Below are 142,755 nucleotides of genomic sequence, written 5' to 3'. Positions count from 1 at the left end.
CATAACCACAAGGGCACATGGGCACTTGGATCCAGTGTAAATCTGTTCTCCCCCATGCCAGCACTAGTCCTGGTGCAGCCCCGTGGCTGTGGGCACACAGGGTACCGCTGCAGGGAAGGCTGAAGCAGGGAGCCAGGGAGAGGGCAGGCACTGCCTGTCTTGCTTCAGCTTCGATATCTGCAGTTTCAAGTGGCTCTTCCCTCAATGCGGCCTAAAGGTGTTGCACTTGCCATGGTGCAAGGAATTTTAGCAGCTACCCATCATCAGAGAGAAAATCTTTTGTCCCCCACAATCCTGGTCCTTGTCACCTTCTCCCACCATTTGCAACAGCTCTGGTGCTCCTTGAATGCTTTGGATAAGCTGATTGAATTTGCTATGCTAGAAAATATCTGCTCATCCCTTTTATTTTATATTTTTCTATATTTTTTATTTTATATTTTTCTGAGCTGGGTGTCTCGGCAGGGCTAGCAAGCTGGTTCACCTGGAGCATACGCCGGGCACTGAGGCTGCAGGAGGTGGCAGAGAGGAGCAGGATCCTTTCTGTTAGGGCTCGCCCCACATTGTGGGGCCCCACATGATGCTTGTCCCCATGCCTCTCCCCAGCTGGGTGGGTGCCAGGCTCTGTGCTGCTGCAGCTGCAAGGCTGTGGGTCTCTGCATGAGGCAAGCGATGACTGACTCAGGTAGGTGGCCCACCAGGGTTTAGTTATGCTTTGCAGATCCTCTTTCTGACAGCAAGGAACAAGTGTATAGTGTGTGCTGGCGTCTGCTCAACCAAGTCGGGGGTCTATGGGCCCCAGAGAGCTCATGGACAGATACTGGCCAGTGCTCTGCTCCCCATAAGCCTGTTGACACTGCCTTTGGTCATGGTGAATAAGCACTGGCTGTGACACTGACACCCCTCCTGTAGACCTCTAACACTCATAGTGACCCAAATTAGCATCACTTTTCTCAGATGCATGTGTTGCACTCATCTCATCTTCCCTCTTACATCCATCCCTGCAGCCCTCCACGCACATGTAGCTTCTGCAGTCTTTCTGCTACAAGAGAGGCCTCTTTCTCTTGTCCTGGTGTGGGCTCAGGATGGGGGAGGCAAGCATGCAGTGCAGCTCTGCACGACTCTGCCTTCATGCGGAATCCTCCAAATCATGCGCGACAGGAATGGAAAGCTGTCACCTGATCACTGGCTGAAGGAACACGTCTTACCAAGCCAGCTGACTGTGCAGCTAGAAGAGGTTAAAAATTAACCTTGCAATAATATATGTGGGTAATTGACTTTCTGTTTTTTTGTAAGTAGTGCCGGTGTCATTCAAAGCAACCTGAAACAGGGCAGGGCAGGGGGAGAGGGAGGAATGGGGTGGGGATGGGCAGGAACTGGAAATATTTGTGCTTTATGATATAAAACAAAGAAGAAAGCCTTTGATTTTTGTAAGGGGGGAGATACTTTGTTCATGTTCCTCTGTATAGCTCTGTTGAGAGGGATTTATATATGTTTTCCTCTGTTACAACAGAAATATACTTATCATCTGCTTCATTTGCAGTGCTAAGAATGTCAAGCCTTCTCTTCACCATTCGTGCACTGATCTTCCTCGAAGGACATAGACATGAAGAGAGGACTCTTTTGAACATCTCTGCCATGCAAAGACCAGGTGACTTCTCCTTATTTCAAAGACACTTAACTGAGTGAGGCACAAGCAAAACCATCAGAGATTTAACACAAAAATCAGTTCCCCCACCAAGCTTAATTTTCACTGCACAGTTAACCTGGCCCAATCTCAAGCAGAGACCTGCCCGTATTTCTGTGATCTTGCTGATGCTGTGCTAATCTCTGTGTATCTGGCCACAGAGCCAGACTTTTCTGGTGCTCAGAGGCTGTAGGATTCTTTCGCAGCCACTTGGCTGCGACAGGGGAGCTAGAGGAGGTGCATTGGAGAACCACCAGAATTCAAGTGATTTTTATCTAATTTTCCTGTCTGCAGTCACAGTGCAAAACAGGTAAGGTCCAGTCCCAGGTTCTGCCCTCTACAGCCAACCAGGTAAGCTGGTCTGGACTGGGAGCACGCCCTGGCCTGGTCAGAGGTTTCTCCTCTGTGTATGACAAGAGCAGTGGAGAAATATCCCCGGAGCGGCTTCTCGGGATGTCATCATAAGTCTTCAGTTGTGGAAAAACAGGGTGATGAGACCTGAATTTCTAGTGTTAAAATTGGAGAGGAAAGATATTGCAGGTTGGTTTTTTTAATTCATCAAAAAGAAGTCACCTTTGAAGGTCATCTTTTAAGAATTCCTTGGCTGTTCCTGGCCAGACAGTATGTGAGAAGCAATACTGTTTTCTGTGAAAACAGCTCTGTAGAAAGGGAGCACTTTGTTTTCACATCAAAAAAAAAAAAAAAAAAAAAAAGAAATACAAGTCCCTGTGCTGAAAGGTCTGATTATGCTGGACCAAGCACAAAATCTATTACAGAGGTATTAATTGCCTGCACTGTTTATGTAGTCACACATTACACCTGCTGCTTCCTGTAGGAGTCTAACACCAGTAGTGTTTTCCATCCCAAACTGGATATGATGCTGAAATACCACACAGAAAAGGAACTTGCAAGGAACAGGCCTGAGCTGTGTTAAACCAATGACTTAACATGACTTAAAAAGAAAAAAGCCACCCAGGAAAACCAGATAATGAAATTTGCCACCATTCAGTTAAAAAGTCATCCTTTCCTGTTGTTCAGTGAGTGCTGGTCTTTCCAAGTTCACCAGTCTTTCCTGGGATGAGTGACTCATGAACCTGATTGATAGGAAAATGCACCTGTTTTTAGCCAGAGGTTAAAGCAGCTCTCCAGTTACCAGAATAAACAAAGGATTTATTTCTGTCCTTAGCAGTTACCGTGTGAAGTCCAGGAACACAGGAAGGCTGGCAGGAGCAATTAGGTTTGAGCCAAGTTTGCTGAAGTCAGTAGAAGGTCTGTGAAGTCCATGGTAAGATGCTCATAGATGCCAGTGGGATTTGGCCCACGCCTTTTGCTAGAGGGAAAATGGGAAAGAAAAGTTGGTGCAGCGATTGCGCTGGCTGCCAAGGACTCCAAGGAGCTGGAAGGTGTCTGCTATGGTGTGGGACACTTATTCTCTTCTCTGGCCTGGAGATGTCCGTCTGTACTCTTGGAAAAAGAGCAGCTGTCAGTCACAGCGATGTGATGGGTATATATGCATTCGAGACTATGAGACTGATCAGAGACCGCAATAATAGCAACCATGAAAGTGGCTAAAATATTTGGAAATGAGAATGTTGGATGTATTGGTATCATGGAAGCTGAGAGGTTCAATTAGCCAGGAGTCACCTATTAATCCCAGCATGAGAAATGGGATGTGTTTGATCTCCACTGCGGAGTGCTGAAAAGTGCAAACACAACATCAGCTTATTTCAGGTCAGCACTCAAGATGGTATAAAGACAAGATGGATTTTAGCCTTTATTTAACTGGATTTAATTACATGCATGAGCTTCAAAGTGCCTAAGGCCTAATGGATGGTGACTTAAGATCTTATTGAAAAAGCAACAACAACCTAAACCTTAAGCTTGTTTGTTAGACCATATGGCATGACTGGACCATGTGATGTTTCAGGGAAGGATGTTAGGAATAAAGCACCCAGCACATCCAAAGCATTTGCCAAGATTTCCAGCTTCACTCAGAAGAATCTGAACACCGACCTTGCCTGCCCTCCATACCAGCATGGCTCAGGAGCTTGGCTGGGACAGATAGGAGACAGCATTTCCAACCATGCCTCCCTAAGGAGTCTCTAGTGCCCTCAGATAGAGCATGCTGACACTTGGAGAAGAAAAGGAACACTTGAATTTTCGGTTTGGAAGATCCATGTGGCTAGGAAATTCCAAATAACCAAATTTAAGGAAAAGAGGCAATCGTCAAAGGCTCGTTATCTTCATTTAATTTTGTTTTCATTAGTGTTAGCATGTCAGATATTGTGACAGTCATCTGTTTGTATTTCTGGCTGTGCTTGTTTTCAGAGAATTCTATTCTTGGGTCTGGATAAAGTACAAAGTCTTTGTTTCTCCTTCGGATAGCACAATGTGGTTCCAAATAAAGTCTTGGAGAGCTACCATTAAAAAAATAGAAATGATCATAAAAAAACTGCTCATGGAGCTAAGACCTGCCGAGATGTGGCTAAATGTAATTGCTTGTAGCAGATGTTTATGGGAAAACTTAAAGTTTTTAAATTGCTTAATTATTGGATAAGCAGAAATGCTCAGAAATGAAAAGGATACAACTTTAGTATGCCGCTACTTCTTTAAATGACTGCAGCATGGTTCTGTCCATTGCAGGAAGTCTGTGCCACGTTGATTCACAGCCTGATCTAGCTTAGATGAAAAAGGTTGGTGTAACAAATCACCAGCTGGAATGTTTTGAATTTCCAGGGCCTGTGCGGTGCTTGGCATCCACACAGAGCAGCCGCCCCAGGTGCTCCACTTTGAAGATGATCAGCTCCAGACCCTCACTTTCATCTTGGTCACATATCCAATTGAAAGGACCTTGACGTAACTGTGTCTGTTTCACATTTAAAAGAGAACTGCTTAAAAGCTGTTTAAATAATTTGTGCGTGCATCTAAGAATCTCAAGGCTTTGGTCATATCAATTAATTCTTGAAGCAACCTCATGAGGTGGGTATTATCCTAATTTATATAGGAGTTCAATGAGGCATGAAGAGTGAATGTTTTGGTTTTTGTCAGTTCTGTATCAGGTAAAGGATAGCAGCCCTTACCACCCTCCATGAATCACCTCAGTGGGCTGACTAACATCCACCTGCTTTGTCTCTGAACCATACAGCTCAGAAATGTCATATTCGCATCCTCAACACATTGCCCCTCTTTGCCTGCTGAGTGCTACCCAGACACAGCGTGGGGAGGAAACCTGATGGGCTGCGCTGGCTCTGTGCTCAGCGGGGTGAGATTTGTTGGCTTCTGCCTGCAGCAGTGGTCCCAGATACGTTTATGGCATAGTCCTGGGGCTCCTCCAACACATGCCCATTTTCTGGCAAGGAGGAGACCCGGGAACATATTTACATTAATGTCCAAGGTCTCAGCCCCTCTCACAGCTCCTTCATAATGTCTTTTTGTTGTTGTGTGCTGGGCTGAGCTTCCAGCTGGTGGCTTTTCCCTCCACATCCCCCAGTCTTGGAAGTCCCTCATCAAACTTCTCCCTGGGAAAGTTGGTAGTTCGTAACACCAAGGCGGGGATTCCCTGGCTCTGGAGCCTGTCTCTGCTACCTGGCATCCCAGGCTGCGTGCAATATTGCCCATACCCTTGGTGACTCGCTTGGGTCTGCCTTCACTGTCTGAGCCGGCTCACCATGGGATCCGGCAATGACCTGCACTGATGCAAGGAACGGGGCAGGAGACCCTGACCAAGGAGAAGGGAGAAGTCACAGTGGCCTCAGCCTGGTCCTGTTGAAGATGTCATGAAACTGCCCCCTAAGACTGATCCTCTTTAAAGAGTAATCCAGCGTGGGAGTTCCACTGGGAACACCAACACAACAAATTTGTTTTGATTTTCTACTATGGCCCATCTCTCTCAAGTGCTCCTTTTACATACGGATCATCCGTGGACCCCACGAACTCTCTGGCAGCCTCCTTGTTTTGCTGTGCTTGAAAGAGTCTTATCATTCAGTTTTATGCCTTCAGCAAGTTGCTTTTCATTTTATTGTACTTTATTGTAGTTTCACATCCACTTTGTCAGACTTGCTGTTCTTTTCCATCTTCCTTAACTCCCTATTTTTTGAAGAAATTATTTTTACATCTCCAAGTGTTACATGGTTTAATCATGTTGGCTTACTTTTTCTTTTCCTTTGAATATTTTTTAATTGATGCTGAGCCTGCTGTAGAGTGTCTTTAGACAATCTTATATCATCTACAAGTGCTTTACTGTTTTTAGTCGCTGATTTCAACGAATTTCCTCACTTTTATGTGGTTCCCCTTTTTAGAGGTAAATGTTTAATTTGGTACATTCAATCTATGTAGATCTTCCGAGAACTTGAGTCACTTACTTATCTTTCCCTCCCTGGCATGAACTGTTCTGACATTTATGCTGTTTAAACCTGGTATAATAGTATTTTACTAATTAGTTCTTTCTAGAAAGTTACCCAGATATGTGTGTTGCCAATATCCTTATTGAAAGCCAGGCATTCTAGTTCATCTTCCTTTAGTTTCAGATCGCTGCCATTTGTACAGAAATGTTTTTAAATGTGGTCATGGCCTAGCTACCTATTTTTGTGTGTTTTGTGTGTGTGTTTGCGTGCACGTTACTTAACTGGGGCTTCATTTATAGAGACTGGTCTTCTCTGTTTTCCACTTATCTCCATTGCCTTCTGTCCTATCCTTTTTCTTAACAGAGAGATTTGAGAGCTTCAGCCAAACTGTGTGTTCTTCCATACCTCTCCCTTACCCTCAGTCTTTAATTTAAAACTCTCCTGCAACTCTATCTCCATTAAGTCCTAGCTCCTTTCTGTCTTGTTTACACAGCTCTCATTTTTTCTACATAGGCTTCACTTTTCTAAATAGCTTTCCCCTTTTCTAATAAACCCAGCAACATCTGTAACAAAAGCCTTGCAAGCTTCAAACATTTATTTTGCATACATAGAACTATTTAATATCACTTATCGTTCATCTCCAGGGTTTGAAGTGCTCTCCCTTGCCTGCCCACTTGTGCTCTTCCCTTTGCCACAGTTAATAGCACGATCAGTCATGCTGGAAAGTTACACCCAACCGATATTAGGAAATGCTCCCTGCTGCCTCGTAAATCCCTGGTGCCACCAGTAACTGCGGAGGAGGGGGAGAAGGAGGCGGAGGAGGAGGAGGCGGAGGAGGAGGCATTCCAAGCATATGGACTCTCAGGCAAGTGAAATGAAGCCGGGTAGGTCACACACACTGCTTATCACGGTCACATTCGCTCATGGTGAAATCTTGCCCACTCAACATCGCCTGGGAATGTCGCCATTTGCCGTTCTGGTGGGAATTTTGTGCTCCTTGGAGATTTCAGCCTCACACTGCATTTTGACAGCACCTCTGAGGCAATCGAGCAGCCCCCTCCCTCTGCCCCAGCTGCACTTTTCTTCCTGTCCCTCCTTGGTGTGGGCACAGATATTCATCCGACCCATGAACAGCAAAGAACAAGGTATCACATCAGCCTCGCTGTGTTGTTAAACTACACCTCTTCCATGCTGAGTGTGAGATGGGGTCTTCAGTATACACAGGCTTTGTATTTACAGTGTTTTCCTGTCCTTTAGATAGTTTCCTATTGTAATGCACAGGGACTGATCAAAACTGGGGTGCACTATCTCAATGAACAAGGTGAGTGCAGTCTGAGGGACAGGGATGTGATATACGCACAAAAAGAGAAGTGTGATGTCTCTCCTGTTCCCCTCTCTAGCTGCTCCCCAAAGCTCTGCGCTGCATCTTGCCACCACGCTGGGCTCCCTCTGATCCGTGACCACAACTCTGTGCATCAGATGTCACGCCAGAGCAGCACAGCTCTTTCCCAGGAGATAAGTGAGGGGTTTTTTTGCCTACACAACAGCTCTCCTGAGCTTTCCCATGCTGGGAGGGAAGGTGGGAGGGAGGAGATCCGGCTTCCTCCCTGTCCGAGTGCCAGCCCTGTGGGCCTGCCATGGCGCTGCTGGGAACATCCAGGGGCATTATGCAATTTGCAGAGGCGGTTTTTCATGCAGTCTGGCAAGGCAGCGTCTGATAATGGCTCTCCCTTTGTTTGTAGCACACAATAGAGCTCATGATCTTCTCTCCCGTACAGGCAGCCCACGGTGTTATGTCCTGTACTGCTGTGATGAGGAGAACAGGGCTGTGCACAGGACAAGGAGCCCTGCAGCGCTTTCATCAGTGAATCACCTACCCTGAGTGCTAGTTAGGCACAAATCATTAATGGTCTAAAAGGGCTGGAATAAGCTAGCTCAGCTCCAGTGGAAGTGCAGATTGTGTCTTTTTCAGGAGGCATGGGAAACCCTTCTTAAGTCTGTTTTTAAACTTCTCAATTTTGGCTTCAGAGTAATGCCACTGATTTCATTTTCCAAAGGTCACAGGAGAATTGTCTTCTGCCATCTCCAAAGGGCATGACAAATGTTCCTCTAACAAAGTAACGAATTGTTCAACACAATGCACTTAGCAATTACCTTGCCATAAAGGTATTTACAGCAGGTACAGTAAGATAAACCAGTTTGTTTCCTATTGTTTTTCGAAGGGGAAAAAAAGGGAAAGGCTGTAGCCATTTTGTGGTGAGTTTGAGGGATAAATATAATTTGATGTCTTTACTGAATGTTTTCATGGGTCTTAAAAGATATTTTAATAGACTTAAAAGTCTATTTATAGACTATCCCTTTTAGAGATCAGAAAACATTCACTTCTGTATTCTGTGTACCTATTTAAATTGCATCCAAATTTAAAGTTGTCCACAACATATAATTCAGCACCTTTTCTGAATGCTCCTTCCCATATAGTCTTTATTTACAGGATTCTCTGCTATTTTCCCCAGTATCATTCTGCCTCCTGCATGATGCTCTTTCACATTTTGGACTCAAATTCCCTTCTAACACAGTGGGCAAAGGAGTCAGCCATGCAAGAAATTAGAAGCAAAGACTACAGCATGTTACTGAATGCAGATCTGTTACCAGCGCAAATCTAGGTCCGTTTGGCAGGAGGGAAACCGACCCTGCACCAGCAGCAGAGTGCTTGCTGTGGGTTAGAAACACGGTGTCACTGCAAATCTGGTAAGACAAGTGTGCGCCTGCCTCCCTGACCTCTTCCGTTTGGCAGTCTTTTCTTTGCATTTTTGTCTGAGAGGCTGATACAGGAGTGAACAATGGAAAACAAACTGCCCCTCCAGCCCTCAAGCTGGTCCCAGTACATCCCAGTGCACGTGCATTGGCTGGGTGAGGTAAAGGAGAGATTTCATCACTCCGGCATGTGGGTAAGTAGAGTCCAGTGCAATTAGCTGGGCATTTTTCACCAGCATGAAATAAAAATGAGGAGAACAGGGAGACACAGCCACATTTGACGTAAAGGCTGTCTGTGGCTATGTAATGGGCAGGCGATCGTATCTACTTTTGCTGCAGAAGAGGAGGCACTGTAACAGCTCTCTGGGGTGAGTATCCCAGGAGAGCACCTATTTTCTTGGGGCTGGGGGCTCAGACATAGCCCCGGGCCAGAGACAGCACGTCCGTGCAGGATTTCCAGCTTCTGTTTGAAAGTCTGGGTGACCTTTAGCGCTCCTGCTATGCATGTGCAGGCAAAGCTCCCCACTCTCAACTTTCGTTGGTTCACACACCACTAGTAAGAGGGAGGATGTTGTAGTTAAAGGATCAAGAAATGAGTGCAAAGGAGAAAGGGTCTGTGGCTCTGCCACCAAGTCCTTCTGCAATCTTGTGCAAATCATTTCTCACATCTGTGCATCCATTTCCAATCTGTGATGTGAAAATAGCAGTACTTCATCTCACCCATGCACTGTTGTCCTAAATTATAAAATCTTCCAAGGAAAAACTGCCTATGCCCAGGTTAATGTACAGACTCTAGCCCCATAGGGCACTTTTTCTCCTACTTGTTTCCTCATGTTGTGTCTGGGCTTTGCAATGACTGTCATGTAGGGTAAACTGTGACATCTTTGTGTTACATGCATTTGTGTCCAGCCTCGAAACGTTATTTCATTCCCTGAGGTGTGTGCTGTTATCAGGCGAATGAAATGTCCCAGTCCCATGGTAATTATTCATTAGGTAAGATTTAATGTGTGTGTGTGGCAGGGCTGGCAGCTACAAGTGGATCCCACAGGAAAGGTCTGTGAGCCAAGCTTATGTCAGCTTTAGGGTAGGGATGGGTGAGTAACTGGAGTAAAAATAACAAAACGGTAAGATCAGTAGCAGTTTGCCCAAAACTTAACCCAAAACCTTTTCTTTTCATCCCAAGGCCAAACTTACCATTCAGATCAGAAGGCTATGAGACTTGGGGTGGATTTGCATGCACATCTAGAACAAATCACAGATCTGCACTGCGGCAAAGCAACGTTTGGGACCCAAATCCAGCTGCCACCTGCGACTGTTCGTTCTACCCATATGTCCCTGAGGTCTGAAAAATGTTTTTAGCTTCTTGTGTTTCTTACACACTTGTTCCCTGTTTGGTACCAGGATTACTGTTTTCCTGATCAGAAGACTGCCTCTGCAATATTTCCTGGCTGAGTAAGGGTGGCAGCCTTGGTCGCACCAGTTTTGACCAGAGAGCATCTGGAAGTCCAGGTGAATATAGGCACAAGCTAAGGAACAGCACACAAACACATGGTGGACATTATACCAAAGAAATCAAGTGAGTGGAAAGGTATTATTTGGCTGACAGTTAAGAGTGGGGGATTCATGAGACACACAAATCTCAGACAAAACCCTGTTCCTTTGGAAGTCCAGGCCTAAGACTAGACTGGTTGATGTCCAGCTGTCCTAAGCTGGTTGACGTAAGAACTTGACACTGGTGGGATAGGCTGGACTTCAAGCCTTTTTTTAAATGAGTCCGATACAGTACAGATGTGGAAAAGAGCTGCTGGGGAGTTTTGGGGAGCAAACCTTTTCTTGCACGCTCCAGTGGCAGGGACGTATCAAAGGGGAAGAGCACTTTTGACATTACAGCTCTCAGGGCTCTGGAAATTCTGCCTGTTTGGCTTCTTTTGGTTTCCACCATCTTCTGTTCTCTCTGTCTCTGTTGTTCACCCACATAATTACATAAGATATCACCAGCTAAAACGGCATCTGCCTCCTTAATAGATGGCTCATTATCTAGGGAGGGAAACAGAAAGGGCAAAAGCTTTTATGTGCCAACAGCACTGCTGAGATGTTCATGTGTATTACAGGAGAAGGAAAGGGCGTAACCCGTCTGTCCTAATTTATAGCCAGATGGGCTGAAAGAGTCAAGGTGTAATGAAGGTCAGCGTGGCTGGGAATGGGGTGGAGGCACTGCAAGGTTTCTCTCTTGACATAAAGCAATTAATTCTCCAACAAAGTCCCTCTCTCAAGCAGCAGAACAGAGTGAGGCAGTTCTCTCTGTATTGAAATGTACTCCCACAGCTTTGATCTTTTCCTCTTTTCTGGAAATGTAAGCTTGTAAAGAGGGTCTGGCCTCGTCTGGGATGATGTATTGGGCCATGTGGTGCTGGCCTTGCAAAGCGGTGTAGGCAAGCCTGCTGTTCTCCGTACTGCGTCATTCTGGAAAAGTCTCCTAATATTCTGATTACTGCAGTAATGGCAACACACTGCTGCAATGCCCGAGTACCCTGCCTGCTCGGAAATGCCGTGACATCACTCCTTCTCATAACAGTGTGTTTTTGTCCAGTTTCGGCCACACGCAGGATATTTAGCTATGAGTGAAAATGAAAAAACAAATGAGAGAGAACAAGTTCACCTACCAAAACTCCATCTCCAAGGACCTTAAAATGTGGAAGTATGTAACCACACTAGCTTGAAAGCAACCCTTTAGCTCTGCATACTCTTCAGTGTCAGATACATCCCATTCCAATCAGTATATTGTGGCAACTGTAGACAGGTTTTTCCTTTATTGATGTTTAAAATAAACACTTGTTTAGAACTCAGGACAGAGCTGTATTGCCTCCAGGTATCAGGCCCGGTTTCAGCAGAGCTTGTGGCAGATATGTACTGATCTAACTATATGGTGGTGGGTTTCGTGCTGCTGCCTATGCTGGCAGGAGACCAAAATGTTGCTGTGGGCTCCCCCAGCCATAAAAATCCATGAAGTTTTGCAGCTGTAGTTTCATTTCATTTCACTGTCTGACTAACCTTCTTCTTATTTGATTTTCTTTTATTTCCTCTATACGTTTCCCGCACAGAAAGTCTAAGATTCCGAGTTGCATTTTGAGAAAGTTTTAAAATTAACTTCTCCATTTATGTGAGATGACCCTGGGTTTTGGTAATAAAATGTGCTGGGGGCGGGAGGAGAGGGAAAGAGAAGACTTCTCAGTAGGGGGTGAGTGCTGATGACTTTAACAAAGTCACGATGTAATATGCTGTTCTGCTGACTTCTGCCTTCTTTAATTACCTTCTGAATCCCAAGAAGCTGAACCGGGCCTCACCAGCTCATTATGTCCCCCGGGTTTGCTCTCCTCAACAAATAGGTGCTTTCCCTGCAGTCTCTGGAGACTCTTTGTTGCTGCTCTGATACATCAGATGTGTTTGTTTTGCACATTGATGTTTGTGTTTTCCGCGCTGCTTGTGTTTTCCAATTCGTTGGAGCAGTGAGGATGCTGCTGAATTGTCAGAATCGCGGTAGGATGCTGACTTGAGGTTACTGTCAATGGCCTCATTATGTTAACAAGGGATATTTTAAGAAATACAAAAGATGTGGCATTTACTTTCTTGGGAGAGGGAGGGGAGAGAGAGAGAGAATGTGTGTGGATGAATGGACTTACACTGCAGATCCCCCCCACTGTTCAGCTAGAAATGACTGACTGGCTCTCTCCACATCGTTTGCTAGCCAGAGCAACGATGGCTTCTGATTCGTATTCCCGGGCTGCTCGCAGTGTGCTTGGCTCACCCATGCATGCAAGGCAATGCGACCCTTCTTCCTGAAGAGCTCCTCGTCTCTGTCCTGGGGCATCTGGGTACCTGAAATGGGCACAGCCTTAACAGACACAGCAATGGGACATGCAGCATCACAGCATCTTCATGCAGATGTAAGTCAGGGCTGCTGTGGTCTTGTTCCCTCCTTCGAGCCAGCACTAGCATTGGCATGGCTGGAAGGCAAGTCAGTTTGGGAAAATGAGCTGGGAGAGAAATAATGCTATGACAAAAAAGTAATTAATTCCCTATACACTTGTCTTCTGGAGGAACACGGCTACGTGTGGCCAGGGCTAAGGAGAAGATGGCACCCTAGTTTTCTCTGCTCAGATGGGCTCTCTCCCTCCAGATATTCTTGAGGGAAAATATCAGAGAGGAGGATATTGCCTGCAAATCTTCTGTCTTAAATGAAATGGAGACCTGTGCACAGCCCACACCTCTGAATCAAAGCGAGCAAGTTCATTCCCTTCCTCCCTGTTGTCAGGCCATTGGGAGGTAGCTGGCATAGCCCTTATCTAAGGAAGTGTGGTCCTTTCCTTAAGCTTGTCTGCTCAGTGGTGTTGTGTAAACACAGATCGATAAGGTGACACAAATCCTATCCTATTACCAGTATTCAGCAGCAAATGAAGCACCCTTAAGCTTAGCATATTATCATTTCATGCATTTACAATTAAAGACTTAGATAAGATTAATTACTTTCAAGGTGACTCTTTACAATTGTCTCCTTATAATAGAGTTTATAACCAGTCCAGTGCGGCTTTGTCGCTAGGAGAAATCGCAGACAATTTAACAGTTGGATAGAAAAGGTTTATTTAACAGGCCTTGTGCTTCTTCTCTTATATTTCCCTTAAGAGAAAAATAACTCCCTAGCAAAGGGCACATCCAACACTGATAGTGAACTTGGTGATAGAGAACTGTCTACAACTGGGGTTTTTACTTTATGTTTATTGCTCCAAATGTAAATATTTTAGGCACCCTGTTCTTCTGAAGCCCAAGTAGATGAAATGTAGCAATATTACAACAGAAAAGAGCTGTACATGCTGGATGGAGTGACCAGATTCCAGTACCTATCTCTGACAGCTTTTTTCCGTACAAAATGCTGAGAGAAGGGGGAAGAAAGGAGACTCTAAATTCTACCAGAAAACATCAGCTGCATATTTATTTGTTACTCTGCCTTATTCCCAGCTGAAAGAGACCAACTGGGTCCAACAAAAGTGCTGGCCCTCAACTGATGGAGGGACTGCAAAGCAAAACCCAGCATGCCGCAAGGAACAGGATACAAACAGGGCTGAGTGTGACTTCCCCAGAGGAGATGCCGCTGCCTGAGAAAGAGCCCTGTGACTCCTGCTCAGGCACAGTGCTGATGTTAGTATGAGAAGAAGTGGACAGGCTCTCTGGTCTGCTATCACCTGTATACCTCAACCACAGCTTGGCATTCTCTTAGAGCTACGTGCTAATTTATCCCACATGGGACATCATTTCTGTTTTTCTTTCCCAAGGCAGCATTCAGGGAAGTTTAGTACTCACTGTAACACCGCTCACTGTGCTTGGGGGTTAAAGAACAAGCCCTTAGCTACACCCTCTAAAAACAGTAACAAAAAGCCAAGATTTCAGGGTGGGTTGTTTTTGATGGGTGGCCTGTTCCTGAATTTTGAGGCTTCCTACTGCCCACATTTTTCAGTCCTCTGAACTAGAAACCTGTGCTTTCGCTTTTGGTATTAACTCTTGAGGGTCTTAGATACTGCTCTGATTCCCAAGAAGATGGGCTTCCTGGAAAACACCTCATGTCACAAGATCTATGGTAGAAGCCTTGTTTAAGCTACTGAATTGTAATGCAAAAAACCACAGGAGTTAGGTGGGACGTGTGCAACTGCCCCACAATCCTTCCCCATTTTCTGACGAGCTCTCGTTTGCTCCCTAGTTAAAAGACCATGAAGCAGATGCCTTCTCGTTTCTGAAATATCGCCAAACCCTCAGCAAAAAGGAAAATGTTTTGAATAATAAAATGAAGGATGAGATTTTTCAAGCTTGGCTGGGGGAGCAGAACAACTTGTCCCGACTACAATGAAAAGTGACCGGATCTCTACATCGCCTGGGCAGCCCTGCTGGGGACATCATAGCTGGGACTTTTCAGTCTGTCACATGCCAAGAAGTGACAGTGGCAGAGGACCTCTGCTGTGAATGCTGGCCATGCACAGATAGAGAAGGATCTGTTTCAAAAACAAAGAGCTCCTGAGCTGATATTTTGTGGGTGTCTGACTGCAGCTTGTTCAAATGTAAGTCAATCACCTTAGTTAACAGCTCTACTCGAGAGGCAGCTGTAGGACTGATCCATAATAGGACTTCATAATGCATTGGCAGCATTGTTTTACTACAGGTTTTATTACACATGGAGTACTCACATCACATCGACTTCCCATACCATAAGGTGTTTATCTCCTGGGTGAGGATTAGCACAGCACTCTACCATGAAGTCTAGTATAGCTGAGTAAGTGGTTTAGTGTAATCCTCCTGAGAAGGATTGCTGTCCTGAAGGGATTCCTGGGAAGGCTCTATGCTTCTACCAGGCTTTTAGATGACTTTCAGTCAGGTTTTCGAAGGGGCTTTTTGGAGTTTGTGCAGCTTTTCTGTGATACAGTCTGTCACCAAGACATCTGGGCAGTGGTTGGGTCAGCAATGACCATCACAGAGCTTAAAGACAATTAGTATTGCTGTATGAAGAAGACCCCACTGAGTCATCAGATGATCAAAGTATGACTGACAAGTGGGCACCCCAGTACAGAATTCAAACAGGGTCCTGCCTGGACAGTTGTGTTTGCTGTTGATGTCTGGCATATATAGATGTTGATCCTCAGCATACTCTTGTTTTGCATTAAGGCACCTTCAGAACAGCAAATCATGTTCAGCACCGCTCCAGGCATGCTCTGCAGTAGCAGAGTGCTGCCATTGCACTGTCCAGGCACTTGGAAATCTGTTTCCTAGTGTTTAGAAGAAAGAGCAAACAGGAGCTCCTCAAAGTCACAGCAATTTGCATCCTATAGCCTCTCTTCTTATTTTGTTATTAGCCACTTGGTGAAATTTTCTGGTCTGGGTTATGTAGGAAATTTGGTCCCAGTTCACACATCTCAAGTGCAGAAGAGATCTTTGAATTAAAGTTACTAAACAAAGTTTTCCAACAGGAAAAGAAAGAAAGCAGTACCACCCTGTCTCAGAGTGACATTTCTAGACTAAGAAGAGGGTCATACACACGGACAAAATAGAAGGTCCTACACCATAACAAAACAGAAATGATGGTAGCTGCAACAGGAGCCTTGATGGTGAGGAAGATTTTAAGCAGTCCAGATATAAGGCATATCCTTGGGGCCCTGGCAAGGATGCAGACTTCTCTCCCACACAACCTCAGTCACTCTTGAAAAGCCAAGTTCTGGAATTTTAAAAGGCAAAAATATTACAGCAACAGCAACAACAAACATGAAAATCAGATGTTAAATGATTACTAATGATCTTATCAATATGTTGTATAATTGGGAAGGAGAGGAGAGAGAAAGAAGCATTCAAAATTCTTCAGGTTTATTTTTTAATTATTCAATGATTATCCGTGGGACTAAAGCAAATTAACACCAGGGTTTTGCAGAGAGATTTCAACTTTTATAATGGAAGGTATTGTGGTGTTTGGGCAAGGAGGGCAAATGGACTCCTGCAGTACAAAAGAAGCCAAAGTAAGAATCAAGTACCAAGATCTGTGGAAAGATAGGGCTTTTGCCTGGACAGCTAATTTTAGCTTTTTTTTTCAGAACCCAAATGCCTGGAGGCACCTACAGCAGATTGAAATGTGTATTGGTGGGCATCCCAGCTGTGGTACCCATGGGGTGGTCACAGGCCCAGGCTGTCCCGCTGGCGGTGCTCCGGTGCAGGTACCTGCCGTGTGCTCTGCTGGGGCAAGCAGAGATGCGACAACCACGTGAATGTGTTGCAGAGGCTGCGTACGTTTAGCTCTCCAGTTCAGAAATAACCCAGGGAGATGATCAGACAATTGGGAGACATAATTGCTCTGGCAGCCCGGCTGGGCCACAGGATATTTGTGGGCAACAGAGCTGCAGCAGGGAAATCGGGGCAGTTGGTGCTTCGCCTTTGCAAGATGGCGAGGGCACAAATCCCAGCTGTGTGTGTGCAGCATTCCTTTCGCTACCGGAGCAAGCTGTGAAAAGCACTGCCCTGGTCCATTATTTAACTGTCAGTCATGAACTTTATCCTTGACCTTTCTGAAAAACTGTATTTTACTGTTGCATTGGGAACCATGAAGAATGCAGGTCTCCTTTTCTCACAGCATTGCAAGTCTCCCTGTGGATCATCTTGTCAAATTATTTAACCCCGCTCCCAAGCGTTAAGATTTTCAGGCCATTTCCCCATTGACTTTGCTCTTTGGCAGTCTTAGAAGTGAAAAAGGGGTCATTTTTTGGTGAAAATTTGAAGGTTGGCAAAGGTCTCTAGAGTCAAATAGCAAGAGAATCACTAACTTCCTGGGAAAGCCACATGCAGCAACTAAATGCACATATTTAAGCAGTAACTTAAGTAGTTTTTTAGAAATCAGGTTGCTTTGCTATGTTGTCTGTGCTCTTCTAGGTCTGGCTGGTTTTCTCCTGTTGTTAAGAACAAAACACACCTTACTTGCTGCAGAAAACAAAGGCTCATTTGGGATCATTGCGGCTGGCGTTGCGTCCAGGCTGCTGTTTGCCACTGTTTCCTTGGGAGATGAAGCTGGTTTGAGAGGGTCCCCCCGCCCCGAGCCCTGCTCCCGTCCTGCCCGCCCGCTGCTGCATGCTGTCCCCCCGCCCTATGCAGGGAAGCCGTGGGTGGCCTGTGCTGTGACCCCAACCACTGAAATCCCTGGAGGGGTTTTTTAGGAGGTTACAAAGAGTGGTTTAACCTGCGTTCACAGAGCGTCCCAGTGAAAGAAATAACCTAGCAAGTCAAAACAGATCATTTTCTGCTGGATTAATGAGCTGAAGCAGGTCTTACGAGCCCCAAAGCCAACACAAAGGAGGCAATGGGAACTTCTGGGAGCAGGGATGGGGACAGGGACAAGCAGGGATGGGAGGAGGAATAGCATTTCCCGCTTTCGGTCGCAGCAGCTCCACCATGACGTGTCATTTCACCCTCTGTTGTGCTGTTGGGGTTGAAAATAGCCCTGCTAAAAAAAACAGGCTGTGGTTTGGGTTTGGATGGATTTTTGTTTGCGCGAACCTGGATCAGCTCCAGAGCACGGCCCCACCACCGCTTGCACTGGCCCCAGCAGAGGAAGTGATTTGGGGATGGGGGAAGCAACAGGGGAGGGAGTGAGCTGGCAAGAGGGGTGCTGAGCTGCCGGGAGAGGGAGGGGGATTCCTCAAACCTGCTATCAGTCAATCGTGACATCAGCCATGTCGTACAGACCACTTTCCTGCCGCAGAAGTGTGCAGCCTGCCTCGCCCCGCTCTCGCCGGGGCCGTACGTGGTTTCTCTCCGAAGCCGCAGGGTCTGACGCAGTCGGTGCGCTCTCCCGGACCAGTCGTGCTGCTCCGGCCCTGCTGTGGGATGCTGCGTTTGGGAGGCCTCTGCGCACGCCTGTCTGACGGATCTCCCCTGCTGTTGCCGTGACAAAGACAACGTAGGCGCTGATGTGAGCCGGGCTGCAAAACCCAGCGTGCGACTTCCTCTGGAAAGTGGAGGCGATCACCTCCTCCTCCTCCTCCTCCTCCTCCTCCTCCTCCACCTCCGGTGACAAGTGCGGTGACCTGAGCCAGGCCTCCTCCCCGCTCACATAAAGGGGGCCTGACCTTTGGGACCGGTGGTAGGGTCTCCTTCAGCCGATTAAGCCGAGACTTTCTGGAGCTTATGCTTTAGTCAGTCGCAAGCTGTAAGGCTTGAGAGGAAACACTGGGTGACGCATTAAAGCTTACCCCGTACAGGAGGTCAGACTAAGTGAGCTGGTAGTCCACTGGCCTTCAACTCTAACATGGGAGCAAGTTCAGTTTTCATTTCACTGCTAGTTGCCATAATGAACTGTCCCCAAAATGTTTCAATCACAGCCCTCACTGCAATCCAGGCCTTGATGCAGCTGAACTTTGAAGAGATTTGGCCCTACTTGTAGTGTGGCTTATTTTGCTAATAAAAGTAATTTTAGTCTCTAATTTGTGATTCTTGTTACTGCTGCCAGTCCCTGGTTCTTTATACGTCAGTGCAATATCTGAACATGTTAACTTTGCCTCGTGCCTGTGAGGGAGTGGAGTCCTTTTCACCCCATTTGATAGCTTGGGAAATGGAGGCACGGACAGACCGTTTTAGAAATAAGTTGGGCATTAACTACAGCCCTGGATTTAGATCCCTGCTTGACCACAGACATGCTTTGTCACCTCACTTACATGTGTGTGTTTGGTTTTTAATCTGGTTTTAAGTGACTACATATGGTTTAAGGTACCAGACTCTCACTGAGTTAATCTAAGGACCTAGGATCCCAGACAGTTTTTAGTGGTATATGGGCACTTTGGACAAAGCATCAGATACTTTTCTGTGTTCTTAGCAGAAAAAATTGAGGTCAGAAACCAAACTTTCTCAGGAAATTTGTGGCCCAAGCAGGAGAGAGGACACAGGTTTCCTGAGCTCCAACCATTTAACCTTTCTTCCCCACCCCCAAGCCTATCTGAGAGCACGTGCTTGGAAGGATGCCTATTTAGATACAGTACAGACCTTTATTCTTCTCTCCTCACAAGTGTAAACTTCTAGGAGGCCGTATATGTTTGGCAGGAAAGTCACATCATTTAATATACCCACTTTGTGTACATAGTCAAAACGTCGGGACCAGGACTGAATGTGTGGGTATGGGGAGAGAAATCCCATCTGTGCAGCGGAGCAGGAGTTCAATTTTGGTTATGATTTCTGCCCACCAGCTGGTCCGGATAATTACGTAACGTATCAAGCCAAGTAATCTTGCTTTGTATAATATGTACATTCATTTACAACCATCTCTTAAGGCAAAGAAGATATACGCTGTGTGTCCTCCTTCAACTGTACTTCTTTTAAGAGTGCAATCAGCAAGCTATTAATTAGGTGGTTAGCTTAACAGCCTTAGAGGAGGCTGTGCCTGTTTTCCTTCTCCCCAGACCATGCATCCCGCTCCTGGGAACTGCTGAGCTCTCGTGTCAGGATGAGACAAGAAGGTAAGGTGAAAAAGAGTAAGGTCAACCAAGCTCCGCTTCCCCACAAACAGACATCTTAAGTTATGAAGACAAAACCCCAGGGAAGGGAGGACTCCACGAGAGAGGGGCAACAGGTGGAGGAAACATGAAACACATCCCAGCAAATCCATTATGGACAAGTATTAGCACTTCATCTGCAGCACATGACATCGTATCACTGTTCCAGCTGCTGAGGCTTTGAACCGTCTTGTGAGACTTGTTCAAAACCCTGGAGGAGGATTTAGCTCCTAAAGCTCTCCAACCTGTTTCAGCAGGGGTTTGTGGGCAGTTAACAATTATTGGCAGGACAAGGCTGATGACCTAATGCCTGTGCTGGCATGAAGGAGACAGGCTGAGGTTGTGCTTTGGGCCTTTTTTTAGGAACTATTAGCAAGGGGGAGCCTGTTTGCCTTTTTCCCTCTAAAATAAAAAGCAAAGATGCAAACCAACACACACATACACACACGTGGGTGATATTGACTTGTTTGGCTCTTGGTGCGTTATCCCGGGCACCTGCTTGCACAGCTGTGACACCAGAGGTGCCTTTGGGATTTCACGTACTGCAAAGACGTGTCATGTATTGTGTGGCATCCTCGAAAATCCCCCGTGCTAAGTAAAGCTAGAGAGCAGGTGGTGTTGGAAATGAAAAGGCCGATGGGAAGGGAAGAGAAGGAAAGGAAAGGAAAGGAAAAGAAAGGGAAGGGAAGGGAAGGGAAGGGAAGGGAAGGGAAGGGAAGGGAAGGGAAGGGAAGGGAAGGGAAGGGAAGGGAAGGGAAGGGAAGGGAAGGGAAGGGAAGGGAAGGGAAGGGAAGGGAAGGGAAGGGAAGGGAAAGGAAGAGCTTTTGGATGCCATTCAAGAAAAGATGACTGGATAGAAACACCATGGGAGTATTTCAGAAGAGGGAGAGCAGAGCTGGTGAGAGACCAGTAATGCTGTGACAGGAAGCCAGTGCTGTTTGTGAGCTTAGGGAAGGAAGTATAAGGGGTGTAAGGTCTTGAGCCCAATGCTTTTTCCTTGTGGAAGAGAGTTTCCCTTCCTTAGTGGTACAACACCCTCCTTCCCACCCAGTCCCCAGACTTCAGGCAGTGCCTGTGCGACCGAGTGATCTTTGCAGGGAGAATTACAGATGGTCTCATCTGATATGTGCAAAGCAAGAGCAAGGCATGTCCTAAAGCTAAGGAGCTGGCTGGCCATGTTGGGGTTTGACATCTCCCATGAACCCAAACACTTCATGTTGAAATGAAATAGGAGCTCACAGGTGGGTTGCTGCGAGAGAGGGGAGAAAGGAAGCACCGGTGTCCTGCTCTGGGACGGAAGGGTCCAGGTAAGCCTGCGAGCGCCGAGCGCGGATAGTTAGCAGAGTGCTGTGATGCTCCGTACCGCCTGCCTTGAAGTCAGAAAACCCCAGAGGATTGCCAGCTGCCAGGAAACGCACTCACAGTAACGCTGGAGTCAGCCAGCCTGTGAATAAAATCTCCAGCTAATCATCCTTCACTGACAGGACTCAGTATGCAAATCATTGGGGGATTCCTGTTTTCATAGATCATCTCAATTGCTTAATCACATTTGATTTCCTGGGCTGAGATGCAACTTAATTTCCTAGAATATGTGCCTGACAATATTCTGCAGGTAGCTATTCTTGATGTGCTTTGCTCCCTTGATTTCTTCTCATGGGATGGTTTAGAGTAGGGATAAAGAGAAACCAGATTCCATTCCACTGACATCTGCTTTTGGTTTAAACAGCAACAAATTTAATTGCAATCTAATTTAAATTTGCTTGTTATGGAAAAATTAAAAAAAAAATTGGGAGAATTAAATATTTTGTTTTAATAACTGGAAACATGAAGAGATCAATCACTCATTAAAAATATATCAATGCAGGACAGAAGTTTTAAAGTTAAGAGAAAATTAATCTAAATGAGAATGTTGAAACTTAACACTAAAACTTCACTGATACTGACACAGTCTTTCTTTTGGGATTTTTTTTTTACCCACAAAAAATAATTTGGCAGGTTTCCAAGTAAGTATTCTCCCTTATTTAAGAAGGTCAGGAAGGGGTGAGAGGGGTGGAGAGACCTTGAATCAGTGGCAGTTCTTCATTCCAGTTTCACTGTTGGCCCCTGCATCCCTACCCTGGATTGAACCAAAATCCCAGTTAGTTGTAGTGGAGATTCTTGTTGGAGGCAGATCAGGATTTATCCTGCCCAGCAGGAACCTATTCCAAAATTACACTGAAACCTGAGGAGAGGAAACAGTCTCTGGTTTCAGCAACCGTCTCCCTTTGCCGGGCAGAGGGAAGAGGTAATGAGCAAAGGCGCGCAGCCGAGGCTCTGACACGGGCTTGTGTAGGTGAGAGAAGGACCCCTTTGTGTCTCAAATGGACTTGAGCTCCTCTGAAAATCTGTTTGCATCCTTCAGTGGGAGCTGCCAGCTGCTGAAGGCATTGAAAAGCCATCCTAAGGTGCCAAAACTACATTTTAACATCTCTAATAGAAGTGACTACTTCTCACACATGCTGATTTTGCATGATGAACAAACCCATGGATTGACATCACCTGGGTTTCTGTAGTGGTGGGGGGGGTCCTTATATCAGCATGTTTGTCACAGGACAGAGCAGGGCATGAGCAGTGAAGCCCCTCAGGGTCTGGGTGAAAAATAGCAGCCAAAGGGTTTGTCATGCCCTCTTTGATAGCAGTTGCCTTGTCAGGGCCTGTGTGTCTGATGAAGACACGGGGTGGCTGGCTAGGCTTGAAGCCGAAGGAGACAGAACAGCCAAAGGGCAAGGGCTGGCTTACAAACAAGCCTCCAAATGCCTCCAAAGAGGGAACATGTGTCCTCCCTCTCTCTCTCTCTATCCAAGCAGGCTCCTTGCTTTAACAGCCCCATGCAGCAGCAGCTCAGCCAGAGCCACTCACCCTCAGAGGGGGTCCATCCTTGGCTGCTCAGGATGCTTCCAGGCCTGTGCAAACAAGACACTGAGCAGTCTTGGTCCCCTCTGCAAGCTGTGCTCCAGAGGCAAGACAGGAATCATGTCCTGGGCAGAGAACCAAGCAGTACAGCGCCTGTGCCATGAGATGGACATCACCACTTGCTGGAGATTCGCAATGTGGTATCCCCTGGGGCTGGAGAGCAGCACAGGCAATGGATCCATGACTCGTTCTCTGCGTTGTATCTTCTGTGCCTGTTGCACCTTCACTTCTCTCATCCTTTTCCTCCCCATCCATAAAGCTCAACCCTGTACATGTGGGTGCCCCAACTTTGTCTACTGCCACAACAGTATGAGCATGGAGAGCAAGTCAGATCCTTCGTGCTAGTACAAGCAGAAGCCCCGTTCTTCTGGGTCTAGATGATTCAGCTGGTGATGTGTCCCCCAGCCGTGCAGAGCAGGAGAGAGAGCAGCTAAGTCAATCTCTGGTGGGCTGAGATTGGCTTAGCATACTCTGCCTCCTCATAGCAATATTGGAAAGAAAACACTTAATTTAAGAAAATGTCCACCGTCTAAATAACAGCTTCTCTGGGCTATTTTAATTTCTGTTGTAGCTGCGTGTTTATTTAACATGTGACTTAATGCTACAGCATTCACTGTGCATGGGTATTGCCACAGCAACAGCAGTAGCACATGCCACGTTTTCTGCCTTTTGAAATGCAAAGCCTTGTCTCACAGAAGCTCAGACATGCCCTGGCTGATGGGAACCGCATCCTTTTGCACGATGGTTTAAAAATAACACTTGCACGCACAGAGCGGGCTCAGCAGCAAGACACGCTTTCCCCTGTTTCTGCAGTTTCCTGAGAGCACAGCCGGATGTTTTTAGACCATGTTAGGGATGTCCCAGGGAAAGGCTCCGTGGAAGGGGTAGCAGAGGTGGGGCTGATCACAGGAGGTGGAGGGAGAAATGACTAAGCAGCTATCAATTGGAGGAGGCAGCTCCAGTATCAATTTATTATTGCACATTTGATCGTCTGCTGCAGATTTCTGTGTCATCATTCTGGTGCTGAGTGATTGTATCTTCACTCACTAAAAAAAGACGGCAAGAGGTTATGCTGATTCGAAACCTGACTCAATGTTTTTAAGGCCTGAGCAAAGTCAGAAGAAACAAAAGATGGTTACCTGCATCTGAATCAAGTATTGCCGTGGTTACAACAGGCAGGGCTCTTCTCTTGTGAGGGATGCTTGGGGCCATCTATAATTTCAGACATTGGTGACTTGATCTGACTCTTTCAGCCATAACGGTAGAAAATTGGTAGGTCTTTTCAGAGCTTGACCTTCATGAGCGTCGCTATCAGAGACCTCATTTGCAGTCATCATAGACGAACATTCTCAGTATTCAGTGGTATATGTGGTAACACAGAATTTACTGTGCACAGCCTTAGCAAAAACTGGTTTGAGAAGCATTGATCTATAGTGTAATCCCTCCTGCTTTGTGCACCTGGTGCAAGGCATTACTGGCTATGGTCCTCCCCTGACTTCCTTGAGGGGTCTCTTCCACAGTCTACCAGATTTGAGAATACAAAAGGACAAAGAAGCATTTCTCCTGGTCTGTCTGCTTGCTACCTTCTGTATTTAAGTCCAGTTTTCTTGTAAGGGGTCTGGTCAGGGCTATCCTGGCTCATAACACAACCAAAGAAGCCCTGGGGAGCCACTGTCATCTTGGACCTGAGTCACTCCTGGAGCCATCTCTCCCCTTGGTGCTGAGATGCACCACATGGCTCTTGGCTGTGTGAAGGTTTTGATGTGTCACTTGTTGGCTTAAAGCAGAACTGGCAAAGGTAAGGAGAGTGCTCAGAGCAGCTTCTGTACAAAGCGCCAAGTAGGCACAGTCCGACCAGCTAGGATGGGGCTCCAGGACCTGTCACATCTGGGGTGGCACAGGGACAGCAATGAGTGAGCAGTTGTTACATTAGGGAGAACCAGATTAAAATATCAGGTAGCAGTTTTTAGAACAAGAGAAGCTTTTTCACACAATTTGTCTTGCACACAGTGGTGAATGAAAAGTCCACTGAGAGCTATTAAATACGGAGATAGTATCTTTGGTCCAGGAAGTTTCTGGTATTTCTGGGGAAGTGTCACTACAGGCTTTCCTGGCATTTATATCTTCCCTAGGCATCTGTTATGGGCCACCGTCAGAGACAGGATGCCTGGCTACGACGACCAGACAGGTTGGCTGCCCTAGGAACAGCCTGTCCCTGACACAGGTACAACACCCCGCTTCAAAAATCACCGTCTTCCCATAGCTCATTTGCAGTTTCCTGCTTGGGTGGAAGTTTTCAGTGCAGAATTTTGCTCGGTGGTGGCAAGGAAGCCCATCCCTCACCGAAACCTTCATGCCGTTGGAGTGGGATGGTGGGGGGTTGGGAAAATCTTGCTGGATCACTGTGTGGACTATTTCTGCATGACCTGGTCCTGAGACTAGCCAACGAGCCTGGCCCCTAATGTGTGAATGGAGCAATGTTTTGCTAACGTGTCGCTTTTCCTATGTTCACATAGCCCTGGAGTCTTCAGACAATGTAAGAAAAAGGCCCTGACTGTTTTGCCAAGGGCTGCACAAGAGTCTCCAGGACAGTGTTTGGAAATTTGCTAGATTTTCTAGCAAAATGTGTAGGTTGCTCAAAATGGCGACTTGTCACTTGCATCGTCAGTGCCACATGTTACCAATACAGACTGGTTTTCAAAAGGAGACTGGTGAAGGAATTCATGGGTCATCTTAGCTGTCCTCCAACTTTTCTGGCCTTACGTTATGGAAGAGTGTACAGGAAGGGGGAGGAGGTGTAAGAGAAAGCAATGTGCCGCGTTTTGATGATCTGCATATCAAAATTGTGTCCAAGATGTAATGATACTCCTCAGCTGCTGGTGTCCATGTCTGGCACTCTAGAAGTGCTGCTGGATCCAGCTCCAGCCTTTCACCACCAGCCTTCAGAGCCTGCTCTTTGGAAGCTGCAGCCTAAGGGTTTTCTTGCTGAACAAGAAAAGATTTCCTTTTTCATTAAAGGAACAGGTTTTTATATGGGCAGGAGGTTGTGATAGTGCCACAACAGAGTTAGAGGGGATTTCCCACAGGGACTTCTGTTCCCTGAAGAATCCTTGAAATTTGTGGTAGTACCTGTGGGCTAAGGACCATGAAGTCTCCGTGTGCCCTCCTTGGTGTCTTGATTTAGGAGGTGTAAAACAGCACAGCTTGTGCAGAGATGCTGTGGAGCTCTCTCGCCTGCTCAGGGCTTCATTTCTCTGCTGTGGCCATGATCTCAGAGGTAAATCCTGACCAGTAGCACAAAAAATAACCAACTGCTTTGGGAACGTCAGGGGTGAACTCTCATTCTGGGGGGAAAGTATTATTTCTACTCTCTCCAATCTCATAGGCATCAGGGGTGAGTCAGCCTCACAGAAGATGAGTTGTGCAGCCATAAATATGTAAGCAATATGGTTTTCATTACAGATTAATACTTCCCCAGGGAGCAACATTAGTGCTTTAAAGAATGGAGAACTCTTCTTGATGATATTTTATTTTGATTTCTGCTCTAGGCTCTCAGAGCTGCCACTCAGGACTGTTTTGCTTGCTTCACAAAAATTTTCTTTCTGCAACAGCAACAGGACAATAACTAATTCCGTAGGTATCTAGAACTAATTTTCCTTTTACAAGAAGATAAGCTGCAACCAGGAAAGACTCAATCACTTGGGAAACGGTGTGCCCTACAGTATAAACCCAAACTGTCCTGCACCGTCATGGTTTTGGATTCACAGGGGACAGTTTGGTGCACACAAACACAAATTTGGCACCAGTACCACATCCCTTCTCACAGTTTCTCCTGGACTTCTCTGACATCTCTGTTCTTCACAGGCTCTCAGGATTGAATTGACACCCCCAGCCTCCCTCACCAGCCCCCTGCATTTTGGGACTCCTAAAATATGGGCTTTTGAAGAGGAAACGAGCTGCTCCACTGCCAACAGCAGCTTCTGGTATTGCCCGAGGAGCAGCAGCAGGGGAAGAGCTAGCACCGATGAACCACCACTGCTTTTAGACCAGCACCTACACAAGGTCCTGCATACGTTACTCTGCCACTCACAAAACTGCAGTGGTGTCAGTAAAGCAGTGGATGTTTAAGACAGGTGACAGGATAACCCGTGAACCAAGGCCATATTCTGCTGCAAGTGACATCTGCTGACAGCTTTAACTGGCAGCCAGGCTGCATCTCAAGTCATTTATATCTGATTTCCTGGCAGGGTGGAAAAGGTAAACTTTGTTTTCTTTAAAGTGAAAAGGGCTTTTTTTAATTTTTTTTTTTTTAATTTAATTTGACAAGGGGGAAATAAGCTCTACGTAGCCAGTGGAAAACCTGCTTTAAATGTCAAACCATCTAGAAACATGAAGTGAACACCTACAAGCCAAAATGTGTGCTCATGCTCTTTTTCCAGTACACTTGGCCATCAAGCTGACCAGCATCAATTCGTTGACATTCAGCATTCCCAGATATCTCAGAGCTGTTTACAAGTGCCCACAGATGTCTGTTTGATTGACTAGTGAATGGCAGCCAAGCCAGAGAAACTCTGTTGAGTATGAACTGTTCCTTTCTCCTGCTCAGGGCTCCTCGTAAGAGAAGTCTTTAAAATGTAAGTCTTTAAAATGTTCCCTTTCTAAAAACAGAGGAGAGGGGGAGAGGGCTTTGGGGGGCAATGAATGAACAGAAAGCCAGTTTCAGTCATTTCTGCGCAGCATCGATTTGACTTTTTACCATCATTGGTTGCACAGAGCCATGGAGCGGATTTCTGGGTGAGCTGAGCATAGATGAGCTGATGGATCGTTACTGACAAATGCCCTGCGTAAATGTGATGGCTGATCAGCACAGGGACGTGCGAGCCAAGGAGGGAAGCTGTCAGGGGGTTGCTTTGGACAGTCGAGTGCTCCCTTCCCCACAACTTCTGCAAGGGTTTGGGAAATGAGCAGAGTTAAGGTGAGTGTGGCACAGAGGGGAGGCATTGGCAGAGGTGTGGGTTCGTGTTGGTGGTAGCAGCATAACCCAAACTGGTGAGTGGGGCGTTCGTCCCACTCCCTTCGCGAGCAGTGGGGCTGGTTCCTCTGACCAGTGAACCATGGTGGTGGGCTGTCTGGGCACACGCGCTGCAGCCGGTGCTCTGCTGCCAGGCTTAACGTACCTGGCCTCCCTCCATCCACAGGTACCTGGTACTCTCAGCCCTGTCTTTTCAAAGCCCAACTGGGTTGGCTATGGAGGGTAGAGAGGATAGGTCTCCTTCCCCTTCCTCCAATAAGTCAAACACTTTCTGAATGTGCCACTGCAACAGGAAGCCTGGCTCTGTCTTTGCAAATGCTGTTGCGCTAAATGATGCCTCTGAGCCCTCCTGCTCTCTGCTCCCCATGCCCTGAGCGCTGTGGGGTGGAAACGCAGGAGCAGCTTGAGCTGCAGCCACGAGCAGCCTGATGAGACCTCAGCAAACTCCCCCTAATTATTTACAGAGGAAACAAGAGGCTCCTTAGGCCTCTATGCATAAGATTAACTTTAAAGTTATTTAATATACGCCTGCTGCTGAGTTTAATGCTGCTTTGAGAGAGTCCTTATCTGCCATGAAAATGGAAACGAGCACTTTGCTTGTCACAGCAGCTCCTGCATGGAATCAGCTCTCCTCCAGCACTGGGAGTGCAGGTAGGGCATGGCGGGGAGCCAAGCTGGCTTCCTGGCAAGGATGGGGAGGGAGAGGAGAGCTAGGTGAGGAAGGGATGAAGAAGGGCAGGCTCAGAGTCCTGCCAACATGGCAGGAGTCAGTCTGGCTGGGACGGGGCTTGTGCTCCCCAGGAAGATTTTGGCCTGACAGTGCAGTTTGTTGCAGAAATGTGATGGATTTACCTTGTTGAGGAAAGAAACAGGTTTGCTCAGGTCCCTTCTGCCCCTGGCTCTCCCACTCTCAGTGACACTGGAAAAGATGAAGCAGTTGGCCACTGAAGGGGCCACCAGGTAATTTCAGTCTCTGGTGGGTTGGCTGTTGGCTCTCCCACACTGCCTGGCAACGTCACACATCAGGAATCCATATCAGAGGAAGAAAATATACAAAGCTGGTTGAAAATTCTGCTGCTGCCTGGGCTGGGGTCAAAGCCCATTGCTTTGGTGACACCAGTCTTCTCTGTGACTCCTTCCTGTGCTGCTTTCTTTACCACATCGAACGTAGACTGCTCAGGCTCATTTTTGAGATGCATTCCCACCCCTCCCTCATCTCTCTCTCCTGCCTAGGATGTCAGCCCCTACCTTCCTTGGCTGGTGATCCCATTACTCAGTTGTTAAATCCTTAAACTAGCAGTACATGGCTTCTCTGCCAAGGTGCCTCTAATGCTCTACAACTAGTCTAGTGATTCTTACTGCCTCCTGGTACTTCCTGGGGTGTCTGTCAGTCTGCATCCATCTGTTGCCTTTTGTCCTAAATTGTAAGCCTATTGAGACAGGAGCTTTCTGTTTCTTCTGTACCTGGAAAACCTGAGGACAGAGGGTCCCCAGCTGGATTCAGGCCCAACATCTGGTAACAGGTGATTTATAATTCATGGCAGCAGAGTTTGTTGGCTTCTTGGGGAAGTCACCTACCTGCAGTAAAGGCCAAGTCCTCGTTACCTCACAGCAAACAATCAGACGAATAAAGGAATCTGAAATTTCAGCTTCTAATGAGAGGATTTCCTGAGGGAGGATAGCCCTGGTTTCCCATGGTCAGAGGTTTTTATCTCTCCTTCCTAAAAGAGAGACAAAAATATTGTCTTAAAGGTGGATGAGTTATACAACAGTGACAAAAAAAAATATCTTGTGCCTTATTTCTCCCATGTATATGGAGCAAAAAGGGGAATCCCTTTCAAAGAGCCTGGGTGAGGAGGGAGGACAGCAGTCCCGTGCCATTGCTGTCAGAGGGTCAGGGAGTTGCCTACACTCAGAGCATGAAGCTCGGCTCTGCAGCGGGTGTTTCACTCCCACCAGGTGAGAGCAAGCCGAGCAGTGGGGCCACAGCATTGACCTCCTCTTCTCCCCCTTTTCAGCTGCCCAGGCTGCTCCCTGCTAGCAAACACCCGACCAAAGGCACAGCACCACAGTGTTCACCTGCTCTCGGCGTTGCACGGTGTCAGCCCTCCTGCACATCAGGCACGTCGGCATGCCCAGCTCACGTTAGTCACCCCCGTCATGGCTGTGATCTCGGAGTGCCCATGGATCCCGATGGGGAAAGCAGGCTGCTGTCTGCAGAGGTGACATTGCTAGAAGGGAATGGTTTCAGTGTCCTGGTTTTATTTGTTCGTGCTGTGGTTCCACCCTGCACCCCACCCCGACAGTCGTTAGCACGGCGTTAATTACTAGCTGTCCTGGTGGGGATTACGTTAGCCTGAACGACTTACAGATTAGACCGGTGTGGGTCACTCTGCCAGGGCAGGTGAGCAGTGGCTAGTAGGACGCCATGACACACTGCCCCAAGCAGCGGCTGGCAGGATGCGGCATGGCTGCAGGTACTGAGCTGTGCCAGGGCAGTGCTGGCAAAGCTGGGGCACAGCCGGAGAGCCTGGCTGAGCGCCGGGTACGTGTGCCCCTTGCACGGGCTGCAGCAAGCAGTACCAGCGCAGGCTGTTATAAAATAACTCCCTGGGATGTACTTGTCTAAACAAGTCTCAAGGGCATGGCTTTCCTAGAAGCTTCTAAACAAAACTGATCTCCCCTTGCCAAGACAGCCTAACTACGTAACGGTGATGCTTTTGTGGCTAAAGCCCGGGACAGGGCTTCACATGATGTAGGTGCGGTACCATCCCTGCCACTGCCGCCTCCTGCACAACCTCGGGCAAAGCCCTTAGCCTCTCCGTGCACCAGTCTCCACATGGGTCTGGTTATGAGGGGGTCAGGAGGCTAGGGAGCCTCTGGGGTTCCCTGAGGGGAAGGTGCCCCATGTGTACTCAGAGAGGTAGCTAGTAGGTGGTCCTTATCTGTTTCTTGGCTTATTTTCTTCTTCAAAATACTGGATCTGGCTGCCCGGTCATTGCAGCTGGATGCAGCGCTGCCCATCTGTGTGAGCTGTGCATCCCTTTCTTAGGGCTTGCCAGCCCCCAGCCCTTCCCCTGACTGGGGGATCACTGAGAGAGTGTCTCTGGCTTCACAGCCCAGCACGGGCAACTGCAAAGCTCCTTGTGTTCTTTCGAAAGCTAATGTAAAAAGTGATAATAAGCTAAATCTAGATCTATGCGGCAATTATGTGGGATTCCAGACCTTGCACCTGTAGCATAATACATAACAGAGCCAGATAACTACCTCGTCTAATGATTTCTCTGAACAGCACACAAATCACATTAAGCAGGGTGAGCTGAAAGCCATTTTCCAGTCAAAGCTGAGAAGCTTGCAAAGACTTTCTTTGCCCAGCTCTCTCTGACTGCAGGTTTGTCCTCTTCTCCTTGGAATCCTTCCTGTTATTTTTCTACCTTCCTGTCGCAGGATGCAACATTCATTACAATAATAGATCAAACTTTGAGTGGAAAAACTCTGCTTTACAGTTGTCTTCAAGATTTCCCAGTTTTGTTCCTGTTTACTGATCTGCAGCCCTGACCTCCCAGCTCACCCTGCCAGGTACAACGTTGTAATAACATGGCAAAAACAAACCCAGCGGGCCTGTGTGCATACCCATAATTAGCAGGTAGAGTGTTTTCACGGGATACTTGGATGGGCAAAAGATGGAACATGAAGCTTTTAATCTGCCCAGCACTTTTCAATCAGTATGTGTCTAGGCCTTAATATAATTAGGTTTTTATACAGAGGGATATGAAATGATCTTATTCAGTGAGCTCATGGTGGCTAAGAATAACTGAGGCAGACCCCCACGCGTCAGGCAGCCCTCTCAGGCAGACGTAGGCGTTTTATGCAACGCGGGTGGTCAGACGCTGGGACAGGGTCCTGGAGAGGTTGTGCAATTGCCATCATTACTCAAAACTTACCTGGAGAAGACCCCAAAATGCAAAATTATCCCTGCTTTGAGTGGGGTTTGAGACCTTGAGAGACCTCCTGAGGTGTTCTGAGATGCTGTGTACTCTGTCAGAGCTCTTATAGCATCGCCAGCGGTTGCAGCAGGACTCCCTGCAGAAACCATTCCTGGAGAGGACTTGCCACCCTGACAGTGACCAAGCTGGAGAGAGGAAGCTCGGTGCCGCATGAGGACATATACAAGGCATCGGGTGTTCGTGCAGTTTGCTGAAACACACACACAGCTCTTGGGCAGAACTGGGGAGGGAACATTGCTCTGCTGCTTCCCGTCCCTCGTTGCAGTCATAGTTCATACATATTTAGAGGACTATTTCCAAAAGCATCTTAAAACCAAAGTCCTGTTACCTGGAAGCAGACCTGAAGTCCTCAGTACTTAAGTGACATCTAAAACACAAATGTGGGCACCTAGTAATGAAATTCTTCTCACCTAGTATTAATCACCCAAACACGAGGTGTAAACTAGTTGTATAATTCCTCCTATGGTTAAAGGAGAGAAGCGCCTGTAAAAGTCAGTTCCCCTTATCCTCTTAGCTGCCATCTTAAGATTGGATAAGTCAGTCTCTGGAGGTACCTTTGCTTAGGGGCTTAGATAACTGGGAAAGACCAAACTCCTAAATATCAAACAGGCACAGGCAGAAGAGGAATCCCACCCTAATGACGTAGCTTCTCTGGGAACTCAACCCAAGGTTAAAATTTCTGTGTCAATTTCTTAGCCTGAAAAAGTCAAGTGCTTTAGAAACCCTGACTAGACAGCCTGCTCTGGCTCTCTGTGCCTAAATGCTTTTGAAGTCTGGTCAGAGATGGTCCCAGCAAGTGCTCCGGATTCTCTAGTGGGATATACGGGAGGAAGCTTTGAGGCAGAAGAGCAACATCAGTGCAAATTTGTTTGGAGAGGTTTTTGTTGACTGGATTTCTGCAGTTTTTTTACTTGTTTGTTTCCTGTTACTCTTATGTTATCAGCATGAAAATATTAAATTATGTGACCAATGTAGCCAGTAAGACTAGCCACAACTATTATATAACGTCTGGTTGCAGTAAACATCTCAATGATTATTTCTTTGATTGCAGTGCAAACATATCCTGTGTACAATATGTGGGTTACCGGGTAGAGTTATGTCATGACTCAGGATGAGCCAATATCATAAGCAACTGTTAATGAAGGGTGGGATTTTCATTAGTTTCTCTGTATTGACCTATTTCAGTTCCTACTGAAGGTAGCGGCTGAAGAGGGAGGCCCTCGGGAAGGGAAATCTCGGATGATTTACCGTTATCGGGCACTTGCTCGTGTCAGAAGGTGGGGGGCAGGTGTGAGAGGGGGGTTTGTCACAGCAGAGGCTGAGCAGCATCTCAAGGATGGGAGGAGTGGTCCTGCACTCGCACGAAAGGTTCGCCCTCATGCTCTTGCCTCCCTGCATCCCACATCGCACCAGCCCAGGGCCTGCAGGGATATAGGTGCAGCACAAAAAAAAAAAATCTGTCAAGGGTGGTTAGACATAAGCACGGTGTCTCTGGCTCAGGAAACCCTTTGGCCGCAGAAGGGGAGAGCGTGCTGGGGAAGCTTCTCCGCCTGTTCAACCTCACACTTTTCCCTTAGGCATCTGTGGTGGACAGCCGCTGGAGACAGGATACTGGGTTAGACGGATCTTTGGTCTTTCTCAGGGTGGCTGTTTTCATGTTGTATTCTGTTAGATAGTCCAAGACAGCTTCTGTATTAAAAATAAAAGCCTTGAACTCACATATTTCCTTATGGAAAAAAATAGCTATCTTGGGATCCTGCTTATATAACTGGAATAACTTTTGTTCTCTACCCCACCAAAAGAAAAGCAAAAGGCTTTTATGTCCTATAAGATATTAATGAACAGGGTTTCCTCTGAACAGAGGATGTCTGGAGCACTGCTAACATCTCCGCTTGGGAGAGGTTCGGTCCCTTGCTCTGGGGACGAGTGATCTTACGCAGCCTTTCAGAGCCATTACAAAACCACATCACTCTGATTTTATAACAACTTTTACTGACTTATCCTCTGGCTGTACCTATTTTATGATATTGGTTTTTTACAGAAAATAGCACCCAGGTCTCAAAGGAGGGGAATTAAGAGGCTTTATGACATTTTAAAGGGAGGGACGTTAAATTGTGCTCCCAGTTCCACCTTTCATTTGAAAAAGGAATGCAGCAGAGCAGTTTCCAGGAACCACAGCCCAGCTCCATTAGAGACAGCGTGAGATGATTTAACCCATCTAAAAAGGAAAATTAGGCAAAGGTGGCAGAAACAGACAGGTAAAAAGTGACTTGCTGACAGGGAGATGATAAAAATTATACCAAGTCACAAGCAGATTCAGGAACAAAGCACTGGTCTCCTGACAGCCAGTCCACCCTCTCTGCAAGTATTATTCATCAGGTAACAAAATTATTCTCATGAATCATTGCCTAGTAAGAAATTTTAGAAAGCTCACAGCAGTGATGGAGTGATTGACTGGATTTTGAGCTTGCCTGCTCAGTCCTGGGAAAGCCCCACACAAAAGAGGGAATCGGTACCTGAACACCCGAAATGCCATGCAAGCAAACAGAGAGCGTGAGAGGTGGACAGTACCCTGCTTCGGGGGGGGTGGTTTATAGTCTAAGAGATTTTCAAGAGTTCCTCTGCAACTGAGAAGCAGAAGTGGTTTGGATTTTCCTATTCTGAAGGCTTCATGTCTGTAGTCTAATTTAGGATGTAATTAAGGGATTTTTTTAAAGAGAGTACACCAAAAAGAACCTAACAACAACCAATCTCTGGTGTGTCTAGTGCTGGAACAACCCCAGACGTTGCCACAGATGAAATAGGAGCTTTCCATCTGTACAGTTTCACTGCCGTACATATTTATTTCTGGTAGGTAGCTGCCTGGTTTACCAGTGTGGCTCATGTACTGCTGGTGTGAACAGGAGCTGGCAGGGGCATGTAGGACACATCTTTGTCCATCTGCTTCGGTGTGTGGGCTAAGAGGAGCTCAGTTCACTCTGCTCCGCTGTGCGAGGGATGGCTCCGTATATTCACCGTGCTGGGGCTGGGGGGAAGGAGCTAGCTGTTAAATCAGTGCAGCTGCAAAACTGCCCCCTGAGCAGTTTTCTCCTGCGTCAGCAGCCTCCTGGGTGGGAAGGACGGCTCCATGCTTAGCTCAGGGCTGGCTAGGGTGGTGGGAGGGCTGATCCCCTGGCTGAGCATGTTCTGGGAGAGGTAGATGTTAACCAGAGTTTACTGAAGGATGAACTAGAGCTAGTCTGAGTACCCTGGGACTCCTGGAGTGCATAGCCCCAGCTTGCGAAGGATGCTGGATCCATCCCACATAGGCATTACAAACTACCATCAGCTTTATCACCCCAAAATTCTTCACCGTAGTATACAAAGTTGACTTGGCAATAGCCCAGAATATTTTCCACATTCACATGTCACTACTACACCTTCCCTTTGGATTGTCCACTGCTGCATAGAAGATTCCTGTTGAGCATCTTAGGTTATAAATGCCTTGAGACAGAAATGGTCTTTTGGGTCTGTGTTTATCCAGTATCTGGCTTCCTGCCAGTCTGGCCAAAGGCTAGAGTCCCTTAGTACCTCCACATCACAGAGAAAGATTAATCATAACAATCCTCAGCCTCTTGCATGTCTAGGTGATGAATCCTTCCCATACCTCTGTAGTACCAGTGCATACAGGAGATCCATCGGCAGGGTGTGACTTTACAGTGCCTCAGTACAAAAAGTCCACAGACATTTTTCGTGCACATTAAGCATCGGGTATCATGTGCCACTTTTGAAGTGCAGTAAACTGTCTCCTATGCTGTGCTCGAGCTTTCCATAAGAAGCACTTTGCCAACATAGAGTGGTTTGTGCTCTGAGCATCACTGGCCCCTTTGTACAGGTGGGGAAACTGAGATGCAGGTTTGGGGGGAGAAGACTATAACCAGCAAGTGAGAGAGGAAAAAAAATTCACTGTTCGGACCTTTATGCTCCATTCAGATCATGCTGGCTGCCCTGCAGCTCCCCCCATCACAGTGTCCTAAGGCCTGGAAGCCTCCCAGGTATAGTTTTGCAAGCTGCCTTGAGCTGGGTGTAACGTAGCCCTTTGCTGCTGCAAGCGAGCTGGGTAGCAGGATGTGCCCTCCTGGAGGTGTCAGGATTGACTCCCCTGCAGCTGCATTGCCCCAGCTGGTAAGACCCACTGGCCACGCTGGCAGCAGAGGTGTCAATGGCAAATTTGAGGACTCGAGGAACGAGAGAGGAGGTTTGTTGTTGGAAAGGCCTAACACATGGACTGACTTTCCTGTAGGAGGGAGTCCTTGATGTGGGTGTTGCAGAGGAGCCGGGTCTGTTTTGTGTTGCTTGAGTCATAAGGGATCAGTGCTTGCAGGAATAAACGTGCCAGTAGTAGCATGAGTGGGTGGGAGAGAAAAAATATTTGGGGTTAGTGCCTTCCACCTCCTGCTCTGGCCCGGCCCCGTCGCCTCCCCCCCTGTTCCTCCCAACCACAGCAAAGGCTGCTTGGCTGCTGCTAAGGGGGAGCAGTTGGAGGCTTTACCTCAACACATTGCTCATGTGCAAATTAAGCAGCAGCATAAACAGGGAGGCAGCAGTAAATGTGCTTTATCTGCCGGGACAGAGTCCCACCGAACATAGTGGGAGCCGGCTGATAAATGCTCGGTCTTTGTGTCGGCTGTCTGGCAACTCTTGCCAAGGCACTCAGCCTGGAACGTGCAACTCGCCAGTTTGGGTTAATGGAGTTGGTATAATATCAGGCTTAACACCTGGTTATGGTCCTTCCATTTACTATTTCCTACGCCTCCTTCTGGGGTGTGTCTGGACCAAGACAAGCAGCACTGACCACTGTAAGGACTTAGCTGGCTAAAGAGGGATGCTGATGCATGAAGCCTTTGGTCATCTTGCAGGTCCTGAGAGTGGCTCAATGCATTCCTGGGCCTATTTTCTTGGCATTTTGCACCATTTTGCTCTAGTTCATCTACATCCACTTCTCTCTTCCAGGATCTGGGGATTTCTGTAGCGCAGGGAGCAGGGCCCATTGCGGGGAAGTCAGCAGGCATTGTGTTATGGGATGTGGGTAGGAGCCACAGCCAAACCAGTGCTGCTGCAGTAGCTCCCTGTCCACCCTGGGAGGAGCGGCTCCTATCTTTATGTAAGGATGTGGGTGTCGCTGGGAAATCAAAGGTCATCCCCTATTTTAGGAGGTGGAGGCTTGAATGGAGGAAGGAGAAGCTTACAGCCAACACCTGACTCTGCCTGTGTTTAATTATCTATCTAATGTGTCAACGCACAAATATCAGCTCTGCCAACCTCAAACATGCAAAAATCCTCAGTCAACCCACTTCCCCTTGTCCCCTCATGTGGGATTTCCATGCAAACAGAATACACAGGGGTTCTTGTTTCCTTCTTATGTCGAAGCCTTCAGGGGACATGGTTTGCATTTGTCTTTAATCAAAGCAGCTGCCTTGAGGTAACCTGTAGGGCCACAGGAGCTGGGCTTGGAGAGCACCTCACAAGCTAATCAAAAACTCTGAGTCGGGTCCTGCCAGCTGGGTTGCTGGGATTTTGTAGTTAAACCCTGCAGCAACAAGAGGACTGGGGGTAAAGCACTGCATACAAGTGGAGATGTGGTGATGAGAGGGCTGGGCAGAGGGGTTCAGCACGGCTCTGAACAACCCACTGGTAAGGCTGCAGCCTCTTCCACTTCATGGTCTGGCCACTGCTTCCCTGAGGAGGACAGATGGGATAATACCCGTGGGTATCATGGCAGGAAGGCATCTGGATTTGGAAGTGTTGGGTTTTTTCCTAAGCAAGGATTCCTAGCATTTAGGAATGGCTTGTCTTGGTCAATCAAATGATCTGAGGACTCCTTTGATGAATGACCAGCAGAAGTTTACTGTAATGTGAAGCAATTCTCTATAGAGCAATCACCTTCACAGCGAGCACCTTAAGTATTTAAATCAGATGTCTTGTGCTTTACAGGGACTCCAGACAGATGAGTCTTAGATGAGAGGTTATAGAATGTGCGATGCCCCACAGCCCAGGTGGCAGAGGGACTTGGGTTTGCCCCAGGGTGTTGTCATGGATGCTGAGGGTTTCCAGCCTTACTCCACTGGGGGGATTTCTCCTATGGGTTTTTTGTAAGCATAACTTTATTTTTACATTTCCTTTTGTAGGATTGGTGAAATGCCATTTTTGCTCACACCAGTATTATCTGATGTGGCTCCACTGCAGTTAACACTTGCTCTTTGGGACTTTTAAAATAAATATTGCATTACTTTATCCCCCAGCCCCTCAACATATCCATCTATCTTAGCACCTCCAGGCTGGTTTAACAACGTGTTTCATCTGCAAATTCCAGTTTAGTTTGAATTTTGCAGCTGACACTAAGCCATATTGCTGGTGATTTCAGAAAGAGCCTTGAGCAGTTTGAATGAGAGGGAACCTGTCAAGACACGGTCTTTGTGCTCAGTGCTTTTACGGCTCTGCTCTGTGTTAACCTGCCTGCACTTGGACCACGAGCCTCTTTATTTCCCGTGCCCTTTCATTGTGGGATTGCTCGTAAAGCTGATGGGTCAATAGGGCCTTTATACCCTTCCACCTTCTGCAGGTGCTCCCCTTTATTTAATGCCAGCTAAAATGTTTTAAACAAAGCACAGAGGATCAGCCCACTTGTACTGGTTGGGTAGGTGCTATGAATTAGTTGGCAGGTTTTAATCCAGTAAAGCCTAGTTAACACTGTCCTTGTGCAGTAAGCTGATTATGATAAATAGGCATGCTGTGTCTTAGCAGACGCCTGAAATCAGATCAACCAAATGCAGTTAGACTGGCCAGGTGACTTTTTTTTTTTCTTTCTTTTCTTTTTTTTCCCTTTCTTTTTTTTTTTCCCTTTCTTTTTTTTTCCCCCCCTCCCTTTTAACTCCCCCAGTGGTAACACTGCCTTGGCTTTGCAGCAAGGTCTGCTTAGGATGCAGTGGTGGTAATTGGCTGCCGTCCACCCGCCGAGGTCACTGAGATTAGAGGAGCTTCTGGAGGAATGCTGCAAGCTCACGTGAACCCTTGGCAGCTGCTGGCTCCCTCACCCTTCGGCAGCAGGAGCTGCGCATCCCTGGCCAGGAGGAGGCCCCGGGGACAGTGGTGTGAGGTGCATGGAACTGGGAGGAAGTAGCTGCAGTGAACCCAGTTTCATTCCTGCTGCCCCCATCAGCAATATGCCCTCCACCCCTGTGCATGAGACAGGGGACAAGTGGGGTGCTTTGCCCTCCATCTTCCTGGTTTGCAAGTGTAGGGAAGCCTCTGGCTTCCTAGAAAGCAGAACATCCTGGTGCACCAAGGGTCACACTCTTGGGTTTCACCGCCGGTGCTGGGAATGTCCATGTGCCACTGGCCCCTGCGCAGGGGACGGGTCGGGACACGAAAGCTGCCCCCATGAACAGGGAGACTCAGTGGGGTTTGGGACTCCAGAGCTTGAGGGGGACCTCCGAATTCAGCAAGGAGCTTTCTGGTTTGGGGCATCCCGTTCTCCCTGGCCTTGACAGCTCATCGGTGTGAGAGTATTTTTTGCAGTTTCCTGGGGGTGATCCGGGACACCCCAGGCCTGCAGGGAAGGTTTCCAGTCCCCCGAGTGAGTATTTCAGCATTTCTTGTCTGAATGCAGGCTCTGTTGAGCGGTGCGGAGAATAAAGCTCCCATTTAGGATATTGCTGCTGCCTAAGAGGCTTTAGGGATTGTTAAAACTCTTGTCTCGCAGGAAATAGTCTGGCTTCATCTGTTGCCAATTAGAGCCATGGGGCAGAGCGGAGGCCCGGGGTGAGTGTTTGCAGCTCGCTGACCTCTCTGCCCACCTTCGGGGCCGTGCGTGGGGGTAGTGCAGGAGCACAGAAAGGAGGGAAGCCCCCACTGCAAGGAGAAGCTGCCAAAGCCCACCAGCGGCCATGGAGCGATCGGGATGTGGAGGAAGGATCGAGCATCATTCAGCTCAGCACTGGCATGAATTAGGGCTTCCCGTGCACGCATGGATGGAGGCTGAAACATCATCCCACTTTTTAGATCTGTTTGCCTCAGGGGTATTAAAACAGCCTTGAAATAGGAAACAGGACATTGGCTGGCCAGCGGGAGAAAGCAGACCGTGTCCCTCCTGCGGTGCCCCATCGGCGGGGGGTCTGCCCCCGCGTGCTTCTTCCGTCAGCGCCCTGAAGAACGAGGCCCTTGGGGTAGTTTGGGCAGAAATGAGACCAACTTGTGTTTGGGTTTTGGGCTGCCAGCAGTGCTGCGGTGAGAGGGTGGCAATAACCTCTCAGCGTGAAAGAGCGCCGACGACTCGACGAACAGGAAACATATAACAAATTCAATATCTTCTGCGAGTCTCCAGGGGAAACGTCCTCTGAAGTGGTTGTAATCCTGCTCTGGGTTATTGCACAGCACGTTGCTGGCTGTGGTCCTGCTGAGGGTGAGGAGGGAGCCAGGCGGCCGCATGCTGCGTGGCTCAACGTGCGACTGCAGGACGGCTCTCGGAGCTAAAGCTGCGTGGAAAGCAGAACATCTTCAGGTGGTGGGCAGGGTTTGGTGGAGAACTGCTGCTCCATGTCCCCCGTCCACCGTGCCCAGGCACCCTGGCATCATATGTGCGTGGAGGGGGCAGCATGGGGTGCCCCTCCAAGCCCCATGCTCAGCAAACCGAGAGCCGCAGCTGTGAGTTCGCTTCCTCCCACTGCAAAGCGGATGGCGGGGTTCAGTTTCCGAAGCCTTTCGCGCCCCAAATCCCGCAGTGTTTGCACAGTGCTGACCTAAATTAGCGTTCAGCTCTCCTGGAGTGCCTCTGAGTGCGTTAGGAGTTTGTAGACCCAACTGCCTGGAAACCAGCTACCCCCAGGAACTTGTTGACTTTGCTTTGTTGTTCATTTTGGATGCCAGGTTTGAAAGGCGACCCGTGGCTTTGTACTTATTTCCAGCTTTTGCTGACCTACCACATTCTTCCAGCTCCAAGAGCCCATGTTTCATCCATCTCAACCTACCAGTTTCCAGGTGACAGACTCGTCCCCTGGCAGGCTGCCCCTCGCTCTGCCAAGGCAGTCCTTCCTCTGCGGCCACTCATTTGCCCTGTCATATCTGCTTTCAGGGTCAAGTCCCCAGTTCACCTCCCCTGGGTCTTATTCGGCTAGTAAGTGTTGACTTATCTGTGGTTTCGCTCCCCTGATTTTCTTCATTCTTTATGAAATTGGGGCACGCAGAAGGCTAGACCACCCGGGAGATGGGCAGGCTGCCCTTACGGGTCCAAGTGCTACTGTGGAGAGCTATCAGTGCAATGCAAAAGGGCCCAAAAGTTCTCATTTCTGCACACAGCTTTGTGAAGGAGAGCTCCTTGGAGGGACATGGCTTTTATGGTGCATCACTGCCCTGTCCACTGTGCTTCACTGAGGAGGGGGGAAAAACAGGGAGAGATCCTGCAGATCAGTGAAGGTACTGAGGTGTCAAAGAGACAGATGGGCATTAAACTTTGTAGTGCCTGAGTGATGGTCAAGTGGCAGCATAGTCTTGATGAGTTAGGGAAAGACAACCTTTGCAAGACATTTCTCTGAGTTCAAACACCCTTGGGCAGGCTGGTCATAGGCCAGCAGAAGGAGGGGTCCCGTGGTAGATACCTAATGCCAGATGCCAGGGCTCTGCTTTGTCTAAGGCCCCTGTATGTAAGGAACATCCTCTCACGCCGTGCAGCTGGTGAAGCCCACATGGGGCTTCACAGCGGCTTGAATGGAAGAGGACTCAGAAAGTCCTCACAGACAATCTGGCCTAAAGCAGCATCACTTCTCACCGCTGTTTTTAGATACATCCATGGGGGATCAGTGGGCAGGGGAGGGAAACAGCAGCAGAGTCACACATGCAACTGAAAAACACACATCTTAGCAAAGCCTGATACAGGAATTACTGAAAGGGCACATAAGGCCTACTTGGGTTTAGGTGCTGTGTTTCTCTGACTAATTAATTGCCCTAATGAGGGTGAGGCTCTTATCAGATCCAGGAGGGAGTCTGTCTCCAGGAGAGTTGGGGAGAAAATGAAGGGTAGATTAACACATAAAGAGTGTTAGTGAGAGGTAAAGTTTGCTGTTGACCACAAGCAAATTCAATCAGGCTATGTCCTTTCCTCCTCACTTTGATATTGAGGGGCAAATGCTGAGAGCTGTTTGCTCACTGCAGAGTTGCTGGGAGCATTGCTGAAACCCGGGGAGGGGAGCAGCGTGCACGGCTCCCTCCCACGCTCACGGTGCTCACCAGCAGCGCTGCGTCTGCACCAGCAATGTTACTGCACCTCTTCCCACTGGAAACAGGAGCAAAATCCCAGGAGCTGAGGGGCTGGCGGTCCCTGTTAATAAACAGGCGTGAGGAATATTTCTAGGTGCGAGCTGTGAAAGCAAAACCGGTGATGCCCAGGCTCGTCCTCTGCATGTGCATGTCCTGTATGCACACACAACCAGAGCCCAACCCCGGGGGTCGCTTCCCAGCAAGCGCTGTGACTCCCCGGGCAAAGGAGAGCAAGAACTGATTCTCCTTCTACCCTCAGAGATATAAAGCCCAGTTGGGAATGGCGACAGAAGATGCAAGCTCTTCCCTGCTTCTTATATATTTTTTTTTTATAAAATACTATCTGGCTGTCCGACTACAGATCTGCATAGCGCCAAGAGATACAGCTGTGGGTGTCAAATGCTCCCAAACCTGCTGATGTTTGTCGGTGCTGCAGGTGTGCTGCACCTCAGTGGGTCAGGGGCAGAAAACGTAGGTGGCAAGTGGGTGTATAATGAAACCCCTGCACCCTCACGCTGCTGTCAGATTGCATCGCGCTTCAAATCAGACAAACAAATCAAAGGGCCAGGCAGCCCAGCCGTTCTGCCTGCTGACTAATCTCCCGTCCCCACGCCTCTGGCTGCTGAGCCCTGCCGTGGGCTTTTGGCATGGATGAGCCCTGTGGTTTGGTTTGGTAGGAGCTCAAAGTGGCTTGAATGGCAGGAGGAAACCCAAAGTTGGGGACCCTTTGCCAAAGTTATATGGCCACGGTGTTTCGAGCAGAGTGTAGCAGCAGCAAGCGACTCTCTAGAGCATGTGACGTTATAGAATAAAAGCGTGGGTGGCAGGGGATGTTAACGTGCTGGCAGTAATTCCCAGCTCTGTGACAATGAACCACTGATATCATCACACATGCTGGGCCAGATCCAGCATTCCTCCTCTTGCCTGCGACCCTGATGAAAGCAATGGGAATTGCCATCCGAGATAATGATTGCAGGATCAGGCAGATGATGACACCCTGCTTTTCTTATCTCGTTATCTCTGGCACTGCCTCTCTCTCTGTGTCTCTTTCCACTACTTGCAATGTTTCATTCTGTGCTCACAGAGTATGAGGAGACCCCACTGGAGAGCTCTAAAATGCACATGATCCCTGGAAACTCCCTGAGCTTATAGGGAAAACACTCTTCTGCTTTGTTTCCAGCAATTAAATTGCGTCAGAAGATGCCCAAATCCATGTAATGTCTTGCTGCTGTTACCTTGGACAAGCAATTGCTGGATGGTCTATAGTTAGGAGCAGCTGAGGAGGTGAGCTGTGCAGCAGCACATGGGGAGGGGATCCAGAGAACCCTCTGCAGTAAGATGTCCTGGAGATCACCTTTGTTTGGAGACCACCTTCGTTAACACCTTTGAGACCCTACTCTTGACAAGGCCTGGTACAGATTACATGTTGAAGAAATCTTATCAAGCATGTTTAGCCAATTCAAGTGTTTGTATGATTGCTGCTGCCTCTGCTCTCATGCCCTGCTAGGATTTCCCACGGTGTAAGCCACAGCGCCCTGGATCTCTGCAGGCTGAGTTACTCCGGTTCTTTCCCAGCGGATGGCAGAGTGAATTCGTCTCTCCTCCTGCGCATCGGGAAGAGATGCGGGAAGCATGACCCTTATACACTGTTCAACCTCCAGCCTTCCTGCAAGCTGCAGCCTTGAGGAAAGCGAAACATTTCCCCTGCCCCGGAGGGCATGTCTCCTGGGTTGACAGGCACCCTGAATTAAAGTGGGAAGGGTTGGTGTTTGCAAACAACCCCAGATATGGCCTGGGAGGCTGATACAGCTCCTTAAGTAACGCTGAGCACTAGATGAACAATGAAATCCTTCTAAATTTGCTTGAATGCAATCAAAGGTAACTGAAGTATCAGTCATGGCCTGAATTGGAAGATGTGCTATCAAAGCTGCTGGTGCTGGAGGACCCACACGCTTCTCCCCTCGGGGACATGTTCCCCCCGTGCTCAGCATGCCCTCGGAGCAAGTCACAAGCTTTGCTGCTGACCGGCCAGGCAACACAGAGCACGGCAGCCCTGGGGTCGGGGCCATGCGCTTCCATTCCAGGCAGATTCGGCATGTGCATTGCCTTTCATGGGAGGCCGGACCCTGGTGCGGAGGTCAGCCATTGAAAAGGGATGGAGGAGGCAGAGCCGTGGAGGTGTCTTGCTGCAAGTGCGGGGCCGTGAGCATGGCAGCCGGCCCGGGGCAGCAGGCTGCACTGTCCCTCTAATGGGGAGGTCAATGGTGGGCCCACCTGGGATTCCCCATGTCCATCCTATCCACCTGCTCAGGGATCTCCGAGGCACAAGGTTCACTGCTGACCTTTGGGTAGGTATTAGTCAAAGCAAAGCTACCCCTTTATCCCATCTGCTGGCTAAGGCTTAATTGGAAGTGCAAGCATAACCCAGCTGGGTTTTCTGTTTGTCTCTAGTATGGCAGAAGGAGAGTTTCTCCTACTCGGTGGAGGAGAACTTGCTGAAGGATTTTACTTTGCGCCAACCCAAATCATTAGAAATGGAAAATTAATCCAGATTCAATTAATAGTTTGTGCACTGGTGATCTCTCTGTCTATGGGCGGGCAGGCAGGAGACTTGTGTATTCTCACATTTGAACGCTCTTCACACCAGATGCAAGAGAAATGAAGAGAAAAGAATTACCTCCCCGTAAGGGCAAGGTGGTCCCTGGTTTGGGTGGAAGCAGAGCTGTACTTCAGAGACTGTTTTAACAGCTGCTGGTCTCGAGTGGGTGTAGCCACAACAGATACAAATACTCAGCTTTCTTCCCTTTTTTCTGCGTTGCCCAAGGATCTGAGCCGCACTCCTTGTGTTCAGGCCCCGGGGCTGCAGGGCCCCAGTTGTACCTACTGCAGTGGACCAAGGGGAACCGAGCTGATGGGGACCTGCCATGGACAAATCCTCCGTCGTTCAGACACGCTGAGGCTGGAAGCATTTTTCAAGTCTATTGGGTCAGCTGTGTGTGAGCCTTGCCCTTTGAGGTGACAGTGGCCATAGTGAGGTGGATCCTGACTGGGTGGTGGCTTCAGGGACCGCCATTCCCACCATGAGGGCTGAGGAGGTCGGCTCCCTCCTAGAAGAGGGCTAGTGGCACCGTCCTGCTGCGCTGCTCGGTGCAGACCCTGGCCTGGGGACCAGGAGCTGTGGGATCGCTGCCTCCAGCCCCCCGCACGATCACACCGGGCAGCTCTGCTCCCCCCTCTCTCTCTGCAGGATGGCGTCTTTTTCCTTCTCTGTTTCCCTTCTGTAAGTGCTTTGATCTCTGTGGATTCAGTACAAAAGCTGGGTGTTCCCGTACACCTTTTTTTCACTTGCTGTTGCAAGTATCAGTTGCTTTGATGACACGTTATGAGTTTGTCTTAAAAATATTGATTTAGTTTAGGGCTGGTGCTGCAAGCACGCAGGAAGATGTCCTTGTCAGCTTTTAAACACTTATAGCTGTAAAATAGCTACTTTCCCATGAGAGCACACCCGCTCACCCATTAAAGGATGCGCTCTCCTGCCTACTCATTTCACAGCGATAAAAGGGCCAGTCTGAAGTATTACAAACACAGCTTATTTGTAGCTACAATACAGCGAGTTGCTAATAGGTTTCAACCAGTGTGTCGGAACATGGGACAGCCATGTGATCCCTGCATCTTCACAGCGTGTACACAGTTTCACCGTTTTTAAGGCGTGACGATCTGATCCAGCGATTCCTGAGACAAACCCTGTAACTCCTACTTGACTAGAGCATTTTTTGATTTGAAGACATCAAGAGAGGGAAACTCCACCACTTCCTTTGGTAGTTTGCTCCAGCAGTTAATCATCCTCGCTACTAAAAATGTGAGTCTCATTTCTCACATGAACTTGGTTGACTTTTGCTTCCCATCGCTGCCTTTTTGTGCTGGTCTCATCCACCGTGTGCAGTGGAAGCGGGCCAGATGACTGAGAGCATTTCAAGTTCAAATTCTAGTAATCCTGCAAAATTTTCTATAGGACTGCAACTTATATTCTCCAGGGAAGTGATGGACAAAATATTCTGCAGCAGCTGGTGAGAAATAACGCTTCTGACTTGAAAGAATTGACCTCCACACTCTCCTCCTTCTCTGCCTCCAATTCTGTCGCAATTTTTCTTCTGCAGCTAATTAAGAGGGAATCCCCCGCTGGAGGAATAAACAGAAATAGAAAAATCCCTTTTCAGGAATAGGCACTATGTAGCTAATCAAGCTGGGATTGCGTTGTTAGGAGGAACCTTTCATAAATCAGGCTCGCAGCAACCCACAGCAAGAGCATCTTTTTTAGTTCTGCAGAATAAGCTGGCTGACAGCTTGCTGTACAGATGCAATCCAGTTCTTATGTGTGAGAGCAAAAGAAAATGCCTCAATACGAGTTTAATTACAGCTGTTTTTATAAATCCTTTGCAATGCACATTTCAGCTAAAACAAACCTTGCAATTAATCACGTAGACAGAAGCCTGCTGTAACCAAAATCTGACATCAACTCTGTCTACTTCCGTATCCTTTCTTGAACTCTGATCTAAAAAGAGAAGAAAAAAGTTTAAGGACCTGGAAGAGAGAATTCCCATATCTGGATGTTTTTGCAGTGTGGTAACGAGGCTGAAGTCACAAGCTGGAGCTATTAGCATTTAACAGCAAGGAAATATCAACACAATTGCTGCTTGCTGATGGGCTTCGTCTCCCACTGACCTGTGCTCACTGGAGAATTAATGAGATGGTATTTGACGTGACAGCAATGCACTCATAATGTCTCGTAATCCCAAATGTCAGGGTCAAAACTCGTGTCAATCATTCCTCTGGTTTGTCTCTAATGTATCCAGCTGACATGGGTGCCTGAACTGGCTGGAAGGGAGGGAGGGAATCATTTGCAGCAAAGTGTTTAATGAGTGTCCACCACCAGACAGGGTTTATTTCTGGCTGTGTGGCCACCTCCTTCTGCACTGAGCTCAGCATGTCACATCACCTCCTGCCTCCCCGAACCACGTCTGCATGGCAGCCAACGTGACAGACACTCACTGTAGCTTCTCCCAGGGTGTCCAACATGATCCAATTTAGGCTGACAGCTACAATACACAGCAGTAAATATGTATTGTAATGATCCTGTCAGTTGTGACTGGACTGGAGAAATGCCTTCTACCCAAGTACTGAATTTGCAGACAAAGAATGGAAGCTGCATAAATGGATAAAATTGCCTGCTGTGAAAAATGGTGGGTGCTAAATCCTGGCCCCAATTAAGTGCTTTGGGGTTGGGGTTTGGGGTGGGGTCTTTTTTTTTTTTGTGGTTGTGGGAGTTTTTTTGCATGTATGTGTGCTTGTGTCTAGATACAGCAGCCTGGAGGATGTCAGGATCAACCTGCCCAAGTCATTATCTGGTGAGCTAGAAAACTGCCTCATTTGTGGCTGGAGGAAGGCATTTCTCACAGGAGTTTCAAGGCTCGCTCCAGGGCAGATGCCTGTGTGGTCCCCATCACTGCCTGCCCCCAGCTCCTCCCTCTCTGAGATGCACAAAGTGATCTGTGGCTCCATGTTCCCACCTTCCCTCAGACAATGCCACAATTTTTCCCTTTTACCTTCTTAATTTCAACCCTTTTTGGCTCTTTTAACTCAGAGGTGGTGGAACAAGGGGTCCTTTCCACCCTCCAGGAGGGCAGCTGAAGAGCCTCGCTGCTGTCACTGACCGGCGTGACTTGTCCTGGGAGAGACAGTCCTGTGTTTGGTCACAGGTATCTGATGGTTTGGGGCATGGGATCCCTCCTCTCTCTCTGCAGGTCCTCGCCTGCAGTCAGGGGGATGTTTGAATGTCCCCTGTAATCCCTGTAATTGCTGCATAGCAGGAGGCAGGAGTTTCTGGACTCTTTTGGAGTGCGGAAACCATTTGGAATGAACAACACACTGTACGTCGTCCTCTGAAACAGGCAGAGCATTGCCAGCATCAAAGGGCTGGAGGATCACAGGTGGCTTTTCCAAACACCAGGCCCCATTTTTCCTCTTGTACATGAGGGTGGATGTGCAATGCAGGAGGCTTTAACTTAAATGTCAAGTGAAACACAAAATGAGTATGTTCATGTCTGGCTGCGGAGTATCTGGAGCGCTTCTCTTGTTGATTCATGCCATGGGAAACGGAGAGGATCGGAGCAATAAGGCCCCGACACCTCCCACTTCCAGGCTGTCCCAGAGCGCTTCCTGCTGAAGGCAGGCAGCCCTGAGCCTCGATCACTTGTGCCCGCAGCTGATCACCCCATTGCATCAAGATCCAAAGTGTCTCAGATGGGGAGAGCAGGCTTTGGCTGCCTCCAGCCCCTTCCTGGTTTCCAGCTCTTTCCCAGGGCAAATCGAGCCTTTGTCCTGCTCAGCATCATGAGGCTGGGCTTCCCGCAGGCAGGGACAATGCCCTCTTGTTAAGGAATAAGCCTGTAGGGAGGAGGCTGAGCCTCCCAACACCTTCCAGCACCAGCCCCTGGGGCCTGATCTAAATAGTGTGAAGGGGAGTGTTAATAGAGGGAAGGATGCCTACCTGCTGCTCCTTTCGGGGGAGTGATTGCCCCCTGGTATCCGCACCATCTCCCTCTTGCAGCTTTCTGTCCCCGCAGCAAGAGCAGCAGAAGCAGACACGTCTACCTCTCACCTGAGATGGTTTTTTTACAACCTGGGTATTATCTTAAAATAGAGCTGCCTATGCCACACCGGGGTGGATGGCCAGCACGAAGCAGACACGCCGTTTCATCTCTCTGGGATTGAAGCTGCAGCATGGAAAGGGCAAAGAAAGTCCAAAGTGTGAGCTGGCCGAGCTGAGCCCTCTGGAAATGACAGTCTAACCTGTGTCAGTCAGAGTGGAATCCCGCAGTGAAATGTCTTTCTTGTCCCAAACTTATTATAGGTCTGCCTTACGCAGGGAGGACTCATATCTCTGCTCGTGGCGCCTGCAAGGAGCTCTGTGCGGCTCCAGGCCACCTTGAGGAGAGGGCTTGGGCGGGCGGTAGGAAAGGGGAGCAGATACTTAATCTGCCTTTAGGAACGACGTTGGGGTATTGCCAAAACATGCAAATAGCTCTCCTGCGGCCTCCCCACTGCAGCGAGGGTGGTTTCTCCCCTCTTTAAACACATCAGTAGAAAATGCACGGGCAGTCTTGTCACGCTGACCTTGTGACAAAGTAGAGTTGCCATACGGTGACAACATATGGGAAATACATGCCGAGCTGTGACTGTCCAGGCCTGTCTCATCCTGCTGCTGCATTTCTGTGGCTACAACTTTCCTTTCCCTTTGCCTTCCCCCCACAAGAAGGGAGCAGATGGAGAGAACCCCTGGGAAGCTCTGTCCTTTCCACATCCCTGGCTGCCTTCCCTCCCTGCCTCTGGAGGTTTGTGTTCAGAGGCCTCACACCACGTGTGTGCTTCTTGGTGGGACATCTATATGGTCTGATGGTATTTCTGGCTAGCTAGCAGGGCATGATGCATGGAGGGTGCTGCTGAGGTCCATGTGGTATAGGTATAGAAAAGAGAGTCCCTGTCACCATGCATTCGTAACTCATTGCAGTGCCAGGCACAGCCCCAGGAGCAGGCTAGCGATGTCACAAATGAGTTTTATTCCCAGAAAAGCTTTAGTTGTTCTTCATGGGTAGACAGTTCCTGGGGTTGTTAGGATAAAAAAAGGAGTGGCAGCTTCAGCAGCCTAATGTCTGTAGGCTCAAGTGGTACGATGGGAACGCCACGGCTGCGCAGTGACCAATTTCTCTAGGACTGACCTCCCTTGGCGGAACAGTTTCTAAAGGCAAGGCTGTTTCGTGTATCTCTAAGTCCCATGGGTTCAGGTGCCCAAGATCTTTCCAAATCAGTCCAAAGAAGTGTTTTTTCCCCTTCCTGGTAGACAAGAGATGTATTGTAAACAACCGAAAACTGTCAGTGATTTGGCCAGTGGAAAATGTATCAGATGTCCCGATTCCCAGAGTAGCACTGCTAAGGTCTGGGTGGTGGTGTGTCCCAGCAACCAGCCTTCCCAACTGGGAAGCTGCTCCTCGAACCACACTTCCCAGAGCACTGCCTCTTGGGGGGAGCTCCCAAGAGGTCCTGGGGGTGCAGGAAAGGGAATGTGCATGTCTGCACCACACTCCTGGAGGAGGAGAGTGCTGGGAACGAGAGCTGAGCATCAGTCATGGAGGGTCATTTCACCAGCCCCTCCCAAACTGGGCTTCCAGTATCGCTGCAAGCAATGCTGGACAAATGTTCTGGCAAGTGACGAATTGTTTCCCAGCTCAGGCCCGTTCCCTTCCCACCCCTTTTTCCCTGTGAGTTGACTTCTACCTACACAGAGGCTTCCAGACCAGCCTGAATGCCCTCTTCATTGCACACTGATAGGATGGTGAGTTTGTACTGATGAACGCTTTCTTCCCCTGGATTTCTAGATTTTCCTGCATGTAGGCAGAGAGCAGCGTGATGCTGTATGACTGAAATCCCTGCTCACAGTTCATGAATAATAAAGACTGCCAAAGCTCACAGCCCAAAAGCCATGTTTTGTAAGGCCTCCAGCACACAGTCACACAGCAAACATCTGTGGTGGTGTGAAATGTGATGGCCCCGTGCTGATCTTCAGCCAGAGGTTACACTTCCCACCCCGGAGCTGGAGGAAGGGATGGTGCAGGATGGTCCAGCCCCTCCAGCGCGACCACCTCTGGCTCAGCTGGGACCTTTCTGTGGATAACTTAGCAAAGGAAAGTGAAGCAGAACCCTCTGGGTGCAGGAGGGATGGAGCGAGCAGCAGTTCATAGGGCTTGTGTTTTCCTCCTGCTCTGAAGGACTGGCTGTTACTCGCTTTATCAGGACTGTAGGATGGGACTATGTGGTAGCCATAGGCTATCAGGTAGCCCTAGAGATCCTTCACCATGAGCAGTCCCTGTCAGAAGGGGCATTTCCCAGGAGGAATTTGGGAAGGGCCTGGCTTTGAAATTTTTTATTTTTAGTTAAACAAGAGAGTGTTAATAGACCTGGAAATCCCCCTTTTAAATTTGATATACACCAGGCTCTTCCAGGCCCCCAAGCCCTCAGGGAGGAAGTCATAGGAAATGAGATTAAATGCACTTGAAGTTGAGGGACCAGAGAGATGGGGACCCAAGGCCTGTCTGCACTTGTGTAAGCCAAAGCATAAACTGAAGGAGCTCATTTGAAAGTAAGCCCATATAGGAACAGCCTCTTTCTCAGAGGAGACCACCCTTTCCCAGGAACGTGAGCTAAATAAAAGATGGCTTTGTCCATATCTACAAGGGCTTGCTGGGGGTGCAGTCTGCAAAGCTAGCAGCAAGGCAGTTTCTGTTGCAAGAGTTCCTGTGCAACAGGCTGTTTGCCATATCTGCAGAGGAAATCAGCCACGTCACCCCACGGGCTCTTTTCTGCCAGTAGCAAACTGTGGTGAAGACTCGTACTATAAGCAGCAGCATTGTATTGGGAAGAGTTTCCAATACAAAGTTGACTCAGGAGAAACCAAGGCGCTGCACTGGTTCAGCTCTGTGTGTCTGATAATACCAGTATAAGCCAGGTCCTGCTGGTCTCAGATCATGCCCTTCCTACAGGACAAAGGTGAGCAAATGCATGGCAGGTATCACCCAATTTTTTTAACTCTCCTGTTTTCAAATGAATGGCATTTTTGTTATTATTCACTTCCACATTTACTTCAGCTTAAATATAGTTATGCATTTTATGGCATTAGTGTATGATACCCTCTTACTTTGTGAAACACCGAGGTGGAACACAGTCCTACTGGCACGAAACAGTTTGGTGCACCGAATGAAAACTATAACGGGCTGAAAGTGATGGGGAAGTTTTATTTTGTAAAGATGCTCAAGTGGGCTATGCCATCAAAAGGATACAAAGTCAAAGCCACATCCTGCCGACTTGGCTAATCCATAAAAGAGCTTTCAGTGTTTTCCCTTGGAGTAACAGCTTTAAATTTTAATAAGCTGTAGTGTACTTTCACCGGATGTCATAAGCTGATACAAAGTTTAAATGGGGTTAAGTAAGTAGAAGCCTAGTAGAAATGAACATAAAAGATGTAAATTATTTCCTCTCTTTTACAAGTTTATTTCACTAGGTTTACTTTGGGAAAAAAAAAATTAATTCAAATTATTTTTTTCTTCTCTGGATGATTTAGATGTCAGGGGAGGGAGACAACACTTGAAGTAACCGTAGAGCAGCGTCAGCAGACAGGACACTCAGTAAAAAGAAAGAAATTAATCAAGTTATTAATTCAGGTTACTTTGTCATTTAAAAGATTTTAGGGTAGTTACCAAGTCACAGACTTGTGTGCCTGAACATGATCCACACAAGCCTGCAAAACAAGGACTTGTAGGAAGATTCCTTGGAAGGTCATCCAGCCCACCCCTTCCCAGGGCAGGATCGACTCTGCGTAAGTTTTTCCGGACAGAGTTTTGTTCAGCCTATTCTTGGAGCCCTCAGCGGTGGAGAACCACAGCCTGCCGCGGCGAGCAACCCCAGCGCCGGCGCTCTCTGACGCCGAGAAGCTTCCCTCCACCTACAGCAGATGTGCCTTCCTTTGCTTTAAGTCCATTACCCCTTGGGTTACCCCCGGTGAAAGAGGAGGTCTGGTTTGTCTCCTTCCTCTTCGCTGCTCTGGGTGGCATGTTTGCAGGCTGCTGTCACCGCAGCCTCCCCCAGCCCGCCGGCTCCAGCTGCTTCCTCTTTCCCCACAGCTGCCTTCTAGATACCCTGCAGCAGACCCAAATGCCATCCAGAAATAGCGTCTAGGGTGATATCCAGAGGCTAGACCAAAGCCTAGATCTACTTTTTGTTTGTTTTCTCTTTGCAAAGGTGGGATAAAGAGCTTTTCAGGCATGGGATGTGCAATGCCATGCTTGTGCTGGAGTAAGAGAGGGAGTTTGTAGTCTGCATCATGACCCACTGGTCGCCCTGCCTGTGCTGTGCCTGGGGACCCCTGAAAATAAGCAGGGGCTGTGGGGTGGGCGTTGTTTCTGCTACTGGCAATGCTATAGAAAACAGGGGTGTAATGGTTTTTACTGAATGTGTTTATTTTGTTTGCTTATGTTTGTGTAACCCACTGAAATGGCTCCAAAACATTCTCAGCTAAAAGCATGAGCTGCTCCATTTTGAGCTTAAAAAGTCATTTCTGTACCCAGGAGATGTACTAATTCTCGGTGGAGTGGGCATAGTAACACGCACTGTGCAGTGGATTATATTTATGTGATTATACCCTCTAGGCAACAACCTGGTGCTTAAGAAATGAGTCAGTCAGAGAGACCAAGGCAGAGGGAATCAGATTCAGCGATGACAAGATTTGCTTCCAAAAGATCTGGACCAAAGTAACCAGCGTTTCTCCAAGATATGCTTGTCCTAATAGTCAATTAAACAGCACATGTAAGAATATTTTATGTCGTTTGATGGCTCCCAACAGTCTAAAGAAGCAGTAACCACACACAAGGACTAGGATTCACAGCGTGAGAGGCTGGTTGGGTACCGATGGGCAGGAATAGCCTGGAGATGTGAGTGAAAACCCGGCTGGACTGACGGTGGCTGTGTTAGCAGGGGGAGATCTGCCAGTGTGGACCAGGAGCAGGTTCCTGGGAAATACATCCAGGAAAAGGGAAGAGACAGGACGAGAAGGCAAGAAATGCGTGCAGGGAAACAGCAGCAGGAAGAGGAAAGAACAAATGAGAACTGGCAAGTTGATAAAAGAACAAAAGGGCTTTGTCTCACATTAAAGGCAGCTAACTACACAAATCATTTTCCCATGTAAGCAGTTACTGCAGCTACCCCAGGGATAGTACGTGGTTGCAAATGGGAAGACGGGTTCTTTACATTCATAACGGGGTCTGGCAAGTGCTCCATCAATATGGCTCGTGATGCTCTGGGCCATGTCAGGCAAGCAGAGAAATTGAAACTTGATTGTGCAGATAGCTGGAATCCCTGTTTTAAAAATTGCCTGTCCATCTGTACATGGGAGCAAGTCATCAGCTAGTGGAACAGAAAGAACAGCGGCTTCTAAAAGGAGACAGGAGGCTTGGTTTATTCCTCTTTCACTCCTGACAGCAGCTGTTGACAGCAGCTTGCAGCAGTCAGTGGAGTCACGTAGGCATGAGTCAGGTAAAAATCAGACGTAAGTCTGAGATTCCCTTTCAGCCTGATTTTCAGAAGTGCTGAGCGCAGGCAACTCCCATTCAAGCCAACGCACAGTTTTTAGCTTAATTCTGTTTTACAGCAGCAGAGCTGGGAATACAAACCAGGTCTGAGAGACACTGGGGCCACAATAAACCGAAATTCAGTTGGTTCTTCCTAATTGTATAGGTTGTGACATGCATTTTTTTCTAATTCTTTGGGAATAGTCACTTAAGATTATGGATTTGTTACAGAATGTAGATTTAAAGTAAAAAAATGTATGAACCCTTTTTTATTGAAAATGCCCTAGCCATTACTAATCTTTTTATTAGCTTTCTGGGGGAAGAAAAAGGATTCCAGCTCAACATCAAATCACATCTATGGGGCCATAAAGTGAGGGGGGTGGTTGTCCTGCCACAGAGTCTGTGTCTGATAGTGCTTTTCACCCTCTAGAATCAGCTTTTGGCAATGGGTTATTCTGTTGAGACTGAGAGAAATTCGTAACGAGGCTAACGTTCATGATCTGATCTGTTTTGTTAGACTTTGTCTCAAGAGTGACCAAGTCATGACACCGATGAGGTCTCAGCTTGACAATCTCCTATTGCCACTGCTCGGCTGTCCTTAGCCCTGAGTATAAATTTACCTGTCTTCCAGCTCTCCATTTACCGGCACAAACTTATCTCACTGCTTGTGCCGTAAGTGTTTTGACATCAGCCACTCCAAAATTAGAAACTGATGTTATGTAAAACTTAATAACATTAAAGAAATGCCAACCCATCTTCTCTGCTGTCTTGTACTATGCTTTGTTTGTCTGAGGAATTTCTTGCATTTCACAACCGACCGGAGGATGCGGGTTCAGGATTGTGCCCCAGCAGGGATATGATGCAGCTCAAGCCCCAGACTAGGACTCCACGGCATTTAGGTTACTCTCTATACCACCTCCCTGACCCATCTCCTGCGTGACCCTTGATCTGCCTTCCCCTCGCTCTCCTTTCCAGCAGCCGGAGCTTGCTAGCTTTCTCTCACCTTTGGTCTTGCTGAGGTTTGGGGTTAACTCTTTGGGGTGACAAGCACACATGTAGCACCCAGCACAGGGCGTCCCTTGTCTCAGCTCAGGCAACTCGAGCCCTAGAAACTTGGCTGATCCTGTCTCTCTTGCTTCCAAAGAAATGGCGTTCATTTATTCACCTAAGCGCCTTTTCAAAGCTCCTTTTGAATTTTGTTCTCTCCAGAAGGCAGCATTTTGCTCTTTAGCAATGCCCGCTGGATGCTACCCCACGGATGCTGTGCCCTGGGAGCTTTTACCTGGGGTGAGGGTCCAGCTGTGCTCCCCAGGAGCTGGGGCCACCTCTCCTCAGCTGCAGCGAGAAAGTTTCCCTTCGCAGCACTGAGAACAGGCAGAAACAAAGAGCCCAGAGGAGGTGGGGAGCGGAGAAGGGAAGAACGAGCTAGGTTAGGGGAAATACAGCCTGGAAGAAAAGGAAAGGACCAGCTGATCTGAAAGCCCCGATAAAAGCCCAAGACAAAGGACGAAAGAGCCTGGGAGATTATCAAGGGGAAGCGGGAGGAGGAGCAGAAAGATGCAGCAGAACGTAAGTGGGAATGATGTAAAGTGCTACGGGGAGGAGGGGAGTTTCCTACCTAAAGCAGAGGGTGATTTAACTTACTCAACCACCTCCATTTACAGGAATCAAGCCCCTTTTTCCCTTCTGGCTGGGAGAACCTGACGAATGAAGGAGCTGCTCCAGTGGGGAAAAGGATCCATGTCCATCCCACAGCCCTGACAGCATCAGCCCCGATTGCTCATCTATTTCCAAGTACAACCGAGTCATTTAGCTGGTGGGCAGAGAAGTCAGGGACACTCTGCGTCCAGCACCTTGCAGCGGAGGAAGCATTAGTACTGCTGTTGTTAGCCTTGTTATTTTCTTCTAATAAAAAGGTGGTCATGACTCACTCTATTAAGAAACAAAAGCAGAGCTGTAATCTACTGAAAGGCAGTTGTTTGGATGCTCAGCTTTAGGTGTGTAAAACCAGGAAGGTCAGCTGCAGGTCAGGTCTGGCGATATACACCCTGCCGCCAGTACAGGCCAAACTTCAGGTATCCCCCAGAGAGGTTATTTTCCAGGCTGGTATGATTTGCCCCCTCCTTCAGGCTAGCACTTCAGCCAGGAGGAGTGTGGGGGGAAAAAAGCTCTCTTTCCCACCCCTCTACGTTTCACTTGCGTTTCCTGAGAGGAAATGATGCTCTCGTGTGACTGCGCTGGCCCCCTCCTTCCTCCCGGGAGGGAGGAGTGCACTAGCATCTGCCCACAGCCCCTCTTTCCCTCCCTGTGCCGCACCGGGACCAGTTCGCCAGCTGGGCTGTTACTGGGGGCCGAGCCCCGAGGGAGCCAGGCTGCTTCTCGGGGAGGAAGAAGCAGCTCCTGAAGCTGGGGGCTGGGAGGCAGGAAAGGCAGTTTGTGTTCAGGCGGTGCGGAGGTTTCCTGTGTGAGCGGGAATCAGTCACTGCGCCCCTGCCCGTGCCAGATTCCCTCCCCAGTGAAAAATAAAGGGGAGGAATCGGCCTGCCCATGGGACGATGTGAAGGTCTGCGGCACGGCTGTGGCGATGCTTCTCATGGTGGGGATCCAGTTCTGGCAGGGACCGCGCTGGCACGTGGGGACGTCTAACCCAGCCACGCAGCTCCGGCAATGCCCAGCTGCCTCCCAGGGTGGGCGCAGAAGAAGGGAAGGAGCCGGGCTGCCATGACGGCGGTGGCCAGGTGAAGACAACACCCACGCTAAGGCGCTCTGTGAACATCTGCCCCTACCCACAAGCTGTTTCTATTTTCGTTCCGTCTCATACCCTGACTGACTCAGAGGAGGGGAGCGAGGGGGGTCAGGTTAGAAGGAGCCAGCCGGGGGCTGCAGGGGGTTTGAAAGAGGAAGAGGAGGTGCTCCGAAACCTGTAGTTGCTATTCTTTCAATCAGCGTGAACATTTTCCTCGCACGGTCTCTTTCATGCTTCTCTGGTCCAGCTGCAGGCGATTTGAGGCAGGGATGGCACTTCCTGCCTGCTGTTGAGGTGCACATACTTTCAGGGCACGATCAGAATAAATGACACCCTGCTCTTGGACAGCTCCGCTGTAAACTGCCCGGGCTGTAATGAGCTTGGCTGGAGCTCATCCTTTTGCCTAACTTCTTCCAGGGATTTCCAGTTCTCTTTTTGGTCATTTTGCAAAACTTGTCTACAAGGAAAGGGCAAGTGTCAAATTTCCTAATTCCTGTGTGTCTGAGTATTGTGACTTATGGACACAGGCACAGCCTGAGGTCTGTGGTGTAAGTCTTGCAGGTCCTTGAGGCACAGTCTTGCAGCCTAGAAGTTTGCCGCAATGAAAGGGACGTAAGACCCCCCCAAACAGCCATGCCAGCAGTTTTTCTGTTGCAGGTGGCCCTCCCATCCCTGACACCCCCCCCCCCCCCGAGCATTCATCCATTCTGCAGAAATGGCACATCTTGCTTTGTCCCAAGCTGTTACTCCTTGTTTCCTCCTTTGCTGCCAAGCTGTAAACCTTGGGCCAGGTAACCACGTCCTCGGGGGTGTTCCCCAGGCCGTCCACGCTTACCACTCGGCCACCGGAGCCTCCTTGATGCAAACTGCGGCCCAGGCAGGGGACCCAGCTCTTTCCGAGGGGGTTTAGGAGCCGGCAGCTCCCATCGCCGGAGCAGCAGTGCCCTCGCAGGCAGGTGCAGGCAGGCCTGCCTGTGCTCAGGCTTTGCTGGGGGTGAGGACATACAGAGTGAGGGGGGAATAAGGGGAACTGAAACCCCCTTTCCAAGCTGGTGTGAGAAACCCGCCGCAGCGCTGCCCTTCCTCCCCTCCCTCCCTCCCTCCCTCCTCCTCCCCCGCCCCCCCCCCGGCACACTTCCCGGCTCTCCTGGCTGGCTGGGGAGGGGGAGCGGTGATGCTGGGATGAGCCTCAGGCCGATGACTGGAGAATTTTTGCGGCGTTTTTCAGCTTCCTCTGCCTCCGAGCCTGACTAACGCTGCCCGCGCGGCCGCGGCCCCCGCCCGCTGCCGGGGAGGGAGGGGATCCCCGCCAGGGGGGCGGCGCGCCGGGCGGCGCGGGGCGGAGGATGCCCATGTTTGGAAGGCGGGCGCGTCACTCCCCTTATATGGGCAGTGTCGTCAGGGCCCGGCCTCCCATTCATATAAATGCCCGGTGGCGGCGGCCGGGATTCCCTGCCTGGGCTCGGCGCGGTGCCGCGGTGACTCCGTCTCTCCCCTCCCGTCCCGTCCCGGCCGAGCCCCTGCGGCTCCGCGCTGCCCCGCGGCTCTAGCACCGGGTCTCCCCGGCGGGCACCCTCCTGCCGCTCTCGCCGCTCGCTGCCCCGGCTGCGGCGGGGAGCGACCCACGGCCGGCATGAAAGTCACGTCCCTCGACTGCCGCCAGCTGAGGAAGCTCCTGCGGAAGGAGCCCTCCCGCTGCCTGGTGCTGGACTGCCGGCCCTACCTGTCCTACTCGGCCTCCTGCCTCCGCGGCTCGCTCAACGTCAACCTCAACTCGGTGGTGATGCGGCGGGCCCGCGGCGGGGCCGTGCCGCTCCACTTCGTGGTGCCCGACGCGGCGGCCCGCGCCCGGCTGCTGCTGGGCGGCGAGGGGGCGGCAGGGACCGCCCGCCTGGCAGCCGTGGTGGTGCTGGACCAGGGCACGGGGCACTGGCAGAAGCTGAAGAAGGACAGCACGGCCCAGATCGTCCTCAACGCCCTGCTCTCCAGCCTGCCGGAGGCCGGCGCCAGGGTCTGCTTCCTGAAAGGTGAGCGGGGTGGCGGGGAAAGGGGGGGGCAGGGGCTGGGGGGAGCGGGGCGGATCGACCCTCAAAGCCCCCCCCCGGGTGGCGGCGGCGGCCCCGCGGTGCTCCCGTCCCCTCTCCTCCGCCACCACCTCCCCGCAGTTAACCTGATTATTGGTGGAGGGCAGGGAGGTAACGCCGGGATTTCGTTTCTTTTCCACCCACTGGAAATAAATCCCGGATAGACTCTGCGGGCTGAGCCCAAATGCCTTTCCGCTCACCCCCGCCGCGCATTTAAGAGGCTGATGGAAAGCAAAGAATATTAGGGAAGAAGAGAAAAAGTTGCAGATTATCAAAGGGAGAGGGGGCGAGAGAGGTCGGGGCTGCGTGGAAAACAAAATCAGCCCCGCAGGTAACAGGAGAGCCGACGCCACCGCTCCTCGCCTTCAGCCCGGTGATACGGGGCAGACCGTATTGGGCGCCCGCAACCCGGGGATGGGTGCCCGTTCCTCCACCCAGGGCGGAGAGGTTTATCTCTCCATCGGGCATATCGAGGCTGACAGGGGAAACCCATAGCCGAAACTCCGGGGCTTGTCGAGGGACAGAAATACCTCCTCCCCTCACGTGCGTTATAGCCCTTTGATTGCGGTTCTTTTTTTCCTTCCGTGTAACCCGGGGATAATAAAACGATAAAAAAAAATAGCAGCCGCCCTTTCTCTGTCCTCCCATCCGTGCCTCCCCTCCACTTCTCCTGGCAGCGCCTTTGTCCTTTTGCCCTCTCTGTTTTCTCAGCCCCCCCCTCCCTCCCCCGTCCCCCCCCTCCCTCCCCCGTGCCTCCCCTCGGAGGGGGGCAGTGCCCGGCCGGGGACGCTCCATGCCCGTAGCACCGCACACCGGGCTGCCGGGGCCGCGGGGCTCCCCGGAGCGGGGCCACGCCGAGCAGGAGTTCCTGAACAACCCCCCTTGCCATATCTTGAGGTCATGGGGAGGCCATAAATGGAGGAGAAAACCAGGCGATGTTTCTTGAATAAACTCTGCCCCTGTGTCCTCACCGGCCAGGGCTAATTCACGTTTATTAAGCCTTTTATCACACTAGTTTTTGTCCTGATGTGCCCGGTTTGTGCCTCCTATAACGAACAGCTCCCAGAGGGCATCCCCGCCGGGGTAGAGGCAACTCCAGCCTGGGTATTGCCCGATACCAAGGGAGAGGGAGACTCCCAGGGCGATTTGCCACCACCCTGGCTCTGTCCGGGTGCCGCCAGCCTGCCCTGGGGTCTGACAGTCCCCCCAAAAGCACCAATTCTGCTGCTGCAGGGCAGGGATACTTGCACTGTGCTGGGCCAGTCAAATCCTTAGGGACCTCATTAAACTGGAGATGAAGAAACATCTCCAGGGTCACGCTGGGAAGTGTGTGGCAAAGCTGGGGCTGAATTAAGCTCTGCTGACTCTCAGCCTGCTCGTTTAGCCACAAGATCGTCCTTCCCTCCTCATGTACCAGCCCCACACTTTGAAGTGGTGTCTGTGGCTGTGGGCAGTTTATCTGGGGTGGGGTTTTGATGTAGGCTCTGCTTTGTACCTTTTGTGTATTGCAAAGTGTCTTATCTTGAAAGCCTGTCGATTTGAGGCTAAAAAGATTCCCCCTTAGTGGATGAGAAAGTTTCCTTCTCTTCCTGCTGCTATTCCCTTTTGCTTTGCTGGAAGTGCTCTGGGTCGCAGGATCAGGCCCGTGAAGTCCGCAGCTCCGTTTCAGATCCGGTGTGGTCTGAGGAGCGAGTGACTCAGTGGGCAGCGCTGCTGATTCACCGGGGCCACGGACCACCAGGAAGCCGTTGTGGTCTGGGGGAAGATCTCTGGGACAGTGGGGGTATAAATCATCCTGAAGCACTGGGCACTGATCAGAAGAAAGGGTCCTTTGGGGGGCTGTAGCACCAACCTTGCAAATAATGGGCTGTAAAACCACCAGACAAAAAACTTCCTTGAGGTTCCCCCCTTATATTCCTGTTCTCCCTAGGTGTGGGGCTGCTGGGAGGAGGTGTTGGCTACTTAAGGGCTAAGGTGGTCTCGTCTTGGAAGTCGCACCGATGAGATAAGCGGGTCACCCCACCAGGTCACCAAGCATCCTGGGGATCTGGCCCCAGGCAGGGCAGGTAGTGCAGAGCAATTGCACGCCAAGTTGCGTGACGGCCCGGCCACGTTCCTTCCCTCGCTTTCTGGCTTCCAGGGGTTGAGTGTGTCACATCTTTCGTTTGTGTAGGTGAAGTTTCATTCTGCGTGAGCTCAGCCCCAACACGGTGAGAGTGGTTGTGTGGCGGGGGAAGAGCTTGCAGAAAGGATTCTATTATTTATTGATTAAAACCGAAGCGCAGCCCAGCTCTCTGTGATGAGCAATCTAGTATTTGCAGAAATGACCTCAGGGAAGCTAGGTTGAGTGGGGAGGGGGAAGAGGAGATTGCTGGAGGACGGGATGAGAAGATGACTCACTGTAAGAATGGCCTGCAAATATCCTGATCCCTAAGGCTTGTAATTAACCATTCACCAGCTGCATGCGTTAGCTGCCCCAGAGACATGAGACATGCATGTCTGTTCGAACACACACGCTGATTTGGCTCGGGCAGATTTCTGTGTTCATTCAAGAGTAAAAACAACAATGCAGGGCATGAATGGGGATAATGTCTATTTATATAAACTGGACATATTTTTCCTATGCGATGGCAGTGGTTGCGGGGCAGAGGGGAGATAAGGTCAGCTATGCAAAACAACAGGATTTAAAAGTCCACCCCATGAAGGGCAGTTGGAGATCAGAAGAGCAGAGGAGTCTGGAGAGCTGCTTGTGTTTGTTGGCTTTTCACACTGCCAGTTGTTAGGGATATCATTTTATCAACCCAGTTGTTGTGGATATCATTTTATCAACCGCCCCTCATGGTCTCCATGGTCACTTGGCTGCTTGACCCACTGCCTCATGCTGTGAGCTCTGGGGCGAGCTGGCTGAATGCTGCTGGGGAGTAGGAGGAAAGGTGCAGGTGCTGAGTGGCAGTTGACTGCAAAGTCACCCTCCTGCCCTCCGTCATGGAAAATAGACTTTCATCATGTTCAGTGGGCTTTAGATCGTGCTGGCCACTTGCAACATGAGGACCCCACAGCAGGAATGAGTGGGTGACCGTAGCACGTCATGAATTTGAGCACACATCTGCTCAAACATTGCAAACAAATGAGACACCGGCATTACAGGGCTGAAATGTCAGAGGTAGCTGTACCGGGCAGCCTTGGCAGCGAGGGCGGCAGGGGCCCTGCGGCTGCTCAGATCTTCAGCGCGTCCTTTGTTTCGAAACCCTTCCTTGCACTGGGGCACCCACACCGACACCGCTTATCAGGGCGAAACAGTTGCAGGTGAATGAATCACATCAGAGAGGGTTTGCTTTCCAAGCCTTGTTTACTTGAGGGTCACACTCCGAAGGATTATTGAATCTAGCTGTTCAAGAGGTTTTGCCATTCATTTCTGTTCTGAAAAAGCACAGGTGGCAGACATGTGGCACACCACTGACGTTTCCAGGCTGCTTCTGCTACCTGACTTATTCACGTTCATTTTGGAGACCGTGTGCTTCCGTGCAGCGTATTCCCAGCCTGGAAACAGGCAACGATTTAGCTGACGACAAACTTTGAGTAACAATGTAATAATAGGATTAATTCCTTTTCATTAGCAGTGCACTGAATGAAACGAATGCAGTACTTAACCATGCAGAATAGCTCATGTGGGGCTATTCAGCTGTCAAATGCTGTCACAGGATTTCATTAAGTTTTATAGCTGTTATTTAATAGATTGGTTTCAGTGGGACTGTCTTCGTTACCTCGCTGTCTCATGCATTGTGGTGATTAATGACACAGTTGCAAGCATCCCCCTCTTGTGCTTATGTCCATTCAAAAATGCAAATAAAATATTTCTTATGTTGTCACAGTGTATACAGTAATGACAAATTTAGAGAGGATGGCTCCTGAGTACAGAAATCTGTCTCAGACACTGGAAATTGTACTCATATATAAAACCTGGGGGAGGGAGTTTTAGTCCCTGCTGTACTGGAGTTAATGGTTGCTAGACTCAACAGAATTACATTCGCTAACAGTTTTAATGTGGATCCACTGGCTTTTGGCAAGTTAATAATTGTCAGTGGTATCAGAGGTTTTTCTTCGGTGCCCTGAAGCCTTTTAAACAAATCCGTTTCCCCAGGGGAGTGCTATCCCTCATTAACCCCCCGGGGCCCATCGCTGTGCAGCACTATCCCACCACACTGCAAGCGTTGGAGCTTCATTTCTCCTCCACTTCAATTAAACCAGTTTTTGGAAGCGCAAACATTCATGTCTTTTTTTCTTTTTTTTTTTTTTTTCTTTTTTTGCCCTTCCCTAGGGGGATACGAAACCTTTAACTCGCAATATCCTGAGTGCTGCGTGGATGGAAAACTCATTTCCCTGGAGAGGACTGAGGGGGAGAGAAACCTCGCCAGCCACTGTGAGAAGCAGAGTGCCAACCACAAACCCGCTTACGACCAGGTGTGTGTCACGGCCGCGGCGGGTGACCTTCCCCTTGGGTCTTCTCCCTCCTGCCACCGGGCTCTGTTGGAGGCTGGCAGGGTGCCGGTGGCCCTCATGCTGGTGTGGGCTGTCAATAAGTTGTCGCAGTCCAGGTTGGCAGCCTGTGTGTCGAATAAGATGCCCTGTGTGTGCTGCTGGTCAGCATTGCCTCTGCCTGGCTTCAAAATTAGGCAACAGAAGGAGGAAAAACACCCTGCCTAGCCCCAAAACTGTATTTGCGACCCGTCTTTATCACACAGCCAGGGAGCATGAGCCGTGGGCAGCTCACGCCTCCCAAGGGGACTTAAAACAGGCAGGAGAGAGAGGCTGCCAGGAGTGTCATTTTTCCAGCAGATGAAGGAGCACACTTTGCCCGTGCTGCCTTTGAGACCCCAGGAGGGATCTGAGGCTGGCGAAGGGGGCTGGGGCCGTGGGGCTGCTTCTGAGAAGAGGCAGCGGCTCTTGAGAGCCGCCCTTGGGCAGGGGGAGTGGGGTTTCCACAGGGGAAGTCATCGTGCGCCCGCCCAGCCCGGGGAATACGTGTGCTCCGAGATGTCACCCTGCGGTTGGGCCGCTTCCGCCGGGGCGCGGGTTTCCTGGCGCTTGGGGGGAGCCCCCGGGTGATGCCCCTCTGCTCCCCCGGGAGCACCTCCCACCCCAGGCTCCGTCCTGCCACCCCGGGCGGCTCCCAGCTGTCCCCAGTGCGTGGGACCCACCAGGCAGGCAGCTCAGGGGGGCGGAAAGCCAGTTTCTCACAGCCGGGGGCTGGCAGCAGCTCTTGTGCATCATGGAAAGTTACCTGCGATCTCCGAAACCCTTGTGTCAGGCGGTGGCTTTTTTCTTTCGCGGTCTCATCACCCAGTCTTTGCTTGCGCTGACGAAGTAGAAACCGAGATGGCATCTCGGGGCGGGTGACGGGGCGGGTGCTGCACCCCAGGGAGGTGCGGGGGGACGGGGAGCCTTGCTCCAATTTTTTTGCTTTGCTTCACCTTTGGAGGTGTGAGCAGAGGGGCTGAGCCCTGGGCTGAGCTAGACCAGCCTCCTCCTCCGTCCTCCTCTTCCTCCCTGCTCGGACGTGGCTCCTTGCCTCGCCCGCATTTCGGTAAAGCCTCAGAAGGAATGACCCTCACATATGAAAGTGCTTCGCGTGTGTCCCGAGGGGCAGTGCTTTAAAGAAGGCCAGAAACATCCTGCACGTGAGTGGGCTGGATCTGATTTTGTACCTTGCAGATATGGACAAGAAAATGAAAACCATTTTACTGCGTGGGCTTTGCCATCATAGTGATTCACTGGCCAGCAGCACTGGGGTCCAAAAACGCCAGCGAGGGAGGGAGCGGGCACCCACGCAGGCTCCCTTGCCTCACTCTCTGGTATCAGGACTCAAATACCCTTGAAAAGGAATTACATGTTTCTGCTCCTTCTCTTCCAGGGTGGTCCAGTCGAAATCCTGCCTTTTCTCTACCTTGGTAGTGCCTATCACGCTTCCAAGTGCGAGTTTCTCGCCAACCTGCACATCACAGCCCTGCTCAACGTCTCCAGGAAAAGCTCGGAGTCCTTCAAAGACCAGTATTGCTACAAGTGGATCCCGGTGGAGGACAGTCACACGGCGGACATCAGCTCACACTTTCAGGAAGCCATCGACTTTATCGGTAGGTCCAAATTAACAAATTTCCAGACCTTCATGTATTTTAAATGCATTTATTTTAAAATACATATTAGTGGGAAGGACACATTATTTCCTGTATTTTCCCAGATGTCACAGCAAAAGTTTAAGGTCCCTCCCTTCCCCAGCATCTCTCCTGGCAGAGGGATTTCCACAAAGAAGGAAGGAAGAGGGATATTCAGAGCAAAGTCTCTGTCTTTCTTTCCAGGCTGGGAGGCTGAGGAAGGAAAATGCCTCCTCTTGACTGCCTGACGAGGCGAGTGAGCTGGTTAGCTTTATTTTCTTTCCAAAGCAAGTGCAGGTGCAACTTCAGCATGACAGGGAGCAAAGAAGTATGGTTGAATAACACCAAAGTCTACTGATTTTTGTAAAGGCAAAAAGCATATTGGTTCCTTGGACTTGTATGCTGGACCCCGTAAAAGCCAGGTGAAGCAGAGTCAGCTTACTGCCTTGCTGTGCTGAGATATCCCAAAGCCGGGGTCTTAGAAATCCAGCGTCTCCCCTTATCACAGAGCTCTTTCCATTTCTCCTTTTGATCATGTCAGTATCTCACCCTTTAATCAAATACCCCAATGCAAAAAAATGAGGAGGCCTTTAGAAAACTTTGGGCCATCCCCTCCCAAATCTTCCTGCGTGAGGCTGGGTAGGTGAGCGGCACACCGGCCGTGCCAGGTAGCGCAAGGGAGAGGCTCCTCCCTGAAGAGGCACGGGGTGGTTTAGTGGGGTGGAGCAGCCTGAGCCTGGGTGGAGATGATGTTGAAATTGGTGCTGTTGCTCTCCAGGAACATTTGAGAGAGAAACAGAATAAAACCCCAGTTACAGACTCGGTGGACTCATTGCTCAGCTGAGTTTGAGTCTTTCGACTGTGCAGGCAGAATTACAAAAACCTGATCTGAGGATGCCCTCTGAGCCCTTCCCCGTCCTGGTAAGGGACTTCTCACACCTTTCAGGGAAATGCTAATTCATGGCACTCTTCTGTCCCATCCCCAACCCCTTCTGATAGTTGTTGAGTCACCTGGAAATTTCCCAGACTTTGAGGATGACTTTAATTTTCACTTTCTTTTAAAACAGGGTGTGTGGTGTAGATGCTGGGGATGACTCAAATCCATGTCTTATTTTGTGCAGTAGTTAAATATAACCGGTCGTGGTGGCACCAGTCCCCCGGCAGACAATCGAAGACAGGCAAATGATAACTTGCTCAGCTCTGTGTTGTTTCACTGAGCACTACACTCAGCGCAGTTATCCATAAATTGGAGCTTGAACATATTGCTCAAGGCAATAGAGCAGAGAACGTCTATTTTTGAACTGCATTTTTGTGTGGAAAGGGCTTATTTTAAGCACATTCTCTTTAATCTAATAACAATCATTGTGTTGTGTGAGTAACCACAGTGGCTCCTGTTGTGTAAAATGGGTGCTTTGCATAAGCCTTTTATATCCTGACTTAAGTCCAAGCATCCTTTAACCAGGCTGTAATTAGCAACTGCCAGCCAGTCCTTGTGTGCTTTGTGGTGAGGCCCCAGGGAGTGAGCTCAGCCGCTCCACCTAAGGGTACCCACCAAGGGCTCAGCTCCTGGTACCGCCGTTTGCTGCTGACTGGCCAAGCAGGGAGTTAGGTTCGGACTTTAAAAAAAGTCCTGTTTTTCTAGCAAAGCTGATGAGAGGAAGGCAGCCCTGCAGTTTTTGAAAGACCTGATGGTGGGAGTGCTGGCCAGGCTGGGCTTGGGTCAGCACTTTGGGCCGCAGGCAGAGAAATGCAGGTACAGCAAACACAAGCATTGCCCAGATACCTGATCTCTGTCTCACAATGCTCTGCGAAGTCAGTTGTTCCAAAAGAGAAACAGGCACATAGGAAGGAGACAGGGAAAGACTTTCCTAAAAAATGCAGAAAGAACCAAATCAGGATCCACAGATTCTGAAACCAAGTGTCATCTGCAGCTCAGCTCCATCTCAGGCTGGGTCGCCCCCCTTCTCTTTTAATCTCCATGTTACCCTTAGTACCCAACAGAAGAGCAAGCCTCTCCTCGCTGGTGAACTGGCTGTGTGCCGTGCTCCATCTCCAGCGCTGGGTGCGTGTCACAGTGTCCTCTCCATCCCCAACGACAACTGATGTCTGCAATGACTTTTTTCCCCTAGATTATGTCAGACGAACAGGGGGCAAGATCCTGGTGCACTGCGAAGCGGGGATTTCACGCTCTCCCACCATCTGCATGGCGTATCTCATGAAGACGAAGAAGCTGCGCCTGGAGGAAGCCTTCGATTACATCAAGCAGCGCCGGAGCCTGATCTCACCAAACTTTGGTTTCATGGGCCAGTTGCTACAATACGAGTCAGAGATCTTGTCTTCCACTCCGAGCCCCCCCGTCACCTCATGCAAAAGAGAAGCTGCGTCTTTCTTTGCAGAAGAACTGACGCTAGGCAAAAACTTTGAAGGCTCGTGTTTTGCCTTTCCTACCTCAGTGTTGAGTTCTGTGCCCATCCACTCTCCCGTCCACCAGCTGAAACTCAGCCCGATGACGGCATCTTCATCCTGCTGAACACCCGGGGGGAGACCAGAGCTGGTGTGGTCCTCTGATCCGAACTGTGACCCCAAGAAGAACATTTCATGAACGTGCAATAGAGAAACCTCATAGACTTAGTCTGAGATGGAGTGGTTGTCGTGGGTCATACTTCCTGTATGCTGTGACTGTAAGACGCAAGTGCTCTAAGTGTGGCAGGTTTTCTGAATTTTTATTGTCCTTTTTTAAAAAAAGTGCTTTTTTAGGTTTTTATCCACAGAGTGTGCACCCACTACTGTATTTCCAGATTCCTGGGGAGCAATGAGAAATCCATTTAGTATGTTCTTAGTTCCCATCTCCTTCCTTTCTTATTTTTGAAAAGACCCTTATTTAAAGTTTCAAGCAATAAACAGCAGCAGTGGGGAAGAAAGCAAAACGACACCTTTACAACCGCAGAGGTGATGGGAGTGAATATTTGTTCTGCTTTTTCTCTGGCTTTCCTCCTCCCCTCTCCTGTGTCACGTTTCAGGGAGCAAAGGGCTGGGGTGGCGGGAGGGAGCTCCTTTCAGAGGACACTGTTGCACAACCAGGTGAAAATCCTTTCTCCTTCTCCAGCCTCTGAAGTGTCAGGTATTGAGCACAGGGTAACTGGATACCAAACTGTGGATCCATTCAGGTGTGGCACCTCCTGTACTTCTGCATTTGCCTTTGTACTGGATGTGCTTTTAACTGAAGCAGGGGACTTAACTGAAGCTATCAGGCTACCCTGCTGAGCTATTATCCTCCTGTCTGTTATTTAAGAACAGCCCTAGAATACTTAAATGTCTCCACAATCCTCATCCGAGTTACTTCCTGTCAGATAACACTGTAACTGCTGGATTTTACACCAAAAAAACCCTGACAAGCTCAGCTCCAAGCCAACTCTTCCTCCATCCCTTCCCAAGTATTCCTGATGTGTATTGTGTGTGGTCAAGTGGTCTTGTTCAGTGTTACGTGGCTTGCTTAGTGTGGTCACCTCTAGCCAGCCTTTGTCTGTGAAAACCGGTTTCTCTCTCGCTCGCATTGGCTTCTGTGTCTGCAGGGAGTTCAGAACGAGCGCCTCTCTTTGTCTGTTGACCTTTTTACTTTTTTTAATATGTAATATGTATGGGAAATGGCAATAATTTCCAGGAGATCTCGTGAATGTGAAAGAAAACCTGAAATGGTTTTTATGGAGTGTAAAAAAATAAAGGAAAAAAAAATGCCAGGAAAAGAAAGCTGTTTGTTGTACTTGGAGCGAGCTGCAAAAGTGCCTTGGCAGAGCTCGGTGGCAGGAGAGGTCACTTGAGAAAAATGCCATGGCCCAAAAGTGGTGTAAGGAGGTAGAAGAGGGTAAGCATCACTGGGCTCTGTGCTGAAAGACTCCAAGGTGCATCTCTGTGGAGGGGAGAAGGTGAGGGGGAGGATTGTTTTAAACAGAATGACATGAGTCATGGTAGCATCACTTCCCAGCAGCTGGGCAGACACTTCTGTTTTGATTCATGCATATAAGACTTGCCATCTTGCTGAAGATGAAAATCTGAACTAGGCACGGCCCCCACTTCCTTCCCGAGCACACGCCACAGGATGCTGCATGCCCTGGTCCCTGGCATAACACTCTTGGGTGGCCTGGAGGGTGCCATGGGCCACCTATGAGCATCACACCAGGGACCAGGGCGTATGCGTAATGCTCATCTTTTCACTTTTTTTAATGAAAAAATTAATTTGAAGTGCCAGCATCTCTGAGCCATTTCATACCCCTTTTCATCTGGAAGTTTTTAGGCTCTTTCTGGCTCATCACTGCAGCACATTTACAATCTGCATTTCCAAGTTATCGAGTTGAAAAATTTATGGTAGATGTCTGGGTTACAAAGCATCTGTGCCCTGTGGGGTTCATTCATTTGTAACTTCTTACCCCCAGGGAAGCAAATCTGACAGGTGAGAAGCTGTGATTGGAGATGATGAGCCTTGGATTTCTTCCCTGTGTCAGGGGGACATGGCAGCAGCCCTGTCTGGGCTCTGGGAAATCCAAACATGGCAACCAGCAGCTGGGGAGGTGAGGCAGGTGATCTAGTAAGAGCAGATCAATTAATTTTCTAAGAGATCTGATGGGTCTGGAAAGTGCTCTCTGGACACCCATGGCCAGTTGCAGTGAAAAGGCCTCTCAGCCCCCAATAGCTCCCCCAAGCAGAAAGGCTGGTAGGCTTAGTGAGAGGGGCCGCATCCTGACCGCAGAGACCTACAACCTTGACAGAAACAGAGCAGCCAACAGCTCTCATGAAAACAGCATAAAACCCCTTCTGGGGGAGTGACCAGCTTTGTCTCTGAAGGATGAGGAAGCTGAAACCCTCTGCAGAGCTGATGATGTTTGCTATGGGAACCTGCAGAGCATGAGGCAGCGGGCTGAAGGGGTTAACGGAGGGACTGCTGACCTTAGCAGATTTGACCACAGCAGCTGGAAAAGATAACAGGCCAGGCAGAGGAGCCAGGTATTTAGCAGAGAGGGAAGGCAGCTGCTCTGGTTTTGGAGAGGGGCTCTGATCCTGGGCTTTGGCACAGAGTGTTGGTGGATAGTGTTGGCAGGGGGAGATGCTGGGCTGCGATTCAGCAAGTATGGAGGGCCAGAGCCCTGCAGGAGCCTGAAAAGGGGTTGTTGTCATGCCTGGGCACAGGAGCTTGAGGTTTGTGCTCCTGCCCAGGGCATTGTTCCCCTCTGCTTGGCTGGTCCCAAGCCACGTCTCCTCCCTGCAGAGTGGGATGTAAATGCTGCCTCCCGGAGGGATGTGCTCCTACGCTTGTGCTGGTGCCTGCTTTGCTGTTTCAGTGCTAATGTAAGACCTCTGCCCCCAGCTCAGCTCCTCCCTTGGCCAGCTTGGCAGATCCTACCTTTCTGAAGGGACATCACAGCCATGTGACTGCAGGGCTCCGGGCTGAAGGTACGTGGTCTCCTCTCTCCCTGGCCGTGCTGCTCCCACAGGCAGGGAGGAGCTGAGAACCCAAGCACCAATGTGTGAAGGTGAGTGTGACAAATCAGGATGGCACCTACCTGGGAGCTGAGATGTGTGAGTTTGAACCTGCATGGGCAGGGCAAGAACCCTGGCTCTCTGCTTCCAGACACCAGCACACAACAGCTACCTCCATCCTTAGGGAAGGGAACAGCTCTGATGATAGTGTTTTGTGGCTTGTGTGCTGAGCAAATTCACCAGATTGGGTAGGATGGAAGATTTAGGGAACTTTTATAGCCCAGATGGGCTTGGTTTTGGGTAGCTCGCTCCTAGGGATGGAAGTTCAGATCAGGCAGGTGCATGGGTAATGTCAGAGCTGAAGGATGGGGGCTGACAGTAACGGGGGCTGAACTGGCCGTTTCACTGTGCCTGTGTCCATCCGCCAGCTAAGCTTGGTGGAGGAGGAGGGATCTCAAAAACAAAGTTCTGATGAAAAGTAGAGACCTACGTAGCTGTAACAGCAAGGGGAAGGCTATAGAAGGATGCTTTCAGACATCAGAAAATGCAAGTGAGGGAAAGATGCCAGGAACGCTGTAGCCTTAGGCAAAACTTTGATTAGAGCTTATCCCTTATGATATCTGAATCCAAAGATGATGAGAGGAAATGTCACAGAAAAGGGGATTTTGCAGGTTCTGCTGCCCATGGAAGTGCTGGTTCAGGGCTGCCCTGGGACGTGAGCATCTCTCTCTATTGACACTCGTGATGGTGTACCCTTATGTCCTGGACTCCTTGGTGTCACTTGGGAGCTGTTTCACATCCTGGTGTGGGACTGAAGAGGGCTTGTGCCATGTAGCTTTTGGCCCCTTGCTTTTAGGCTTGCAAAGAGCAGTCATGTTGCAAGCGTGAGTGCTGTTGCTCAGCCCCTGTCTCTGCTTTGCATATGCTGCCTTTCTCGTCTCTCTCCAAGACAAACAAACTCTTCAAAAAACTGCCACAAAAAATACATGTCTTTAGATGGTTGCAAATCAGATTGTGAAGAGATCTGGGGTGGGGGTGGATGGGTGGGTGTTGTCCTTAAGTGTCCCTATGTGTTCCTTTAGTCCATACATTTGCTGGTGTGATTTGCAGCCTATGCTGGTTACAAAGGCTTCTCCTGCTTCTCTGATTAAAAGACTTTCCAAAAGGCAGAAAGTACATCCTGGCCAGTAAAACCCAGGTAAAATTCACCTGCTCCATGGGGAGTTTCTACTGAGGTGCTCATCCCCAGTCCCTGAGCAACACAAGGTAGGTAGCTCTTCCTAGCTTCTTGCCTTCTGGTGGCGAGCTTCTTTTTTTCAGGAGACAAAGTGTGAATGAACAAGGTATTCTGCAGGCGTTGTTATTTGCACGCTAAAAACAACACTTGCCTTGCAGGGAAGTCAAAGGTCCAAATGTGCCTGTAACCTGGCTAAAATAAGTGAGGCTCCAGGCATGGTCAATTTGACCCTCCATCTCCACTTTTCACAGCTTCATGCTAATTGGAGAGGAGACACGCTGCCAGCTCACTCTCTGGGGAGAAAAAGGCAGGAACCAATTTGCAGAGCCACATAAATATGGAAGTAGGATTTTTTTTGGCGTGGGAGGTGTTACCAGTACCACACATTACGGTTCCTTGGCTTTATCGCATCGTAGGCTTTTACCGAGACATGAGTAAGTTCGCTAAATAGGGAATATGAAAATAGCTTGTGAAACAGGTTGAGTCATCAGAGAAAATCAAATGAAGTTCTGACACTGGGGCCTCAGTTGTAAAGTCCTACTTTGTTTTACCATTGCATTACAAACTATGGGGTCATTTCAATCTGTTTATTTCAGCTTCAAAATTCAAAGCACTCTGACATCTAAGTAAGGTTTACCAAATGGGTTCATTTTTCTATTAGCAGCAGTGATGCATCCCTATGCATCCCGCCTATGAACACTTGCAGGGATTGTAAAGGTTACCAAGAGAAATGGCTTCTGTGGTTACAGCTGAAATGCTCAGCACTTCTTCCATCTTTGTCTAGTTATTAAAGAGGATTTATGGTCCCTAGATATCCCTCTCAAGTACTAGCCTACCCCATGGAAGTCACTGGCTGTTATTTGTAGCTCCTGGGAATCCTAGCAGGATCTGTTGTGCTAGGAGCTGTACAAACACCAAACAAACACAGAAAGCCAGTAACTCAAGACCAGGAGTGACCGTGGTAGATAGAAAGGGATAAAGAAGCACAAAGCCCCAAAGGGACAGCATTGCCCTAGGACTCTCATATTTCTGTCAGGGATTTTTTGCCTACACCAGAAAAGGACCCATGCTAGGGAGACCACGGGTGGAAAGCACCTCTAGGAGACAAGCATGCACGGGATCCATGGGACCCATTGGACATGCTGTACATGAGCAGAAGTGGGAAACACCTGTAGTGTAAATCCTACACCTACATGACACCAGGGGTCCCTGCCCCAGCCTCAGCCCATGCTCCCTGCGGTCACGACTAGGATTTCAGGACAGGCAGCACATGAAGGTGTCTGATCTGCTGGGCCTGTTAGACGCTCAGAAATGACAGGCAAACTGATAAAGACCTCAAACCCCTTTGGCATAACCATTTCTCCAGACTTGGTTTTACTGAGCCACTCATGTTAGTAAAGTTACTCACATGAGTGAGCGTTCATCGGATGAGGCTTACGTCTCCCGAGTGAAGTGATAATATAGTTTTTCATGGGCTCTCTTTTTTTTGTGTGTGTGTGAATAGCGGTTTATTTCTGTCACACAGATACTCCATTTCTGAGACTCCTTTGTAAAGCAGACAGCATTTGATAGTGAGTCATCTCTCGTTATTAAATTGCCCATACATTGCAAGCTGCCTCCAGGCCCTGATCCAAAGCCTATTGTCTTCAGTGGGGAGGACGGCTCCTGAACGCAATGGGCTTCGGATCAGGCCCTGGATGAATCTTTACGTTAAATCTTTATTTTAAGGAACCGTTTGTTCTAATTGGAACTAAACTTGCTGCTGCATTGAAATGGAATATGAGGTCTACAGGACTCAAACTGGAACAACGGGTATATCCTCTCTGCTCTAATGCCTCCAATCATGTTAAGTCAAGTTAACTGGAAAATCAATTGACATGAATTCCAGCATGACCATTAACTGCCATCCGGCTGGGCCCCGGGAGACTGGCCAAGATGAAGCAGATTTCTAACAGCGATGGAGCAGAACTCTGCGTGTTCATCTCCTAGAGATGCCTTCAACCCGAGGTCTTCCTAGCAATGCCCACGTTGCCCTGAGTAATTACTGTGGCTAACGGAGAGCCCAGGGGGTCAGGCAGTCTGGGATTGATTATGGGCTCTGCCCTTGGCTTTCCAGGGCAAGCGATGCAGCTGCTCTGTACACTCCTGCTGGCACAGTCACATTTGTCAAAAGCATAAAGGAAATGAGTGAGACCTGGACTGACCGAGCTGACCAGACGGATCCCTTGAGTACATAGAAAAGTATTGTAGCAGCAAAACTGTGTTTTCCACAGCACAGCTCAATTTCTCCTGCAGAGGATGTTTCTGCTCTGTTGGTAAAAAGCAGAGCTTTGCTGATGTGGCTTTGCTCACGCAAGAAGCATTTTGCTGCTAGAGTGGACCTGAATTTCTCTCTAAATGTTTCTCGCAGGCTTTACCCGTATGTCTCTGCGTCCTGCCTTGCATCAGGGATAATGATATCAATCTCATTCTGAGAAAGGCATAAAGCTCTTTTCATATGTTTGCAATGCACATTAGACCCATGGACAAAGGCTATCCTAAGCACAAAATCTCATTACCGTGATATATTTATTGTACTGTGCTTGTGAGGCCATATGTTCCATATTACGAGAGAGAGTTTGTTGGGTTTTTTTTTTTTCTTCCCCCCCCCCCCCCGGGATATAATGTTTTACTAAGCTAAAAACAAAACCAATCGGGCAGTGCTTTCAGACAACCACCGCGGGGTAGAGCAGCCGCTCTGCCAGGAAGCAGGCGATGGGAGCCCTGGGTGGGTGGCGAGAAATCTGTGTGCTACCGAGTGCTAAAGCATTGACACAGTTCAGTTTACTAAATCCAGCTGTGAAGAGCAGCTGGTTTTCTGGCAGTCAGCATGACATACACAGGCGGATACGCTTGAGAGAATTGATCAGGGGCCACCAGTGGGGAGAAGGGGAGGGTATGTTGTTCCCTGTGCTACTAAGTGCTAAAGTGGCTCCTGGCAGTTCTGATTACCAAACCCAGCTGCAAGGAGTTTTTCTGGGCTTGAATGTGACATCTGATGTGGATACGCCTCGGCTGTGTGCGTGGGGAAGAAGGGGGAAGCAGAAGGCTTCTGCATAACCAGCTACTGCCCTGCTCGATGCTCTGGCTTGTGGGATCCTGGGGAAAGGTCATCGGGACAAGTGGGGGATGTCTGCAGACAGCAGGGGAGGCTGCCAAGAGGCTTCAGACAGCATTCCCATCTCCGTTTCTTGGTTTCTCTTCCCATTTCCTTCTCTTCAGCCCCCCTGCGGGAGGGAGCTGGGGATGCCAGGGGGGACAGCGGGCTGGGGCAAGGGGAGATCACACAGAATAAACAGCGAGATGCTTCCTCGGAGGGCTGGAAAAGATAAAAAAGATGCCCATTATCTGGACCGAACTGTGAAAAGCTGCACCGGTGACGCCTGCCAGCTTGGGTGTGATAGGAGAAGGATGTCCTGATGCCCCTGGGCTCAGCCTGGGAAGAGCCTGAAAAATGCTGAGCACTAACAGGGAGGGAGGTCCACGATAATCCCTGGGGTAGTGGTTTTAGTTTCCATGATAAAGCTGGAAGTTATCTTTACTGTCCTTTGATCTTCAAAGTACAGGAGGAAATTTCACACTTAGCGGAGGCCACCCGGTGTCAGGTGAAGTTGCTGCAGCTTGTGAAAGTTGGTCAGATGCCATAAGGCCAGCAGCTCACCTGCCTTAGCGTGAAAATGCCTTGCAGAAGGAAGTCTGCCTTTTCCTGGGGCTGGTTTTGGTGCCCCAATTAGAAAATCACATTTGTTTGTGGATCCGGAGGCTGCAGACGGATGGCTCAAAGAGGGAATAAAATCCAGGCAATGTGATTCTGATGCGATTCATCAGTTTGGATGTGTATTACTTTGTTGGATGTATGCGGTCAGCCAAAATCATGATTTTTGTTCTAATCTAATCACAAATTTACCGCAGCTGCTTCCTTCAAGGGTGCTAATGGGGAGCAGAGGCAGGAGGAAAGGGAATTTTTGGTATTTCAGGATGCTCTGTGGAAGTCAGATGTCCAGTCTGGTATCTCTGTCAAACGTAATTTTGTTTGTACCGGCCACAAAGACTGAAAAAGTTGCCCTGAAACGAGGCGGCATGGGTCACAGACCCATGCGGGCTCTCTCTGCCCCTTGCCCCGCAGCCCGGCTCACCACGCATGCCGAGCGCAGGCATTCAGCCACTTCTCTGCATCCACCCGCCAATTCCCCCAGGGAGTCTCTGTGGCCCTCGGTTAGTCTGTGTCCTGGCACTGCTGCGAACGGGTTGCAAAATATCCCTTTGGTCAATGATATCATCCAACTAGCAACACTTCTGGGGCCACGACAGGCACCGCTGCTTCCCCTCGGTCCCTCACCCACTCTTTCATAACAGCAAATAATCAGTCTTTCTGTGGACACAGCTTCAGAGCAAGCAGCCAGTCCCGCAGATGGGATGCATATATTTATGTCTGCGTGGCTCTCTTACTGCCAAGATCACGTTTACTGCTCGCTTGAACACGACGAGATTCTTTGGAAGTAAAATTGACTGCTGTTAATTCACCCTCTGATCCCCCAGGCTCACGCTGATGTCTGAGCTGGCCATCTTTCACCTGGAGTTTGGGATTAGGCAGGTCTTCAGACGTCACCCTCGCTTATGATTTATTTTGACAGTTGATCCTGTCCTCCCAGGGCTGTCCCCAAGCCCTGCTGGCGGATGAGCAGGTGTGTCCCCCGCACCTCAGGAACGTCACGCAGCCCCCCGAAAGCGGCCACCCACCTGCCCTGATGCCGGTGAGCTGGTGACGACCCAGCCCCGCTCCGGGGCACCCCCCACCGAAGCCAAGGGGTGCTGTGGACTGCCACCCTCACTGCTGGGGCAGCCACCGTGCAACAGCTCCGTGGGGTCCCCGGTCCCTGGTTCGCTTCTCCTTCACACACCACCCACCCAAAAACAGGTCTGGGGGTGCATCTGGAGGTGCCCTCCAGCACGGCTGACCCCATAAACAGCCCGCTGTGAGGCCCTTCCCTGGTCTGGGGGTTAAAAAAGAAGAAAGGCAGAGCGACAGTTTCTTTCACAGAATTTCCAAATGCAACAAAGCTCTTTGTTGCGTCAGAGCCAAGAAAAACGTCGATGGTTTCCACCTCTCGGCAGGATGCGGCCCCTCTCGCCCCACCGCAGGAGCCGGCCCGGCCCGCGCCGCCTGCCGGCAGAGCTCCCGGCACGGCCCCGCCGCGGCACCCACCCCTGTAACCCGTTTCGTGTGTATGCAACGGCTTGCTTTATGAAATTAGCCAACCAAGTGAAATTAATTCAGCCACAACCACATTTTATTCATAGAGAGGCTCAGCTGAAAGACAATGAGCATAACAACTGCTTGCCCTTAACAAACCTGCAGCAGATTCATTCATAAGAAAATACACTGTTTTTAAAAGGAACCTTTTTCTATTGTTCATTTTACACCGTTGTTTTACCCTGCCACTCTCTTCTTGACAAGCATGTTAGCTTTCTTAAAATGTTGCGGGATGAATGGGTTTATGGATGAATACTTAACAGTCAACAATAATTATTTACCTTTACACATTCAAAGGATCATAAAGATCAAGAGAAACTTTTTTTCATTATTTTTAAAAAGAAACTGCCTGACTGTTTTGAGTTGTTTAAAGTAAATAGAAACAGAGTCAGAAAAGAAAAAGCAAAAAGAGACTCCGGTGCTTTTCATGGTCGGCAGAGCACGCACTGTGAGGAAATGACAGGAGAGAGCCTGGCAGGTCTCCTGGGGCCTGGCAGGATGGCTGCCCTCCCACCCCCAGCAGCTTATAAAACGCACGGCAGCCGCTTCACAGAGAAGAGCTAATGTTCTGCACGCAGTGCCGGGCAGCAGAGGCATACGGCTACCCACTGCCCGGCTGCCTCCCGGAGCTGGGCTGGCAGGAGCGACTGAGCGGCTACTGCTCCGCTCTCCTCCTCTGAAAGGAGCTGTGGCCAGCAGCACCGGATCGCTCCCAAATCACAGGAACAAGTGTCATTATCACCCCTGATTGCACATTTGCACTTTGTATATAGGTATATAGATGCCTTACGGCCTATTACCCCTTACAGCGATCACCTCCCGGCACCCCTTGGAGCCCACTGTGGTTGTGGACAGGGAGCAGGGGTGTCCGCTGCCTGCCACAACATCGGCACCGGAGACAAGAAAGAGCAAGAAAAGGGCCTGCGGATGGTGGGAACGGGTGCCCACCATTGCAACACAGATATTACTGACTAACGCTGTGCAGCCAGCATCTGAACCTGTACTTACATCCACCCCTTATCAAACACAGCTTTTTAAGGGTCTTGCAGGCTTAAGGCTTCCTCTTCTAAGTTTTTTGACAGGCGGTTACTCACTGGCAAAGATACAGGCATTTCTGCAGGTTTTGGTGAGAGGTCAGACTCTTGCATTGCAAGGCACAGGGGCGACTACAGGGCTTGAGGGCAGAAGAGCTTGGTAACTTTGCTCAAGAAAAAAAAAAACTTATTGGAAAGGAAATCTATGTGTGGCTGGCTTGCATGTTTTTCAGAATAAGTGCTCCTCATTCCTCGAAAGCCTGGTGGATTGAGCACACTGAGACGTATGCGCATGCCCAGGTCTGTCGAGAAAGGGCTGGTTTCTCTCACTTCACCTGCTACGATCTCCACTGAATTCAAAGGCGAGAGAAAGATGCGCTATTGCCTTGCTGCCTTAGGATTCGCGCTTGACGTGAGTAGTTCAGGAGGAGAGGTATTCTTGGCTGTCCCACAGTTATCCTGCTTGACCTTGGGGAAGATACTTTCTCATTGCCTTTGTTTCGCAAGCTGAAATTAGAATATCAGAATATCTGGTTGTGTGTTCAGAGTGCCATTAAACACTGGTTTCTGCAGGGTCTAACCAAAGCGTCAACCAAAGCCCGGTTCCCCGGTTTGCCCCTGAGATTCTGCTGCAACACCAACACGAAGGAGAGGTGCCCCCAGCAGTGCTCTGCCTCCCCTACCGACTTCAAGTGATGAAGCACAAGTGACTGATGTTGTGATGAGCCTACTGATTTCTACAGTCATTGAAAAATGGCAGTAAATACCTCACTGATTGCAGCCGTTCATGAATGAAAGCAATCTATACACATGTTGGTTCACAACTGAAAGTGGTAATAGAAGAGGTTTAATAACACACTTAAAACTGCCTTTTTTTTTCCCCACAATATGTTTAACATGTTTTTTCTAAGAGAAATTTTACTATTTGAGAAGAGAGAAAAATATACTACAGACCTGAAATCCCATCTATATGTATGTTCCCGTTAAGCTTCATGAAAGAAATGCCTGACGTATTTTTATGCTGATGAAGCCTAGATGAATTAAAGCAGTGCTCCCACTTCCTCCTTTCTAATGCTAATGTTTAATTCTAGCGTATTTATAGAAAAACACTGCTTATAAAACAGGGCCATAGAAAAAAGCTCTGCAGCACCTACTGAAGCGAGGTGAACTCCACGCATAGCAAGCACTGATTATACGTTTGCACGTTCTGAATAAAGTGCGCTGTTTTACTAGCTGCCAGCTTTCCGCACTCCTACAGCCACAGCAGCTTGACAGAATAAAGACAACACACATCGCCCTTGGGCTGGGTGCATATTTTCAGCATGGACAGCAAAACCAAAAGAATAAAAAAAAATATAATACCTATCCCCCTCCACCCCTCCGCTCCTTCAAATACAAATCTTTAACAGCTATGTGACAAAACCCATATGCAGGGACCTACAAATGTATTTGCAACAGTCTTTGAACTAGACAATCATTTGCCACTTAATCCTTAATGAATACAGTTGCTATTTTTGCAAGCACGAGACACTGGTGGGAGTGTTTGTTCATGAAATATCAGTGAGATGATTTTATTCCTATGAATAAATATAATGGTGTCTGTGCACATCTGTATGTACACGTAAGTCATCTCCAAACTGCAGGAGTACACTGTATACCCAAAGTCCTCAAGAGGGAGTGAACTTTTGGGGATAAAAAGATGCCAGGTCCTTATTTGTGCCTGTTCATAATACAGAGGGTGATGTACTTCTTGGTACACCTCAAAAACAGCAAGCTGTCTGGGGCACCAGCCGTGGACCAGCAGGTTGTGGGATCTTGGCTCTTAGAGCTTTGACTCGAGCCAAGGTTTTTTCAAGAGGACTGGGTGCATCCAGGCACAATAATGTCAGCACAGCAGTGAAGAGAAAAGGCAAAACTTTCCTCAGCTGATGGCCACCCTCTTTAGGGTAGGAAGATTAAATCCTTGCTCTGGGAGTCTATGATTAAGGGAAAATAACTTTCTGAACTACAAAGGAAAGCTCGAAAACATGACTCAAGGCATCCTGTACCTCTAAATGCAGAAGACAAAGAGGAATTAACTTTAAAACCCGTCAATTTAAAAACATTTCTATGCCTATTACTGCCCTGAGAAACAGGGATGAGTAACATAGGGTGGTCCTTCTACCCTTGGTCTTTAGCAGGAGGAGAAGGCTGTTAGTGAGGAGATATCCCAGCTGTTTGTTGGGACAAAACCTTCGCTGACATGTTTCAGCAGAGGTCAGACTCCACTGCCTGCTGTGTGGTGCCAACAGAGTCTCAAATGCATAAAACATTCTGTTTTCTTCCGCCTGAGTGCTTCATGGGGTGATTTTGAAAATTACAAGTTTATCTAGAATGTGTAAATCTGTGCAATTTATTTACATGCAAATATTAACACAAAAATGGATGTAAGTAATTCTTTTAACCAAGTATAGGATTGGTTAAGTGTATTGTGAGGAAAAGTGGGGAATTGGACTTCCCTTTCTTTTCTAAACTCTCTTTTCCCCCCTGCCAGAGTCCCCTTCGATGGGCCAGGCAGCTGGGACCCAAAGTATTGGCATCTGTAATTCACTTCGCCCCAGAAAAAGTGAAGAGTAAATTCCATTACACAAACCAATCCCAGAAAGATGTTGTGAGACTCATTTAAGGATTTAAAATTCCCCAAAATCCTAAAATGAAAGGGATTTTGAAAACGCAAATGAAGAAAATATTTTTTCCCCCAAGTCCCATTGAACTGAGCCATTTAGAAGTAAATGCAGAACAGTCAGGCAGGAAATTTTCATTCTGAATTTGTTTGTGGAGCAATCATTAAATGCTTTAGTTTTTTAAGCACTGTGCTTTGTGAAGAAACAATGAAGCATTTCTTTAAAGGTGCAGGTGAAATCTGTTACAATAGCTTCCTGATGGGCCTTTAGTAAAACCATTTCTTTACATAGCAGTTAAGAATGGTTGGGACTGGGGAGATTTTCCAGTTAAGCAAGGAAAGTAATTCATCCACCTATTATTCTGGGAGAAGTAGGAGATAGACCGTTCTGTTTAAATCTAATTTTTATTAGTGTTAAGAGCACCAGTACAGGAATTCTATCGCATGTATAGAAATGTTGGCTACAGCTGCATTTTTGAAGGAGTACTGTCAAATTGAAAACTGTGTTTTCTCTAAGGTGTCATGCGCCTACTGTTGTCACAATAACACCTGAAATTACTGTAACTGAAAGACATTAGAAGAAAATTAATGTTTGTCTTCCTTCATTTTGCTTATTTTGTGTGTTTGACAGCTCCTTCAGGGATCTGAATAGTGGCTCTCTGGGAGATAAAGGAGCGGGTACAGACTCACGCTAACCTTTCTGTTTTCCTGAGAATATTTCGCACCATTCCTGTTAACTTAGCTCACCCCGGGCACGTATTTGGCTTCACCCAGGCTTTTTGCAGCGGCCGCAGAGCTCGGCTCTCGGAGGCACCGAGGCCTGCCAGGGCGCCTGGGCCCCACGCCCCGGCACCTCGCACCTGGAGGCTGCTCGGCCCTGTCCGACGCGACTTCGTGTTGCCTCGCTGGAGGGACTGGAGTCGGCGTAGTGGGAACAAAGAGCAAAAATGGATGTTAATAAGCTAAAAATCGGAGAAGGGACTGGAATCCACACCTCATGGCCCTACGCTCCCAGCCCTGCACAGCCACTGGGGCAGGCCGGGAGCCTCTGTCCTGGTGGGATGGCTGGGCGAGGGGGCGCACTGGGGGCAAGGGGGCATTCTGGGGCCCAGCCGCAGGCCCTAACGCTGCTAATTCATCTTTTTTTTTTTTTAATCAATTTTTTTTTTTATATCCTCGAATAAAAGACAGGATTTAAGATCAAGGTTTTATTTTACTTTCTGGGTGAGCACTTTACTGCCCTTCCACCTCGGGAGAGAACAGGGCACTGCGTACAGCGCTTCCCTCCCTGGCGTCAAACCTCCGCCGTGTCCCGGCCCCCGGCCCCCGGCCCCCGGCCCCCGGCCCCGGCCCCCGGCCCCCGGCCCCCGGCCCCCGGCCCCCGGCCCCCGGCCCCCGGCCCCCGGCCCCCGGCCCGGCAGCGCCCCCTGCAGGCGCGCGGCGCCGCGCCCCCTCCCGCCCCGCCACTTTTCCCTCGCTCGGCTCACACTTGCCTTTGGCGCCCAACCCGCCCCTCAGGGGGAGAAACCACTTTTCCCAACTCTCTGGGGGGCCCCTACTACGAGGGGAAGCAGTGTGACCCGCCTTCTCAGCTTCAGAGCACTTCAAAAAGGCCAATGAGGCACTTTAGCAGCTGAAAGAAAGGGGACTCCCTACGGTCCCTTGCGGTGTCCCTTCTCCGGCGGAGCAGGGGCGCGTTCTCTACTCCGCACCTCCCCCTCCATCGGGTGCTGAATGGTTCGCGCCGGGTCGGTATGGGGGAGGCTCCGCCGCCATTTTGTTTGCGTGAGGGGTGAGCGGGGCGCTGTGAGGAGGCTGAAGGGGCGGGAGGAGGCGGCAGCGGAGACCCAGGGTCGCGCCGAGCACTCGTACCGGGAAGAGGCGGTGAGGGCGGGCTGAGCGACGGCAGGAGGCACCGAGGCGGGCGCCTCCCCCATCTTTCGCAGAGATGTACATCAAGCAGGTAAGCCGGCGGAGTCCAACCCGCCCGCCTTGTGCGGTGCGGCCTGGGCCTGGCTGGGTCGGTTTGGCCCGGCCTGCTTTGCCCTGGCCGTCCCCGGCGCGGAGGGGGTCTTGAACCTCCGGGCTAGAGGCAGAGCCAGGTCCCGGTCCGCAGCAAGAGGCCCGCTGGCTGGTGGCGGGTCCGAAGGCCTTTGCTTGGTTCGCCGCTGTCCCCGGGGGGAGACCGTGGTCCTTGCTGAGGGGAAGCGTCCCCGGCCCAGGCACGGAGCAAGTCCGCCGTGTAGGCTGGCGGCTGCCTTTCGTCCCCCGGTTCCCGCGGCTGATTTCATTCATTGCAGGTGTGAAGTGGCGTTGGGCGCAGGCCTTGTTGGACCCGGGACTTGTTCGCGGGCTCTGTGGGGACCCTTTGGATGGGGCAGCCCTCGTGTCCCGGCCCTCCAGGCGGCGGGCGACCCAAGGCCGGGAGGCTCGTACCCACGCGGTGCTCGTACACAAACAAAGGGCTCTGCTTAGCTGTCAGGCGGCATCTTTCAGGTGTTAAAGTTGTGGGTTCTCTTATTTTTTACTTTTTTTTTTGTTTAAATCTGCATGTGGTTTCAGTGAGGAAATGTGACGGTATTTGGGGTTTCAATTCAACCTAGTTCTGTCTGCCCCTTCCCCCGGGCGAAACAACAGTTACTGATTGCATTGGGGTGATGCTTTAGGCCCCCGGGCATGGACCATTTAACCTGTTCTACTTCATCCTTGACAAGCAATCTACAGCTAACGTTCAGTTACAAAGAAGGTCCTTGGACCTTTTCCAAACAGTTTTTAAGATTGAGGCGTTCATTAATGTTATTTCTTGGTATATCCCTGCAGTCGTATTGCATAGTATATTGCATAGTATGGTTGAATTCTTATGGCTGCTTTCGTACCACTGCCTGTGCATGTTCATACAAAGCCTACTAGGATTCTCATTTCTCAGTGGACTCAAAATTGACCTGGTTTTCTGACACCCTACGGGTATATTTATTAAGAAGAATACTTTATCATGTTTGAAAGTGCATGTTCTACATAGAAATCAGGTTTTCATCAACTGTTTGGCTGACTAGGGAGTGTTTCAAATGCCTTTTGATAGTGTTTTGGTAAATCACTGTCATTGCCGGTGCGCACTTTGCTTTAAAGTCTTTGAATAAAAATTCTTGTTCTCCAGATTTGAAATGCACAAAAGTAAACAGTAGTGAAGATATATAGAATCAGAGTAAGAAGTCCAATTTAAGTCAGAACAGGGGAGATGAGTTTTGTCTGGGGAAAAAAGAAATTTAGGTGGTCAATAACCAATACTGTTCTAGGAGCTGTAGAAGAGAGCATAACAAGGTGTAAACATGAGAATAAAACAGATGAGGGTGAATTTGGTTCCACCCATATCTCTTATTTTGTTGCTTCCCAGAAATCATTCCTGGAGTTTGAAGATTAAAATTATTTAAGTCTTAATCCGAGACTATACAAGGCAATAAAGAAGTTATGAGGTTTCAGAATATGTAGGATGGATGAAGTGAGAAGCCATCTAGGAAAAAACTTAGAGAGGAGGGGAAAATGGTGTTCAGAGTCTGCCTGTATCATACTCCTGTGGTGCCTGAGTATGTGGGTGGTAAAAGTTTGTGCTTCTGTAGTAATATCCAAGAAATAATGATTGGTTGTTTTTATCTTTTTGTAGAGGCTTTCAGGTTCTTATGAGAATAAAATAGATGAATTATTCCAATCTGGATGTTTTTAGAATGTTATAGGTAAACTGTAAAAATATTTGAGACAAAATTTTTTTGCCCATTCTTTTCATTTTTTCCTTGAAATCTGGTGAACTGGGAAGCAGCATTGTTTGCCAAATGTTATTTTTCTAAAATTTTTATTTATTTTTCAAAATTGGAGTGAGTGAACATAGTTGCTGTAGCCTGGAGTTGGTGGCAAGACCTGAGTAAGATTTGCTGTTCCTGTTTTTCATTTGAAAGCCACTGGTACTGAAGCAGAGCTTGCTATTGCTGCAAAAGTCTTCATCGGGCAGATGAGGCAGACTGGGTTTTTTAGGGGAGGTGGGGATCTGTGTTCACAGCCACAGTGACTGGGTAGTCTTCAGTTAATGCATTGTCTTAAACTTGGTTTCTGTAGTTTGGTCCATTAAATTCTGAAATCCTTAGTTACTTCCAATACAGTTGCTTTGGATTTAGATCTGAATACAGTGTAGGTACTTAGAACTGTATATTGCCTGTGGAGAGGGAGAATAGTTGCAATTCAAAAAAGGTTTAGATAGGCAAAGTATTGGAGGAAGTTATATTGGAAGACTTCCTTTTCCAAAATAGCTGCTGTTGCTTAGGTCTGATGTTTGATGGTCAAGGATTAGTAATTTTCTGCGTACCCATATTCTTAGCTTCAGTGGTGAAGTAATGAAATAATTTTGCAAAGAGGGTTTGACAAGGAAGCTATAGTGCCTGGGAAGTGAATGGCTCTGTGATTTCTGACTGAAAGTTAGTTAATTGTTTTAAGTTTTATTTCACTTCAATTTTTATAAACTCGAGTGTTTGATTTGCTGTCTCGCATGACATTTTCATTCAGTATTAGTGAGATGGTTTTAATCCATTAGTACAAACAGGTGGTAAGAGGAGTCTTCTGTGGTAATCCTTGATAATGGGCTGTCGCATAATGGGAGAAAGACTTAAGACCGAACTTGACATGAATATATCGGGGCACTTTCTTCTCCCAGTCTTTTGTCTAGTAAATTTTACAGACAGGATTTTTTTCCCCACCGTTTGTATAGCGCTACCAAAATATTACAGAATATGAATGTGGTTCTGAAGGGAATTGTTTCTTGAGTTGCTCAGGTGTACAGTTAATGTAGGCTTTTGTAGTGGGGGGGAAAGGCTTGCTTTAATGTTTACAGTACTACTTTTAGGCTTTTTGCTGAAGTTTTGTACATGCTTCTCAGATACCAAGTATTATGCTCATCTTCTGGAACGTGGGCTATTTTAATACTTGAAGATGTGAGAGAAGGGATGACATGTTCAGAAAAATAGAAAATGGTGATGGGACCATAGACCTTACACACAAAACAAAGTCTAAGTGATTTTGCATTCTAAACTTCAGCAGTAATAATATTGAGAAATATCTTGTAAGACGTTTTGCTGTCTTTCTCACAAGTAATTCTTAGTTTATGATAGCTATCATGGTGAAACATTGGCATTATTAAGAGGTGGGCGAAGGACATGATGATTAAATGTCAACTCTCGTCCTTTTGTAAGTGTTCTTGCTGAAAGATCTGCAAACATCAAAACTTTTCAGGTGGCTGCTGTCTTTCTGATGTCTTGCTGAGCAGAGCAAAGCTGTTGTATAGTCTTTCAGCACAGCTTTAATCTTTGGAAAAGATTGCTTGATGCTGGAATGTGTGTGCTGGAAGTTGGATCAATTTCGCTGCTATGCAGAACTGAAGTATTAGGCTATTGTCACTCTGTACTTTGTATGTTACTTGGCCTGGCAAACCTCAAATCACTACTGAAATTGAATAGTTGAAATTTGACATGCTGCTTCTAGATGACTGTTTGCTGTGTAGCTCCTGAAGTTAATTGTGTAGGTTTGTATTTGTCTATTTAGGAAGTGAATTCACTAGAACCAAGATAGCTTGCTTGTTTACTTTTCCCTTTAGGTTGCACAGTAAAACAAAATAAGACTGTATTGCATGTAAAATAGGTAGAGTCTGGTATAGTTTTTGCAGTCTGCAATTGCTCTACTTGGAGAATTTGCAAGTGGAATTCTTATGCTGTATGTGGATTGCATTATAAAAATTAAATATAAATCTGGCTGTACTAGGATAAGTGCTTATTGTATTGAGGTTTTCTTTCCTGTATGTAGTATTTGATGCAAATACATGTTTTTGTGTAGTTTGTTAGAAAAAGACTCAGAACTCTCTTGTTCACTGTGCTTTGGCCTAGATAAGTACCAGCATCTTGTGTGATGTGGGGAGAAAAATCTGTCCCCAAAGCGATGCTTAGGTGAGGGGCAAGTTTTATGATGCGAGTTGCTGATCTTGAGCTGGAAGGTTGAAGTGTGTGCGGGAAGGCCGGGGAAATAAAGTATATTGTAATTGATGTAAATATTCTGTAAAATCTTATAGTTCAAAAGCTGCTCAAGAACAGAGAGAACTTTATTAAAATAACTCACTCTTCTCATTAGGTAATCATTCAGGGCTTTCGAAGCTACAGGGACCAAACCATTGTGGACCCATTCAGCTCAAAACACAATGTCATTGGTAAGTTCAGATATTTGTCTTTTAACACTAACTAGAGTTGCACTGTTGTTTCAGATGATGTTCACATTAGAGTCCTTCATAGTTTTTAATATTCTGCCTACATTTGATGACTATATTTTCTCTTTTGGAAACTTCTTTACAGTTGTCTGTAACATATCACAAGGTGTATTCCACTTACAGCAAACTAATGCTAACATTCAGTTTTACTGTGACAATAGTATGTCTGAGTCTTTATAAATTGAGTGAGGTCTGTAAACTCCTTCATATGTGCAGATCTCTGTATCAGCCAGACCCCCTTTAAAGGCTGTCCTTGCAGGAATAGCAGCAGGGAATTTATTTGGGATTCTTTTTTTGTGTATGTGCAAGTGTGATCATTTTTGATAAGTAAGCACACTAGCTACTATAAACTGCTGCAGAGAAGATCCCCTTTCTTCCAGCTTTGGAGGAATGAATTTCTGGAATGTGGACTGTCAAAAAGTGTAATGTAAGTTTCAAAGTGTAGTTTCATAAATAACACCTAATCTAACAGTATGTTGTCCACCATTCTCATGCCTCTTCCTATTTTTGCCCATGGATGCCTGATCCTGCCTTTTCACTTGCATTGATTTTAGTGATTGTGCAGCAACTTTGAGACTGCTGACCTAACAGAAAACAGTCAATTTTGGACATAAAAACTTCGTAGCCAGGACTTCCTCTGAGACTGGAAAAATGTGCATATGACTTGAATAGCTTGTCCTATTATGTAACATTACTTCAGCGGGAGCTAAAACTTTATCCAGGTATTAGTGTTTTCGAAAGGAAAAAAAAATCCGCCTTCACTATTTTTTTTTGCCTTTTTAAAGACCTCATAGCAATCCCAAGTAGTTTTGGGGATGATGTGAATCTGGAGGGCATGTAGGCAAGAAGGGATGAAAAGCCTGGGATGCCCATTGCTGCTGGAAGGCAAGCAGTTTCGAAATTAATATAGTAGGTGCTGATCTTAAAGATAAGACACTGAGCCTTGCTAAAACACATCAGAATAAACACTACGATTGCTGTATGTTAGTGTAGTGCAGTGTTCTTATACCTTTATTTTTAAAATAGAAATAGTACTTCTTCCAGTCTTTTTAAAACAAAACATTGCTGAATTAGCAAGTGGAGTATTAAGAAGTTCATATTCTAATTGAAGTTCATACAGTCAACCTGAATGTACAGGCAAGTGATTTCCTTTGGTTAAAGATAAAAAAAATAATGCTGGGACCAGAAGAATTGGATTTAGGTCTACTGTTCTTATCGCACCAGGAGATCAGTATTAAAAAGAAAAGGATGGGAATAAATAGGATTGGTTTAACTGTTATTCTCATTGTGGAATAGCGTTGGAGTTTGTAAGTCATTGTAATGTGTTTGAGTGGGGAAAGGACTGCTCTCTTTTTCTCAGACAATGACTAAGTGATCCACCTACTAAGTTTGCCTCATTCCCTTGATTTTGTTTGGCTGTGTTATATTTTGGTTCTTGAATATTTATATGCAACATTTAATGTACATTGCAATGTCAACTTGAGGTTATACTTTGTGTTTTAATTTTCAGTGGGAAGAAATGGATCTGGAAAAAGCAACTTTTTTTATGGTAAGCATGGATTTCTTAATATAATAGCATGGGGATGCTGATGATGCCAGGTTTCTTTGTTTTTGCCAGAAGTTGGTTTACCAAATGTTCCTCCTCAACAAGGAGTGGCAGACTGGTAATTACTTGACAATGATGAAAGGCAGATCTCAATGCACTTGTTTAACACTTACTTTCAGGTTTTTCGCTAGTATTTGGCTTCTCTTACTAAGGGCCTTCTAAGACTTTTCAATGGCAAAAAAAGTATTTACAGGAGGAAGCTGATTCTAAAAGTCACCCACGTTGAAAGCTGATTGTGGTATTTGCAATTGCTTTAGACGTTCTTAGTGGCTAAATTCTAAGCTGGTTCCATAGCAGTATGGCACAGCTTGTACAACCTTTTAACGGATGGTTATGAGGGGGATTTTGTGGGGTGGGAGCATCCGTGGAGGAGCAAAGATGCTAGTCAAAGGTGTTAGTGGCCTTTGTGATGGTAGTCTTTATAAATTGTCAAGTGTTAAGTACTTTAGCAATATTTTTAACCTAGCCTGTGTGCTATGTATTTGTAGAGGAAAGCACATGAATCCCTACTTGTGCAGCATTGTTAGTGCTTGTGTAGTGAACTACTAAGGTGGTGACAGTGAGACTTCTTCAGAGAAATTCTGGTGTACAGCAGGCTGAGTGATAAAGATCCAGCAGATAAAGACTTTTAATGAAGAAACGTTGTAAGATATTAGCAACGGCATGACTGTACTATACAACAGTAAAACAGTATGTTTTGAGTTAGACTGCTGCATATCTCCCTAAAGGAAAGAATAAATCTTCTGTTTCTTTACTGTTTTATTACAGCAATTCAGTTTGTCCTCAGTGATGAGTTTAGTCATCTCCGCCCAGAGCAGAGACTGGCTTTGTTGCATGTAAGTGAAGGTGTATAACAACAAGACTAAAGAATAAGCTAATGCATTTGAATGTTACTACAAAAATGGTAAATTGCTGGGCTGTGGATATTTTAAGCCAATTATTTTGAAAGCATCCTTAAACATTTTTTGTTTCCCTTTGGCAAAAGGGAATTTGTTACGAAGTAATACATTATGCTGATAATGCACACCAGTGAATATGTATCCAAGATTTTCAGAAATAAAAATAAATGTACTGGATCTTACATAGATGCTCTTGACTCTCAGGTCCTTGGAAGGCAAGGGGAAGTGGGATTGTCAGGGAAAAGGGGAGATGAATGAGCTCAGAATCCTAAGGTGGGAATTATCTAACCAAAATATCTCCTTTCTTAGGAAGGTACAGGTCCTCGTGTTATTTCAGCATTTGTGGAAATTATTTTTGACAATTCGGACAACAGGTTACCGGTAAGTTGAATACACTGCTTCAGAAATAGATGATCATTTCAGACTCTAGTAATCTCAGTATTATAGAAGTCTTCAGTACAGTAACTGCTTTTGAGTCAGTTCTGGTAAGAAGTGCCATAAACATTCTGGATTAGTTATACATACCTACTGCAAGCAGTTAAACTTACTGGGTTTTGTTTTCTTAAGATTGATAAAGAGGAAGTCTCACTTCGCAGAGTCATTGGAGCCAAGAAGGACCAGTATTTCTTAGACAAGAAAATGGTGACGTAGGTACTTCTTTTCCTTAGCTGAATGAGACTAGTAGTATTTCTGTAAAATTCTCTAGTCAAACAAAACACTTGCATATCTAGCCTGAAATAAGTTAATTTCAGTTGTGTAATACTGAGTACTGGTAGTTTGACAGCAAGGACATCAGTCCTTGTGCAATACACAGCAGACTTTGAATTTACAGTTTAATCCATTCATTAAAGTGATGATTAATTGCTTATATAGTACTTCTTTCAGGGCTTTTTAAAATAGAAGTGTTACGAGACTTCAGGTTGTTTCATATCCTTCGTTGTGATATCTTTACCTGTATTTGCCTCCTCTGTGCTTCGAGGTGCTTATTAATCTGTTCCAATGCTATAGTATTTTAGATATTTTTCCATTTTTATTCTCTCATTTCACTTTAGAACTAGCTATTATCAAATGAAGGAGTTTCTTCCAACAGAGCATGCATTGCACGCAGTGATTATAGTATGTGATGTATAGTTGTGATACTTTACTGAATTTTTACAGCTGTCACTTTTACTGTAAGTGTTTTTAATAGATTCACAATAACATTTCAGGAAAAATGATGTAATGAATCTTCTTGAAAGTGCTGGATTTTCTCGCAGTAATCCCTACTATATTGTCAAACAAGGAAAGGTAAGATTCTTTTTCACAAAGTGGAAGAAATACTATCAAGAGTATCATGTTTCCTGGATGCCAAACTTAGTTCAATTATTGCAGAAGTAAACCAAAACCTAAATCCATTTTAGTTTGAAACAGTTCTTGTAGATGCTGCTTTTGCAAGTAGCTTATGTTGATTTTAGTAGTGTATGTTAATGTCTGTAATGTTGATATTTAGAAAAGTTTTTTTTCATAGTAATCTTTGCAGTCATGGGCTTTTCTGTATACTTAAATACAAAGCAAACTTAATTCTTACGGCTATTTCAGTGTAAACTCATAGATTTCTGGGCCTTAAATGAGGCAGTAAAGTAATTGTAGAGAATTTTAAGAGGCTAAAAATACTGTCAGTGGAGGATGAATGGAAACATGTGAAAGCACCAAAAGTGAACACACAGCAGGGAGAGGGCTCACAGCATGGCCTGTATTAACTGGTATTCAAGACCCAAGCATGCATACCAGAGCTTTCAAAGGACACCCAGATCTGGAGACAAAGGACAGATTACTTGTAATGGCTCACAGCTTGGGACACCATGGAGACACTGATAACCGTTGGCTCCAAAAGATTACTGAAAGGTGTACTTAAAAGGGGAATGCAGGAGACTTGAGGAGCACTTGATGGCAGAAATGCTGACCCAGCAGTACAGTCTCTCAAGTATTTGTCAGGATAAATTTTCCTATACAGCTGAACGTGTGTATTTGGAATAAACAACTTCAGCTGGGAAGTCACTTGTGTTTTGTAGTGGGGATTGGTGCCCATGACTCTTACAGCCAAAATACACATACTGGTTTTAATATAATACAAATTAGAAACAGTTACCTCCTTATAAAAGGATGCAACCAATGAAATTCTATTGAAGGAAAGTGGGTTTTACGTCGAGTTTAATTGTATGACCGATTTAATTTTGGATTGAGTGTTTCGTGACCCAAAGTATTCGAAGATTTACAACCCTTACATTTTGGTGTGGTTTTATGGAGGCATTTAAACTATTTGGTTTAGCACCAGGACTTAAAAGTCTAAGCTTGAGTTTCTCTAAACATAATTTTGAGTGGGTAATGATTTCTTCAGTTTACATAACACCAGTATCTTGAGTTTTAGCAATAACTAGTAGCATTTGAAAACCAATAAAATTCATTACAAGCAGAATACTTGCCATCGTAAAGTAATTGTCTCAAAAGGAAAGCAGTATGGTATATACTAAGTATCTGAATCTTCCTGCCAAAACCTCAGGCAAGCAGGCACAGCAAAAAAAGTGCAATCTTTGATCTCTTGTGGTTAGCCATACTTCCAGAGCAGGCTATTGAAATAACAGATATTGAATTTTCAGATCAACCAGATGGCCACAGCTCCTGATTCTCAAAGACTGAAGTTACTAAGAGAAGTGGCTGGTACCAGAGTGTACGATGAACGTAAAGAAGAGAGTATTTCACTAATGAAAGAAACAGGTAAAAATAGTTTAAGAAATGACTGTTTTATGCCACAGTAATTCTGTTAACTCTAAAGGTTTATGGCTTTCTCAGTAAAGCTAATTGCTAGATAGATTTTATTTGTGGTATGTTAAATTATACAGAGCATGTCATATTTTCTCCTTGAATTTTAAATAGCTCAAAAGGTTTAATAAGTGATTTCATATGTGCTTTTAGTAACAAAACTTTTTAGCTAGGCTAGTAGGCATATTTGTACTGTTCAAAACACGAGTGATGTCAGCTGGCAGTGATCTAAAAATCAGGATACCTACTGCTATGCAAACACTAAAGTTTATGTAGTATAGTCTGTAATTATTTTGAGTGTGAGAGCCAAGAGAGTACATGCTTGTGTTGCATTATATAACTAGTATCAACAGTTCGGCTGTTAGGATGTTTTTTGGGGAACTTCTGGACATGGATTCTCCTTTTCACATTCCATAACTGTTGACAAATAGTTAATCACTGGAGGAGATTCAGTAGCTTTAAAGGTGTGGGAATGTATTACAGTGTTTAACTGAACTTCAATCTTGTCATCTTTTCTAAAGAGGGCAAGCGAGAGAAGATCAATGAGTTGTTGAAATACATTGAAGAGCGACTGCATACCCTGGAAGAGGAGAAAGAAGAGCTGGCTCAGTACCAGAAATGGGATAAAATGAGGAGAGCCTTAGAATACACCATTTATAATCAGGAGCTTAATGAAACCCGAGCTAAGCTTGATGAGGTAAAATAGCTTGGCTAATACAAAATATAATATGAGCTGTTGATTTGCTTTTTCCCAACGTCTCCTTGCGTTTCTTGATAGAATCCTGTCAACGTTCTTCGCTAGTTTAACAAATTATTGTCTTTTTGGAGCTACTACTAAAACAGAATCTTGCTACTTAAGCTATTGGTGATATTTCTATACAGCTTTCTGCCAAACGAGAGACAAGTGGAGAGAAATCCAGGCAGCTGAGAGATGCACAGCAAGATGCTAGAGATAAAATGGAGGTAAAAATACTCTTAACAAGGGCTTTCCAGAGGTGTGTTTTGCTTTGTGGGGTTTGGAGTCGGGGGTGGGGGCAGGTGGGGGTTGCTTTAAAACTGTGTTAAATGCTATTTTATGCTTTCATCCTGTTTGGAAACGGGAGAAGTTGTTCACACTTAGTGTATCTTGATCTACGTGATAACGATCTTGTGAGTTTTGATAGACACTGAAATGTGCGTGCAGTGTTTAAGATACTACATAATTAAATTTGCATAGGAAATAGAACGGCAAGTTCGAGAACTGAAGACAAAGATTTCTGCAATGAAAGAAGAGAAAGAACAACTTAGTGCTGAAAGACAGGAGCAGATTAAACAGAGGACTAAATTAGAGCTGAAGGCTAAAGACCTGCAGGATGAATTAGCTGGCAACAGTGAACAAAGGGTATGTAACAGTGGTGAAGTCTTAAAACGTCATTGGCACAAGGTAGTATACTTGTACATTGAAGTTTTGGTTTTAGACTGCGGCCTTTCATTATTTTCTAAGGTTTGCTGACAGATACCTTAGTTTTTTGTGATGTCTTTAGTGTGCTTCTAGGGGATGTAAACATAGACTCATGTGTTATGATCCTTTATTTATCATCCTGTGTTTCAAAATCAAGCACCTATAATTCTCTTGATCTTAATTGCTGCAAGTATTGGGAAGGAGGGTTTTGTTTGTAGCACTAATTTGAACTTGGTTGTTTGGCCCGTAAACACCTTCCTTGCTTGTGTAGTTAATCTTCTTGAGAATGCTTCATTTCATCCCTCTTTGCTGTCCTGATTGGAACTGAATTCACTTCTGTTAAGTGTTGAAACAGCATAGTATCAGATAGGCAATGGCATCTTGCAATCTTACAATTAAATTATTCTTTAGAAGTGTGCATTTATCTAATAATACAGTTCCTGATGTTACCTAACTTTCAATACTGCTTTGTTTGATTTTCAGAAAAGACTGTTAAAAGAGAGGCAAAAGCTTCTTGAGAAAATTGAGGAGAAGCAGAAAGAATTAGCAGAAACGGAGCCGAAATTTAACAGTGTAAAAGAAAAAGAAGAGAGAGGAATTGCTAGGTCTGTGGCATCCTACAACGGGGAGTCAAAGCACTTTAAAAAAACCCCAAGATACTGTCAATACTATCCATATGTGCAGTTAACTCAGGGTTGTACTTGTTGCTTGAGAATAGGGTAGCTATATGTACTTACAGATGGTCTGTAAAAAGTCTCCTTTATTGTTGGGGGGAACAGTATTTGGTGAAATTAATTTTTAAGCTTAATCACTTTTGTGGGCTGTTGTCAACTTTTTGTTTTCTGAAGTCTTCTGGGTGATTTTATGGTTTATAACATGATTCTTTTTGTTACTGATTTGGTGCTTAAATTTTAGAGCCTGGTTTGACAGTTTTTGAAAATTCTTATGGTAATTCTTAATGCTTGCTCTTAATAAATTCAAGTCTTCTTTATAATACAGTATGTCTCTCCCTTCTCAAAATAGACTTGCACAGGCTACGCAGGAAAGAACAGATCTTTATGCAAAACAAGGTCGAGGAAGCCAGTTTACTTCCAAAGAAGAAAGGGATAAGTGGATAAAGAAAGAACTGAAGTCTTTAGATCAAGCAATCAATGACAAGAAGCGGCAGATTGCGGCTATACACAAGGATTTAGAGGATACAGAGGCAAACAAGGAGAAAAATTTGGAACAGTACAGTGTAAGTTTTCAGCTTATTACTTCTCAGTGTTTTTGAGAGAAAGGTTAAACACTCAATCTAATCTTGGACAGTTGGACTTCAGTGCCTGTTTATAAGAAAGATGAGACTTTCTGGTTGAGTGTGGTCTTTTAAAAATGGATTATTGAAAATGTCTGCAGGTAAACGCTAAACTCCCTTTAGCACTGCATCTAACTTCACTCTATATGTTGACTTTCTTTCTGGTACTTTGCCCAAAGTATTCGGCCTGAGTTTTCAGGGGAGACTTAGATCTGCTTTGCCATTGTCTGTTGAACATGGCCATTTCATATAGACAATTTATTACGTTTTTAGAGGTCTACGTTGGTTTTCACTCTTCTCTTATTTTCCCTAAACAGATGATCTTTCAAACTGTGCTGCAAGCACTACACCTCTGTACCACGATTGCAGCTGGTTAGAAGTTGTGTCCCTATCCGTGTTAGATTAATTTGTCTCAGTATTATCTGCATAACTTTTAGATTTTAATTTCCATTCAGAAACAGCTCTTACACTGCAAATACAGCAGTACAGTCCAAAAATATCACTCCTGCTAGGAGCTACAGGAGTGAAAACATCTGCATTTATGGTGGGAGAGCATCCAGTGCCAATGCTGCTACCCTGCATGTGCTGATAGACAGTGTTCTTGGTCTTTGTGTAATATATCTACCGAAATCAAGGATCAGTCTGACAAAATCTAGGAATGTAGTTGTACAAAGATGATGGTGTTCTGCTAAAATACTGTTTGGATGGGGCCCACGTTAACAAAGTAATGATTCTTGGAGTTGGTGAATGAAAGAAATAGCATTTACCACTGACTGTTTGTAATTGTATTGTACTGCTCAATAGGAATTCTGTAGAATTGAAGAGGTTAAATTTGAAGTGGCCTTTGATTCCTTTTATAAACATGTCTTCATTTTCTTTTTCTCCTTAAGGAAGGTCGATTTATGCTTAGGCTGAGAGTTGTATAGCTTTTTGTTGTTCAAAGGGGAGGTGTCTTGGGTGAATGTAGTGGAGAGCTTGCAAAGTGAAGTTGGAAGAACTTGGCTATGTTTTTGAGAACACAGCTAGTGCTTCTGTACACAGACAACTATGAAAACATTATCTGAGTGCTAGCCCTGAGCTGCTTTGAAAATGGCAAGTGTTAAATGAGCAAGGGGAGGATGTCTGTGCATTGGCTTAAACAGCATGCTGACAGCAGCTGTGGTAAAGTACTAGTACTGCTGGAGAGCAAGCTAAGATTTTTGACTAATAGCAGTATGGCATGGTACGCTAGACTAGTATGTATATTCTTACCACAAAGGTTATTTCAGAGCATGATTACACATAGTTATGTGTATGATAGTTACTGTTTTGATTTGGTTTCTTACCATGACTTAGTGAGCCATTTCACTGTAATCCCCAGATGCACAGTTCAACTCAGTGCCTGCCTTGCAGTCTACTTGATAACTGCTCCCTTATAAAGATGTATTTATCCTTAGTACTTTTGCAGTTTGTTGTAAATTGGTTAGAACGTTTGTAGGAATTGTTTCTGAATTTTAAGTAGTAATTAGTATTGAATAAAAGAAGGATTTTTGAACAGGGAGCTGTAGTTTCATACTGTTCTTTTCTTTGTGTTAGAAACTGGACCAGGATCTTAATGAAGTGAAGGCTCGTGTTGAAGAACTGGACAGAAAATACTATGAAGTGAAAAATAAAAAGGATGAACTACAGAGCGAAAGAAAGTTAGTAATTAATTGAAATATGTCTGAATCTCACTTAATGTGAAGGACCCCAACTGTGTAGTTGTTAACATGGCATGTAGGTATGTTTTTTTAAATATAGCCATGTATGAACTCCTGCACTTCACCTTCCCGTTAGATTAGTAGTCTTTGGGAATAATAATAGAAAAATCTTCAGACTTCATTCACACTTAAAATATTTTAATTATTTTTGTTCTGTAGTTATCTATGGAGAGAAGAGAATGCAGAACAACAAGCTCTCGCTGCAAAGCGGGAGGATTTAGAAAAAAAACAGCAGCTTCTCAGAGCAGCAACAGGAAAGGTAAGATACTTTGAGAATTCCTTGTGGAAGCTTTTCTTATTCTTAAAGGACAAGTCAGTCATATGTGGTACAACAGTTATTTCTTTTGGTTATGGTCTTACTTATGTCCATAATTAAGATGGACAAATTATATTTGTAAGCTGAATTTTTCAAATATTTATAGTCTAGAACTACTCAGAAATTAGTTTTGAAAGCTCAAGGTAATTGAGGAGAGGTAAAGAGACCAGGTAGAAATGGAATACTTCTAAAATTTCTTCTGATATCTTTTTGCTTAAAAAAAGAAGACCCTGAAAAGTGGTGGACTCAAATATTTAGGTATCTTCCATTAGAGCTGTAGGTTAGTTAGAAGGAACTTGGCAAAAAAGAAGGTTACGACTTTCACAAGTTTAAAGGTAAAATGGATATTACTTGTACATCTTTTAATTGCTGTACAATAATGAGTTATATTTTAACAGGCCATTTTGAACGGTATAGACAGCATAAACAAAGTTTTGGAGCACTTCCGTCGAAAAGGCATAAACCAGCATGTCCTAAATGGCTATCATGGTATTGTGATGAATAACTTTGAATGTGAACCAGCTTTCTACACCTGTGTTGAAGTTACTGCAGGGAACAGGTAACTGCATGCTCTTTAGTGTTACTTAAGTTAAAGCAGCTGCAGTGTTAAAATTTAGTTGTTGGTACTCGTTGCTACTGAAAGTTTCTTTTTTTTTTTTTTTGAACTTGAGCTCTTGTCCTTTTTTGTCAAAGTGCCTTCTACATAGCATGATACATAGCTACTCCTTCGAGAAGGAACTAAGAAGAATTCTGCCTATTTAAAAATTAATCCTAGCTGCTCTTGATCTTGTCTAAAAAAACCTAAAACAAAACCACACAAAGACCCCCAAAAAAGGCCCCAGACCCACACTTCTGACCTTCGCCAGAAGGATTGGTGGTGAGGCTGAGCTATATTGAATAAAGTGGGTGGTATCTTCCAGGGTGGAGAATTCTACAGTGAGCAATGCTGATGTTTCAATGATAACAATCAATAAGAATTATTTCACTTACGCTAGAAAATCTCATGGGTGAGGATGATCTCTAAACTGTCAAACTGCTATTTAAAAGCTATCTGAAAAGACTTTGAGTGTTAATGAGTCTGTGTAATGTGTGTTCTAGAAGAAGTGCCTGCCTGTTGGGTGATGCACCACTTCCTGCAGCATCTGACACTTCAAATTAATTTAAATTGTCTCTTTGTGTGATCAGTTGCCTGTTCAGTTCATGAGTAGTCATACAAATTCTTGTTCTAATGAAATGTAGATAGTGGCATAAGGGCAGGAAAGAGGACAGAGGTGACATGATCTTGCATACTATCACATAGAAATGTTGGTGCTACCACAATTTGAAATGCAGTCCCTCATCTGAAACATCTGTATCTACATGAACAAGGGTGTCTCTTCAAAGTACTTCACAGTTCTCTGAATCCTGTTGTGCCCCATAGTTTGGAAAAAGCAGTAACAAGCAAACTGTAGTTCAACTTGAAAGATCACTTCTTTCAATCCCTCTGATGCTAGTCCCAATCATGCACAGGAAGACAGATGTGGTCTCTGTTTCTGGGGATTTGTGTACAGAGGCAAACTCTGTAAATCCATGCATCGAGGGCTGAATTATTGTATATTGAAATGGTATGGAGGACAGAGGTTTGCAGTTGAACAAAAAAAGCCTGTGTACACAGTGACACTGTAAGCATATTGAGCTGCTCTTGTGACTGGAGGGTGGAATGTAAAATTCTTGGCTGATCCCATTTTAATGAAAGTGAATAGAGTGTATCCACTTGCTTTTTCTAAGGCACAGACTTGAAGAGAAAATGCAATGTTGCTTTATATTGATGTTACTTAATGGTACCTGCATGCTTACTGTTCCCATACAAATATGTTAGTGCTTTTAGCACGGTAAAGTTTTGCTTATTTGTTGGGCTTGTTAATTAGGTTGTTTTATCACATTGTGGATTCTGATGAGGTCAGTACAAAGATTCTAATGGAATTTAACAAAATGAACCTGCCTGGAGAAGTTACTTTCCTCCCTCTGAACAAGCTGGATGTTAGAGATACTGCTTATCCTGAGACTAATGTGAGTTAGAGTTCCTTTTGAACCTTCCTCTACTTTATAATTACAAAGCTTCATATTTTGAATTGTTTGTGTATATTGCTTTTTGCCCACCACTTGCTTTGCTGTTGAATATCTGCAATTAAATACTACTTCTAATGTATGCTTCTGAACATAACTCTGTTATAGGAAAATACTTACTTTCCTACCAGGTATTTGCTCTTTAAACTTTAAACTTCACCTTACAAGTAAAGAGGTGATACTAAAAAGAAGTAGAATCTTATTCTAACCTGATAATCTATAATTGCCTGAATTACTGAATTGTAATTCTTTAAGCTGAAATGCTGTCGTGGACAAAAGCTGAAAAGTTGTGTTACATGTTAGAGCCACAGACAATTTCTTAAAGCTATTGGAAATGAGTTGTATTTTTATATTTAAAAATGCATAAATAAACCCTCAGTAACAACCATTTAAAAAGTAGTTCTAAAATACGTTTCAAGAAAGTATCTGCTCTTATTTGAAATGTTAGTAGTGAATTAATTGTGTAAATGTTAACTGCTTCATGGTAGAATAAGTTCTTTAAAAATAGCATTTTTTCTTTTTTCCTCAGATAAACATAGGAAAAAATAAATAGGAAACAATCAGACTTCTAGTATGCTTATTTTGGGAGGGCTTTACTAGCAAAACTGTGTTAATGTTTGTGTCCTGCTCCCTACAGAAAGGAATAATTTTTTGGAGGAATAAAATTTTACTGCCAATTTATGATACTTACTCAACTTGTTTCAGTAGCAGTTTAATACTCGGATGAGATTCCTGGCAGACTCTTAGTTGACTTAAGGCTGAAGCGTAGCTGTTAAAAGCTAAAATTGCGAAATCTTGCACTTGATTTCCATAGAGTGTTTCTGTGTTTGTCTTGGGAACATGCAGTCAATGTCTCATCCTTCTACCAACTGACAGCTGTTTGTTTCCAAAGTGTCATTCACAATATTGTGCTTTGAGTTCAGGGTTTGATATCCTGTATGTAAACAATGATATACACAGCTCCGGAGGTCTTAATTCTAGAAGTGTATTGATTGTGAAGCCAGTGTGTTAGTATTCGGTGAATCTGAGATACGTTGAACTTCTAGAAATTTTTGTTATAAGGCTAGAGTGTATTCTATTTTTACTGTTGATGGTAGTTTCTTTTTTCCAGTTTCTTGAATTCTGTATATGAATTAGTTGCAATATACTTGCCATATTTGTATCAGTATGTTCTCATTAAAGTCACTGTCACTTCAGGATGCTATTCCCATGATCAGTAAACTGAGATACAATCCAAGATTTGACAAAGCTTTCAAACATGTTTTTGGAAAGACTCTAATTTGTCGTAGCATGGAAGTGTCTACCCAGCTGGCCAGAGCTTTCACTATGGATTGTATTACTCTGGAAGGTAAATATTGTAATGTTATAAATTATTTATTGTAAAAATAGGATCCCTAGAATGTGAGGCTCATGAAACATTGTCTGTTAGTGTTGTCAAAATAAGATTATTTTAAATAATAGTATACTTGACTGAGATGTACAAGGTTGCACTTGCTTAAGTACAGTGCTTAAAAATACAGGATTTCTTCACAAGCTGTTGAATTTTCCTATGATCTAAAAGTTAGTAGCCATGTATCTCCATCCTGAGAATTGTAAAGCGGATTAGGTTTGTATTCATCCGATTTGTTTTATCCAGTTTAACAGGCATTTGTTTTCCTGGAGTATTCATGGTGTTTTCCACAAGCTTAAATCAGTGTTTAGGGTGCGAATGTACAGTGTTAATTACTAACAAGTGCAAGGTCAATTCTTTGGTGTACCGGACACATTTAGATGTTATGTTCTCTGAAATAATCTATATCTCTTGTTAATTGCCTGTTCTTGGAGGGCAGATTCCCTGCAGGCTTATTGTTGTCTTTTTGTCTCTTAAAGTCAATCTGAAAAAATTCCTAAGGATGTCTGAGGAGGAAGTGATTAATTTTTCAGTAACAGCATACTCTACAAGCCACAGATGCTGCTAATTACTCAGCCTCTCTTTTGTTTTCTTCCTCACAGAAGATCTGAGATTTTTTTTTTAAACTGGTAGTGCTAGGCATTTGCATTTTCCCCTTAATATAAGTATTTTTTTCCTTCAACCTGCATGGTTTCATAAGTTAATTAAAAACAAAAAAACCCCAATTAGTTAATGCTTAAAGGAGATCATAGCAGTCTGTGGTGGTCTTGAGAAAGGAAATGCACTTTAAATTGAATACAGAAATAAACATTTCCCTAATTACTGTAAACGTACATACATGATTCCTGATACTGATGCAGCACTTCTGTATGTTAGTTGAATTGTTCTAGTTAATCTGCTAAGTTGTATTACAGAAACTGTTCTGAACATTATGGAGAGCATATAGCGTGCAGTTTATAGTCTCATTCTGTTATGCTCTTAGGTGATCAAGTCAGCCATCGTGGTGCTTTGACTGGAGGTTATTATGACACAAGGAAGTCTCGGCTTGAATTGCAAAAAGATGTTAGAAAAGCAGAAGAAGAACTTGGTGAACTCGAAGCAAAACTCAATGAAAACTTACGCAGAAACATTGAAAATATCCTTTTGTTGTTCTTGGGGAAAGGTTGTGTGATGTTTTTGTTTTGCCGTTGCAGTAACAGATGAAAAACAGGAGACTAACTTTTGTTAATGTTACATATTAGCTGTGGCATTTTTTTTGACTATTGCTTGTGCAGCCTGGTTCTGTGTGTTACTGTAGGGATTTTAGTAAAGAAATCAATGGTAAAACAGAAACAAACAAAAACCCTGCATGTGAAAACTGGTGTACAACCTGTGAAAATAACAGATTTTAAAACATCCATTGTTTGTGCCTGAATTGCATTCTTTTTTAAAAATAATTTTTTTAGATCAATGCAGCTAGTTAAGAAATAGTTTCTATACCACTGCTGTTAATTTTTTGGTAAAACTTCCATACTGGGGAAACTTGACTGAAAAATAGTAATTGAAGCACACCTTGTCCAATAGTTTGCTTCAGAGAGTGGTTGGCACTGTAGGCTTCAGGAAAAAGGAGCTTTAGTAATCTGTCCCTATTAAAATTTGATCTTGATCTTAAGCTTAGAGATGAGGTTAAACCCTAAATTATGAGGCTTTCTATTCCTTCTAGAGTTTGTTGTAACTGCTATAACCAGATATTCTTGTTATCTGTGTTAATCTTCACTGCTTCTTCTGACTCATGCTATATTTTTAGTACTTGTGTCCTGAATTGGTGTGTTACATACTCCACTTAGGCTGTGGGAAGGAGATGGAGAGCATTATATTCTAATTAAGCTCTGAGTTGCTTGACAGTCTTGGTCTTTTCAGTCTCTTTGTACAAAAATTCAAGTAACTGTCACCTCTTTCTCTAACCACTTTAATGCTACAGTGTCTTTTTGAGATCCAATATCTAGAATTCAGGGGCAAGGGAGGCTTATACAATTTTCTTTTCCATTATCCAGGTCGTTCTGTCCTTTGAACTGAACTCCTTTGTTTTTTGACCTTGCAGCAGTGCATTAGAGACATTTTTGGAGTAGCAGATAAGCAGACACTGAAGCCTATGCTTAGATCCACAGCTGATTAGCAAACCTTTAAAAGTACCTCTGTCTTGTTAAGTCAGTGGAAGAATGTCGAAATGGTCTGTTAAATGTGACTTAAATAGACTGAATTTGCCAACTGGCTGTATGTGCACCAGCAATAATGAATGTCTTTCACCCTTCTTATTGTTACCTGTAGGCAATGTGCAGGACCCAATTTGTGTATCTACAATTAAGTATTTAAGTATGGCATTTTCTCCTTCCTTAGGTCTCTTTTTAAACTACAGATATGTAGGCGTATGGTTTTAAAAGGATTTGTGCGGAAACTAATTTTAACACTAATCCCAGTGTGCATTGTACAGGTAACCTGCTTTTTGTAACTAGGAATGGGAGCTTGAATTCCTGCTGCTTGCAGTTAAATTCCCCAATTACCTGTTAGGCCCTTTGATTTCAGTATAACTTGACTTTTAACCAGGACTACTATTCTGAAACTGAGAAATCTTTTGTGCTATTGTTTAAGTCAAAATGTTTAGGCCTGGGTTTCTTTTTGAGGAGGGATCTATAGGGGATGTAGATAGGGTACTCTGTGGCATACCCCTCAGCTGTGGTAGATCAGTGACTGTAATAAGAGCTGTTACTGCAGTCTGACAGTGACTTTTAGAACATAACACAAACAGACCTCAGTTGCTTTGAAAGTAAAATACCCATTCCCGCTAACTTCCTGTTCTGTAGCTCATTCAGTTTTCCCAAAATGTTTTAAATATTAAGTGTTTTACTGTAACCTCTGCTTAGGGGAATTATTTAATTTTTAGGGCTTTTAAGCTGATTTTGTGTTAAGATGTACATTGTAGTACGAGTAACATGATGTTCGCGATTCAACATAAATTAAAACAGAACCTTCTGTAAGCTCTGCACCGTGATTTAAGCCACCATATCAAAATTAGCATGACCAAATTATACTTTTTGCCTCAGAACTGAGTAAGAGATAATTGTATTGTTCTAATTCTTTTTAAATGTAGGCATCTGCTCTTCTATATTTTGTAAGATCTGAGTTTTCCCTACAAGTTCAAAGGTATTCCTGTATTCTTCGGAGTGCCATGTTGTAAAATTAACAGCTAAATGAAGCTTTACTCGTTTGTTCTTGGTGTTGATAAGGGTACTCAAGTTTACTTTTGTTGATGGTTCTTGATTTCTCCTGTAGAACTGAATATTTTGGTTTTGTGGGGTGTTTTGCTTGTTTCTTATTTTGATGGCAGCTGAATATGCCAAATCCAATAAAAACTGAAGGTACTAGTAGCTATAAAATGCCTTTTAAAACAAGGACAGAGTTTTCCTTAGCCCATGGTATGGATTAATAATGAGATTGACCAGCTAATGAATCAAATGCAGCAAATTGAGACACAGCAGAGAAAGTTTAAAGCCTCTCGAGACAGTATTTTGTCAGAGATGAAAATGCTGAAGGAGAAAAGGCAGCAGTCTGAAAAGACATTTATGCCTAAGGTATAGTATGGGGATATTGAAAGCTGTAACTGGTTTTATATTAATTGTTTCATTAATATTACTGATAAACTTGCATTCCTTTCTGGTTAACATCCTAATACGAAATATGAAGAGATAACTAAGATACGTCACAAAAAAAAATGTTTATGTAAACAGAAAAGTGAAATTCCTATAAATCTACAGATCGCTTTGAGGAATGATTCTGTCTAATATCTGTTCCATAGCAACGCAGTTTGCAGAGCTTGGAGGCCAGTTTACATGCTATGGAGTCAACTAGAGAATCATTAAAAGCAGAACTGGGGACTGATTTGTTGTCTCAGCTCAGTCTTGAAGATCAGAAACGTGTGGATGCTCTTAATGATGAAATTCGACAACTACAGCAAGTAAGAAAATGAAAATATCTTGCCATTAAATGTGGTACCTTTCTTCCCAATAAACTTATTTTTGTCCTTTTGTATGAAAAGTCACTTATGAGTATAGTGTAATTAAAGTAGTGTTTCATCAGTAGTAGGTAGGCATGTTTGAAGCTTTCTCATCTGCAAAGCGTATTTGCATGTCTTTGTCAAATGCTGGGTGAATTTTACTAGCTGTATTGTGTGATAATTATGGCTATTTGTTTTGGAATCATCACAGTTTCCTTGGTCCTACTCTTGGACTTTTCACCAATAAGTACAAATAGATATCATCTGAAAGGAATGATGCACAGTGTGGGAAAATAAAACAGTGCCTTTAAGCACATGGTAGATAAGACAAAAAATAAGGTTTTTGTCTGACACCCATGTTGAAAAAATACTACTCAAGTATACTCTCTAAAGCTCTTCTGGGTTTAAGAATTGGATTCAGATGCTAATACAGTTTAAGAAACTTACTGATTTGTATGGTTGACTTCTACACTAGACAGCTGCAAAAATATTACCATTTCGTTCTTTCTACCTGTTAAAATTAGAGCAACAGTCCAAAGAATTGTGCGATATTTTAATACAGAGAATTGTGTGGAGTGGTTTTTTTGTCTTAATTATTTTTTTCCTTGTTAAAAAAATAGTTTTGGAGTCAGCTAAGGCAATTAATATACTTTATTTTTTCAGGAAAACAGACAGCTTTTGAATGAGAGGATTAAACTAGAAGGCATTATCACAAGAGTTGAAACATATCTCAATGAGAATCTCAGAAAACGCTTAGACCAAGTGGAACAAGTAAGGATTTTCTCTTAAATGGACTTTTGCAATCTGTTTTTTGGTTTATTTCCAGGGCTTTAACTTATTAATCATTTGATAAATACTCATTCATTACCCTGCATTATCTGTGATGGGTTTTGCTTCCCTATATACAAGCTGAGCTAAGTGTTTTATTTAAATTTCAGCACAGTATTTTAGGCATGTGAATTTTTGACAGAAATCCTACTCTAAATACACAGCCTATGTATAAATAGGACCATCATAATGACAGTTTTGTTTGAAAATCTAACTATTCTCTAAAACTTTACTAAAATATTTAATACAGTTATATGTAGAGTAGCAGAAGATAACTTGTTTGTCTGGCTTATACTTTTGTTCCCCTCCATGCTGAAGCTTGGTGGCATTTACTTTGTCCCATAGGAACTGAATGAGCTTCGAGAAACAGAAGGTGGCACAGTTCTTACTGCCACAACATCGGAGCTTGAGGCTATCAACAAACGAGTGAAAGATACACTGGCACGGTCAGATGGTTGGTAGCATCATTTTTTTGGAAAGAAAATTCTCCAGGGTTTTGAAAGTTCACACATACCATATTTTGGTTTAGAAATAGACCATAATATGAGAAGTAATCATTAATTTCAAATATGCTGTAGTAGTTACATAGTGCGTAACAGATTTTTGGAACTTACTCCAAAAGATAAGTGAAACAAGATTTTGTGCATGTCGTATGTAAAAGAAAGTGTCCACAATTGCACACGTAATACCAATAAGTATGTGTTGGTGATAACAGACTTCTGGCTTCAGGGCATAGTACTTTTGAAGCAACCTTCATACAGGCATGATCTTGTATAATTGTTCTTGAATTTTGTCTAACCTATCTCAAACTAAGTTGCTGTCAGATAGGCAAGAGCATCTGTATGGCTTGAACTTTTTTGCTTCTCTTTCTAGACTTCAACAATATGACCTTAGTGTGTTTGTTAGGTTTAAGCTATATACTGATGGGGAAGAAAAGAGGTATTTGCAGCTTTTTGTCTTAAAATTAACTTTCTACTCCTTAATAGATCTTTTTCTTTAGACTATCTTTTTGTTTCATAAATACTTGACTGGATAATTGCTGATTTTATGCAGGCATGTAAGACTTACCACTTTGGGTTTTGTGCTCTCACCCAATATCACAGATCTGGATAATTCTATTGACAAAACAGAAGCAGGAATTAAAGAGCTTCAAAAGAGCATGGAACGCTGGAAGAACATGGAAAAGGAGCATATGGATGCCATTAACCATGATACAAAAGAACTTGAAAAAATGACTAACAGGCAAGGCATGCTCCTCAAGAAGAAAGAGGAATGCATGAAGAAAATCCGAGAGTTGGGTTCACTTCCACAGGAGGCTTTTGAAAAGTATCAGACTTTAAGTTTAAAGCAGGTAATAAGTGTGCTTGGTTTCATGTTTCATGACCTGAAATATCAGTGTCACATACATCTTGAGTGTCAAATGTGGCTAGAATTGCAAGTCCCTTTGATATGTTAATATTTTTCCATTTACAGTTATTCCGCAAACTGGAGCAGTGCAATACGGAACTGAAGAAATACAGTCACGTTAATAAAAAAGCTTTAGATCAGTTTGTGAATTTCTCAGAGCAGAAGGAAAAATTGATAAAAAGACAAGAAGAACTGGACAGGGGCTACAAATCCATCATGGAGCTGATGAATGTCCTTGAGCTCAGGAAATACGAAGCTATACAGCTGACTTTCAAACAGGTAACAAAATGGCAACAATTGTAAAGCCACTGGTGCTGAAATCAAATTGTCCCATTATGTAGCAGCTATATGGGAAGAAGCAGATATTAAGTACATCTACTCTATAATAATAGAAGGCAGTATCGTGTCACTTGAGGTTTGTGGGGGTTTTAAATACTGAAAAAGAAATAGGCTAGCATTTTGAATAGGTGCTCATCTTGGTTGTATTACAGCTCTAGCTTTGCTTTAAACCTCTTAAGTACTTCATTTATGGTGTATCTCTTTGTACTATGTACAACCCATTCTGGGGAATGTCTGGTAAAAAACTGCACCAAATCCATTTTCCAGATTCAGTGAAAGTAATTCCTAATGTTAACAAAGGTTCTTAACTACGAAGTGTGTGAAGTCTTCTCTTAAAAGGTCATTTGCTTAACTGACAGCTCATCTGAAGTTTACTGAAATAAATCATACTTGCTTTCGCTGCTGTTTTATGTTATAATTCTATCATTTCTTGAAAAAAATTGTGAAAATTCTCATACTACGAGAACAGTTGGCTTAGATGTTTTTAAACCAAGCTCTGTGTAGTATGTTTCTCACTTGTACTTCTGCTTAAGAATGAATGTGGATCTCTGCTTTGAAGCAGATACTTAGTGTGATCATGTAGAAACAGCTGTTTTCTGCATTTGATTTCACTACGTAAAAATGAGCTGGTGTATTGACTGTTTCTTTTTCAGGTGTCAAAAAATTTCAGTGAAGTATTCCAGAAGCTAGTCCCTGGTGGCAAGGCCACGTTAGTGATGAAGAAAGGAGATGTGGAGGGCAGTCAGTCCCAGGATGAAGGTGAAGGCAGCACTGAGAGTGAAAGGGGATCTGGATCTCAGAGCAGTGTTCCATCTGTAGACCAGTTCACTGGAGTTGGCATAAGGGTAAAGAAAAACATCTGTGTTTCAGTACTCTGAATATTTGTTTAGATTGCCTTTTAACTGTATTTTTAAAAGGCAATGATTAATTGGTCCTGTTTATTTACTATAATAGCAAGTGATGTTGTGGTTTAATATTTTGAAATCATTTTGCTGTTGCATTGTTTTCTTAGGTATCATTCACAGGGAAGCAGGGGGAAATGAGAGAAATGCAGCAACTTTCAGGTGGTCAGAAATCCTTAGTGGCCCTAGCCCTGATATTTGCTATCCAGAAATGTGATCCAGCTCCATTTTACTTGTTTGATGAAATTGACCAAGCCTTGGATGCTCAGCACAGAAAAGCTGTTTCAGGTAACTGTCTACCTTTATTCATCTTCATCATGGTTGAAGGTGATAGTCTGTCTTCTCATCCCTGATGTTTAAGATAAAAGCTTTTAATCATAAAGGCACATTTTTGACTGTCCCAGCATGTGTGTTAGAATTTAACTTTGTGCCTTCTGAAGCGTTCATGAACTTGATTTTAGGTAGAAGCTCTGTGTTGTCTACTGTGTCTAAAGGATCTCCGTACTACACTTCAGTGTGGTGGAAATAGTCCTGTTTTGAAGTGTAGTTTGATTTTTAAAAATGAACTTTTAGCTCATTGCATTGTTGGAAAAGTGCTTACTCTGGTTTCCGTCATAGAAGTTTAATACCCCACTGATTTTGCTGAATGGCTGGATTTGTCAGAGTTGATACTGGAATTAATACTTAAAAACTGATATGGATCCTTTCTTGATTTGTGTTTTTTTTGTTTTTTTGTTCTATTAACCAAAACATCATTTTGAATAAGGAATAGCAAACTCTTTGCCCGTCTTTCATTAAGACGTGTCCTGCTTTATTTAAAAGATTACATTGATAAAGAATTTTTGTGTTCTTTTTTAGATATGATTATGGAACTAGCTGAACATGCTCAGTTTATTACAACAACTTTTCGGCCTGAACTGCTTGAGTCAGCTGACAAGTTCTATGGTGTAAAATTCAGAAACAAGGTAAATAATATGTTTTAGTAATGGCATTTACTGAGAACCTTATCAAGTTCTGCATTTGAGACTTCACTTAACAAGGAGTTCAAAGTTAATCGGTCTTACTTCAGTGATAGATTTCTAGTTATATCGCAGTCTTGTATAAAAGTTCTCTCCTTCCTGAAAAAGATTTTAAATATCTACAGCTGTCCCTTGTCATGTTCTTTAAAGGAAATTAGAAATTGATTATAGGCCTTTTGCTGAGTCCTGGAGCCTTCAGAAATAAGTCTGTCTTGTTATGCAGGAGATACTGTAATAACTGTATACTTCTTTTTGTTCCACCAGGTTAGTCATATTGATGTGATCACAGCAGAAATGGCCAAGGACTTTGTAGAAGATGACACCACGCATGGTTAAACAAAATTGTACTTACTGCTTGTTCGGAAGATGTGTATAGTGCGATGTTTATGCCAGGGACCTGTAAATTTAAAATATGAAGTATTTAGTCCTTGTTTAAAATAGTTTTTGAACATACATTTTAACCAAGACCCAAGAAGGCTTAGTTTCAAAGGAGCTTGAGTATCCATTTTGTCTCTGTTGCTGTATTTTATAAGATAATTGTTAATGTTACCTTTATACAGTACCTGTAGTTTGGAAATTTTATTCTCTTCCCTCAAATCTTTTGTAAAGTGTCTGTTGCTGTTTTAAAGCTTTTCAGAAAGTGCTAGCTATTCCTTCTTAAGTATAATTTTATCACTTATATTGCCTCACATGGTTTTTTTAATGGCTTCAATTAAAATGATTGGTTTTATCGCTGTAGCTTGTATACATTAAGTTTTTGGTTTATATGGTTTTTCTTTAGAGGATTCCACTGAGATGGAGTAAATACTGTTTGGTCATATTGGAGCTGCATATTTCAGAAGTATGAGACAAAGCAATTCTTTCAAGCCATTCTACTTCTTTTTTTCCCCCGTTTTTTCAACATTGCCAGTGCCAGCAGAAAACCACCCCAAATCTGTGCTTGTCCAAATTCATAGTGTTCTGGTTATTGAACTGAAAAAAATGCAAGTGTCAGAAGATACTGAGAAGTCTGAAAAGACCCTAGAGCTGTATCAAGACAGATCACAGCCCCCCTCTTTTACCTGGCACCCTGGCCAGTGTCACAGTTCCTCCATCATACCCCTTCAGCCTGAGAGACCAGCATAACTTGAGCCAAGTGACAGTCACCAGTCAAAATGTGAATCTCTTCCTGCTGTCTAGGCTTTTGGCAAAGGGGTATTGAATAATTTGATGTGTTATTCTGGAAAACTTAAGGTTTCACCATGAACCATATATTTCTTAGATAGCAAAGCAGTTGTAAAAACAAAATCAGTTGGTGTTGCAATAGTGTGTATATAAAAATAAAATAAACAGTACCTTATATAACTTCAAATAGCACAGTGAGAAACAGTGAACCTGTATGCTGCATTTACTCTAGGGCACTTCCAATGAAGCAGAAGAATAAAGCTGTCTGATAGGTTTTCATCTGCAAGCACCCTTGCTCCCCACTGAACTTCAGGAAGTGCAGGAAAGGAGAGCATGAACTGATTGCAGGTCTCTGAGTTGAGGAGTGCATACACCTGCTGTACAAGGCAGGGTAAGAGAAGAATACTAAAGCTGGTATGGAGTACCTTCCCTAGGGAATGAGAATCATGTAGGAATTACCTGCAGTAAGTCTTAAGCCAGGAGCAGGAGGATGTACCTGACATAAAGCTTTCTATAGTTCTAGGGAGTCACTAGCTACATAGCAGACTTCTCTCAGTGAAGAGAGGATAGGTACAAAACATGAAACAAACTCTTGAAGCCAAAGTAATTCCAATGCCCCCAAAATTTTTAGATTTAGAATAGACTCTATATTTGAGAACCCTGAAGAATTTGAAGTTTGTCCTCTGCATACAGAGCTCTGAATATGTGTTTAGGGTGGCTACAGAGCAAAGCATTCCTGAATTACTCACAGGTGAAACAAGTGAATTCAAAGTCTAGACAGAGAAGGACCTAAGAACCTAGCCACAGAGTCATACCTAAGGTTACTGATTTCATGCTGGTTGATCCAGTGCATGTGAGGACACACCTGAAGTGCCTGTAATCTGTGACCATCGGATACATAACTTGCCTGTGGTAACAGCAGGCTGTGCTCTCAGCTAACTCATTAGGCTTGCCAGTGCTAGGGCACAGTTGTTAGTTTGAATTTTGGAAGAGATAAAGGAGTTCATAGGCCATGAAGCTAATTACTGTGCTTATTAAGAAGTGTCATACTAAATCCATCTAAGACTGATCATGAATTTTATCAATCTCATTAAAATGGGAGTAGATTAGTAGAGCAGAGGTTCAGGGTTTTTTTTTTTACAGTGCTCAGCACAATAGAGCCTAAATGCTGCTGAATAACTTGAGTAATTTCAGCTGTGTTAGGAATTTTCCTCTGGGTTGAGTCTAGCATAAGTTTGTTATTAAGCACAGTAGGAAAATGGGTAACTCCAGCAGGCTGGTGGAAACACAACTGAATACTGGGTTGATATTATGCAGGGTAAGAATAGACAAGCCTCTAGCTATCACTGCAATTTTTTGTCCGCTAAAGATCGAGGTTTAGAACTACTTGCACAAACCTTGGGAGATTTATCAAGACTTTCAGAATCCCTTTTCAAGGTAAGTTTGGGGGGTGGTAGTTATTTCTTTGTTTAAACCTAAATGACTACTGAACTTTATTCTGTCCTTAAAAAGTGGCATTTCTAGAGAGGTGACTCTTGAAGTTGACACCTTGTTTTTCTGTGAGCATACACCCTCCCACATGCTCATTCTCAATGCTGTGATGAGTTTCTGCTGTGCAGCCCCATACTGCAAGAGTGAAAAAACTTAGTGGCATCATTTCCTTCATCTGGTTCACTGAATGAGTGTGTCACCAGTAATGCTGGCATGCATGGGACTGGAGTGGGAAAGGCTGAAATAACTTACACAGCACCTTCTCCAGGTGTCAAAGCACAGCTTTTGGTGCTGCGGATGCCCTACAGCGAGCTTGGGTTGCTAAGTCAGAAGCTATAGTTAGAATTGAAGAGGGCCTCAACGAGGGATATGGAGTAAGGTAGGTTATTTAGCAAAATCCATACCAGCTCACTATATTGGAAAATAAATTGCATGAAAGAGAACTGCATGAATGTAGGAAAACCTGAACCTCGTCCCTTGCTGTGTGTTTTCAGAAAAGTCCTTGTACAAAGGAGGAAGAATTGTCTTGAAAAAATGCCAGTACATACGAACTAAAGGAGGATTTTTGTTGTCCCAGCCTGGTTTTCACTGTGGTTAAGGCCAGGAGTGGTAGAGAAGTCGTCTTTGCTGTCTGCCTTCTAATGATTTCAGATTGCTGCATAAATCTGAAGATGTGGCACAGCCGTCGTGAAATGCAGTGATTGGAGTAATAGGTTTCCAAGGTGTATGTGTGTGTTGTGGTCTGTTTGTGATGGTTCACGTCTGGTCCACTCAACATCGTAGTTTACAAGTTGCCTTTTCTGTCTGCCAGTGCTTCAAATTCTTCCTAGAGTCTTAAAAATAAGCTTTGTTGAGAGTCCTGTGTCCTTGAGTTTCTTCACGGGTGTCCTGTTTTTTCCACCTGGAAGTTTAAGGCAGAATTCAGTGAAACTATACACTTGCTCTGAACTGTAGGACATCCCAGAAATTGTGGAAACCCTGGGTGCCCTATGGTGCACATACTCTTTATGCCCAGGGAGCCTGGGCTTAGATGTATTGAGTGCAGGATCTGCATACTGGCTCTGGTAGATGCTTCTCGGAAACATGGCAACGCAGGGCTGGTGGTTGTATTCTGGGTCAGTATTAGGAGTACAGCTTCTGTTACCCTAGAAAAAGTCACGGGTGGTATGATCCAGAAACATGAAGCTTGAGAATGTTAATACTTTACTTTAATTTTTCTGGTTATACTTGGCCTTCCAGTAACACATAACTGTTGTTTTCTGGATGTCCACCTGGGGCTGTGTTTCCTACTGCAATCTTGAAAGTCACCTGGGAAATACCGGTGTAACTGCTGAATGTCTCCAGTATGGGTGTTCAGCTGTTCACTTTCTTAATTATCAATATGTGAAACTTACGAGCTGAATCGCTGATCATTTCTGATATCTTGGGATAGTTTTCATCTCTAGCAAACATTCTTCAAGTACTTTGTAAGATTAACACCTTTGAGTTTTGCATTTTTAATCTTACGTAAATGTTACAAGCTGTAGTTTGTAATTTTAGGCAGGAGATGGAGCCAAACTGGACTAAAAGCAAAAAAGGAAATTTGCTTTATTGTTGAGGGTAAAATCAAAGCTTTTCTATGAGGTTTTCAGAATTCCAGAGACTGTTACAGTGGTCATGAGGATCCTGAACAAATAGAGAAATACAAATTATAAATAGTTTTACATGGACAACAATGTAAGTAAATGGGAATCAATTACACTTTTTGCTTAAAAATTTATAAAAGCCATTAAGATTTTAATAATTTGCTAAAATGTTCTTATTGGGTAGAACTGTGCTATTCTGGAAAAATGTATGCATAAGTTTATGTAAAAATAAACATTGTACAGGTAAACTAAAAAAAAAAAAAATCTGAAAAATTGTCACAAAAGTGTAAGAATCTGGTTCCTCTATGAGAAATGACTAATAATTCTTTCTAGTGAATGAAGTCATCGTTCTCTCCTTGCAGCTGAACCTGTGGGCGTGGGAGGTGATGATTCCCAAGGCAGGGATGAACAGAGGGGATGAGCTGCTTCTGTTAAAATTCTTCCCTCAAATTGGAGGTACGAAGTGAGTTACCCTGGCTGCTGACGGTGGCAACTGCTGGGATCCCCTCAGCTGCTCCCGTCTGAGTGTATTTACCCGTAGGCACGCAAGAGCGCTTCTGAAGAACAGCTGCTCTGCTTTTGGAGCACCAGGTTCCAAAAGGTAACAGTTCTTCACCTGGGGGGGAATGGCAATTTTTTATTGACTCTTAGTGAAGCCCTGCTGATTTTACAAGCTGAGAGTCTTCAGATACTGTTTCAAAATATTTTCCTAGGGAAAGGTAACCTTAGACCCTGGAAGGTCTTTATTTCCAGCATCTGCTTTCGTTCCTCATTAGACACAATGGATGCTTTTACTATCTCCCTAATAGTCAATAAAAGTATTCCCAGTAACTAAATCTTTTCACCTGTGCACTTAAGTTCATTTCACTAGTGATGCCATCTTATTTTTCAAAGAGGGTTATGAAAGAGTGGATTTGGTTTTACAGAAAAGCAAATACATAACACTTCAGTGCGATTATAAGCATATTTGGGGATTATTTTAATTGGAGGCATTTTTCACCTCGGTTGTGGCATGATGTCTCTCTTCTCCCTCTTAGTCAGCTGCAGTGCACAGAGAAGCCAGTTAGGCTGAGATCCTTATTTCTAGTTATTCTGCCTTGCTCTTCCTTTAGTGTAACCACGAGGGGGCATCTCTTGTTTTTGTTAACCTTGATTGCCTGAAGTTCCACTTTTTAATTTTAGTTTTCTGCCTATGTATTTTGTCTCAGACAAATGTTTCTTACATAACACAGCAACAATGATGGACAAAATCATTGTTCAGTAGTCCTTGGATTCCTCTGTTGCTGCAGTTTGAGCTAAGTGTTAACTGTGTTCACAGAGGATACATTTAGCCTAAGAATTTTTATAACAACATTGAGCCCAGTGTCAGTTTTCAGTGCTACTGAATCAGCAGCCGCTTCGTGTTGCGCTTCACTTCTAGGAGAATTACATTACTCTTCTGAAATACCTCCAAACTTCTATTTGTGAAGGCAAAGAAGAACTTGTAATTTCTTACTACAGTCATGGCTTGCATTTGGGATAGCTTTGTTCCTCTGTGTGGAAATGTAAAGATGAGAAATGACATGCATGTTCTCAGGTTCTGATGCCTGACAGTTCCCACCATTCTAGAAATGAGATTTACATCGAGTAGGATCAGTGTTTAGAATCCACTTTTGCAACTACGCCCGAGAGGATGTATTGGTAAGATGTTTGTTGGGTTACAGGACCTTGATAGCGCATCTGCGTATACTATGCTTTAGATAGGAGGCATTCCAGACAGAGCATGTATTTGAGTCAGAAGTACAACATCTAATTGCTGTTGATATCACTAAAGGTTGTAGGCAGATGCTGCTGGAGCTTTGAGCACAATGCAAATCTGCCTCTGTCTCTCCAGAAGAGCTCAATTTTTTCTACTTTGCGGATAAAAAAGCATCCATGACCTTCAGTGTTCACATCACCCAAACAGCATATAGCCAGCTGGATGCAGGCCCTCAACACTTCACCCCCTTGCTTAAACTGGGGGGAAGTCTGAGCTTGTAAATGAATTTCTGGTCAGTTCTAGAATTCAAACTTGAAAATACCGAGTAGCTGGAATCTCTCAGGTACAGCTGTAGTTATCAACGCTGGCTACTTGGGAATAAATTGCATTCCCACTGCTTTGTCATTACCTACAGACTGACAGATACTGCAGAAACCAAAACTGTACTAGGGTTCCTCTGTGTAGCTGCCATAACAGCTAGGGATTTATAAATTTTAAAATATATATATTATATATAATATGATACACTACAATATTTTATTAAAATAATATATATAATACATATAAATATATTTAGAATATATAAAGACATACATTAAGGAAATATTCTTTTCCACTTTAGCGTAGAGCTATATTCAATATTTTGCCTGAATTGAGGTTGAACAGCACAGGTTTTGCTTGCTTAGATAAAAGCACTGTAATGTAGAGGAGGTATTTACACACAGTTCTTACAATGCACGGTGGTAGTATCTAATAGCTATTTTAAAAAACACCTTTAATTTTTTTTTTTTATTTTTTTTTAAAAGGCTCAAAAAACATGGGCTGGGACAGTTCTGGAGTCCTAATATTTTTTTTCCCAGTTGCACTTGCCTACAATACTATCATGTAGATTTGCCACTAGATAACAGTTTTGGGGTATTTGATGGGTTATGGTGTTGATTATTTATCTTGAAAAGATACCAAGTAACCCATCACCATTATGGTTACAGCCCCTTTCAAAAAACCAGTCTTTTTGCCAAGCCTCTTTGCTTTATGCCTGCCAATTCTTTGACCACTTTTCAGTCAGCGCCCCAGTATTTTTGGCCCCCAGGATTTTCTGTTAGCCTTACCGGAGGTGACACAGACTGAGGATGAGGTTGAGGCAGATCTTCCTTGATTGGTGCCAGATCCTGGGCATTACTGGGTTTGTTCTCTGGTTCATTCAGAGAACAAATTCCCAAGAGAGAAATGCTCTGGTGGACCAGGCAGTGCTCCTAAGCCCAAGTTTTAAATCACTCGGCCTCTCTTTGCCTTCATGAATCCTCTCTTACCCCACAAAGATAATTATGCTGAAGCTTGTAAGATGGCTCTGATGCTAAAGAGAGAGATTCAGGTGGGTACCTAGGTAGGTAGATGGATGCACAACTCGGAAGCATGGCAACATTCAAATCTCTTGTTTAATAAGGGACACTCTAAAAGGTGTGTTCACAACTGTACTTACAGAATATATGCAAAAGCTTTCATGCATAATGGTCTGTGTATCTACATTAAGTCTGTAAAAGGTGTCTTGCAAATTTCAGGGTAAATAAGAGGGGAACCCACACAGTTGTGCTCCTTCAAAAGAGACGGGGAAGTAAAATAACTGGGGTTGTACTAGTGTGAGTCACCTGAACCCCTAATGACCATTTGGAGTTGTCTCCTGGGGGAGACATCTCCATCTGCTACATAAGACATCAAGGGTTCAAGCTGTAAGAGAATCACACCTAGATTAGATGTTCAAGGTAGATCATGTAAATATTCCCTCAGTGTCCAGTGTAAAGGTAAAGCAGGGAGACCACAAACTGGATGGAGGAGGACGACTTTGTTTTCAGGAAGTAATAGCCTGGTGGGTAGCTGGAATAAGCAGGGAAAACTGGAGAATGCTTGCTTGCTTTCTGCTTTTTAGTTCCTCCCCTTCTCCCCCTTCCTCAGGAGGCTGGGGGCACTCTCTGGATGTAGAGTATTTCTTCAAACAGCGAGTAAAATGTTCCCTGTCAGAACAGGGATCAGCTAGCAATATTCAGCGCAGTACACTTTTGCTTTGTTGTCTAATTCCTCCTTGTTTTTGAGTTGCTGAGCGAGGCGGCTTGTGCTGATTTCTGGAATGTGCAGCGAGACGAGGAGAAAGCGTGGATGGATACAGCTGGTGCAATAAAACTGGAGAGGAGGTTCTCAGGACAGCCAGGCTTTCAGGGTGTTGTTTTTATCTTGACTATGTAAGAGTTCAAGAGAAGTGGCTTCACTGTGGGAGCCCATGGGGGCTCTGAGGTAGCAGAAGGGTATGTTGTACTGGTTCTCTGACATACCACCAGCTTCTAGGAGAGCAACCCAGAATCACGGACTTGGAGACTGGCAGTCAGATAAGGACACTTGGATTGTCAAGTGTGTTTGCTTATTGAACCTGCTTGTACAGAACAAGTCTCTTCTCCTGCCTGATCCTCCCGAGGTCACCTGGCAATAAAAGGAAGGACTGCTCAGTGGGTTGCAGTTTCAGATCAGTGACAAGGATTTGCAGAGTTATTCATACCATGCACTCCTAAGGAATCCCTGAATGGAGCCCTAGGATCTACGTGTGGGTTTTTACACTGGCTGATTGTGGAGGTTGTACTAATAACTCTTTGTTGTGTAAGTGCATAGATGTTGGCCTGTGTAGAAAGAGAGCTAAAGGGCTGGACAAAGGCCGTGATCAAGCTCTCTGGCACTTGCTTTGTGACATTCAGCAACTCAATGGCTGCTGTTGTCTTTGTAGGGAAGCTGTGCTCACAAAACCACTTGGAGCACTCAGACTGGGCTACAAACAGCATTACTGATGCCACTCTGTTTCCTTGCTCTCTGTGAATTTCTAGGTGCCAAAAAAATCCAAGGCAGGATCCAGGATGCTCCTTCATTCTCTTTGCAGAGAAACCAAAGAACACAGTCTGAGGAAAACTCCGTTTGGTCTGCATGCCATCCCTCCTGAGCAGCGTCACCAGCATTGCCAGTTCCTATGAGGTACTCTGCTTGGTGACTAGAGAACTTTTTTTAGCAGGACACGCAATCAAGCAGCTCCAATTGGGAAACTATTAAGAGCAAAATAAAAAAAAATGGTGTTGAAAGAAGCTGATGAGGTACATAATATCTAGAATCACATCCATGGATAACTTAGTTATGAATTGCGTAAGTGCATTGTTTATGAATAAACTGTAATATCCCATCAGTCCCTAACTTCTACATGCTTTTCGTTCCACCAGGGCTTGGATAATCATTTTATGAACCAATTTCCTGAGAGCTGAGCACCCTTCATGCTTTGTAGTTTCTCCTGACTTCACCTTTCAGGAGCTATGCACAGTGACTGCAGTACGGGTGTGCATATAATGGCTCGGCAGGTCTCCACAGTTGTGGAATTTACAATCGACGCTGTGTCTGTAATGCTTGGAGCAGCTTTTTTTTTTTTTTTTTTTTTTATTTCTGGTGGATGATGAATTAGGCCATCTGTCTCCAATGTCTGCCGACCCTTCCCCCCACTCTCCTCTTTCCTGGTATGTTGGCACTGTCACACAGTCAGCCAAGGTCAAGGTCTGGAGCCTGGGTCTGTGACCTTCACTGCTGAGACCACGATGGCTCAGTCCTCAATTTCCTAGGGTAATTCTCCAGTATGTTATGCACCCACAGGTCTGAGATGCCATGCAAGGAGGAGGGATCCATTTACAGTAACATTAAGAATGCGATAATAGGAACTTCCTTCATGCATGTAGCTAATACTTGAGGAGTACTTTATTTAGGCCTAAAGTGAATGAGTGGGCTAGTTTTTAAAAACGTAAATGGGACGCTTCCTGATTTGCACCAAAAATGGCAGAGGACACTTGAAATCAAATGAACTGAACATAGGTCTGAAAATGTCGCATGCAGACATACTTAGATGTCACTGAGACAGACGGAAGCTTTGACAAAACAGAAATAGAAAGCCAAGTAAATTTGTCTTGGCTCATTCCATTCTGGTCCTTGCCTGAAATAAAAAATATATGATAGTGACATAAGTATCAGCAGCCAAACAGATACAAAGGTTTACCCCTATAAACCAAGGTAGTATTAGTAACTGTAGAACTTGGTCCAAAGATTTCTGAGACTAATGGGAATTTTTCTCCTGAGTTTATTGGGCTTTGGATTAAGTGCATAGATACAAAAGACTTTATGTAACAGCTTGCAGTGGTAAAGATCTCTGCAAGCACTTGGGGAATCTTTGGGAAGCTTTTCTGTAAACAGCTAGATCTTTAGCATGAGTGTAAGAGTGGAAGGCTTATTTACTACTGTTGGCAGTCATCATAGGGATATATGAGTGCCTGTGCAGCTCCACAGGGAAGGGACTTTTGCAGTATTGCCAGTGGTGGTACAAAATGATGAGTCAAGTATAAAAAAAAAAAAACCAGAAGTGACAGCATATGGAAATCATGGGGCTTTGTTTTTAAATAGAAGGCAGTAGGTTCTTTCTGTTTGATGCTTCCCTTTTGGCCTTTAAAGGTGCATGCAAACCATACTTCAAAGCAGTACCCAGGAAGGTCAGGAACTTCTTTTTAATTGAAACCTGAAATTCCCATGCAGTGATATGACTCCATCACGTAGGGCTAAAAGATGGTACAGAGTATCATGAGATTTGCATTAACATCTTTGGAAGAGGAGATGCTGAGCTTGCGGCAGGAATGATGGAATGAGATTTAATGGAGTGGACCAGCAATGAGAAAGAAGGGGAAATTCCTACACATGGAAAAGTAATCAAAACACACATCTGATGACAGAGCAGATGTAGGATGCCTGGAAAAGAGTAACTCTCTTGTGGTTCTAGATCAGGAATACCTCTGACAAGGAAAAATTATGAGTAGTGCTATGCAAATTCTATGCACAATATTATTTAATCCAACAACTCCAAGGGGTTGTTATTTTTCAGCTCTTTTTTTTTTTTTCACTTGCCTAATTTCAAGTACATGTTTTTGCACCTGTTGTGGCTGCAGCGCTCAGAGTTTTGTCTTGTGGGTCCAAGCAGTCCTGTTTGGACATGAAGCAGCTGAAAAGGTTGATGCTGAAGGATGATAACTGCAAATACAAATAGCTGCTCTCACCCCTTGAGAAAAGTCCAGCCTCTTTTAAAGATCAGAGCCTGCCTAGACTCGACTGGTTGTCTATTAACAGATGAGATCGCTGCTCTGAGATGAGGCCCTGCCTATGCTGCAGCAAAAGGTTGCTCTTAAAGCGGTCACAGGTATGTGAGTCCCTGTGCTTGCCCACCTTGGCACACAGAGCGGCTACACTGAGTTGGATGCTGTGCTACCCCCTCACACATGGTCCAGAGCATACATTCACAGGCACTTGCAGGACCACAGTATAGAGAATGAGTAGATCTGCCATGAGGGAGCCTTGGCCCTCCCATCGGAGGCAGCACAGACATAGCCTCAGTTTTTCCTGCTGGGATTTAGCTTAGAAAACCCTTAAGCCTCTCTCTTTGTGACTTTACTGGGACTTCTTATTATGGAGTGACCTAGAGGAAGAGAAAATGAATAGACTGCATGTAAAGTCAGTGTGAGGAAAAGGGGGCTTGGTGGTGGTGTGACTAATAAAAAGTTTAATGCGACTGTTTTCTTGATGCTTTTATTAGTCTTGAAGTGTTAATGAGCCTTTGAGACTGGGCAACTTTTGATCAGTTCTCAGTGTATACCACAGCATAAGGGATCTCTGTTTCAAGAACAGAGATGGGCTTATGAGTTGATATGAAAATCAAACATTCCCTTCATTGTTGTTATAATAGTTCCTCTGTCTTAATAATCCCTCAAAGACCGAAGCAGAAAATGGTTTGCTCCTTATAGGGAAGAAAAGTTTGGAACCATAAAATTCAGATTACTTTGAGACTTTTGTCTCTCTGACTTTACCAACTGGCAGAAAATTAGATGACATCAAAGAATCACTGGAAAGGGGCTTATTTAATTTTGAAATCTATTGGAAATTGTCACATGTGGTTGTAATGCTAACAGCTGCTTTCATGTCACTTTACTGCAAAAGAGAGCGGCATTATGCCTGGATAAGGGTATAAAAGCTGAAGCTGTGAACTGCGATAGAGACATAAGTTGAACTTTCTGGGATACACAATTGTTTAATTCTGCTGTCTATGCTACACATGTTAAGGGCTCAAAAGTGCAGGAGTTTGATTTTTTTTTTTTATAGTAGTACTGTTACAATGAATTAAATGAATTCTTAAATTAAAATAATTATACTTAAAAACCATTCAGATGAGATATGCCAATAACAATCCTGTCCTAACAAAGAGTTGGCAAAATACCTATTTTTCATGCTTCTTTTTATAAGACCTTGAAAATACCTCTATTCAATTTGAGTTTTCTCTGTGCAAACTTTGGGATTTAGGAAAAATACAACACTTTTTTGAGAACAGAAGTGGGAAAGACAATTCTTCAGGTGCTCATTCAGAAATGAGAGACCTAACTGCAAGTTGGGTGAGAAATCGCTAAAACATACCCATTTCCAAAGACCCTTGTAACGGTGGGTTCACTCTGCTGCATGAACTGATCCTTCAGCTTGTCTCATCTTTCAGTCAGATTGATGTGTCAAGAGTGGTGATAGGCGGCTTTTGTAAGAAATTGAAATGTTTTATAGCAGTCAATTTTGACTTAAATTCTCCAGGATACTTAGCTGTAATTTTCCAGTTTAAGTCCATGCTGGTGTGAGGACCTGAATAACAATTTTTACTATATTTGTCATATCAATTATGTATCCTTTGCAGACTTGATCTACAGTTGTTATTGATCTCTGGAAAAATGGTATGGCAATATTTTAGCAGTTACTTAAAAATATTTAAGAAGGTAAAAGAAATGCTTTCCACAGAATCAGGAATGGACACAAGGTGAAGGAGCACAGAGTAAACACTGTGGAAGTGTCTAAATGCTCCATGGGAAGCTCAACCCTTCTATAATTTCTACACGTTCATCTGGGTCATAGGTTTTTAGGGAAGGAACCCCAAAGAGGGAAAGTAGTTGCAGTAAAAAAATCAGCTGTAGGCAAACATGCATGAGTTTTGCCAGTAAAGTCTACTTCAGTCTGGTTTATTGGTCCTTCGCCATCTGTGATTTGAGTGGCTTACCGTACAACTACTGGATGCCTTGAAAGATTTTTGGAAAGCAGACTGAGAAAGTCTGCCTCTAATGAAGCAACAAGATTTGATGCATAGCATATTTCCGAAGGATTATCAGAGGCCTTGGGCACGCAGTGAGATACAAGGCTGTAGGCCAAGTGCTTTCAACCCCTATCTAAATGTGCCATCTTACCCATCTAACTGTAGAATTTGCGGAGAAAGAGAGTAAGAAATCAAGATCAAAACTGTGTAGGGTATATCAATAACTGGTCTGAAAGGCTAAATTGTTTCCAAATTTTCACATATACTCCATGACCTAAAAGACCAGCTCCTTAAAAAACACTTTTAAAGCCAAATAAAACTCATGCGGGTTAACAGTTCTCTACAGTAAGACTTTAACAGTATCCATGGTCCATAAATCATGTTCATTGGTGGGATTCCTGTTGGAGTATATCTGAGATGGCTTGTGGGTTTGGGACTTCAGTGTTCTGTTTGTTTTAACCTTCTTTCCACCAAAGTTGACATCCTTATAACAGCACCAGAAACTGTGCCCTAATGAAAAATCTTATCATAGATGATTCAAAAAAGTTTTAAGACTCGTCATTTATTGTTCATTTAAAGGAGTCCCATTTATAGCAGCAAAAGTCCTGTCTTGTAGTCCTTGAGCTGGGATGGTGACAGAGGAAAAGATCACTCACCTGCTGCCTAGCCTGTCAGGAAAACTGTCTGGAGGTGGGAGAACAGCCTGGGGGGAAGACTTCCAGCTGGACAGTGTATTTGTCATGAATTTGTAGGCCTGCCCATCCCTTACCTTTGTGCATTGGATGTTGTTAGTATTACAGTTTCCACTGAAATTCTTCTGGAATATTCAGTGAAGATGCTGAAAAAACCAGCTTCCCCAAGTGTGTTATGCAATCTATTATGTGGAATCAGAGCTGCAACAGCCCGTCCAGTGGGAATGGGTTTGTTTTGTGTTATCCTTCCAGCACGGGTTTATCCATGTGTGCTGGAAATTACAATATTAAATGCTCCAGCATGGAAATTTTGTGTGAGGATTATCGGACTTAAGTTTTCTCAGTGTACTGCAGCTCAGGCCTCCTGCTGGTGCAGGAGTCCTCTGGAGCTTCCACTGCAAAGGTTTTGAAACACTAATGCCTGAAATTAGGAAATCAGCTAGGACTGGTTAGGAGCTCTGCTGAGGAATAACTGAAGAGAATGTTTTCTCTGTTTCACTCCTTCTGCATGACAATGCCTCTTAAAAACCTTTGCTCTTCTCTCACTTCCCTCAAGCAATTTGTTTTAAGCTTCCCAGCTGAGACAGAGCCATAGCATTGTTCCAGCTTAGTAGAATTGCGCTGTTTTCTTAAATGGCCAGACATAAACCTTGGATACCAAAAAGTTATATTTCTATTGCTTCTCCCCCCCCCCCCCTTCCTCCAGATTTACGCATAAAATATATGCACACAGAAGACTGAGGTGTTTCAGATACTGAGTGTATCAGCACCCTCTCCTGAGCTGGGTCAGGGATGGTTATCTGCAAATGAAGCAGAGGAGGCTTCGCGGCTGCTGCCTCCTCGAAGCAGAGCTCCAGTTGCTTGCTGTTGCCACCTGTCTTTTGCTGGATACAGCTTGGTGCGTTCAAGGTCAGTCTTTCCCATTCTCGCAGTGCGTGTGTGTGGTTGTGAGCGCTCGCATCTGATTCCTTGGGATCGAATCCCTACTCTAGTGCTGAGACCTGTCCAGGGGGTGGCACACGTCTATTCTTAAAATAGAGCCACCAGATGTTTAGTATCTGAGCGCAGTGTGATTATTTAGTCAAGATTATATTTCTTCGGGTTTTAAACAGCAATGCGATTGTGCTGTATTTTTAATTCTGTGGTCATTTCAATGAGTGCACCCAGTGCTGCAGTGGTGGAAGGCAGTTGGTTTTGAATCCATGTGATGTATCACTACCACGTGCTTGGTGCCTTGCTACTGGCCTGATCCTGTGAGGTGTTCATCACAGTCCAAAAATAAAACTTGCTCACAATGTGATGTATGGAATAGTCTTACAGGGGAAGGGAAGGGAGAGCTTTATTGCTTGTATCACTTGACATTGGGACTGCATGAAAACTGGAAAATATTACACCATAGTAGTAGCCTTTCAAATCACCTCTGGGTTTGCCAGCAGCAATTACAAAGCTTTATAATCTATTAGAAAGCTTTTTTTCATCCTTCCATTAGCTTTTGTTTGGAGAACTCCTTTCTTCTAGTGAATGTCAGGTAGTCCTGAAGGGTAAAGGGACTGTTTCTGAAAAACAGTTGCTCACATTTCTGTCTGATTCTCATGGTCTGTAAAAAGATTACATTAATAAACAAATGATTGTTACAAACAAATGAAATTCCATCACTTGGCTACACAGACCTAGTATTTCACTGCAATCAGTTTGAGCTACAGCTATGCCTCTTCATCCTTCCTCTGCTGAGGCTGCAATGCTCACGCAACAATTAGTCACACTTCATTATTGAGGTTATTCACAATAGTGTACAAAGGACCAAGTAACAGATGTTTTGAAATGGCTAATCAATTGTTATAGATTTAATTAAGTTGATGCCTGCACATCTTTCCAATGTGCTTTTTTACCAGAGCTAGGGAAAGGATCTTAATTACAAATTCAGTCAAGCCTCTGTGAGGCTCAAGCTTCATCTTTAGAGCATAAACATTGCTTGCATGCAATTATAACATTCTATTTTGGCCACTTACACTGGAGTTTTGTGTTTCTGAACTTCACTCTTGGAAAGTTACATTTGGACTTAGATGTATGACACTTGTTGACTGGAGTGACACACGCAAATCCCCATATACCAGAATGAAAATTCAGCCCTAATCATCAAAGGGAAGTGAGGACTAAATGAATGCGTGTCATGCGTATCCAATTTCTCCACTGATCATCCAGAGAAAATAAATCACAGCGGATGTCCTTCCATTTCTTCTTTGTTTAAATAGCTAGAAGGAGCTCTGTGTTAAAGTCACCCTGGGTTTCCCCAGGGAATACTAAAATAAATTAATATTGGCTGATTAAATGTTTTGACCCATATTAAAGCCACTGGAAAATGATAGGCCTATTTTGTCATGGCAGCACTCCAGCTTTTTTTGTGTATTACTGGAATCAGAGGATAAAACCAGAGGAGCACCTCTCAACTAAACTAATAACCAATTTCATCCATTTTTAATGAATCCTTTTTCTGGGACTGTACTCTTTGAGATAGATTTCTTGTGCATCAGTCTTTCAGCGATGTCTAGTGTCCAGCTGTGCTAGGATCTCTTGTCATCTTCCCATTATGCGTCAGAAAAGACAGCAAGAGTGATCCACAGAGAAGAGATAAAAATGGGGAAAGGCATTGCAGAAAGGCCTGGCTTGATTAAGGGGAAAACTTAAAATGGCACAAATTGCAGATGGGTGTCCAAGTCACATTGATTTTTCAATGAGCATAGGACAGCTTACAGTCCCTCATGTCTCTGAAATGTCCCCTTACACCCTAAGGCAATTTAATTTGGAAAGAATTGTTGGAAGAAATCTGATAGGTGTATAAAATGAGCAGTATAAAAAGCATGCTGTCACAGCAAGGGCAGTGTCCTGAGACTCGGAACCTGCTCAAAAGTTAATTGAAATCAATTGGAAAGACTTCTGTTGACTTAAATAAGCTCTGGATGAGCCCTTGGGAGAGCTAGTTTCAATACCTAGGTTAACTACAAATTTCTGGAATGGCTCAGGGCAAGTCACTCAGGGCCATATCCAGAATGGGGGCTAGATACTGTAATGGGATTGCTCGAAGTGGGGAGAGTGTAAAAGGTTCTCCACGCAGCCTCACACTTTAGGGCTCTTTTCCGAAGTGGGTTATGAGCTGCTAATGTAAAACAAATAATAATTTATATGTAACCCGTGGTGCTTACAGTTGTAGGATGCTGTCAAGACAATTTAAAAACATTTTGAAAATGAGGATTAGCATTTAGGATTACAAGAACAGCATCTGTAGTCAGATTAGCTTGGATAAAATGTCAGGGGCCACCAATCCTCGTGTTTCAGAGCATAAACTCACCACAAGCTGGAATAATGAAGCAGATACCTCAGTGGAACAATATGTTACTGTTAAGCAATTTACGGTATCATTTACTATGTGCTGTCATCCAGCCATACCTTTGTGTGGATGCTCCCTTGGAAAGGGGGTCTGTTCTTACTGCCTGGGGAATGGCAGAGCTGTCTGTAACTCGTGTAACTGGGGCCATTTCCTTGAGGTGATGGAGGCTCCTGGTGAGTGCGGCACCCTCAGGCCCCCTGGGCTGGGTCCTTCTGGCTGCTCTAAACTCTCATAAGCTCTAGGAGTGTTTTTGGTGCTGTCAAGAAGGCTCTGCAAGCTGCAGGAGCTGGGCAGTGCCTTGTGGGATGGAGCCTTAGCCAGCTGTCCTGGTTTAAAAAACATATACACATCCCTATGTCTCTCTGGGGTCTTTTGTTGGAATTGCCTGTTTATGCCGAATCCCAGATCCAGGGTGGTGTTTCTGCTGCAATACTTCATCACTGCTCAGGCCAGGGGCCTTGGGGGTGAGCGCTGAATGCCTCTTGAGGCTCTGAAGAGCTGAGGTTCCCTACCTACAGGTTGGTTGGTTGCTACTGCTTTGCCAAGAGGTACCCAGGAGACCCCATCCTGGAAGTCCAGCCAGTTCTGTGCTCCCTCCACCCTTCACCTCCTAACTTCTGTGCATTTTTAGCCACTGCTGCCTCCCCTCTGGCTCCCAGTCCTACTTTCCTCCTTCAGCACTCCAGGCAACAAGGTGCAAAAGCTGCACCTTTCCACCGCCTCCCCCCATCCTGGTGCAATGCTCCTCCCTTCAGAGGGCCCAGCAGGAAGGCAGCTCCTGTCAGCAGGAGGTGGGCTCACGGTCCCTGTGCCTTGCGTTGCCTTGATCAGCAGCAGCAGTTGTGGTCTGGGAAGCCAGGACGAGCGTTAGCAGCTCTTGGCTGAACGCACTCGGCCAAGGCTGAGTGTGGATCACCACCAGCTAAGTCACTGATGGCTCAGCCAAGTCCTGTGTGAAAAAAGCAGGAGATTGTTCAGATGACTCAGAAAAACTTTTTTACATAGCACTAGTAAGGCAGAAGAATTACCAGGAAAAAAGATGGAATTGAAGGAAATGCAACACAGAGATTGCAATTTTTTCCAAGCTTTTAGTCACAGAGGTCAGGGGGAAGGAGCCACCAATTTCTGAAATTTTTTGGATCTCTTCTTTAGAGAGGATTTTGTTGCTAGGTAAAAGTTTACTGACACTTTCCTGGGTTGCCTGAGGCTACCTAGTGAGGCTGATGCCAGCTTACTTTAACATATCTAACAAATGTTGTCTTCCAGGCTGTGATAATGGCTGCAAGCCCTACATATTTAAGTTAATGCAAGATCAATCAGAAGTTAATTAGGGCTTTTGGCTTTTCCTGCCTACATCAAGAACAGAGCAGAAGAGATTTCTTGGAAAATACAGTTGAGGAGGAGAGGATAAATGTATGCTATAAGACTGCAATGTTTAATAGACAGTTTGAGCATCATGATCTGTGCCAGTGAAGCAGAATTTCTAGGGAGTTAATCGCCTAACTCTGACATACCTCTAGTGATGACTCCACTGAACCTCAGGTAGCTGGGCCAGGAAAAAGATCAAGAGTGATTGTATCTCCTTACCTCGTTCCCAGCTCCCTGGGATACCAGGTGCCTTCAGCTTTGTGTGCTGCAGCCAGCATGAGATGAGCAGCCTTAGTTCCCACTGCCTACAAATCCCATATGTCTTTCGCACTTGGGGCCTTCTAGGTCCATGGCTGACTTGTCTGCTTGGTGTTGATGCTGAGGCAGACAGGGTGTATAATATAAGCCATGCTGAGCAAACTCCTGTCACCCATTTGTACTGAAGAGGGTTGCATGCTTGGTTCCATACTGACAAACTTTTTTTTTCTCCATTGCTTCTCCTACTCCATAATATGCCCTGTGTATCGGGTCGGGCTGAGATGGAGTTAATTTTCCCCATGGCAGCCCTCAGAGTGCTGTGCTCTCTATTGGTAGCTAGAAAGGTGTTGATAACACACCAGTGTTTTGGCTACTGCTGAGCAGTGCTCCCACAGCATCAAGGCTGTCTCTCCAACATTGCCCCCCCCCCCCCCAGCAGCAGGCTGGGGGTGGGCAAGATCTTGGGAGGGGACATGGCTAGGACAGCTGACTCAAACTGACCAAAAGGATATTCCATACCGTATGACGTCTGCTCAGCATAAAAGCTAGGAGAAGGAGGAAGGGGGAGGCATTCGTTTATTTACGTTTGTCTTCCGGAGCAACCACTACGCGTACTGAAGCCCTGCTTCCCGGGAAGTGGCTGAACATCGCCTGCTGATGGGAAGTAGAGAATAAAATCTTTTGTTTTCCTTTGCTTTCGTGCACAACCTTTGCTTCTGCTTTATTAAACTGCCCTTCTGTCGACCTACGAGCCTTTCATTTTATTTTCTCCCCCTGTCCAGTTGAGGAGGAGGAGCGATAGAGCGGCTTTGGTGGGCACCTGGCATCCAGCCAGGGTCAACCCACCACACCCTGGAAAAGCAAACCTAAGAAGAGCAGTTGGATCTCCTGCCTTCTTCATGTCTCTTCTCCACAGAGGGGAGCTGCCAAATTTCTTGATGAAAGGTTTGGAAAGTTGTTTTTCAGAATGTGAACCAAATAATACACTGTCCTGTAATCATGCCCTAGGAAAGGACATTTTAGCTGGAGACCTCCAAAAAGGTCAGCTGGAAGCAAATACTGCAGCCAAAGAACTGCTTCTGGTCATTGGCCAAACTCCATTTTGTTTCAGCTTGACCCAAAAAACAACTTCTATGAGAATATTTTGAGAACTGAAGGAAGTTGTTTTACACTTAAATGTTCATTCCAAAACAAAGAGAAAGAAAAATAATCTCTCATCTTGTGGAAGCTTCACCAGAAGTCAGACCTAGGGAGAGGCATATGAATTGAATTCCTGCTGCTTTGCCTTTTGCGTGTTTATATTAGCTAAAGTAGCTTCAATACAAAAAAAAGAAAAAAAAAAAAAAAAAAAAAAAGACCAGTCTCAGAAACTCAGAAGACTGGTAATTAAGGTATCTTTGGACAGATGGGAACCTGCAGTTCAAATTCATGCTCTGAAAAGGCAGAGGAGAAGTTTGAACTTCCTCGACATTTCTCTTTACTAAGAGCCTATTTTTAGTTACTCACAATTTTATCAAACTGGAACTATTCAGGATTAATTTTTTCCTTTGGGATCTGTCTTACCTTCCCTCTCTCTGTCCTTATCACTGGGTTTTTGCTTATATCACAGGGGTCTGGAGAAGTTTTGTTGCATCTCTCGAGCATGTGACCTCACTTGTAGTGTCTGTGATGCTACTTAGTTTTAGTGTCTCTTTTGAAACTGAGAGAGTAAGGACACAACCGTGACTGTGAGAAAAATGCAGATGAATGATATCATTCTTTCAGGAGTGTTACCTTTCTCATGGGTTGAGTTCAACACGAGCTGATTGATAAGTTTGCCTGAGGCTGCATTTTTTTGGCAATTGATCTGCTTACTGGAAAAAACTGTGAGAAATGTCAAGTTCTCTACAAAAAAACAAGTGGAAAGGGGAAAAAAGAAGAGGAAAGGTACGATTTTAAAAGCTGCTTTTTCTTTTTTATAGCTTTTCATCCTGCAGGTGCCCAGTTAAAGAAAAAAGTAATGGAAAAGTCTATATATTGTAACTACAACCTAATTAATTTCCTTGTGAACTACTAAAGCTAAGGGAGCTTTCAGTGCCTTAAATGTTCGGCTCAAGGAGACTACTGTGAGTTTTCCCAGTTTTATAACTGAGCATTTCCAGAAATCAGAATTAATTTCATAAGTGATTTCAGGTAAGGACTTTCCCTGACCGAAGAGGAAGTGGTTTTGTTTTTCCTTGAATCCTGAGACTGAACTAATCCAGTGGCTTTGCTTCAGTCTGTTTATGGACTGTATGGTAGTTCTTGCATTCCAGATTGTACGTGCGTAATGTTTGGAAGATTAGTAATGATGTGTTATCACAGCCAAGGACAGTCCAAGTAAAAGCTTTGTGAACAGTGACTGACGGGTGGGTTTTATGCCGCTTCTTTCACCCCGGGATTACTAGCCGCATTCTCATCACACATCTTTTTTTAACAGTGGAGGGAAAAGGGGCTGGGTTTACGAGTGGATTAAAGCATCTGACTCTGTTCAACCAGGATTCTTTTTTAAGCGCGGAGTATCCTGACATGATAGTATTTATTTTATATTTTGTGTGTGGAGACATGGCTTCTTTAGGGCTCTTCCTTAAACAGATACTGCCTATTAGCTAAAATACTTAATAATTTGGACTTAAACAAGTGTCAGTTAAACTAAGCTTTCCTTAGGCTCCGGTTCAGCGCTTCCTGGATGGAGCTGAATTTAAGACACATTCCATGTGTGAAATCTTGCTGTCTGTTAAGGGCCTGTGCCTGCAATGGTTTCTGTTTCTGGGAGAGGGATGCATTTCTTAGAGATGCTCCAGGACTTACCTTCTCACTAGTTAAAAATACAAGTATTTAAAAAGTTTGTGTGATCTCTGCTTCTGTCTTTCTCCCTAAAACAATGGCCTTTTCTTCTTCCCTACTTTGTATCTATTCATCACTTTCAAGACCCTCTTTAGATACATGGTCGTGCTATTTATTAACATAAACTGTTGGCCATCTTAAAACCTCCTGAACCGTGGACTTGTAAGGACTGTGAAGAATTGCTGGAGCCTGGAAACTACACGCGTTATATCAACTTTTGCACCTCTTGCTTTCCAAGGGATTTTGCATATTTCATTGCCACCTCGGAGTCTGCTTGTTCCTGTAATCATGGAAAATAGGACACCTAGGAGTGATCTAATCCCTCCTCCTGCCCCAAAGGTGGATCATGTTTAAATCATTCCTAACAGATGTTTTATGCAACCTATTTTTAAAACTGCTAGTGTCAGAGGTTTCAAAATTTGGCATACTCTCTCATTTGCCATTAGGAGGTTTAATCTGAACTTCTGTTGCTGTGATTTAAGTCTGCTTTCTTCCATCATCTTCACCCTAGGTATCAAAAACAATTTATTCCATTCTTCTTCAAAGGTTATTTTCTGCCTTCAGTCTTCTTTCTAGACTGAACAATACCCTTTCCGTCATCCCTTTTTGTGACTCTCCTTTTGTAGGCTTTTGATTAGTCCTATCCTTCCTTCTGAATTGCTCAATCCACTTCCTACTTGAAGTGCAACTGCCAGGCTGGATGTAGTGTTCTTACTGAGGCCTTATCACCACCAAGAAAAATAAAGGAATTATGTCAGACAAAACTCCTATTTGTACAGCTCAGGTTGATGAATGCCTTCTTTGTGACAGCATGATATTGTTGACTCATGTTCAGTTCTGATCCTCTGTAATACTCCCCAAGTCCTATTCAGAACAACTGTTAACCGTCTAGTCATTCCCCGTCCTGTACTTTCCCAGACAATATTTCCCTTCCTAAGCACAGGACTTAGCACCTGTCCTTGCTCAGTTGAATCCTGTGTTTTTCAGACCGTTTCTCTGATCTCTCCAAATCATTCTGAAAACCCTTTCTCTGCTCCAGTTTGCCTACAGCACCTTACCCCACATGCAGATTTCAAATGTGTGATCTGTTCTGTTACCCAGACTGTCGAATAACAATATTTAAAGGATGAAGGACTTAAAAAGAAAAGGACTTAACCCTTACAGATTCCCAAATGATACGCCTTTCTAGTTTGACAGCAAACTACTCATACCAGCTGTGAGTGAAGTCTTCCAAGAAGCTGTGCATCCTTCTTCTTGTAGCCTCATCTACAGCGTGTCACTAGTTTTCTTTTAAGAATATTTTCTGAGACGGTGAAGCTTTTGCAGTGTTACCTGTGGCCATAAGTTATTGCTCTTCAATTCATGTTTCTTTTTATCCCAATATTTGTCCTTGCTGTTCCTTTTCTATACCCTTTCTCACAAGATGCTGATAAAGAAAGAGCTAAACTTGCTACTAAAGTGGGAAGTAACAAAGAAGAAGCCCTCCAGACTTCAAGTCGAAGTTGTTCATTTTTTTTTTAATTCTTATTGTTTCCCTATCCTAGATGTCAGACGTTTCAATAAACTAATCTGTTGTCACAGATAATAATGGTTACTTTTTTCCTCCGTGGTTACAATAATGCTTTGGTTTTTTTCCTTCCATAATTGTCTGTCTCTCAAGACTGCTTTGTCACTTTTCAGTCCCTATGATAATTATTTACAAAATCTATTTCTACAATCCGATGGATATTCTTCAGATTCCCAGTAGGAATATGACTTTAAAAGCCCTTTTTGCTTTTCTAAAGGGGAAGGACCTGGCAAAAGGTTAGCAGCTGTGGTAGTTCAGTGAAACAAGCAAGAACTGTAGGTTCTGAACTGAAAGGCTAATTTTAGAAGATGACCTCAACAGGTGAGCAGATCATTTCAGGTAACTTCAGAGTCCTTTGCTTCTCTGTATTAAATGTCAATGTGAATTTGTCTGTTGACTCTTACTCTGAGTATATAGATTGCAGGAGCTGAGTTAGATTCCAGGTCAGCAAGATCATGTTTTCCACTGGAAGCATTCCAGATGATGATAAACATCATCAAATAGCTTCAGGCTCACCATGAATGTTGATGAAAGCATACCTCAGACTTCAGGGACATATAGTCTCACCTACCTTATCTAAATGCCATGCGAGTTGTTTGAAATCAGTGTAGTATCTACACAGCAAATGCTGCATGGATTTAGCACATTTTTGCAAGACATCTTCTCTTTCAACTGTAGAGCCGGCCTCGCTGCAGGTGGCTGCCGCTCGTTACACGGCTGCGGGTCAGAACGTCAGTGGATTCCCCACTCCTCTTCTTCACTCAGGGCCCACGGTTCCCTCAGGAAGGTTGTCTCAATGTAATGGCTCAGCGCCACTGTCTGGCATGCAGAACATTCCTGGTTTGTCTCTGGAGATCCCAAATGCAAGTGCTGACATGTAACACCACAGCTGTGCAATTTGTCAGCAGACAAGGGGGAAGGAGCTCTCCCTCGGTCGTCAGGAGGCAGTGCAGCCCTGCACCAGCTCTGCACCTTCCCGGAGTCCGAGCACCTAGGCAGGTCACGCCAGCAGACGGGCCTCGGACAAGTGGCCCGTCAAAAACTCGGTCCTGCAGAACATCTTTCGCAAGTGAGAGGTCCCAGGAATAGATCTGTGTGCCATAGACCAGATCAGTGTGTGTCAGTCATTTCAGTCCGGACCAGCCTTCCTGACAGGGATAGCTCGCTCATCCCTGGCTACTTTCAGTGACATTTCTCTTTTCCTGTTGCCCATCCCATGCTGGGCTCTAAGGACACCAAAGCAGAACCTAGGTATGATAACTCCATCGGTTGCCAGATGTTTCCAATATGTGGATCTGAGAAATTTTTCATCAGAAAAATAGTGATAAAAAAATCTGATTTTGTGGTGGAGACAGCATGCCAAGCACAACCCCCCCATGGACTGTACTTCTTAAGGAAATACAAGGTTTTCTTGATAGCTACCCACTCTTCTTTCTTGTTTTAAAACCCAGATGCTTTAAATGCTCAGTTTAGTCCCTGCTGGTGTTCAGCATCAGTAGCAGTGTACAAGAACTATCAATAATCAAGTGCGTCTCTAAGTGAAGAGGGGTTTGGTTTGATACTAAAACGACTTGCAGCAAAATTCATGCAGGACTCTTACGATGAAACTAATATTTTGCTTGGTTAATAAGGCCCAGCTCTACAAGATGATAAAATCACCATGGATAAACATCAGTTGTAGGCGCATAAGATGTGCAGTGTTTTGTACTGTACTACTTAGGCATACTTTTAGAAATCAGTAGTCTTCATATAAAATTTAAAAAGGCCCTACTCTGCATTCTAAATTATGTTCAGTTTGTCCTTGAGCATCAGTAGTATTCATCCCTATCAAATGGTACTCAGCAGTTTTGCAAAAATCAGTGTTTTTCCATGGGGAAAGAAACCATTAAGGTTTAGACTTTGCCTCCAGCTGTGCACGTATCCATAGAACTTGCATGCACATAAAGAAGAATTAGTATTTAAAAGCTTGAAAAATTAAGCTTTTTAAGGGCTGGATATTATTTCTAATCTAATATGCTTAAAAATTAAAAATGACTGAAGTAAAATCTGTACTAAATATATTAATTATGGCTATATTCACTAATAGTAAAGGGGTACTAGTTGTTATCCACAGCTTTGGGGATGAGAGGAAAAAGTCCCCAATATGCTTATTAGAGAGGGGTGGGGTAAACAAATAAATAAGCAATTATTGTAAATTCTTTTGTGCTTCTGGGGTCATGAAGGATGAGAACCAGAAGTGAGGATGACTGGAAACAGACCAGTTATGCCATGATATGAATTGAAGTATGTAATAGTGAAGGCATGGAAAGATAAGTTGGGTTATTAACATGCATGCTTTGCTTATCTATAGAGCCGAAAGTAACATCAAGGATTTTTTTAAAAGCACAGTTGTTCCTCAGAGTAATTTAACATTAATTTTTTTACTGTGCCCATTATGGTTTCTTTGATTCCTTTTTGCTTTTCTTTAAGCAGTTGGCTAATGTAGTTAAAATGGTAAACATTTGCCATTTCTGAAGCTAGAAAGGAGCATGACACAAGTCATTAATGACATAAGCCAGTATTTTGGGATCAAACAGCATGTGTAAATATCCTAGGTATGATCAGTTGCACATTCCAATCTTTTCTAAATTTACAATATGTGAATTGAGGATTATACTGTCACCGGCTTGAGGTGCTGAGGGGGTGTACAGCTTCTCACAGTAAATGCAAAAGGAGAACATTAATTTATTCCACATTGTTCTGCATCAGGACTAAAATTCTGCAGTGTTGGCCTTTCATTAGCTGGCTGCCCCAGCATATACGAAAGTCTCAGCTATCCATGGTTGAGTGTCTGCTAGCTTGTCTCCAAAGGTTATCCTTTTGCATCTTGATCTGCTTGAATCTTGAAAGGTACATGATCATCCCTGCAGTGGTCAGTCCAGCTCCTGAGTTTTGTCTTTCTCCTTTCACAGATCTGGAGCAAGGCTGTCTTCCTTGGTGCATCATTCATAAGCTTAATTTTCTGATTGTTCATGGGGTGATTATTTGGTTTCCAACCTAATATGTTTAGTCTGATTCTTCAGGTGATGCTGTTCCCCTATGAAAACATCAGCTCTATAGCCAAATACTTTTAAAGCACCAGATCTCCCCTGTATTTTCCTTTCAAACCATTAGGAAACTTTCTGGTGCTTTGAAATGTCAGACAATTTTTTCTGTTTGCTTATAAAGCAACTTGCGGCCCTGAGCTAGATTCTACCTGCTCATTTGTAAATGTACCCTGAGTATTTCTGACCACCACCATTCGATTGGCATGCAGTCATGGGCAGCGGAGCCCGTGCAGGTGCAGGGAAAAGCAAAGCAAGAGCAACTGCAAAAGGACCTACCAGTTGCGGCCACCTGTTTCCATTCACATCCAGTGAAAAGAAAATCACCAAAAAGGAACAAGTGAAAAGTGGTGCTGACTGAAATATTTTTCAGGAGAAGCTGATAGCAAAAGCTCATAGAAGTGAATAGAGACTTACCCAGAAGGCAGATTTCATATACCCAGGCGCTGGAAATTTCTGCTTCAGTCTTCAGCTTCTCTATCCAAACAACGATCGGAGAGAACAACAAGCAAACATGCACAGCAAGCTCCAGAAACAGGGTTCAGCGTAACCTGGAAAAAGCTAATGTGTTAATAATCATAATCTGCCAGGCCTGAAGTGTTTTTCATCCTTTTTCTGGAATTTGTAGGTATTTTCCTTCATTAGTTTTGGAAGTCGAGTAAGAGTGCGCTTTCCTGCCTCCCTCCACAGTGTGTTAAGGAGTACGATGTTGCCATTCTTCCTAGATGAAGTCTTTTATTCCTGCAACTGGATACTTGTGTTACTTCAATCCTATTTAAGAGCTGACATCGTATTCTTCATGAAATCTTTTTTGTATTTTAATGACTATTTTATTGCTGCTTGCAGAACCATCACAACCCTATCTAGATCACTATCTAGATCACACTGTATAAACATGAATTAAAATTCCTGTGCACTGTAGTAACAGTAACAACCAGAGTTTATTCTCCATTATTTCTGGGTGCCTTACCCAGTTCGGGAATAAGCCATGTTACACACGCAGCGGTACCTAAACTGGTTCTGCACTTTGCAGCTTAACCGAGCAGGATGTTTACGCCAGGGCACAGAAGTACTTGTATCATCTGGGGTTTCCATCTTTCAGTGCTTTTAACCCCCCGTTTCCCCTGATAATGGAGGGCTGATTATATATTAGTTTCACAGAGGATTACATTTAGGGTATTGAATTCACAAAAGATTAAATTTCAGGTCACACAGAAACAGACAGGTTCAGGCACGAACCAAAGAAAGGTCTTAGTCGGACTAACAGGCATACTGACTTGATATAATCTTTTATTCTTAGATGTGTTTCCTTGCTGCTGTGTAACTCTATGGTTAATTGAGCTCTTAAAGCAATGAAGTTACAGCTATTTTTGTTATTTGATGCTGAACTATTTGGGGACACATTATCCTGTGTGTGCCTGGCTCCATCACTTTTCTACTTTATGGTCCCTTTCTTTTTCCTGGATTCTGCCTGTGGCTTTGTTAATCTACCCTCCTAAAAATTAAATATTCTGGCTGTGAGTTCATGTATACCAGAGAGCTGCTTCTGATTTATACTCATGCAAGTTAGAACAGCAGTTAGATCAGGATTTCAGTTTTAGCATGCAGACTCCTACAACTGGAAAACCAAAAAAGGGATTGTAAAAGGTGGGGCTTGTTTTTAATCATATTTGGAGATGCAGGAAGCATATTAATCTCACCTGAAATTATTAGCTAGGAGTGTTTTTTGCATGAGTGCTCATTAACACCCATGGCATAGATACTTTGAAAAAAATCAACAGTTTTAATCCAAAATCATAGACATTTAATAAATTGGACATCAGCAACAGGAAAGCCAGCATTTTGCTGAGTTCATTGCCAAAATCACCATTAGCTGACAGTTACACTAACACAGAATGCGACTCTAGCCAAGGGGAAAAAACCTACAGATATGATTTCTTCATGGGCATAAGTAACCACGTTCCGTATTAGGAGAACAGGAACTTGTACAGCAGTTTGCACTTGTTCAGTTCTACTGCAGAATCCAGACCCTAAAACTATGTTGTTTGGCCCGGCTACTGTTCTTCCTCTCTTATGGCAGCACTCCAGAAATACTGTAAGGCTTGGACAGAAAACTGTTTATGCTGATTTCTTGAATAAGAGAGTCCACGAACCTTGGTCAGTCTGTGCTTGTTCACAAGCAGTAATACACCCACCCATTTATTTCTACGTAGGACAACCAGTGAAATACCTCAGCATCCGAGTGAGCCTTGTGCTAGTGCGTTCTGGTAAGGCAGGGACCAGCTGGGGGTGAGGGGGCAGTGCTCCTGCCACACCGGATCGTGCCAAGCCAAACACCGTGGTCTGACAGAAAAAGAGAAAAAACCTTGACAAAAAGCAGACGTGGGGATGAGGACTGTGGCTTTAAAGAGAGCGAATGGAGAAAATCTTTGCAGAGTTTTAAGACCCCACGCTGAGTCTGAATGCCGAGTAGTACACTGTATGTATTAAATGCAGAAATAGTAGTGCCTAGTAAAACACACTTGATCCATTTTTACAAGTGATGTAATATAACTGTCTGTGCGAAGTAACACGTTCTTGTGACTATCCACCTTCTAATCCAGGGCCGTGCATTAGTGTCATAGCTGTGCTCTTGCTGCCCTCTGAGCCATGAGTCACCATCTTTCACTTCCTCAAATAATTACAGGCAGCAGAAAGGGGCTGCCGCTTGCTCTCAAGGGCTTTCTCTGCTGCTGTAGCAAGAAGGCTATTCACACCATGCCACTTTTTCTGTGGATGATCAGTAGACACCTGAGACTCACTGTAGACCTCAGGCAAAGATAGCACTGCATGCTAAACTTTCTGTTTCCGTGCGTTGCCTCACCTGTCTGCCAGATCTTACCTTTCCTTTGCTGGAAGATCAGCCATCTATTAGCTACAGAGCACTGACCACCCCTTGGCCCTCAATGAAGCAGAAAAAAAATAATATTGCAAAATTTTATTCCTTCGGGGAAAGGATGTGAAGCTCTGTTGTTTGTGTTTCTCAGAATATAGTGTAAGTCGATGTGTCTAAACAAGTACTGATTGCCATTCGTTTTTAGGAGGTGCATTTGGTGTTATGTTACTACTAAGTAACTGTACAACTGAAATACAGCCCGATTCTCCACTGCCCTGCACCTGGTTAGTGCTCTCCATCTGCAAAGTGCAAAGTACGTGATAAATGCAAATAACTTAAAATTTTCCAGTCACTGGTGGTAGTATTTTGTACCCATTTACAAGGCTACATACTTGCAAATGACTATGCCAGGTGCAGAGGGGAGGAGAACCTGATCCCCTCCAAAATTAATCTTTCCCCTGAACTAGGATTAATTTTTCAAAAAAGCCAGGATGTTTCTGCTTTCCTCTGTGCGTGTGTGAGTGTGTGTGTGTGGGTTGGGGGGAGGGTGCATGGCACAGAGAGGCAGTGCCGGAGCAAGCATTGAAATGGTCTTTGACTCAACCCCTTCTAATAGACAGAGCACGTTACAAAGGAAGCAAGACGACCTGGAAGGAACGTTTTCAGTGTTACTTATTTGGTACGAGCAGCGCAATTTCTGCTCCATCAGTCATCTGAAATGTCCTCCCAAAATATGTGCAGGTAAAACCTTTTTGTCACACCGTATCATCGTGCGGCAATTCCAGTCCTTAATCCTGTGTTATTACGGCAGTGGGTAAAGCCTTGCTGGGTAGGTCTTGATCCTGCTAATGCATGAGTTTGGAAGGGGGAGCCCAAGACTGACGATCCTTTATTAAAAGCGGGTTCTTTGGTTGGGCCCAGACTGGGGATTTGCTTTAGGGATGACTCAGTTACTCGAGAAGGTTTATGTTGTTGGCTGGGGCGTACTCTCCTTTCCCGTTCTGCATCAGCTGACGGAGCCTATGTCTGATAAATGACTAATAACATTTCTGCAGAGGTGTTACTGGCAAGGGATTAAAATAATATGCACACTTTTCCCCCCCTGCCCTTGGGAAGGGGAAAGAGTTGATGTTTGTAAACCACTGCTGGAGCGTGAACAGGCCGGTGCCGCTCGCTCTTCAGCACGCTGCCCTTTCTTTCCCAAGCGCAGCCCCCGGGCCGAGCCCGGGGCACGGCCAGGTACGCCCCGGCCGCGACACGGGGCAAAACCGCTTGTGCCGGCCGCCGGGCTGCCCCGGGGCGGCGGTCCGTCCCGACGGGCAGGTGCCGGCGGAGGGCGGGAGGGAGGGAGGGAGCGGGCCCGGCGCCCAGGTGGGGCCGGCGGGAGCGGGCGCGGCCGGCGGGGGGGGGGGCCGGGCCGGGCCGGGCCGGGCCGGTCTGGGGCGCCGCCCGCCCCTCCGGCCCCGCCAGCGCCGCTGAGGCTCCCGTGCGGCGCCGGCCGCCCCCGGCCGGTAGCGGCAGCCCTCCCGCAGGGCGGGCTCAGCCGCAGGGGGCTGCCTGTCCCGCCGTCGCCAGCCCGGCGGGGGGGGGGGCGGCGGCGGCGGCGGGGGGAGCGCGGTTGCCTCCAGGGCCGGTCCTCTGCCCCCTCCCTCCCTCTTTCCCTCTCTCCCTCCCTTCCTCCCTCCCGCCGCCGCAGCGGAGGGCTGCGCGGCCACCCGCGCCTCCCGCCGCAGGGGCCTCCCCGCATGGTCCTTGCCGCTGCCATGAGCCAGGCCCCGGCCCCCCGCGGCGCTGACCCGCCGGAGAGCGATGCCCGCAGCGGGGCCCCCAGCCGGGGCCCCGGCCGAGGGATGCCGCCGCCGCCGCCCAGCCTGCCCCAGCTCCTCCACAAGTAAGAGCCGCCCCGCGTTCCGCCGGGCCGCGCCGGGAGGGCGGGCAGGCGCGGGTCGCTCTCCCTCCCCGGCGGCGGTGCCCCCCTTCCCTCCCCCGCGCCCAGACTGACAGCCGGGCGGGCGGAGGGTCGGCCCGGCACCGGCCCGGCCCTGCCCTGCCCTGCCCGAGCGGTGGCCCCGCGGGGCTGAGCCTCGCCTCCGCCGCCCGGTGCGGCGGCCGTGCGGGTGGCGGCGGGGCCGTCCCCGCTGATGCGGGGCACGTATCCCCTTAGAGACCGGCGCCGGTCCCGCTTCCCGGCAGAAGCTGTCTGCCCGGGAAGCCGCTCGTGTCGGTTTTCCGAGGGCTCGCCCCGGCACCGCGTCTCCTCCGGGCGGGGGTCCGCACCGCCCGGGAGCTGGGTCGGGAAACTTTTCTTCGCCTTCCCGCGGTCGGTGCCGTGTGCCGGTGTGTGCCGGAGCCCGCCGTGCCCCGCGGCCGCTCCTCTGCTTGCGGGCTGAGGCGCCTCCTCGCCAGGCCTGGGGCGAGGGGGCTCGCGTTGTGCCAGAAGCGATCGCATCTCTGCAAAACTGTCACAGAAAAAGTAACCTGTGCATGCGTGGAGGGCTTATTAGTGAGGGCAGCGATGCGAATGGCATTTTGCTGTTTCGTTTTCCATCCGGAAAGACAGGGAGAAAGTACTTTTGTTACACAGATGCAGTGGTGCGAGCGATGATACTTTTCTGGCTAAATGAGAAGCTTGAAGACAAACTGAATGCTCTGTAGTTAGCACGTGAAGCATGAGTAACACATAAGTTGATCTGTGCTGATTCAAGATAGTTGCGTGCACTGTATCTGATTTTTCCCAAGTTGTAACGTGTTGAAAGAGGGGCTTTTAACAGAGCAGCGAATCTACTAACGAACGCCCTGTTACGGAGCCGTTAGAATTGCCTTCTATTACTTTAAGATTTGCTGCTTCAGTTGGCAAGCGGGACGCTGGGCGCTGCGCAGCGGCGTAGGTTGAGAAACGCTTTTGACGTTATGTCCCAGGCCACCAACTGGACTGAGCCTGTGGTCGGCCGTCCAGCAAAGCGCGAGTATGACAAAGCACTGTTGAGCTGCGGCGGCCTCGCCGCTGGGCTCGCGCTGCTTTCCTGCAACAACCCCTTTGTGAAAGGTGCTGGCTTAGGCATCTCCTTTATCAGTTTGGCAACAAAACCCAACAATGTAACTAATGGAGGAAATGATTTCAATCCTCTCTCTTGCATTTGCGAAATACGTACACGTATATAAATATGTATGTGCACATACGCTTTAACGTTACAGCAAACTTAGAGTATGAACGTTATTTTAAGTTGGGAATCGTGTTATCTTTTATAAATATGTACGAAACTGGACTTTTAAAGTTGCTGTGGAGTGTTGCCCATAAATTTCTTGATACTTAGGGTTTTTTTTGTCTGTTTGCTTTTAAATCATGTTTTGTAACTTAATCGTTAAAACGTTAATGGTTCTTGTTACCCACATTTTTATTCCTAATTGGAAATATAGATTTGGGAGTTTGCATTGAAACCAAAACATTAATGGTCGCTTCCTAAGTCCGTTGAGCAGCTGCAGTGCTACATATGAATAATTGTGCAACCAGAAGGTAATTTACACGTACTCAAAATCAGTCTTAAATTTTAAACTACGGTCTCTAAAGATGGCCCTTATTTTTTCACATTTATCAAGACTTTATGTGGATGTGTATTGCAAATCAGATAGGTGAAGCTGTCGAGACTGCTTCATGATTGTATTTCTGATGCGGCGCATGTTACGTACAAAGGCATCGCGTTTTTGCTGGCTGTGCCTGCTAGGAAATCACAGGTAGCAAAACCTGAAATGGTTTCCTTTCGAGCCTATCTTTAATGGAAAGATTTGAGCGAGGTGCTGTGTTCTGACCGTTCTTTGTCATGGTAATGTAACGCAGAATGGCAAATGTCGAACGTCTCCATCTAAGGTCCTGCAACTTGATCGTACGGTTTTGTAACCATGCGGCATAATTTGGTTGCGCGCCTCTGTGTTTACCTGATAAGTAATAAATCTCCACCGTGCATTTAATTGGAAATGAAGGCAAAATATATTTTGCTTTACTGATAATAACTTGGTGTTTTATAATCTGAATTGGATATTCAGTGATTGTTAGGAAGGGAGATGTTGCGGAATATCTTAAATTGCTCTTCTGAATT

At 45.5% G+C, this 142,755-nt stretch overlaps 2 protein-coding genes and 1 long non-coding RNA gene across 3 annotated transcripts; all 3 read left to right on the top strand.

Annotated features, from left to right (window-relative positions):
• Positions 1 to 58,568: 58,568 nt before the first annotated feature.
• Positions 58,569 to 69,007, top strand: DUSP5 (dual specificity phosphatase 5). The gene is made up of 4 exons (XM_050898943.1): positions 58,569 to 59,068; positions 63,444 to 63,586; positions 65,037 to 65,256; positions 67,404 to 69,007. Exons 1-4 carry the CDS (start codon positions 58,675 to 58,677, stop codon positions 67,802 to 67,804), a joined length of 1,158 nt encoding a protein of 385 aa, XP_050754900.1. The 5' UTR covers positions 58,569 to 58,674; the 3' UTR covers positions 67,805 to 69,007.
• A 1,413-nt stretch (positions 69,008 to 70,420) lies between these two features.
• On the top strand, positions 70,421 to 74,538 carry LOC127018053 (uncharacterized). Its single transcript, XR_007766687.1, has 4 exons — positions 70,421 to 70,464; positions 70,634 to 70,719; positions 73,509 to 73,554; positions 73,712 to 74,538. It is a non-coding gene; the product is annotated as an uncharacterized LOC127018053 (long non-coding RNA).
• An 8,303-nt stretch (positions 74,539 to 82,841) lies between these two features.
• Positions 82,842 to 110,114, top strand: SMC3 (structural maintenance of chromosomes 3). The gene is made up of 29 exons (XM_050898785.1): positions 82,842 to 82,935; positions 87,132 to 87,207; positions 88,775 to 88,813; positions 89,639 to 89,706; positions 90,079 to 90,150; positions 90,337 to 90,416; positions 90,978 to 91,056; positions 92,406 to 92,523; positions 93,090 to 93,265; positions 93,451 to 93,531; positions 93,785 to 93,949; positions 94,493 to 94,614; positions 95,033 to 95,246; positions 96,879 to 96,982; positions 97,202 to 97,301; positions 97,757 to 97,917; positions 99,266 to 99,407; positions 100,662 to 100,812; positions 101,837 to 101,989; positions 104,311 to 104,462; positions 104,687 to 104,845; positions 105,548 to 105,655; positions 106,058 to 106,166; positions 106,816 to 107,063; positions 107,186 to 107,398; positions 108,112 to 108,303; positions 108,471 to 108,648; positions 109,219 to 109,325; positions 109,644 to 110,114. The coding sequence occupies exons 1-29, from the start codon at positions 82,921 to 82,923 to the stop codon at positions 109,713 to 109,715; spliced, it is 3,654 nt and encodes a 1,217-aa protein (XP_050754742.1). The 5' UTR covers positions 82,842 to 82,920; the 3' UTR covers positions 109,716 to 110,114.
• The last annotated feature ends 32,641 nt before the right edge of the window (positions 110,115 to 142,755 follow it).

This window comes from Gymnogyps californianus, chromosome 6 (assembly GCF_018139145.2).
Source record: "Gymnogyps californianus isolate 813 chromosome 6, ASM1813914v2, whole genome shotgun sequence".
Classification (NCBI taxonomy): domain Eukaryota; kingdom Metazoa; phylum Chordata; class Aves; order Accipitriformes; family Cathartidae; genus Gymnogyps; species Gymnogyps californianus.
Note: the sequence above shows the minus strand (reverse complement) of the source record. Positions and strands in the feature narration are given on the sequence as shown.

Excerpts from the sequence above, each read along its gene's own strand:
- DUSP5 (XM_050898943.1), top strand. The coding sequence starts at position 58,675 with ATGAAAGTCACGTCCCTCGACTGCCGCCAGCTGAGGAAGCTCCTGCGG. Across the intron at positions 59,069-63,443 it reads CAGGGTCTGCTTCCTGAAAG|GGGGATACGAAACCTTTAAC; the intron begins GTGAGCGGGGTG and ends GCCCTTCCCTAG. Across the intron at positions 65,257-67,403 it reads GGAAGCCATCGACTTTATCG|ATTATGTCAGACGAACAGGG; the intron begins GTAGGTCCAAAT and ends TTTTTCCCCTAG.
- SMC3 (XM_050898785.1), top strand. Across the intron at positions 107,399-108,111 it reads TACAGCTGACTTTCAAACAG|GTGTCAAAAAATTTCAGTGA; the intron begins GTAACAAAATGG and ends TTTCTTTTTCAG. Across the intron at positions 108,649-109,218 it reads GCACAGAAAAGCTGTTTCAG|ATATGATTATGGAACTAGCT; the intron begins GTAACTGTCTAC and ends GTTCTTTTTTAG.